The sequence below is a fragment of the Pholcus phalangioides genome, unplaced genomic scaffold (assembly GCF_987345545.1).
Source record: "Pholcus phalangioides strain wild (caught in Gottingen) unplaced genomic scaffold, Ppha-v1.0 ptg000013l_1, whole genome shotgun sequence".
Taxonomy (NCBI): Eukaryota; Metazoa; Arthropoda; class Arachnida; order Araneae; family Pholcidae; genus Pholcus; species Pholcus phalangioides.
The window spans coordinates 23,563,018-23,669,057 of NW_028301606.1; the positions used below are offsets into that span (position 1 = coordinate 23,563,018).

The 106,040-nt window shown below is 34.7% G+C and overlaps 6 protein-coding genes and 1 long non-coding RNA gene across 8 annotated transcripts; 3 read left to right on the plus strand and 4 right to left on the minus strand.

Annotated features, from left to right (window-relative positions):
* Positions 1-1,269: 1,269 nt before the first annotated feature.
* Pat1 (Protein interacting with APP tail-1) lies at positions 1,270-25,731 on the minus strand. Its single transcript, XM_089240933.1, has 14 exons — positions 25,491-25,731; positions 17,370-17,458; positions 15,313-15,461; positions 11,862-11,988; positions 11,527-11,695; positions 10,515-10,571; positions 8,657-8,689; positions 7,839-7,906; positions 7,592-7,697; positions 6,293-6,417; positions 6,048-6,133; positions 5,214-5,404; positions 2,368-2,533; positions 1,270-1,734 (listed from the first exon to the last, which is right to left on the minus strand). Exons 1-14 carry the CDS (start codon positions 25,653-25,655, stop codon positions 1,496-1,498), a joined length of 1,770 nt encoding a protein of 589 aa, XP_089097059.1. The 5' UTR covers positions 25,656-25,731; the 3' UTR covers positions 1,270-1,495.
* Positions 25,732-30,233: 4,502 nt separating this feature from the next.
* On the plus strand, positions 30,234-42,319 carry LOC149078810 (rhomboid-related protein 2-like). Its single transcript, XM_089240934.1, has 8 exons — positions 30,234-30,801; positions 32,637-32,660; positions 34,275-34,448; positions 35,817-35,987; positions 36,873-37,015; positions 38,355-38,467; positions 38,810-38,910; positions 39,237-42,319. Exons 1-8 carry the CDS (start codon positions 30,733-30,735, stop codon positions 39,537-39,539), a joined length of 1,098 nt encoding a protein of 365 aa, XP_089097060.1. The 5' UTR covers positions 30,234-30,732; the 3' UTR covers positions 39,540-42,319.
* Positions 42,320-42,751: 432 nt separating this feature from the next.
* On the minus strand, positions 42,752-51,775 carry LOC149078811 (CST complex subunit STN1-like). The gene is made up of 6 exons (XM_089240935.1): positions 51,614-51,775; positions 51,258-51,336; positions 50,181-50,273; positions 49,002-49,079; positions 48,734-48,889; positions 42,752-47,338 (listed from the first exon to the last, which is right to left on the minus strand). The coding sequence occupies exons 2-6, from the start codon at positions 51,334-51,336 to the stop codon at positions 47,265-47,267; spliced, it is 480 nt and encodes a 159-aa protein (XP_089097061.1). The 5' UTR covers positions 51,614-51,775; the 3' UTR covers positions 42,752-47,264.
* Positions 51,776-52,025: 250 nt separating this feature from the next.
* Nfs1 (Nfs1 cysteine desulfurase) lies at positions 52,026-66,855 on the plus strand. Its single transcript, XM_089240936.1, has 13 exons — positions 52,026-52,100; positions 54,412-54,547; positions 55,043-55,137; positions 56,461-56,577; positions 57,678-57,815; positions 60,849-60,947; positions 61,571-61,664; positions 61,810-61,944; positions 62,081-62,238; positions 62,731-62,836; positions 64,184-64,265; positions 65,401-65,484; positions 66,577-66,855. Exons 2-13 carry the CDS (start codon positions 54,442-54,444, stop codon positions 66,728-66,730), a joined length of 1,368 nt encoding a protein of 455 aa, XP_089097062.1. The 5' UTR covers positions 52,026-52,100; positions 54,412-54,441; the 3' UTR covers positions 66,731-66,855.
* Positions 66,856-69,382: 2,527 nt separating this feature from the next.
* Snx21 (Sorting nexin 21) lies at positions 69,383-82,439 on the minus strand. Of its 2 annotated transcripts, XM_089240938.1 has the most exons (4): positions 82,371-82,439; positions 82,022-82,189; positions 79,344-79,465; positions 69,383-77,896 (listed from the first exon to the last, which is right to left on the minus strand). In XM_089240938.1, exons 2-4 carry the CDS (start codon positions 82,173-82,175, stop codon positions 77,207-77,209), a joined length of 966 nt encoding a protein of 321 aa, XP_089097064.1. In that variant the 5' UTR covers positions 82,176-82,189; positions 82,371-82,439; the 3' UTR covers positions 69,383-77,206. The 2 variants fall into 2 exon arrangements, with proteins under 2 accessions (XP_089097064.1, XP_089097063.1); XM_089240937.1 differs by lacking the exon at positions 82,371-82,439 and having other exon boundaries at positions 82,022-82,349.
* A 5,526-nt stretch (positions 82,440-87,965) lies between these two features.
* LOC149078814 (neutral phospholipase A2 agkistrodotoxin-like) lies at positions 87,966-97,732 on the plus strand. Its single transcript, XM_089240940.1, has 4 exons — positions 87,966-88,328; positions 94,528-94,708; positions 94,826-94,968; positions 97,255-97,732. Exons 1-4 carry the CDS (start codon positions 88,232-88,234, stop codon positions 97,407-97,409), a joined length of 576 nt encoding a protein of 191 aa, XP_089097066.1. The 5' UTR covers positions 87,966-88,231; the 3' UTR covers positions 97,410-97,732.
* A 673-nt stretch (positions 97,733-98,405) lies between these two features.
* On the minus strand, positions 98,406-103,227 carry LOC149078815 (uncharacterized). The gene is made up of 4 exons (XR_016193859.1): positions 103,035-103,227; positions 102,751-102,822; positions 100,531-100,611; positions 98,406-98,570 (listed from the first exon to the last, which is right to left on the minus strand). It is a non-coding gene; the product is annotated as an uncharacterized LOC149078815 (long non-coding RNA).
* Between the last annotated feature and the right edge of the window lie 2,813 nt (positions 103,228-106,040).

Here is a 106,040-nt window from a genome sequence, read left to right on the forward strand (position 1 = left end):
AGGTGCTAAGGGCCGTTCAAGTATTATGTCAGCAAATTTTCAGCCATTTTTGACCTCCTCGTCAGCAAAATTTCATCAGCATTGCCCCCTACCTCCTAACACATATTGGTGGGATCAGAAATGTACATGGGAGGGGGGTTGCATGGGGAGCTCGTGCGCCTCCCCAGATGAAAGCTTTTTTAATGTAAAGAACATTTTTAAAAAAATTAAAATTTCGAAAGAAAATTCCTTTATATGTTATTATAATCAATTTCTGTTAATTCCAATGCTATTTGAAGGGTAAACTTCTCTTTAAGAAATTCATTGCGACCCACCCTTTTAGCCATAAATCCTTCCCACACATACCAAATATGGCCTTGAAGGTTATCTGATGTAGTTTGCCCCCTCAAACCCAATTTTGTAAAAATGAACTAACTGGCACATTCAAAGATCACTTAAGTAATCCGCAACATATTATCGTGTTATAACGGACATATTTCCTAAGCACTTGAAGGATCTGTGAAACATTTCGAGATCACTGAAGTGGTTCTGTAAGGGATTTATCATTAGGGAGAATGTTAGTTCAGGTGCCCACAAACTAGCGAAAGATTTTTCTTGTTTTTGGCGCACCAAGTAAGATGCCATTAAAAATATTTCAGATTTTCATAAAGGGTTTTTTGGTTGATGACGTAATCATCCAAACCACCTCCCCAATGTAGTCACCCTGATTAAAAATTTTATTTCATGTGTTAGGGGCCGTTCAAGTATTACGTAAGCAAATTTTTAGCCATTTTTGATCCCCCCCCCCCCCTTGTCATCAAGTCAGCAAATTGGAAACCCCCTCCCCCATTGATGATGGGCATACTTGAATGACCTCTAAGGAAATTCTTTACCCTCTTCATTAGTTAAACCATTACAATAATTTTTTAGGAGCGACTCCTTGCATTATGAGTGTGTGAGCATATTTCTAAAGCAAATAAAACCAAGAATGCCCCACCACTGAAAAAACATAAAATAAGAATGAGGTTGTTTCGGGAAAATTAACGCATGAACATTTTCCATTCTAACACGTGGATATAAAACATCAAAAAATTTAATCATCTTCAAAATAAGCATTTAAATTTTTTTTTTAAGATAGCCAGCTCCAGGCTCACTTATTTTTTATGTTTTGATATGTTTCTACCACTAGTCCAGAGGGTTGATATCAGGAAAGTATACTGGAAAAAAAATTTTTGGAACAAGGTTTCAATCTCAAAGAATTAAGTTAGCATAAACAGAGTAATCAGTCAATTTCAGCTTTGATAGTTTATTGCTCTGCTAAAAATGCAGGGAAAAAAACTAATTTACACAATGAGTCGAAACTACGCGAAGCCTCAAATTTTAAAAAGTTCTCACGCACACATATGCTATTTAAAGTAAAGATCTGGAAAGCAACACTCACATATACAATTTTTAAATCATTCACACTCAAGCATACACATCATACATACTTAGCATTCACAAATGATAACAATGACTATTTCTCCGTTTCGCATAAGAGACTGAGGGAATATATTTGATCGAGGTCTATAGATTCTGTTTGAATTGGAAAGCAGTCTTGTTCATTTTCAAGTCCGTCTCTTAAGCTTTTCCAGTTATGAAGTAATCCTAGATATTTAGATGCCTTTTCTTCATCACCAACACTTGTATAGACTCTTAACAATCCACGATAATCAAATTCCAGACCACTGTAAGCCTCGCCAAAGACACTAATTCCTATTTAAAAACAAAAATTCAATTATAAAAAAAAATTCTATACAGCTGTGAGCACTAAGTAGTAAAAAATTAAAGTTTTAATGGGCAAATCACCATCATTGAACTTTTTTTTTCCAATACAGCAATCAATAATGTACACCATTTTTTCAAAACGATAATTCAATACTATGAAACCAGAGTGAAGCATCACACTAGAATAACATGAGAATTTTATTTCAAGGTCTGTCTTAAACCATCAAGGCTCTAAATCTGCTACTCACTTCTTCACGCATATGTTAAGTTTATTTCACTGCTGATGGTATTGACATTCATGAAAAATGAAACGCTTTAATATGAGTACAATATTGACTTTGGCGATGAAAAGAGTGAAATAGTCAATCACAGATTATTGTAAAATTTCGAGCAAAGCAACTATTGGCATGAACAGAGTATTCCCTGCTCTGTAATAAGGACCAATAAAAATTTTGAAAAATTCTGGTTGTGAATGGGTAAAATGGAAACAATTACTATTCCTTTTTGCAAAGGCTACACAAAGAATCACCCAAGTGCAAAGCTACGGTGACGTAAAATTACAAATTATTCATTTGTAAGAAAAATGTATCAAAAATATTTTACAGGAAAACCATAGGTCACCTATTCTTATTGCCCGCAAATGAAGTTCCTCTGCTTTCTTGAACATCATCATGTCATAATTGTACAGCGATGCAAGATGTCCAATGGAAAGTGCGATTTCATAGTCATTTGGTCCCAAAATATCTTCTTTAATTTTGATGGCTTTTATATGCATTTCACATGCTTCCTAAAATCAAACGAAAGAATTTCAGAAATTATTGGGGAGGGAATGAGTAACTGCATAAAAAAATATATCTTGGCTTTTTTTTGAAAATATTTATCTAATTTTACTTCTGATTTAAAATGTTCACATAGCTAATCATGTTTTTACACAATTCCACAGGGCTGAAACTATAATGCTTTGAAACAAAATATATGCTTTGTAATATCTTCTGTGACTGTGATATAAAAATATTTCATACAACTTTCAGCGCTGAACCTACATTTTTTTTTAAAAATGGTATATGTTGAAGTTTTAGGTAACACGATTCTTGGAGATTGTCTGGTTGCAGACTGACTTCAGGTTTGGGTTCAATTGAATAGTTCTTAGCACAAAACCCAATTGGAGTATGAATGTTTTCATCTAGCTGTTGGAGAAGTTGGCTTTAACCCTTTATTTGGCAGTGTTGCTCTCAAATAATATGAGATTTTTATATTTTCCAAATAAAGGCATTATATATTTGAGCTAGTTTAGGCAAGCAACTCCCATAAGGGACGTTGCAGCTCCTAAACATTCAATTTTAAACTATTTATGAAGTTTCTATGATAACCAGCAGAGTGGCTCAAAGGTACACGTCTCTTATTTCTTGACAAGCCAAGCAAGAGCGATTTTTGACCTTTGAATTTTGGAGGGAAATACCATGTGTGAAGGAGACATATTGATGCGCATTCTTTAACAATGATAAAAAAGTAAGTTGGCAAACAATAAATGTCATTTTCAGAGCCACAACTAGATTCTTGGTCAGCCGTGACAAGCATGCATTTTTTCGTCCCATTATAATGTCGAAGGAGAGGTTAAATGTTGAAATTTGCACGCTCTCTGGTACAGCGACCGGGGCACCAGACCTACATGCCTGCTCCCCCCCCCCCCAGTTGTGGCCTTGGACATTCTTATATTATTCAAATCTATGTGTTTAAATCATATATATATAAATACTATGTGTCCCCTGAAGTGCAACATCCCATATTTTTTTAATACTGACAATATAAAACTTTTTCTTATCATGCAATAGCATTCAGGATACCTCATTTACTTTTAATATAACCCCCCTCAAAACTTTTCTCATCTGGATATTTCAAGACTTGCTGATTAAAGGGTTGAATAAATGGTTTTGGTCTAATTCCACATTATTACATTCTCTTAGCTGCTCATGCCTATTAATTTTGACACTATAGCAAAGATTCAACTGTATGTTCTGATTTAACAGAAAGAATGGGGGGAGGGGGAACCTTCTTAAAAAAATCAAACAAATGAAATAGTAAATACAGGGTAATTAGAATTCATCATGTATTTGATTGCACAAATTAAAATACAATAATTATAATAATCCTGAATTTAAGCTGACTCATTTGAAAAAAAACCCAGAAATTTATTGCATTTGACTTCAATGTACATGTAATTTAAGCCCTTTCAGCTGCAAATAGATTTAAGGCCTCCTCACACTGGGATAAAAAATTTGGCAACTGATAGGAGACACCGTTTCCAGTGGATCAACACATACATTTCTACAGAATTCCTCACATGAGGATATTGCTATATTGGCAACAAAATATCTTATGCAATGGAGTCACTTGGTGACTTGCATGCTAGTTGAATGCCAACATTCGTTCCGCAACTGTCTAGAATTCCTTCATATTTTCACAGGTTAGCTTGTTCGATGCAGTGATCACGTGTTGGGTTTAAGGTATTTTTAAAAGAAATTCTCCCTGATGTGCAGGCCTCTATTATCTCACCTCCACTGGAATTCATGTAAATATGTAACATACACATGTGCGTGTGGAAGGATGTACGGAAACTCCATTTCTCTTTCAAGATAAACACATATTTTTTCTCTCGGTATGGTGCAAAAATGTGGTTTACTGTTATTGAAATAGAGCTCCTTCTTTTATTGACCTACCACTCGCTAATAGGTATTTACTATTTACAATGTGTGTGTGTGAATGAATGACTTACTTTACAGATTATTAACAGTCACTCATCAAGACTGACAGGTAATCAATTACTAATTCTTGGTCTCTTCTAATTCTGTAGAAGCAAAGTGCTGTTGGCCGTAACGAATAATTATTGTACGTCAAAAAATAGATGTATCCCACAAGGGTGGGCTGACAGAGTTCAAACCCTGAGGCCCCGGGATAATTACTATCATTTTTTTCATGCTTATAAATTCACTATAGAAGGGCCTGTGAAAAGTCTGGTTTGAGGGTCTGCTAAAGATTTCAGCCTAGAGGCCCTGCTCAAGAATGTGGGGGCCATGGATGTACCTTTATATATTTGTCTCTATTTATCTTCTTTTTATGGAAATAACAGTGTAGGATGATAATTATTTATAATTATGATAAAATATCAACTTCATCACTGTTGGAATTGCTAAATTTTTTTTCCTACCCCGGTTCATAATGTATAGGGAGATAAGCAGGTGAACTAAACACTGCGTCATTTTCGTTCATTTTCCGGGCTTTGCGATTTCTTTAGTAGAGCTGTGTGAAGGAGAACGAACAACTCGTTCAAGTCAACTCAACTTTCAAGTTGAGGCAACTTGAGTTCGATTTTAGTTTCCCCCATGTGAGAAGGCCCTTATTCACATAAATAATATAAAATGACAGCAATGATTAATATATTTGAAGAATAGTTTGATTGATGTTCTTACATCAAAGCGCCTCATTGATTGGTATAGTCGACCTAAATTGCCATAATGCTTAGCAGTCTGCAAATTATTTTCACCAAAAGTTTTTTGTGATAGTTTAAGAGCTGCGACGTGAAGTTCCTGTGCTTCTAGCAGTAATCTTTTTTCGGCAACTTTGTCCATGTTATCAACAGCAATTTCCTCCAATACTAATGCTGTAATAGAAACCAATTTTTATGCTCTGTTAAAATCTCACGCACACACACCCTACGCAATGCAAATAATTTATTGCAAATACATATATAATTTATTAATAGATAATTTCATCAGGGCCATCTTAATAGGTTAGTGAACCCTGGAAAAAATAGTAAAAATGAGACATCAATCCAGGACCCCAATTACCAGAAACAGGGCTTGGTGCGAAAAAAATTGCAGAACGCATTCAAAGGACAGTTTCCGTTAATTTGCCATATATATATATATATATATATATATATATATATATATATATATATATGTAATTTAGGATATGATAAATATATTCATTGGAGAATTGCAAACACCTTGTTTTATTATTATAAAAAAAGAGAAAAAAAATCATTACTGCAAAAGTGTGGAGGACCATTTAAACTATGGGAGGGGGGCTGCAACCTGCTACACATACTTAAGGGTGGCTTTGCATCTATCAGAGTGCCCAAATTTACGTTAATCTCAGTGTGCTATAATAGAAACCACCTGGGAGCATTTACATAAAAACAGCACAAATGTTCATGGAAGATTTAGACAAAACTGATAAATACATTCTCAATGTGTTATGAAATTAAAATAGCTCTCTTCAGCGGTGTCAAAATACCTTACCTTTAACCCTTTTTGACGATGCAATAAGCAAATGATTTTCAGGCAGAAGAGTGTGCATAATTGCTAGAGCTTTTTCTGTATGCTCCCTGAAATTTAATCAAGAGAACTTCAAATATCAAAAACTAACATGATAGATATGATAAAACTCAACGGCAGACCTAATTAAATGTGGAAGCTGAAAAAAATTTCATTTAAACATTACACAGGCTTAATGTTATAAAGAAAATATCTTAAGATATATTTACCGGGCATCTTTGAATGATCCTGAACTGTACTCATGAATATATAACGCATAAGCCAGATCTTCATGTGAAATTGCTACAAGAAGGTTCTGGCCTCCTATAATGCATTGTCTGTTTTCTAGAGCCATCTGGAAGAAACAAAAGCGAATAATCATAAACTCACCAGAAATACAAAAGTTTTGGTGAAATATTTTGTAGCACAAAAAAAGTAGATGAAATTTTTTTCTTCAAATAAATTAATAATTGAATCAATAACTTTGCCTGAGACTAGCGAAGAAAGCAAAGACAACAGATTACTGACAAATAAAAGATTTGAATCACTGGCATGTTTTAGATACTTGTTATACTGCAGACACTCATTCTGACCATGTTTTTCATTGGGTACAGAATCATTTTCTTTTGCCTTTAAAATGGCACCCATGAGTGCCAAAACATATATGTCAGTGTTTTAAATTTATTATTTGTATAAGTAATGTGTTCTTTTCTTTCTCCACAAATATTTGGTTATAATACCATTGTTTCCAGTTTTTTAATGCCATGTGGGCAAAACAGTTGTATTTTTTGTATTCTGAAACTAGACAGAAAAAATGCATTCAGTCCAAAATGCATTTAATTATCTCTCATCAACTCTCTCCCACCCACCCAGCAAGAAATAGATTTGCAGAGGTACCAATTCCCAGACGAAAAATCTGTAGTTTATCACATGATAAAATATTTTATACCAAAGAAAACATGTCATCAAAGGGGAAAACTGGGGATTTAACTTTTGCTTATTTTTGGCATCGTATTTGGTGACAAATACAGATTTTCTGTACTTGAAATCCTATGGGCATCTTTTTTCAGTTAACTTGTTGTGCATTTTGCCTGTTGTGATATTTCTGAGGAATTTTTCATTCAAGCAAAGCACAATTTGAGGATGTTGATAGATCTTTCTATAAAGATACAAAAAATGGGGAGAATCTGGTTTCCGACTGGGAGATTTTAGTAAGGCTGAAGAACTGGATGCATTGGCACCATGGATTTGGAGATGGAGGTATTAACATTATGAATGAAAGAAATGGTACATGTGTCTTACTATTTTCTATCTTTAGGTTCCACCCATCTACCCCACTCCTATGCCGGTGAAAGAATTGAGGGAAGAAATGGTACAAATTCCCAAATGCAGGATGTATAACAATTTTTTTTGGAATCTCAGTGGCATTATTCTCTTCTGCGGACAATACAACAGTGCAGGTTATATACACACGGAGGGAAAAAGTTGTATCATAACATTAAGTTCTTCAAAGCTTTTTTGAAAATTACTTGATAGACTTTGATGCACTGGGAAATTGAATCAACATTGAGCAGGTAAAATCCATAATCAACTAAAGTGTCTGCCATAACTGGATGCCGGTGACCAAAGTATTCTCTGCAAGAAACCAATTAACTGATGAGTTGATAAAAAATTATGAAAGATCATAAATGCTAATATATAATCATTAGGAATATCAACTTATAATTATGTGGGGAAACAGCACTTAATCTTAAATATTAAATACAGAATTATTACCTCGCACGGTGTAAAGCTTGTTTTATTAACATTTCTGCTCGTTTGAATTGTCTTTTGACAACACATGCCTAAAAATGAGAAATAAGAAAAATGAGAAGCTATACATGAAAGGTTTTTTCATCACTATGCAAAACTACTATTTTGGCTTTGATTTACATTGATGATTTGACCTTTTTGTTCTTGGATTTCTTATCTTCAGCACAATAAAATAACAAGATGTAATGCACCATATGTTGTAAAATAGTTGGAATGTTACATATTTGTAGATATAAAAGAGATGGAGAAATAGAAAGAGTAGCAATATATTCTTGAAATGAAGACAAATTCCTGTGTGAATTATGTTTTGGCAAATCATACTCCTTACATTGCTTGTTTCACTGAAAAAAAAGGTAAAAAAATATGTGCATAGTACCTGTTTTGATTGCAATGTGACTGCACTAGTTTATTTCATCAGCTGCAGTAACAAGCCTTTAAGGAACGTTCATCTCAATGTTTAATAAATGTTTGGAAGGTACTTATTCGATCAGATCCTTTTTTGTGGTCAGACTAAAACAATTTCTTCTACATTTATAACATCAAATATACATTTTTTTAAAACATTTTGTGCAAAAGTGTGTTTACTATTTTAGACTGATGTGCCTGATATGCTTGGGGGTTCCATAATAACATGATCGCACAAGGTTTAAAAAAAAATCCTCACCTTAACACAAATATTACTGTAGCTAAATGAAAAATTGCACATAGTTGAACAAATATAACCAGTTCAACCTCCCTTAAAATAAATGAAGAGGTGTATTTTTAAGAAAACGATAACATACCTTGGAGGCTTGAGCTAACACTGTTACGATCGCCTAAAACAGAAAAAAAGAATATAATCAAAATAAAATAAATAATAAAAATATGTTAGGTGAATTACATGAAGGCAACCTTGGCATTGATCTTTCATATTGTACTTGATTTGTTTTATTCCACAATTTATTTGCACTGAATTGGTTCCTTGGTATACAGTGAAATTGTATTCATACCTTCGTCTCAAAACTGACAGGACTGAAAAAAATTTCCAAGAGATTTTTTGAGAAACAGTTTGTTTTTTTGCATAAGAAAGAAAAAGCATGCCAAAATGGTGAAAATTTTGATTGATAAGAACCAAAATATTGTAATATATTTTACTACATACTGATAAAATTATTCGTTAAGTTACACAATAAATGTTCAATTAACCTATATTCAAATACACTAAAATGCATTCAGATTTTTTTCGTTGACTTCAAATTTTATTTAAAATAATCTGTCAGACCTTAGATTAATGCTTTTTTTTTCTCTTTTAGCCTTCATAATGTCATCTATACTAACAAGCGATGCAAATATATATTGGCCCTATCTTCTCAATTTGTTCAAGAAAATGAATTTTTACAGGATTTATTTCTACCATTTCTACTAAATCAGAATTGAAATTTCTAGATTCAAATGTTTTTATACTGATGCCCCCATGTTCTGAAATTTCATATTCAGCATTGTTCTAAAAATCGCTGAAATTTGAGTGAACCACCAGATCTGATCCTTCATCACCGAGGTGACTCTGGTTTCACACCCATCTTTCTGGAAGCAATGTTGAATTGTCCGTTGGCTGACTTTTGTCATGCTGAACAAGCCATTCACATGGCATTCACGCCCCCCCTCCCCCACAGAATCCACCTATGATTGGCAAGATCTATCAGTTTCTTTCAAACCCAGAAAAAATGTCAGATTCATGCAGAAGAAAAAGAATTTCAATGTTTCCTTTTCACTGTCACAACGGCTTAGCCTTCCAGATAGTTTTCTGAAAATTACTTAAAGACAGAGCAATAAAAATGCATCGAGTTAGTACCATAAATGCAAGAATTTTTTTCTTCTTTGAGACAGAATTTTTAGTGGAATAGAGTTTGAGAAAGAGAGGTTTGATTTTACACAATACTCTGCATAATTCAATTACTTTTGTACAGAATATTTTGGTCTTGCTATATGCTGGCACAGCTATTTAGCTCTTCTAATTAGCAAAGATAATTATAATAATCAGGATTAAGCATTGACCAGAATATTAGATACATTTCTATTCTATAATATGTATATAAAATAAAATTTTGCTTTGCTTGTGAGACAATGGGTTTCAATGAAAATTAATATAAATTATCCCTAGCTCAAGAAATAAGAGGAGGGTGGTGAATAAGAATATTGCTACCTTCTACATCAGGAACTATATCAGGCTACTTCTAGATCAGGAGTGGCCAACATATTCCACTGTTCACATTTTTCAAATTTAATTAAAACTTTTCTGGAAATTTTGATATTTTCCTCAGATATGGAACATTCCTGTACATACAGGAAGTCTGATGACTCAAAATAAAGCAATAATTAAAAATGAGTGGTAAAAATGAGTGATTTCGGGATGGTATTTTCATAGAAAAGGTTGGTTCAACATAAAAATAGGATTTTACATCTCAATCATTTGAACGTTCTTCCAAAATGCAATAAAGAATGATGCATCTCAACACTTTCTTCGGCATGGAACAATAAGAAAATAGGATTCAAAAAATAACAAGAACTTTTTCATAAGTTCTTATATTTTTCTTCTTTTCCTCTTTCTTTAAATCTATTTTGAATTTATTTTTTAAATTCTAATGGAAAAGAGTTACTCACCCTCAGGCATTTGCATGTAGCCAATTGTTTCAAAGCTTTATCACTCCATTCATATGCCTAAGAATAAGTTGATACTAGAAATATTATATGACACAAGACAGAAAAAAAAATTTCTGACCCATGTTTCAAAATGTCATGATAAACAAACCAAAAAAAAAGAAAATTTGTCATTTTTAAATTTTTCTAAACAATAATCTCAATTTTTCCCCTATCAATGGAACTGACAAATGCCATGAATGTGATGACAATTTGAATAACAAGAACAGAAAACTTATCACTATTACATATTTAATAATTTTATATCTCATTTGTTTATACTTTCTGTAAACACAATATCTATCTTAAACACCATATTCATTTAGAAAAAACAGTAATTGAAGACCAGAAATGGTAAACGTAGTAAGTACGAAAATAAAACTTTTTTTATTGTGTCAAAACATCCGTGATTTTATAACACAGTAAATACCAAGGATTTCTACCTGGGAAACGATGTGAGTGTCCAACTCACTCTAAGTAGTTGAAACACGCATTAGAAGATTCCACTTAATGTGTTGGTCTATGGTGCCTGAAACTTATTTTTCTCGCCTGTAAAATTTGACACTTACTGCATGGATCATTTCCGGTCTTCAGTTTTCCTGAGTGGCAGTTATAATAATGTTTAAACAATCATATTTCAATTTAAAAAATATGAAAAAGCTGAACATTTTGTAAAGCAGCTGGGCTATACAAGTAATTGAAAGTCAGTGAATTTAATGCTTGCATATCTGTCCCGTCACCGTCAATATCTAATAGCATTGAATTATAATAATGCAAATTAAAATGTTATTTTACTGGTTACACATGACCAAATACTGAAATTTAATGGAAAAGTCAGTCAGTCAGTCTCTCTCTCTCTCTCTCTCACACACACACAAAGTCAAGTCAAACAGAAAAATTTTACTTCAAACTCTATGATAAAGATTCTTATTAAGTTTCTGAGTGTCAAGAATAACACATAATATCTATTGCTCACTTGATTATAATCACTCTTGTGAAAGAATAAGGAAGAAAATGCTCGAAACAAATTGGATAAGTTCTCCTTTGAATCAACTGCTTGTAGTCTTTCTACCACCTCTTTAGCCTCGTTGTAAGTTTGGTCAGCCTCACGAAATTTGCAATAAGATGTTTGTGCATGTAATAAGCTAAAAAAATAAATATAAACAATATAGGCCCTATTGCCTTTCATTCTTTTACTTTTCATAAAAATTTAAACTGATCCCCTATCAAGACACAGTATGCATATAATAAACAATGAAAACTGTCTCAGCTATCAAAATTAAAAATAAAATAAGAAAAGCTTTCACTTGCTTTGCATAGCATCTCAAGGAAAGTGGTGACCAGCATTCAAATGGTCCCATAGTCTTACACAGTTCTAAACATGCCAAAGATGTTTTCTCACTCTCTACAAACCATCCAGCGTCACTTAAGAATTCACCTAAATTTATAAAAAATAAATATTTTGATTTTATAACACATCAAACAAAAGTTTACGATTTCAAAGAGAAAGATCAAAAAATATTTGGCTACAAAAAGCTAGAGCAAATGGTGAAAATCTCACAGCTGATAAACTGAACTCAAACTTTCAGGATACTAGAATATATGTTAATGAACACCTTTCACCGGAAAACAAAAAATTGTTCTATATGATGAGACAAACAAAAGACAGACTTGATTACAGATATGCTTGGGTGAAGGAAGGCAAACTGTTCCTTCGGAAAGATGAAACTTCTAAAATAATAAGAATAATTACTGAAGACCAACTACAAAAGCTTGAGTCAAATGCTGATGCCCACAGAAATTGAAGACTGAGAGCTCAACACAGACCCCATATCTGTTAGAGGAACTTCATGAAGTAAGAAAATTTCTCAGTACACCCAAGGCAGAAAATAAATCATTGACATTTTTAATTTTGAACATTCAAAGCTTAAGAAATAATTTTGACAATTTTTTAGTATTCCATAGAACTCTGAACAAATCAACTGATGTGATATGTTTAACTGAAATTTGGATTGAAAATGATGAAAAATTTAATTATGAAATCATAAATTATGAGGTATAAATGAATATTATTCACATATCAATTGTAGAACATACAATAGATCAGGAGGTGTACTAATCTATATAAGAAATGATATTGTATCAATACAAAAAAGGAGCAAATTTAAATTCCGCTGAAGATTTACACATAAACTTTCCTAATTATAATATAAATATTTTACTGTTATATTGGTCTCATTCATAAGGTATTACCCAATTTAACGAAGAACTATATCTAAAAAAATTACAGACCAATCTATTAATAGTTGGAGACATTAATATTGATTTATATACCAGAAATATTACAACATCTCAGTATCTTGATATATTGGCAACAAATGGATTACTTCCGTTACATGAAAAAATCACAAGAGAAACAAGCACTACACAGACATGTATTGATCATGTTTTTTATAGATCAAAACAAAGCACTGCACAGGAATTTAGTCTTCAAAACCAAGATTACTGATCACTATCCAGTATTGGGATTCATAGACTTCTTGCAAAAACAAACCAACAGTATTGGTGAGGAAAGTGAACACGAAAATGATTAATTATAAAAAATTTGAAGCTTTTATCTCAACATTGAATCTCGAGAACATTGTAGAAGATGAAAGCGACGAAAACAAATATAAACACTTAATGAATATCTTAACACTGAACTCAAACTTATGGACTGACACTGTGAAACAAAAACCAAAAAAGAATTTAAAAAAACTGGATTAATGAAGAAATATTAAAAAAAATAAATTATAAAGAAAAACTCTATAGAAAATACTAAAAAAAATCCTGTTATAATCTCGTACAAATTAGAGTATATATACAAAGAATATGCAACAAATTTAAAAAAATACATTAAAAAAATTAAGCAGGAGTATATTAAAGATAACTTTAAAAAAACTGGGAAAAACAAACGACTACAATGGAAATACATTAATGAAAATATATTAAACAAAAACATTGGACATAAGACACTGCCAGAATGTCAGGATCCTATGGACTTGGCCAACAACTTCAATGATGACTTCATTACTAGGAATTTAGACACCAATGAACAAAATAATTTTTGCATGAACTGTATGAAACAAAATAATATATCAACCAGTTCGACCAACTCTGTATTGTACTGAGATAGATCAAGAACTAAAACAAGTAATAAGAGACCTAAAGGAAAATAAAGCAAGTGGCTATGATGGACTAACCCCTAAAATGATGAAAATAATTTCAAAATACCACCTAAATACATTAAAAAAATGAATCTCTAATTTGATCATTCTACTTTAAATGGTATCTTTTATCATGAATTAAAATACTTTCTCGTCCATCCTATATATAAAGCAGGAGATAGAAATGATTTGATAAATTACAGACCGATAAGTATACTTCCAGTTTTTCAAAAATAATTGAAAAATGTGTTAAAAACAACTTCTGAATTTCTTAAATAGACAAAATTTCTTCTCTTCTAATCAATATGGATTCCAAAAAAATAAAAACACAGAAATGGCAATATTAGATCTAAGTAACTATCTAAACAATGGCTTCAATAATAATATGTATTCCATAACTGTGTTCCTATATTTAAAAAGAGCATTTGACTTCGTTGATCTGGAAATATTAACAAGTAAACTATTCTCAATAAGAGTCATAGGAAACATGCTTAAATGGTCTGAGTCATACTTTAATAAAAGACAACAAGCAGTTGTGATTCAGAAAGAAATTGGTTTCTTTCGAGAGGTGAAGAAAGGAGTACCTTAAGGATCTGTACTGGGCCCAATACTATTTTTGATATATATATAAATGACAGGGCCTATGCAAGCTGAAATTAAATGGAAAGTTAATAGCCTTTGCTGATGACACAGTGCTTTACGTAGAAGATACAAATACATTAAATTTAATAAAAAAAAGTAGACCTAAAAAATATCAGCATCTGGCTAATGAAACATAAACTAAAACTTAACATACAAAAAACAAAATACATCTATATGAAAACAAGTAACATGAATCTCAATGAAAGCATACACCTAAAAATACATAATCATTGTCGCTGCCAAGATAATGGTGATTGTTATTGCCAAGAAATAGAAAAAGTTCATGAGTACAATTATCTGGGTATAACAATACAACATGACCTAAATGGAACTCGTACTGCAATATTTTAATCAAAAAAAAAATCAGAAAATATGCAATAATCATATCTCTATGATAAAGATTCTTATTAAGTTTCTGAGTGTCAAGAATATCACATAATATCTATTGCTCACCTGATTATCATCACTCATTTAAACGTTTGATTTTTTTCAAATCTTTCATAGGCAGTTTTATTTTTAGACATTATTCATGAAATAAAAATTTATTACATTTGCATAAAACCCAAATTTAGAATAAATTGTATAGGCCTAAATTTATTTATTATTGCTAAAACTTGAAAACATACATTTTTATGCAGATCAGTCAAGTTTCATAAAGGAAGGCTATCGTGGTACAAGATAATTTTCTCCTTGAAATTAATGGTTGGCATCATAAAGACGTTTACATTGCATAACGGGATACTGATCTAGTTAGAAACAAGTCTTCTTATCCAGTATCCAGTGATACAAATTAGACAGTACCTAATGATGTCAATTACCAATGTAGGGAAAAAGTTGAGCAGAAAATGAGCTTGTGTACTAATGATACCTTTTTGTCCCGAGAAACTTGAATTCAAAAAATTAAGTATTAATACTTAGTAGCAATCCAACTTGAACAGCTTTATTTTTGCCTGTTGAACTAGACCTCACTGCTAAGCAATGCAATTTGTATGAATTTGCCAATTCTTTTGCTGTGCCGGAACCATGGTCCATGACAGCTTGGAAACAATGATGCAAGAGGTACCTGAAAATCATAAAGTAAATTTTCCTGATTAGAGTGGATAAGTAGATTTGATGTTTCAGATGAAAAATTTAATGAAAATCCGTATTACGTAGAGCAGCGGTTCTCAACCTTTTATGACTCGTGGAGCCCTTTTCAGTACATAATTTTTATATTGGAGCCCTGTTTGACTCGAGGAGCCCTTTTCAGTACATAATTTTTATATTGGAGCCCTGTTTGACTCGAGGAGCCCTTTTCAGTACATAATTTTTATATTGGAGCCCTGTTTGACTCGAGGAGCCCTTTTTATATATAATTTTTATGGTGGAACCCCCTGTAGGCCTCTTTTTTTTCATTTATCTATCAAATTTACTTACTTATTTTATTTTTCTTAAGTCCTCGCGGAGCCTCTGGGAGTCCCAAGGGCCCCGCGGAGCACCGGTTGAGAACCGCTGACGTAGAGTATTGTGTAAAATCAAACCTCTCTTTCTCAAACTCTATTCCGCTAAAAATTCTATCTCAAAGAAGAAAAAAATTCTTGCATTTATGGTACTAACTCAATGCATTTTTATTGCTCTGTCTTTAATTAATTTTCAGAAAACTATCTTGAAGGCTAAGCCGCTATGACAGTGAAAAGGAAACATTGAAATTCCTTTTCTTCTGCATGAATCTGACATTTTTTCTGGGTTTGAAAGAAACTGATGGATCTTGCCAATCATAGGTGGATTCTCTGGGGGGGGGGGGGGGTGAATGCCATGTCGATGACCTGTTCAGCACATTTAAATCTAGAAATTTCTATTGATTTAGTAGAAATGGACAACTGGTTCACTACAAACTTGCAGCACCTCAACTAATAGCTAAATTATATTGCTGAATATATGGCCGACTCGAGTGATAAAAATACAGCACAAGATGATTCACAGGAACTACGAAAAATAACAGTGAAAAATATGGAATGAGAAAACATAATCAATTTATAATATGTGGCTTCACTTGAGAAAACTGTTCACATCTCTTAAAGTACATTATATTGCAGTAGACAGGGCCGCAACTAGATGCTTGGTCACCCGGGGCAAGCTTACATTTTGACACCCCCTTGTAATGTTGAAGGAGAGGTTTCGGAATTAAATTTGCGCCCCCTCTGGCCCAGCACCCGGGGCACGAGACCCGCCTGCTCCCCCTAGTTGCAACCCTGGCCGGGCACTCAGACTCGACATAATTTTTTTTTTTTTAAATCAATTATTCCTCCCCCCAAGGCAGGTTCTGCATCGCCCCTGAGCAGAATATAATTCCATCTCAGTCTTTCCATGTGGAATAGAGAAATCACATCTACATAATGTTCACAAAACATAAGTGTTTCAGAAACACTTATGTTTTATGGATGCTATCAGTGATTGATAATCTTGGTTATATGAACTCTTAAAAACTTTATATTTAGCTTTATATAGCTTAAAGTTTTATATATTTTTTTCTGGAGACATATTTAATTGGAGGAAACAATTTAAAAACTTCAAAATACAAAGCTGCTGATGAAAAAACTTGTGTTTAACTGCACGGCTGTTAATGGAATACAATAATGATTATACAGGAATTTCGGCAACCAAGGTCATGCCCTTGATAAATGATTGCCGATAACACTACGCAAACAGTCACGTCTTTACTTGCTTAAATACGGTCAAAAAGATTTTTTTTACAACTGTGCTCGATGGAAATGGCTACAGCTGTCCTCTACGGGTATTTTCTCTAATTACGACGGCAGTCATTAACATCACGACAATCTGAAAGCTTGCATAAAATCTAATTTTCTGCCAAAATATGGAGAGATTTTTTACAAATCCGAAGAGAAAGAGGAAGGATGAAAAATCTGGAGTTTCCCGCCTAAATCCGAAGAGTTGGCAGATCTGCATATGATATCAAAGAGTTTCTTATTACCTTTTGTTAGACACTTTCAAGAGGCGAAAGAAAATGTCCAGATTAGATATTTCACATCCGAGCTGACACAAACGTCCTTCCTTGTACAACTGAAAAGAAAAAAATGTATGATATTCAAACATCAAAATAAACTTTCAAACATATAAACACAAATATTTTAAAAAAAATATGTAATTAAAAAAAATTCGTGAACAAATAGTACAAACTGAAATTTGGAGCAAAATAAGAGCCCAAATTTTTTTTTTTGATTTCCAAATGTCTTTGGAAAAATATATCTCTGCTAAAAAATGTGTACCCCACAGATATGAATGTAGCATTTGAAAACAGTCATATTCAATGTATTTTCCATGAATTCATTAAAAAATTAAAGTTAGTTATTCACCAGCTAACCACCTAGCACTGAGACAAACTCATTTGTAGAATACTGCAGAGTGTAACAAGAGCTCTAGGAGTTGTGCAGGATTGGATTATTAAAGGTTTCTTGTTATCTGAGGTCAGGGTTGTCAAATTTTCCCCCCGTGCTGGGTTTTTAACCTAAAAAACCTGGAGTTTTTTGGGGGAAATGGGGTTTTTTTTGGGAATATTGTTTGTTTTTGAAAAAATGTTTTGCTTTCAGGTTAAAATTTTAGTCTGAGCTTAGTTTATGTATTCTAAAAATTGCTGCATAGTGCAGTGTTTTTAGAATATGTATATTTTGAAATATTTTTAAATGATTTTTTAAGGAACAAAAATGCGATAACAAATAATTTCTTGGAATCACAAACACACTTTTTTATAATTGTAAGCTGCTACCTTTTTTATGTAAGCATTTAGGTACGAGATTCATACATTAAAATATGTTACAAGAAATTGCAAACAGAAAATTTAACCATGAACCTTAGTTTAACAAATATACCTGATATATGTGATAAGCATACACACAGAAATTGCTTATTTGTAATACACAATACACACACACACAACAAATCCTTGTATAAATAAATTGGTTTACTTCTTCACAGATGCTTCAATGTATGTAAACTGAATTTTCATTCAAAAAATATTTACATGTTTGCATTACTTTTTTATAAGTTTTATACAGGTACATCAGACTTTCATAACGGAAATATTAAGAGACAAAAATAACAGTATCTCATAACAAAAAGAAAATAGCATTGTGAGATTCTTGAACTGAACATTGGTAATGAACATCTTCAAGTGAAACAGAACAAAAAGTATAGTTTTTCTTACAAAAATAACACCTAACCAGAAAATAAGCCTTAACTTGATTTTTCAAGATGCTCATAATATAAACCCAACCCCGAAAATTTGCTTGTTAAAATCGTCAGCCGATGAAGACATTCTGTAGGTCTGTTGCTATAAATGACGGGTTTTCTTGTATAAAGTGATATTAATATACAATAATGTTATTGACATTTGTGTTTAATGATAATTTAAGTTATTCTGTAGTTCTAAGTTCCCAAAAATGGCTAATTTGGACAAGTGGGAAACACCTCCAGAGTAATGAATCCTCAAAATGACTATCTCCTCCTCCTCTTAACCAGATAATTTTTCAATTATTACGGCTCCTATAAAAATATTTAAGAATTTAATTCAATGAAGCAGGGATATTCTTTAACAGTGAGAAATTCAAGAAAGAGAGAAGAATGAGACTTTATCTCCTGTAAGTTTGTGTTCAATTAAAAAATTCTGGCTACATAGCTAAAGGTTTTATTTTTTACTAGCTATAATACCCTGCGCTGCCGGTATTTCGATTCCCCCCCCCCTGAACTTCAAGTTATCCATCTGTCTGTTTATAAAGGCATAAATTATTATAAATATACTGGCACCATTATAAAGAAGTGACAAACCATTGTAAAGGCAAATGCACGTCTGAAACGCATTGCTAGGGAACCACGGTAAACATTCCAAAAGTGATTATCGAGGTCCAGAAACCATTGTTGCTCGACAGTTTTTCGCCCATTTCGGGCATATGCCCTGCTCTGACGAACTTTTAAAGTAGCCTATCGTTCAAGTCGAGTCCCATTTGGTGTATATGCAAAATTTGAGAATTTGCAAAATTATAGAGAACATATACACACACAGAAAATCAATTTTACATATATAGATGTATCAGGACACTTTTGGATACATTTTCTGTTGGGTTTGAAAAATTTTGAGAAAAAAAATTCAGGTACGATTCTGATTTCTCAGAATTTTCATTATCCAAATTCATTTATTTTACCACAAACTTACCACCATTCGGTATGCTACAGTTCTGCATTACAACTCAAGGTTCAAATACAATTACATAGAAGTTGGTGTGTTTGTGTGTGAACAATTATTCCCTTATAGTATGGTCAATTTTATTGATCAAATACAGTTTAACGTGCACCAAAAATGTATATTTAGACATAATATAAGATGTACACATAAAGGATGTACATTAGGGTGGGTAAAATTATTATTTTTTCAAATCGCTATAGTGCACAAAAGTAGCCGTCTTTAATAAAAAGAAAAATGCCGTAAAATTTTTTTTTTAATCGGTCGACATCTTCTGGTCATGCATCGTACTTGAAGTTTATGAAAATTGACAAAATTGAACATTTTTCTTATTTTTTTTAATATTACTTAAAATTTGATGATCGACTTGCAAAAGTTTGTTATGCTTATTTTATGGTTCAATAATGTAAAATAAATTAATATTTCAATGTCAATCGGTCACGTAATGTGTTTGAAAAACTGGAATTGACCAAATTTTTGCAAGTTTCATTGTACAGCTCTTTGCATGCTTTGTCAGAACAAAATGACCCAGACTTTACCACGTTGAGGCTGCAGATTGAGTTTCACCCACACTCTATCCAATCAACCATCCAAAGTAGGAGTGTGTGTGTAACTTACATTATAGTTACCAAAATTGACTAGGATTTAGTGGTTTACAGTTTCTTTTCCAAGTGTTTACGTTAAAAGTCTAACTTCTGGGAGAGAGAAATTAGACTAATTTTGATAATAGCGTGGATATGGTGTAGCAATCTCTATAGCTTCATCTCCATATACTTTAGTTGAGGATTCTGTAACAAGCCAGGCACATCTCTCAACTGCCTGAGTGGGACTGGAGCACATGTGAATTGCACGTGGGAAGACCACTACAGTGGATCGTGTGTTTACTCCATTTCAACAAACTCCCTTTCCGTCATATTTTTCATCATATAGGTGGTTCACCGACAGGACCAAAATCTTTTTTCTGGGGTGATTGGAGTTTGAAAAGGTCACTGTTGGTGGAGTATGAATCATGAAATTATTTGATTCTAGAAGTAGCCAGAAAGATGCTATAAAGTTTTAAAAGCAAAATAATTTGCCTGTGAATTAAGAACTTTTGAACACTTCATTCTAAGCTTAATTGCATTAGCCTAGCTTAATTGTTATCATTTTGATATATTTTTAATTTTCTCCCTTTTCTTTTTTCCCGATCCCTTGATTAACCGGCTGGACTACAGACTGGAGTTTTTTCGGCACAATTGCACCCTTCTGGGCATTGAGCTTGCATCGCTAATGTGACAGAGCCTGGTTGTGTTCGGTTTGTTCTGTTCAGTTCACAAACTCATGCTACCTAAGATTAACTTCAAAGTTACCAATTACCTTCAGATTATTTACTGGTATATTGGACTGTTGTATCCCCCAATGCTGTGGGAAGTATGTAATGATGATATTATATTCATCAATTCCGACACTAACATCAGAGTCATCAAAAAGTTTCTCTGTCACACTCGGACAGTCCAGATATATGTCAAACTTGTTACAGATGCCTCAACTAAAGTATGTAGACATGAAGCTAGAGATGGGGCTACATCTGATCTACACTATTATCAAGATCAGTTACGCCTGATTTCTCCTAATCGTCAGATTTTGAACGTGTCACAATTTTGGTAAATAGCTTTTAAATATAATGTAAATTACACTCTTCTACTTTGGATGATTAATTGGATAGGGTGTAGGTGGAATTCGACATGCAGCCACCTCTGCATGGTATGTTCTGGGTCATTTTGTTCTGACCAAGCAGGCAAAGAGCTACACAATGAAACTTGCAAAAATTTGGTCATTCCCGTTTTTCGAACACATTGCACGACCAATAAACATTGAAAAATTAATGATGTTTTAATTTATTTTACTTTATTGAACCATAAAATAAGCATAACAAACTTTTGTGTGTCGATCGTTCAATTTTAAGTAATATTAAAAAAAATAAGAAAAATATTAAATTTTGTCAGTTTCCATAAACTTCAAGTGCTATGTGCGACAGGAAGATATCAACCAATTTTAAAATTTTTTATGTTGTTTTTCTTCTTATTAAAAGAGGCAACTTTTCTGCATTATAGCAATTTGAAAACAAAAACTTCATTTTTTTTCAACACACCCTAATGTACATACATGTTTAAGTTACATATTTTGAAGTTGTGAAAAAAAGGAAATTAAAATTTCCTCCCATTTTACCCAAAAATCCCGCCCGGGCTTTAGGTGAGCAATAATTCCCTTATTGTACGGTCAATTTTATTAATCAAATACATACAGTAAAACCTCATTAAGTCATCACTCCGGTTAAGTCGTCATTTTTCTTCAGAATTTTCCAGCTCACAATGTTATTAAACCCTCATTTATTCGTCGCTAATTCCGGTTAAGTCGTCACTATGAAAAAGTTTGAGAAAGAGGAACAGACTATTTTTATGGCTCCCATTAAAAAAATAGCTTGTTAACAGCATTGCCATATGCTTAAAAGTGACCATAAAATCCTATATACCCAAACGGAACAGTTTAAGCAACAAAAGTTACACTGGGGAAGTTCATTTGCCGACTAAGGTTTTTGAAACGTTGGCGACTGTTCAAGCTAGATCTCATTTGTGCCTGGGCTAAGTTGGAGAAACTGGACAAATAGCGAGACACCCAAGCTTTGTCGCACCCAGGGGGGAGGGGGGGGGGGAAGGGCATCTCCAGCAAAACCAAAATTTATTGATATGTCAAAGATTACATATAGTGCAAGGAAATCAAAAATTATGTAAATCCCAGAGCCCCTCCACCAAGTCAAATGTGTTTGAGATTACTTTGTAGATGCATCATGAACTACTGATGAAGAATTCAAACACTAAAATTAAATTTGATGTATATGTGAAATTAATGTGCAATAGAGAGTTCTGTTATGAAGAAAAGCTACCTATTCTAACAGTTGCTCTGTTAGTCTAAATTAAAAATTACTAGTATAAATCAAAGTGTACATTACATTTCACCACAATAATTTAAGTAATAATAATAAAAAAGGTAAAAAATTGCTATTATTTTTTCTTTCGCGATCTATAAATTTTATTAATATTGTTATTTTGATTCATACTTTAATAAATGTCATATTACTTTAAATTTTTATACGATTTTCATAACATTGCACATTAAAACTGACGGAACTCCGCTTAAGCCGTCATAATTTTTCGATAACTTGAGGTGATGACTTATCTAGGTTTTACTGTAGTTTAACATGCACTAAAAATATATATTTAGGCATAATGTAAGATGTACACACAAAGAATGTACATACATGTTTAAATTAGATATTTTGTGATTGTGGGAAAAAGGAAATTCAATTTTTCCCATTTTGCACAAAAAACCCGCCCGGGCTGGGTTTTTTACTACCCTGTCTGCGGTAGGTCCGATTCACATTAGCTCAGATAATTGGAGTCCTAGTGTGCAGGGTAGCAACTAGGAGTGGGGGGGGGATTGTGCAGGCCCGTCATTTGGGGGGGGGGCGGGTCAGGAGGGCTGCTGCCCCCCCTGGATTTTGAAAATACACTAAAAATGGTGTATATATATATATATATGCGTACATTGAGTACATGCTCTTTGTCCCCCCCCCCTCTGGAAAAAGTTGAAATGATGGTCCTGGGATGGCGGGTCTACTGCACTAGGCACTGGACCAGAGGTAGCGCAAATTTCACCCTTTAATCTTTCCTTCATCATTACAAGGGAGTGATAAAATGTGTGATTGCCCTGGCTGACCAAGCATCTAGTTGCGTCTCTGCCAGTGTATCAAAATGTCTCTCAACCATGGCTATTAGCCTAGAAAAGTGGTTCTCAAACTTTTGTCACCAGCGGTTCCCTTGCCCACACAATCCATGGTTCCTCCGCGGCTCCCTAGAATAGTTGAATAGTTTATGTAGCAGATATTTTCACTTATGAAAGAACCATTTCAAAACAAATAGGCACACAAATCAATAACTCTAGCTTGCCACGATGACCCTGGGAATCACGATGCACACTTTGAGAAATACTGGCCTAGAAACTTCTTACTTTAACACACTGGCATTAAAAGCCTATATTCTATTATGAGAAAAAAGGGTGGTGAAAGTCACTGGTGTGCACACTAAATACTCAACATTTCGGAAAATGACAAGCAAAATTTCATAGAGATGCACCGCACAGGATACTTTTCACTGTTTAGATGCATCTAAGTTACATAGGCTTGCTTGCTTTGACCTTTCTTCACGTAATTTCCTTCTTTTTTTTTCTTCCTTTTTGTCCCTTCCCCTTATGGTTTCGACTGCAGTGCCCCATAGCATTCACCATACAAAATTAAAGAGACACAATGTAGGCTCATTTGATGAGTCAATCCTCCCAAATTTGATGTTTGTATTTTTTTTGTTTGTCGTTTCTTGTCTCGTGATGAAATATTTTGCGATAACAAGATCTTTGAATAGGAAATCTCAGCAAACCACCCAAAGACAACGCATATCATGTGCTGCTCTCATGAAAACCTGGCCTGACGAACCCACACACACATATATTTTCAATACTACTACTACTAACTGCACATGCACCACATGCTGCAGAATTTCTAACGAATGGTACATCTCACGATATGTGTATGTGAAGTAAACCTGTGAAGTTTGTTTCTGTGAAATGTTTGTTAATTGCTGCCATCTGTCTTCCAAATTTCAATACTATCTTTCAAACCAAGCAGAACTTCAGTCTGCTGCCATGGGCAATTTATTACAGATAGAGTTGTCTGAAGTGTGAGCATGCATATATTTAACGATATGAGTGCATATCTAGTGTTCTGTATGAATTTTCAGTGCTGCCATCTATATTTCAAATTGAGTAAAATGTAACGATTGAATATCTGTATCATTGTAGGCCTGTTGTTCTCTGTGGTGAGACTTTCTAACTGGGTGATTGGATCACATTGAAGTTGAGAACCATGGAAAACTAACTTCAGCCGATCACCACTGTGCACTGGTGGGGTTCGAACCTGGGTCTTCGTGATGCGCATCATCACTCCACCACCACAGTTGCAGAATTTTAAATACTGCATTGTGAGACCCAGGCGAGCTAGAATAGTGACTTAAATGCTCTATCTTCAAGAATCACTTTAGAGCAAAGTTTTTCAAAATTTTCATTCTACTGCCCCTTTTCTCACAAATTTTTTCCCCCTCCCCAAATCTTAACACATAGGATCCTACACCATACAGCAACTTCTACAGCTGCTCCTGGACCATCCCATTTCCTTCCCAGGGTGGATATCACTCACTTTGGGAAACACCCAGGGCCGGATCTTGAATTCTGCGAACTACGCGGCAGCAGAAGACGCCAACTGAATGGGGGACGATATTTTAGGCCGCCAACTGAAGGGAGAGAGACAATTTTTTTTATCACCAAAATAGCATTTACTCACACTTGAAAAATGACCAGAAACAGCCCTGGAGGCACAAATTGAGCACTTATATTATGTCGCCACCCCACCCCATAACACTGTTTCTAGACAATTGTAAAACTGACCATACAAAATGCCCAATGCCTATATTGGAATCTTGAAACAAAACCAGTTATTTATAGATACCATGTACACATATGAAAACACAGCCATTCAATTCATAAGAAATATATTTTAATTTTTTTCACAAGTTGTATATCAGGCATTTAATCACCATCATGAACTTCTTTGAGACTGGGTAAATTAATGTAAAAGAAGAATGAATTTCTAGGAATGATTTACGAAAAAAAAAAATGATTTCTTTGACATCAAAACTAATTTCTAATATCAAAACAATAATATCCAAGGCCTATGGGAGGGCAAAGGTTGTGTTTACCCACAGGATCACTTACTTTGTAATAGATATCAAACAGGACATTGCCATCGAACACTCGCAATTCCCTCTGATAAGTGGTGTAGTTCGCAGCAACAGCAGCTATGGCCGTGTTATAAAGAGTATCTGGTATCCAGTTCAAAGCTGACGCCATGTTACTGCTGTTGTGTGTGATCGAAGGCATTTAATACATAAACACTAATAACATCATAATCAAAATAAAAGGACGACGCTGGTGGGGGGGGGAATGCGCATGGAGAGAAAGGGGGGGGGGAGGTTGAAAGCAAGACCAAGTATGGTGGCGGGCCAGAGTTGCGGACACTGTAATGACCATATTTTAAAAAGAAAAACAGGTCACTTCATTGATGCATGACTCGCGTTGAATACTTCGTTATTAAAAACTAAAAATGAGCTTTCTTAGCATATTTTACAAAATAAGAATTTTCATTAGAAAGATTAGTTAGCCAAATACCATGGAAAAATATAATTTTGTTTCAGAAAATATGGGTCATATGGTCACGGTATAAAAACCTAAATTTAGTGAAGAGATTAAGATTTTTTGAAGAAATATTAACTCACACTAAAAAAGAACAATAAAAACAAAAAAAGTTAATCTGCAACTTATATGAAAAAGTATGCATCAAATGTCAAAATATTTTGAATTTATTTTTGAGTCACATTTCATGACTATTGAATAATAGTCATCTTTTTCCATGAGTTCTTAGCAAACTGAAATCTCTAGTTAGAAGCTTTGATTTACGGCCGTATGAGCATGCATATATTTAACGATATGAGTGCATATCTAGTGTTCTGTATGAATTTTTAGTGCTGCCATCTATATTTCAAATTGTGTAAAATGTAACGATTGAATATCTGTATCATTGTAGGCCTGTTGTTCTCTGTGGTGAGACTTTCTAACTGGGTGATTGGATCACATTGAAGTTCAGAACCATGGAAAACTAACTTCAGCCGATCACCACTGTGCACTGGTGGGGTTCGAACCTGGGTCTTCATGATGCGCATCATCACTCCAACCACTCCACCACCACAGTGGCAGAATTTTAAATACTGCATTGTGAGACCCAGGCGAGCTAGAATAGTGACTTAAATGCTCTATCTTCAAGAATCACTTTAGAGCAAAGTTTTTCAAAATTTTCATTCTACTGCCCCTTTTCTCACAAATTTTTTCCCCCTCCCCAAATCTTAACACATAGGATCCTATACCATACAGCAACTTCTACAGCTGCTCCTGGACCATCCCATTTCCTTCCCAGGGTGGATATCGCTCACTTTGGGAAACACCCAGGGCCGGATCTTGAATTCTGCGAACTACGCGGCCGCAGAAGACGCCAACTGAATGGGGGACGATATTTTAGGCCGCCAACTGAAGGGAGAGAGACAATTTTTTTATCACCAAAATAGCATTCACTTACACTTGAAAAATGACCAGAAACAGCCCTGGAGGCACAAATTGAGCACTTATATTATGTCGCCACCCCACCCCATAACACTGTTTCTAGACAATTGTAAAACTGACCATACAAAATGCCCAATGCCTATATTGGAATCTTGAAACAAAACCAGTTATTTATAGATACCATGTACACATATGAAAACACAGCCATTCAATTCATAAGAAATATATTTTAATTTTTTTCACAAGTTGTATATCAGGCATTTAATCACCATCATGAACTTCTTTGAGACTGGGTAAATTAATGTAAAAGAAGAATGAATTTCTAGGAATGATTTACGAAAAAAAAAAATGATTTCTTTGACATCAAAACTAATTTCTAATATCAAAACAATAATATCCAAGGCCTATGGGAGGGCAAAGGTTGTGTTTACCCACAGGATCACTTACTTTGTAATAGATATCAAACAGGACATTGCCATCGAACACTCGCAATTCCCTCTGATAAGTGGTGTAGTTCGCAGCAACAGCAGCTATGGCCGTGTTATAAAGAGTATCTGGTATCCAGTTCAAAGCTGACGCCATGTTACTGCTGTTGTGTGTGATCGAAGGCATTTAATACATAAACACTAATAACATCATAATCAAAATAAAAGGACGACGCTGGTGGGGGGGGGAATGCGCATGGAGAGAAAGGGGGGGGGGAGGTTGAAAGCAAGACCAAGTATGGTGGCGGGCCAGAGTTGCGGACACTGTAATGACCATATTTTAAAAAGAAAAACAGGTCACTTCATTGATGCATGACTCGCGTTGAATACTTCGTTATTAAAAACTAAAAATGAGCTTTCTTAGCATATTTTACAAAATAAGAATTTTCATTAGAAAGATTAGTTAGCCAAATACCATGGAAAAATATAATTTTGTTTCAGAAAATATGGGTCATATGGTCACGGTATAAAAACCTAAATTTAGTGAAGAGATTAAGATTTTTTGAAGAAATATTAACTCACACTAAAAAAGAACAATAAAAACAAAAAAAGTTAATCTGCAACTTATATGAAAAAGTATGCATCAAATGTCAAAATATTTTGAATTTATTTTTGAGTCACATTTCATGACTATTGAATAATAGTCATCTTTTTCCATGAGTTCTTAGCAAACTGAAATCTCTAGTTAGAAGCTTTGATTTACGGCCGTATGAGCATGCATATATTTAACGATATGAGTGCATATCTAGTGTTCTGTATGAATTTTTAGTGCTGCCATCTATATTTCAAATTGTGTAAAATGTAACGATTGAATATCTGTATCATTGTAGGCCTGTTGTTCTCTGTGGTGAGACTTTCTAACTGGGTGATTGGATCACATTGAAGTTCAGAACCATGGAAAACTAACTTCAGCCGATCACCACTGTGCACTGGTGGGGTTCGAACCTGGGTCTTCATGATGCGCATCATCACTCCAACCACTCCACCACCACAGTGGCAGAATTTTAAATACTGCATTGTGAGACCCAGGCGAGCTAGAATAGTGACTTAAATGCTCTATCTTCAAGAATCACTTTAGAGCAAAGTTTTTCAAAATTTTCATTCTACTGCCCCTTTTCTCACAAATTTTTTCCCCCTCCCCAAATCTTAACACATAGGATCCTATACCATACAGCAACTTCTACAGCTGCTCCTGGACCATCCCATTTCCTTCCCAGGGTGGATATCGCTCACTTTGGGAAACACCCAGGGCCGGATCTTGAATTCTGCGAACTACGCGGCCGCAGAAGACGCCAACTGAATGGGGGACGATATTTTAGGCCGCCAACTGAAGGGAGAGAGACAATTTTTTTATCACCAAAATAGCATTCACTTACACTTGAAAAATGACCAGAAACAGCCCTGGAGGCACAAATTGAGCACTTATATTATGTCGCCACCCCACCCCATAACACTGTTTCTAGACAATTGTAAAACTGACCATACAAAATGCCCAATGCCTATATTGGAATCTTGAAACAAAACCAGTTATTTATAGATACCATGTACACATATGAAAACACAGCCATTCAATTCATAAGAAATATATTTTAATTTTTTTCACAAGTTGTATATCAGGCATTTAATCACCATCATGAACTTCTTTGAGACTGGGTAAATTAATGTAAAAGAAGAATGAATTTCTAGGAATGATTTACGAAAAAAAAAAATGATTTCTTTGACATCAAAACTAATTTCTAATATCAAAACAATAATATCCAAGGCCTATGGGAGGGCAAAGGTTGTGTTTACCCACAGGATCACTTACTTTGTAATAGATATCAAACAGGACATTGCCATCGAACACTCGCAATTCCCTCTGATAAGTGGTGTAGTTCGCAGCAACAGCAGCTATGGCCGTGTTATAAAGAGTATCTGGTATCCAGTTCAAAGCTGACGCCATGTTACTGCTGTTGTGTGTGATCGAAGGCATTTAATACATAAACACTAATAACATCATAATCAAAATAAAAGGACGACGCTGGTGGGGGGGGGAATGCGCATGGAGAGAAAGGGGGGGGGGAGGTTGAAAGCAAGACCAAGTATGGTGGCGGGCCAGAGTTGCGGACACTGTAATGACCATATTTTAAAAAGAAAAACAGGTCACTTCATTGATGCATGACTCGCGTTGAATACTTCGTTATTAAAAACTAAAAATGAGCTTTCTTAGCATATTTTACAAAATAAGAATTTTCATTAGAAAGATTAGTTAGCCAAATACCATGGAAAAATATAATTTTGTTTCAGAAAATATGGGTCATATGGTCACGGTATAAAAACCTAAATTTAGTGAAGAGATTAAGATTTTTTGAAGAAATATTAACTCACACTAAAAAAGAACAATAAAAACAAAAAAAGTTAATCTGCAACTTATATGAAAAAGTATGCATCAAATGTCAAAATATTTTGAATTTATTTTTGAGTCACATTTCATGACTATTGAATAATAGTCATCTTTTTCCATGAGTTCTTAGCAAACTGAAATCTCTAGTTAGAAGCTTTGATTAGTTGCGTTTTGAAATAACAATCCAAAAACTGTATCACAGAGAAATGCTTGCTGCCATACTTTTGCCGAGAGATGGATGTCTCTCACGTCTGAGGTGTTAAAAAAGTCTTAAAAATCTGATTGATGAATTGACATTTTTCAAAAGACTAAATCTTTTAAAAAATCTAAATTGGCACATTCATATCAAGTTTTGTATTTTATTATCAAATAACATAATAAAAGGAGAAATAAAGTTCATATTTCTTCTCAATGGTTGGCTGGCGGCGCAATTTCGATTTTTCAAAGCCAAAAGATTTATCTTGAGTGGTGGTTATAGGCAAAGCGCTTGGTTACAGGCATGGAGCTTGGTTAAAGCCCAAAGCTTTTTAAGTATTTTGGATTAATTTATCAACCATCTTTGAGCAAAGTGTGACGTCAGTATTAATACTACAACCAATCGCTGTTCTTTATTCTGCTTTTTTTAAAGGACTTGACGTCACTTTCAACTAAAAACTGGTTCAGACGCTACAAGATGGAAGTTGATGAGTCCGCTCGTCCGTCTAGGCGCCACGGAGTGACTGGTGTAGTCATGTAAACTTTGATGTCATCATAGCGGATGGTGCCATTACTTGTCAAACCTCATATCGGTCGTGTTTACTACCATTTGAGTTATTTTTATTGCTCACGATTCAGTGATAGCGTGTTTGATAAAATAACCTTTTACGAGCTGTGATAAAATATTTTTATTTGTACTTTTTAGTCCAGTAAGAGTAATTTTTGTTCAGGATAGTGAGCTGTTAAGCTCATTTCTCCTAGCTGAAGCATTACAATAACCATGAAAACCAGTCGAAATTTTATGTCAAGAGCGGTCAGCCAAGATTATGATGCTATAGAAATGGATAGGGTATTGCTTTCATCTCAATTTTTAATTTTCTATTTCGTACTCATAATTTTTGATTTACTAGCCTATATTTTCAAATTATGTTTTCTAACTAAAACATGAATTTTTGTAGTTAATTTATGCTTCAAAAAATATTCAGTAGTATATATATGTACAGTTGTAATAATAAATTTTAAACCATGTGTAAAATACATATACAATTTGAATGCAAACAATTCATATTCCAACACAGAAATGCTAGAAATGTTTCATTAAAAGTATTTTATACATGCCCCTCCCCTCTTTAAGGGTGGGGCTGACCAACACCAGCTATATTAGAGCTATAACTATAGCTGGTGTTGAGTTGACAGGACTCCAGCTAGCACCTCCTAGAGATAGAAGGCCTCCGTAGTCTGCTTGTGACGTCAGTAAGTAATCCATTTTCCCTCAGAAATATTCAGGGGAAAAAAATTCTCTTCTCGTGCCTTCTCTGTGAGGAAAAGAAATGATCGGGCTCAGAATTGACGATTTCTATACCCCACATCCAATCACCATGCAGTATTTGTGAGCCAATCAGGTAGATTCTACGTCAAAATGAGAAGAAACGAAATAGGATGCTGTTTCAAAACTTGCTAGGTAGTCTGAATGACGTTTATGGCAAACACTGCAGAGGCCTTTTATCTGTAGGAGGTGCTGCTCTAACCCAGCATGCTTTTCAATATTTTTTTGTTTTTTCGCACTATAAATTAAAGAGGGACCCAAGAAGAGTTTGATTTGCAGGTCTGCCAAAGATCCCAGCCTAGCCCTTTCCTCAGTGCAAGTGACGAGATGCTTACCCACTACCATGGAGTACCATCAGTTCTGCGGGTTTGATCCCGAGGAAGGACATAGATGATAGGCCCTTTCCCTACTAAATCTGAGCATAGGCGGATATAGACTTGGAAGTCTGGGGTGGGGGCACGTTGATTATGATGTCAAATCATATATACACATATACATTAGATCTGCCCACACCACTTTTGAGGTGTGTCTCCCCCCCCCCCTCCCCTGTATTCCGCCCATGAATCTGAGATGACCACCAATTGATGGTGTCTCAATATGCCCTCGCCGGAAGTCCTCTGTATCCAAGACAACTATAAAATGACTATCTGGAGAGAAAGATTTCTGAGAGATGCAACTTGATTGGTAGTAAATTGCTGTATGACAGAAGTTGGCGTGTGGTAAACAGGGCTGCAATAAGGGAGAAACAGGCAGATCTTGGGGGCCTGAGTGCTAGACCCGAGGGGGCGCAAATTTCATTCTGATTCATTTTATAAAACGTACACATATCTCTAGGCAAGGTCATAAGTTTGATCCTCTGGCGGGGGGGGGGGGGGGGGGCAAACATTATACTGTCCCACTCCACTGTAAAATTCAATATTTTTATTAAAGTGTTTTTTGTTACCCAAAAATTTGCTACCCTGTTAATTTTGCTGGCTTTTTCAGTTGCCCCCCTCCTTTTTAGTTCCGACACAGTCTCAAGGTTTGATAAATTTACCCATGGAGCAAATGGTTTGTGTGTTGATTATACAGTGAAACTCTTATATAATAGTGCTCGAGGGATGAAAAAAAGATATCATTATAGATGAAATATATATTAACATTATAAGATGCATGTCATGATCGAAGAGCAGTATCATTACATAGGTGATTATCTTTGTAGAGGAGTTTCTTCCATCTATTCAAAATTTTGATTATAGATGTAAATTTTTTTTTTTTGAGAATGAAACTAATGTCAATTTTTACAAGTTGCTTATGTTGTAATGAAGCTTACATAACAGACCGAATGTTGATTTTTGTACATTTTTTTTCTTTTACAGCATTGGAAGCCCATCTTTGACAAAGTGAGTTTCAAATTTTTCTTGCTTATCATGAATATATTTTCTGTAAAAATTGTAATGAATTGTTTAGGTGGACAGTAATAATAATAGGTAAAATTGACAAAATCCTAATAAATGTATGTATAATTTTAAAGCCAGCTGTTCCAAGGCATGAATTTGAACATTTCTGGCATATTTCCATCCATTTATTTTTTTTCTCAAAACGGTAATAATTATTTTTTTGAAAACCAAGAATTTATTATATACAGCATGGCTTGAACAATTCCACATGCCTGGACACTAAAAACTTAACATGGTGCCTCAAGTTTTCTATGTATGATTACTGGCTGTGGGGGGGGGGGGGGGAAGACCTCACTTGGCTCCCAAAATATTTGCCTGGTACCTAGATTTTTTCCAATTTGTCGAGCCCTAATATTCAGTAAGATTCTGTTATAACTAGAATCTTGCTATGACAAGTGATTGTCAAATAGCTCTGAAATGTTAAGACAAATATTTTGTTAAGGGTTATTCAAGTATTACATCAGCATTGAGGAGGGGGATTTCAGATTTGATGACTTTAGATGACAAGGGGGGGGGGTGTTTGAAGGTTTCTTGCATCATCAACCACCCCTTTCTGAAGATATGAAGTATTCTAAGCTGCTGACGAAGTTTTGCTGACGGGGTGGTGGTGAGTGTTTTGCTGACAAGGGGGGAGGAGGGGGTTAAAAATGGCTGAAAATCTGCTTACGTAATACTTGAATGGCCCCTTATAATAAGTTGAAAATTAAGAAGCATTCACTATAATGTCAAAAGACTTCTCAAAAATGCTAGTTTTTCCTCTTGCTTCAAGAATTGAACAGGATGAGCTATCGTGGCACATGATCTTCATAAAAATTATTCTGAGGCTGTGATGACACTATAAAAGTTTTTTATTAAAGTTCTTTTTTTTATAAAAATGCAACTAATAAGCATGTCAGTTACATTAAAGTGAATGCAACCATCAGATGCGAGACCAAAAATTCAATTTCAGGATTAGAGCTCTGTTTATTCTTTAATAATAGAAGAAAAGCGATCTAAAAGACATCGTATTGCAGATAAAGTTGAAATTTTCTGCAATTTTATTATCTGATAAAGCAAAATATGGAAATTTGCTTATAAGGAGAAGTCCGAAAGAGACAATTTGCCTTGTGATAGTGAACTGTGATTGAACTGTCATTATAACAGATTTAATCTTTGCTTACTGTATTTCACTTAAGCTTGTGTATTGAACTACCCCAAGTGATTATTCTGCAATAAAGATTTATTTTGTATAAGCCTACAGTGTTTCCTAATTTTAAAAGTAATTATTTTTTATAATAAGTTCAAGACAAATAAAATATATGAGAGTTGGTCTATTCATGAAATCCTTTGCAAAATCATTGACTGAGAAACTGGAACACATAAAATAGAACATAAATTTTTCTAAGGGGAAAACAATATTTAAAACTGTGTAAAATTTATTGTCTTAGTCAAGGTACTTATAAACAAAAGAATAGTTTCACTGTGGGGTAGAAGTAAAATCACAGTTTTTCTAGTATCCAGAGTACATAAGTTTAATTGTGTTCATTTCGTTAATATTACATGGATATCTCTTTTCAGTATGATGTGGATAGAGATGGTTCAATTCCTCTAAGTGAACTGAAAATCATGCTGTCATCAAGTTCAGGAGATGAACTTCACAAAGACTTTCCCGATGAAGTAATCAATGAAATACTGGAATGGGCTGATTTGAACAATGATGGCAAACTCTGTTATGAAGAATTTTTGAGGATGGTAAGTAGTGTCATAAATTTTTTTTTTGTGAATTTGTTTTCTTGGAGTAGGAAGGAAAAAAAAAACAACAACAAATACACAATTTTTTTTCCCCCTAGTTCAGTATTTGAACCCATTTAATCAGAGGTGCACCTCCTCCAGCCCATGGGCCAAATGCGTCTAGTCAAGGAGTTTCATCCAGCCCACAAAAAGTGTTTCAGTAAAAAAAGTAGTAGTAAAGACTGACCATATTTCCTTCTTAAAAATACGGGGGAATAGGGATATATATGGGCCATTGCCAATTATTGCTAAAAAATGTCAAGAGCGAAGTAAAGTTGCTAATTATAGTCAAGATTATCAAAAGGGAAATAAAGTTGCTAATTATAGTAAAAATAATTGTCAAAGATGAGTGAAGTTGCCAACTACCATTAAAATCGCTGAAAAATTGCCAATAGCTAGAAACAAAGGTCTACTACAACACACAGTTGATTAAAATGTAATTCATCAAAATTAAAACATACATGTTTGAACAAATATATGAAATTATATTTATCTATAACTGTAATTGTGATAATTATATAATCATAACCTTAATTTTTTATAATTTATCATATGCTTATAATCTCAATCCTAGATTTCAGTTGAAATCTAAAATCTGTTGAAAATCAAGAAAAATTACACACAAGTCAGTACAGCCAAAATTACAAGAATGTCACATAAAATACTGGTCATATGATCACCTTATATTTTTCAGTTTCTGGTCTGGTGAGTTGTAGAAATACCACATATCTGGCCCATGGATTGAAAAATTGTGCACCCCTGCATTAAATTGTTGCAACAGGTTTTGCACTGTAAAAATTGATGATATGTATATTAAAAATATTGTCTTGGTCTCACTCTGGTAACCTTTTTATTTTCTTGTATTTCTTCTCCTAACAATGTTTAGCCTATCTACCAAGTTATAGAAGTGCCTAAAATGAAAAATACGGTTGAATCCTGTTATAAAACGAACTCCAAGAGACCAGAGAAATCGCTTCGTTACAACGAAATTTTGTTATGAAGGAATTCCAGATTTTTACATTGTTTCTATTAAAAATTATCTGAGGGATTAAAAAATTTTTCATTAAAACAAGATTTTTTCACTATAACGGTATTCACTAAAGTGGGATTCGACTGTATTTCATTTAATATAAGAGGAAATCCATATTTTTTTTCTTTGATCTACAATAACTTAAAATGATAATGGTCCATAATGAATACACAAATGATTTTATGACATAAAATTCTATTTATGATCATTAAAGTTATAAATATGTTCAAGCAATATGTTCTAGAACTTTTTCTCTTATAATTGTTTACGTATTTTTTCTTATATTCTTCCATAAATAGGTGTATGCTCGAGAACTTGGTGTGGCTAGACCTAAGTTTCAACGTCTTGTTCGTTTCGCTGCACTTGCTGTTGTTCCTCAATCACAAAGAGCCATAACTGTGCGAAAATACTTAGAAGAGTATAGCTGTGTCCCACCACCTATATTTATGATTCTTATCAGCTTGGTAGAGGTAATAAAAATCTGATTTTATGTTTCTGAAGTTAAAAATTTATTTCATTGGCATGTAAAATTTAAGGATTTCAATCTAAAGTAACTAATTTTTTATTAAATATGGAGGAGGGGGGGGGGGGAATAAAAGTCCAGCTCAGAGTTTAAGCTGGATAAAAAATTCCTTTCACAAAAAAGCGAAAATGGAGGGAAAAGCTTTAGCAAAATGCTACAATGCTATTGTAATGATTGATGGTTGGAAGTCTACTCGTTTCTTACGTCCTGTACGCATTTTTGCGAAAGTGGCTACTACTTCTTTTGCATTTTGCAAAAAATGCGACTGTAGCTGAAACCCTGGTCCAGCTATTTGGCAATGCAAAGCGTGAAATTGATTATAGCATAACTTGGCTCAAATACAGCCCCAAGGTAAAAATAAAGAAACTCTTAATTTAAGACAAACAACTTTGAAAAACTTTTACAGGTTATACCAGGGCTTAGCGAATCGAAAAAAGAATTAGGTTCCAGCCAATTTTTTTTCAAGAAAACTGCCGAAATTAATTTTTTAAAGACTTAATAACCTTTTACCTTGTTGGTGAAAATGGTGACAGAAATTTTGAAAGTATTGTATTGTCTTCAGACTCAAATTTAATCATCACACATTGAAAAAAATAGGCACCAATGCATATTTTTCAGTTGTCGTGACAACTTGCCCCCTGGAATTGGACAAATCCTCAGTTATGCTAATGCGAGACCTTATCATAATTTTCCCCCTTCTTAAGCTCTCAATTACTTTTCACTATGACATTTGTTGATGTGGTGGAACTTTATTGTGTGAATCTCGAACTAATTAGTGTTATGATCTTAGCCTGAAAGAAATTTATTTGGTTTCATAATTTGTATTCTGCAGGTGATCGTTTTTATTTATTATTGCGTCTTATATGGCGAATTGAGTGCTTCTGGTCCAGTCCCTTTTGAAAGCCCTCTGATATATGATCCTCACCAACGATATGAAGTTTGGCGATATGCTACATATATGTTTATTCATGCTGGGTAAGTAAGTGCTTATAACATTTTTTTTAGTAAAATCTCACTGAAATGAGTGTTAGATTTTAGCAAGTTCTCTTCAAAATGCTGGTTGATTCAAACCAACTTTTTTGTAATTTTAGCCAAGTTCCATGCTAACCTATACCAAATTTTACAATAAAACCAGATATTTTTGTAATATGAATGGGAAAAATTTTATAAATCTACTGTATAATATAAAATCACAAACTTGAAAAGGGCCCGTTTCTAAGCAGCAAAAATCAGTGACAATTTTATGTAATGGAAGTCTGTGACGTTTTTGTGTAACAAAAATCTGTTACTTTTTGTGTTATGGAAATCGGTTACGATTTTGGGTCAAGTTTTCATTTAACTCTTGCATATAGGACAAGGTCATGTTCATGTACCAAGAAGCTCCCACATCCTACAGCAGGGCCCTAGGCCGAAATAGATGGCAAGCCCCCAAACCAGCTTTTTCACGAGCCCCTCTGTGGTTAATTTATAGTGTGAAAATATCAAAAAGTGATAAGAAACGTTCCGGCCCCTGTCAGCTCTACCCTTGTGGTGGGGGGGGGGGGGTCATGCCGAGAGGTATGTATACGTATAATATACATATATCACCAGTGCTCCTGACGCACAGGGTCGGGGTACCCGGGGGGATTGCACATATACCTTCATCGAGAAGTTAAAAGGTTTCAAGGAAGCATGAGATGAAGTCAGCGTGGGGCCCCACTAAAAATCTGCGTATTGGATCCCTGCTACTGGATGTGAGCCCTGGATTTTATTCATTGTAAAATTGATAAAAATGAAATTTTCGTGGCTCCTCACGGGGGGGGGGGGGGAAATGTCCGACAAGCCTCAAGTTGGGGGGCCCATGAAAAAGTTGACAGGTTTCAATTTTTTCATTTCGGGTGTCCCTGGATGAATTTCATTGATTTTTGTTTAACATTGTAAAATTTGCAACACTTTGGTAGCCCGAGATAAATCCAGTCAGGGCCCCCACTAAAATTCAGCGAATTGGAGTCTGGGAACCCCCATGGGGGAAGTTTTCTGGGGTTACTTGATGAATCATATTTGTTTTTTGTTGCTTTATTATTGTGAAATTCGCTTCTTCAGTAAGCTGGTGCTTTCACGCGTCCCTTTCCATAGCACGCTGATGAAGTGGGACGAAATAAACAAGATATGCTGTGAAGAGAAAAGGGGGAGGGGTTGGCTGTCAAAGGCGGCAGAGCCCCCTAGTATTGATATAAACCCAGTCAGATATGGAAATAATTAATATCAAATATCACTATAATTCATTATTTTTTTATTTCCTTCATATTTAAAATTAAAATTTAATTTTAAATAGGTTCGTTCACATATTTTTCAACTTGCTAGTACAACTGATTTTGGGACTTCCTCTAGAAATGGTCCATAAATGGTGGCGAGTGATGCTCGTTTATTTAAGTGGAGTTATTGGTGGTAAGTTAATGATACTTTGAGGTTCTTAATTTTTTTTTTGCTATTTTGGGACAAAAAGCCAGATAATTTTTTTGCTCTTGTAATCTTATATTAGCTAACTCATTAATGACTGTTCTGTAATTTTTGTATAATAAAATAAGTAAAGGTAAAATAAAAATGTGTAAGGTTAAGCTTTTGGTTTTAATTTAGCAATTAAAAAGTAGCAACAGTAAAATATGATTTAAAAAATATTAACAGTAAAAAAATAGCATAAGATAATAATTGTGCATAAACAATTTGAATGACCAGATAAATTGTTAGTTTTTGTTTACACATGCCATTATCGTTAAATATTTTTTTTAGGTTCACTTGGCTCATCGCTGTCAGATCCGGGAACATTTTTAGCTGGCGCTTCTGGTGGAGTGTATGCTCTCATTTCTGCACATTTGGCTAATGTTATCATTGTGAGTTGTTTATATTCCAATTAATAAATGTTTAAGAGATTGAAACTTCTTGTCATTAAACACGTTCATAGTGCAAAACATATCTATTACACATTACTTCAGACTGAAACCATGAACGTATTCTGTCTATTATTTTTTTTTTATATCGTAAGAATGAAATGTCAAATTTATATTTCAAATAATTGATGTGAATTTTAATAAAAGTTCTGTCATTTTCAAATTACATTTTTATAAGAATCTTGATTTGAATAAATATTTTTATGTGCTTGTTGAAATGGTTTTCAAAAATTTGTAATGGCTGCATACATATCCTTTTTCCTTAACAGAATTTCAAAGAAATGACATTTGCTTGGGTTCGCCTACTGGTGTTATTAGTGTTTGGTGGAATGGATGTTGGCTTGGCCATCTACACCCGTTACAGTGAGAAGGAAACCAAAACAAGTTATGCAGCACATTTTGCTGGAGCGCTGTCAGGTCTCATGGTTGGCGTGAACTGCTTACGTAATTTAAAAGTTCACAAATGGGAGAAAATAGTTGGATGGATCATGTTAGCTATTTATATTTTACTGGTATTGTTTTGTATACTGTGGAATGCATTCTATGATGATTATTATCCTAAGAGTGTTTGATTTGGTAAATGATATTCATGATATCAGGTTACTGAATGACTTACCTGAGTTCATGGGGCTGAATTAAATTATATTTTATACATAAGCACAATATACCCATGTATCATGACATACAAAAAGGAAAAACTAGTCAAAAATCATATTTGCTCATACCGATGAATTTATATAAGTATTATTATACAAATATCAAATGCTTGTATGGTTTTGTAATTTTTTAAAATATATATTATTGAGCTTTTTAAACAATGTTTTTTTCTTCAAAAAAGATGAGCCTCAATCAATCTTTAGAGATTTGGTATGCCAAAAAATTATTGTGTATATCAATGATGTTATTGTACTAACACACATTGTGATTCTTTGAATTAGCATTCATATCTAGAATGCAAATTCAAATATGCTGTGCATATCTAAATGCACAGAAATCAAAGTACTTAAATTTTCGTCCAAAAGAAAGAATTTAAACTGTTACTCAGAGGAAGCAAAAAAAATTTTGTCAATGTTTTTTAGACAGTACTGGTGTCCAAAAACCCGAGGATGCATCACTTTGCTATCTTCACAGTTATATCTTGGCCCAAAATAGATTCATTCCTGAAAATGGCATTATAAAAATAGTCTGATTTCATTTGTTATATCACAGATATAACAAATTTTCACATATAATGAATTTCTTATTGCTTATCAGCCAGTATGGATAGGCCTGGAATACACATGCTTTAAGCAACATGAAAGTGTGCTACTTTTGAGCGAACCCCCACTAATAAGCTTACCGGTAGCATTTGCTCAAATGCAACATGTTAGGCCGATACATCAAATTATGTGAGTTGGCGGCTATTCTGTACACCAATTGTAGCGAGGCGTTTTTCTGTGACCGTGTATTACGAAATAAGTCGTTAACCAGGAAAGGAGACGAGCAGTAGGCTCTCCCTTTAAAAATAAAGTTTAGTGCACAGTAGTAACATTTAAGGTTACATTTTTAACTGAGCTATTGAACACAACCAATATGCTTATTGGTTGTATTTTCTTGAAAGTAGTATGCTTTCATGCTGCTTATTGGCATGTGTATTCCACGCCATAAGGAAGTTTGCAAATAACAAAGGATTTCTGTTTTTTCTGACTTAGTTATGAGTGGGTCTGACAGTATTGTATTGAGAATCAAATTTTATTATTTCAAACAATAGATACTCTATTAATTTGATTCAAATTCTTGGAATTAAAAAAAATATATTAAAAGGTATTGTACATTTTATACAGCATGAAAGTAGCTTTATTTATAGAATGAATACTGTACTGTAAGTTCTTAGACCATATAAATCACAAAAGTGGTAAGTAATAAGAAATTTATAATACTGTCTGTTTAGACTTGGTTCTCATTAATTGATGTAAGCTTCAATATATTGAAAAAAAGATATGAGAGTTTCGTATGCATTTCATGATCATTAGTTGGATATTCACCTGCAAGTTACACTTTCAGTGAAATTTTTTCCAGTGCAACTTGAATTACTCGAGTTACTTGTAGGTCAAGATACCATTTTATTTAAAACAAAAACCCTGCATGCTTTTGGGATTAAATTTATTACCAGCAATGAAATACAATATGCATGAACTGGGACAATTTGGTCTACTCTTCCCACAGAACATGGAGAACCAGAATCAGTTTTTTAAATGGGCGTTTCATCAGCGTGCGTCTCCCAATGATATCTTATATTTATTCAATGGGATTAAGTCCTGGACAGTGTACTGTTTGTGCACAATCTAGCATTGATTTGTTATCTATATAAAGAGCATTGTTATATCAAATATTCTGACTATGTTTGAGCATTTTATTGCCATATCAACTTACATCCATTAACCCCACCATGTCTCCTCATACCATTCCTCAATATTTTCATTCCAAATAAATTGGTGTCTGAAAGGTAACCTCTGGGAAGAATAATGGCCAGTGTGTGTGAACCAATGAAAAAAACAGTGGTATTTATTTTATTCTTGATGTTGATATGTGGCATGGATAAAGATATGGATAATTATAATCGTGTTTTGTGTACAGTTTGTCACGATATGCATGTTTTTGTAATTAGTGAGGCGAGATTATACCTTGGTATATCATTTTAATTTTTCTATTATCATTAAAGTCTTCAGAAAGAATTAGTCTTCTCTGCATAATCAGCCAAATGTTGTGCTTGTGACTATTCCTTCATATCAAAACTTTGTGGCAAGCCCAAATGATTTGCTATATGAATTTCTCTTTTGTCTATTTTGTCCATTTATGAGATAAACTGATGATTTTTATTAGATCCTGTGGTATTTAGTTGATGGTCATTCTTATATTTTGGACACGGACACCAGTGTATAACAACCATTTAAGATAAAGATGATAATGCAGTATTGTTTTTGTACAAAAATATTTTTCATCACATTTGAAGTATTAGGTTTATCTTTTATTAGTTATGGAATGTTTTATTTTTCATAAAGAGATTGTGTATCCATTTTTTTCATGTATGGTCATTTTCTGGAAGGAAGTACAAATACTATGTTAGAACATTAAATTCCCTGAATTTGAAAATGGTAATGATTAACATATCAACTATGTTTTTGAGATTATTACTGTTGGTATTTTATGAGAGATGTTTGCTGAAATAAGAATCGACTGACATGAATTCATGATTTATATTCCTGTTAATATACACATTTTTGCTAATTAACTTGTTTATTAGAGGTTATATATATATGCTATGTTTAAATTATGAAATTTTAATATTAATCAATATAATTTTTTTACAGATATATGCAAATATCATTACCTGAATGTTCTTAAAAATAACAGTTTGATACGTTTTCCTCTCAATATTCTGTCCTTAATTTAAGTATTGCTTGGTATATTTTTTTAATGTCTATCAACACTGTCAATCAATTCATTTTGGATTTTTGTCACATCAGAACCCTCAAAGCAGAATATACCAAAAACTATGCTGAATGTCGCAGAACAATCGGTACAGTTACAGACCAATCCTGGGAAGAATTTTGGAAAAGGACAAAGAATACTATATATTATGGGAATTTTTACAATCAGTCAGCTGAGACCTCGTTGCAGAATAAAGCAAAATATTCTGCTTTGGGGAACCACAACTAAATAGAATTAGACCTACAATTTTTAGCCAGTGACAAAAGGCTTCTTTTTCCTATGCTGAACATGAGTTGGTTGGTGTACTGCATGGTTATCTTGATGCCATTTCTGTTGTAATCAGTGTCTCAGGATTTTGATGAGGAGTGGGTATGGAATTTGGAGTACTTCAGGATATGCATGTATCTTATTGACCTTTGACTACACCACTATGCCAATTATTTTTTGGTTTCTACGTTTTATCAATATAATTATTTCTTCAATTATTCAAGCTTCAATGAATTAACTTTTGTTTGTTATTGTTATGCACGCTCTTGGAAATACAATTTAATGACTCAGTACCATATTAAATTGGAACTGAATATATTTTTTTTCTTTGAAATGTATCGATGTGTATTGACCTGTGAATAATAATTTTATAAACATTTCTCATGCATGCAAAACAATGCAACATGTTTCTTTTCCAAAATTGTTTTGAAATGTCATAAATTTTATGGTCTTTCATGTGCATTGTTGCTTACTGTGAGTGATAGCGCTTGAATTCATGAATCTTGTATATAAAACAATCTAAAATTAACAATTTTTCCATTGAAAAAGTATAATGAAAATTTTAATTTTTCTTATCTCAAAATCAGGTGAAAAGGGAATTTGCGCTTCAGAAATATATTTTTTTTATTATTCTAGACAGTTTTAACATGAAATAAAGCCATGTTCTTGCCAGTATATTAAATTCTCATTTTGCAGATGTTAGATCTGGGTATTATAAAATACCACTACAAAAAGAAAATGTTTTTTTACCATCACAAGAACGAAGCACGAATAAATGGAAAATTCATGAAATCATCACGAATTGGTGGCACTGCTTTGGCGTATACAGTTGAACTAATTACAGATGACCTTTGTTATAACATTCTACCTTGTTTCCATGGAAAACAGATGTTATATTGAATGGTCATTATATCGGAAGTTCGAAAAAAAAATTAGCTTAACCCTCTAAAGCAGTCTTTAAAATTTTCTTAATCCACATAACTGCCATATCTGAAATTGTAAAACCTTCCCGAATTGTCATATATTTTAAGAATTCTTTCCAATTGTGAGCAGATAACTGCTTCCCTTCCCCCCAACAAGAAAATTCACTCTGCCTGTTACTTTTATTTTCCTGACTGATACAAAAACACCTGCCATGTATTGATTCTTTTTTGGGGGAAATTTTTTTTTCTATTATTTAGACTGCACGTATATTTCTATATTTTTCTCGCTCTTTATCTAACATTGAACAAGAGCTGACACTGCCTACTGCAGCTGATTGTGGGAATGGAAAAATTTTTATTGTGAAAACAGATTCATTGCATTTTTAGTAGCCGAAGTATCTCGGTGAAAGATGTAAAACAGATCAGGAGGTTTGACAAGATATCTCGGGATTGCCGCTGAAAGGATTAATGTTTGAACATTGAAGGACCGGACACACCCCGCTTCCCATCTCAGAAATATCGAAGCTTTCCCGGGAATGGGTGTATCTGGAAATTTATTAATTTATGTGAAAAAACTATATACAATAAAGAATCTGGAGTAAAGATTGTGATCATAGCACATCATCCACAGATAATCAGTCTGTAATAGTCCTTATGTAAATAAAGAATAATTTTGTCTGTTTGGACAGAATAAAAAACAATTTTATTATAGTTGCAGAGAAATTCATAAGCACATTCCTGTGTACCAAATTCTCCAATATCGTAGTCAAACACAATTGTGAACAAAACAGATTTTGTGTTGCTATTAAAAGAAAAGGTGAGGCAGAGCTATGTTTGGATGCTGTAATAGCCTTTTAGGTCCGCATAAGTTGGATGAAAAATAACATGGGATAGTTAAGAAAAAAATAGGACGGTTGCCCTGATGTGTGGTGGTTGTAACAAATGTACTATTTTCTAAAATTAAAAGTGGGGAATCCAAAGTATGTACATGAACAAATTTTTTAATTTAAAATGAACAATTCAGTCACATAATCAGGGTTTTTTTACAAGCACATTGTTATACTACTTTTATAAATGGTAGCCATACGTTTTGTTTAATATAATACTTTTCTCATTAAATTAATGTTTTAAATTGTAAGTCTACACGAAGCTTAAAATATCTAAAATCGAACTTTGTAGTACATAATATTTTCATGAAAATAAAATATTCCTAGAGTTAATTATAAATCGTGATGAAATGCAAAAAAAAAAAATCCTCCACTGGATAAAAAAAAATTAACTTTCAACTACTCATTTGTGTTTTGAGTAGGAAATTGACAAAGGTCAAAAATAGATTAGCTAAAATAATTTTATGAAATAGCAAGGATTGTGTTTCACTCAGTTATATCACAATTTGAAAAGAATTCTTATAACTATAGATATTAACCGTGTAAATAAACATCTTTATACACACAGAAGGGAAAAATTTAACATTAGAAATATTCAATTAATGATTGGAGCAGAATTTAATGCATAAATTTTATTGTACATTAGCAGAGGACCACAGAAAATTCTTTGAAAATATTTTCTGTACAATAAAATATATTTTATTCCCACGTAATTAAAAAGTTTGATAAATATTGAAACCATGTTTTCTCAGTGCCTTGCCAGAAGAAATTATTGCACAATCTGAATTCTTGTATAACTGCTAATATATGGCTAAAAAACAATGCAATTTGCCCAAAATTTTATAAAAACTGATTAGCAGAACTGCTTCTGGTATATTGTATTTTAGTAGTATTTTTTTGACATGAAATTTGATAAACTATAAGTATTTTTGTTTTGATTGCTATGATATCAAAATGTTATGGTAATCTTTATCAATCAAATGAATCTAGTTTTCAATGAAATTGAAACTTTATTCGACTTTTTGTGCTTTCCCAGTGAAAAAAAAAAAATACATTTATGGCTTTTCAAATGTTTTAATCTAATTTTAAGTCTCTTTGTTCCATTTATATATTTTTTACATTTATTGCATACTCGGAGAATGTTTTGTGATTATTTTTTTTTATATATTTTACATTAAATACATTATAACAATAAAGTATTTATCTTCAATTTGACTCCCATCTTATTCATTTAAATGGATCACTATAGGATAGGTCTTGACAAATGCCAGGTGGCCCCTAAAATTTTCAATGTGCAGCTAGTGGCTTGGAAAAAAAGACACTAGGTTCCTAAAATACAGTGGAACTCATAATAGCCATTATGAACAACATTAACCTCTAAACAATGGCCACATTTTTTTTTGAAATAAAACATATTCCATTGGAGTTAACCTCTGAGTGGCCATTTTAATTTGTAGTTAACCTCTGAACAAGAATTCCAACATAATTTTTATGCATGCAAAGAAAATAAAAATTATTAATATCCTAAGAAACATAGCTAAGGTTTTTTTCTCCATTATCCCCCCCCCCCTTCTCTGAATCTTATGAAAATAAGTGTGGTTTCTTTCTATAAGGCAGTGGTTCTCAAGGGCTGGAACTAGGGGGGGGGGGCAACTGCCCCAGGTGGTAAAATTTAGGAGGCGGGAACAAAGAACACTTACAAAATTATGTTATTAAGTTGTGGGGGCAGCAAAAATCCTAGTTGTGGACATCCCTGCATTTCTTAAGGAGTTGCCAAAAGGCATGTCAGATATGTTTCAAAACAAAACAGAAATTATGGTGAATAACATCGCAAGCAGTTATGGCATATCCCAGGTGCGGTCCTTGGGCAATCACAAATTAAAAACACTGCCTTGTGCAACAAAAAATAGCTGGATGTATCGGTCAATTGAAGGATTCATGTCAGTAAAGACAGATTTTGGTATAGTACTACACATTAGTTAATCAAACTGTCACTATCATCAATTTATGCACTTTGTGGCATAATCGTCATTTTCTTGTCAAAACCATTTGCATTTCCTTTTTGCTTGCTTCCTCTACTCATTCTGATGAATACAAAATGAAAGTTTTCTGGTTAACTTTTTTTTTTTAACAATTGAAAATAATGCCGTGTCACAAAATCTTTTCAATGAAAAATTTTATACGCCCAATACCTTTATATCAAATTGCCTTTTTTAATTATACATAAGTATATTAGTATGCAAGTATAGTCATTTCTTAATTAAAGTGTTGCAATTTTACAGGAAATCAATTTTCGTTTATAAAGTACTGAACAACGGTAACCTCCCAATAATGGTTAAATTTTCACTGTCCCATTGGTGGCCATTGTTTGGAGGTTCCACTGTGTTTGTGGTTGGCCCCTAGATTTTTTTCAATTTGTCAAGCCCTGGCTATATGATATATACCAGTATCCAATGAACTTTTCAAATACAGTAAGCATTCTTTTACAAAGAGAAATTTCCAAACGACTTTTTACTACATGAAGGAGTGAAAAAAACATTTCTGATTATCATCAGAGTTAAGTTCCCCTTCTCTTAAAAGAAAAAAAAAATCAGATTTCCTATATTTTTTTCTATTTCAAATCAGGTCTTTTGGCTTTCACACATTATGTATAAATATTTACTTTACAACTGGTGAATTTTTGAAAAATATCCGAATGAAAATATAAATTTGCCTTTCCAAAAGAGGATATGCCAGTATTGTTGGTGCATCATGTCAGTTTTTCTTGATAAAAGGATAATTGTTCTGCCATCCATGCACTTTCTTCATTAGGATCTCTAACTTTATTTGAAATATGTTAAGGTCTAAAATTAAAAAAAGAGAAAAATTTGAACACACACTCCTTCCCAATCCAACCATAACTCAATTTTCTTTTCTTTCTAACTGTGCATCCACTATGTACCAAAGAGGATGTTCTATGATTCCAGTGGCATGGCATCACAGAGGGTAGGGAAAGGTAATAAACTGTCTTTTTCCAACACAAACTGCAAAATGGTTCAGGTAACCATTTTAAGGGAAAAAACAGCTTATGTTTTATTTCCATTCTTCCATTTCACTTTTTCTGACATGGATCAGAAAATTCACCTCCCTGCCTAAAGAAGTTTCACTTCAAAAATTTTTTATCCTCCTTTGACAAAGAAAGGCGATTCTCTACATGAGGTTTATGTAACTTGAAGGCTGCATTACAGCCCAACAAATGATTTCAAAACATAAAAATTTTTTATTACTGTATAAGGAAAATTATAAACGGCTCTTGCCACTAAGAAAAAGGGGAAGAGCATTTGTCATTATTTTTTACTATAAAACTGTCTTCAAAATCAGACGATCTCTCATCAGCTATCATTTGAATTTCGAATCATAGGCTGTGGTGACAGCATCCACCACTAGTTGCTGTTGTCCTCGCCATAGAGGAAAAAGCGCGCCCGTGCAATTCAGGAATGGCTCTTGCATTTTGCCACTCAAACAACACGGTCACATGATCTGCTCGTATAGTCTTTTTCTTGTAGGTTTTGTACCTTGTATAATAAATATGCTTTAATTATCTTTAAATTACAGAGGAAGTGTTTGTCATTCATCAGTACCCTCTCTCTCTATCTACAAGCCAAGAACAGTTTTTTCCTCATAATGTAGTCCAGAAAAACTCATAAAGGGTCAATGTCCATTTTCCAAATCCATAGTTCTTTTGGCAGCTGTTAGTTTAGCATGAAAAGAAAAACTTACCGAGAGGAAAAAGTGAAATGAATGCTTTATAACTTCGGATTCATTTGGCTAAGAACAAGATTACTTTGCTTACTTTTAATGTAGGAATTTCTCCGAGGACAATTATTATAAATGAATAAAAAATATTGTAGATTTAGGAGAGGAAAATAACAATATTTTTTATGCTTAAAAATATTTTTGTTTATTCTTTAGACAAAAATGTGTGTTTTAATTGGGTATTAAATGTACTTTAATTGGGATATTTAATGGCAACCCTGCAGATCTTGTCATCTCTCTTTTTTACGACCAGATAATAAGATTTTATTTTAAAGGCTTCAGTAGGAACCACTTTTTATGATCACCCCCTATTTTACAGATGAATTAGTTTTTCAACAAAAGAGATTACACTGTATCAAAAGATTTCATACTAGTGTGCGAGTTAAGTTTTCAAGAGCTGTTTGCTGAACATATTGCAAAGGATATAATGTCTTGTTACTTCCAGCCTTGGCATACTTTTAGCAATATCGATATGACCATACATTACCACAGCATCTCCCCTGATGTACTCCTGCATTGAATTCAGCTCATCTTTTAAATCATCAAATGAAAAGGTGTTCTTGTCCTTGCTGTTGGAAGCTTTAATGAAAAGAATAATTAATTAATTATAAATTAAAACATTTATGAATTAAACTTTGAAGTACGTGCCAAAAAAAAAAAAAAAAGGAAGAACTTTGAAATGCTTCCTTACCACTTTCTGTTGCAGTAGGCTCTTTGAGTTGAGTGTCTTTTTTGATCGAACAATCCAGCAATCCAGTACCATCATCAACTAAAATAAACAAATCCATATAGAAAAGTTAGTTTCATAATTGAGAAACAACATAAAAAGATCACCATTCGAAGAAATGGGCAGTCAAACCTTACAATAGCAAACTTGGCTTGTGGTCATAACTACGAGTCAGGATCATTTGGGAAGAGTAAGGAGAAAGTTGTAATTTTGTGGCTCCCTTCACTGTGAGAGTTGATGATTTTATGGCACACTTTTGTTTCTTCTTATTACCACACTTTGTTCTCCCCCACACCTAGTTCCGACTTATAACAAATCTCCAGATATAAAGAAACTTTTGGCCCCAATCTATAAGATGGATCAGACATTACAAACCAAATTTTAGGTTCTTTGAAGTTTGTTATAACTAGGTTGGATTGCATATAAAATGCACCAGAACTTTGTTCATCAGGAACTTTTTCTTATATCGTGAGGAAGCTGAATGCATATTTGATTATGTAATTAGTACAGATAAAATACTGGACCTTCAAATAAATGCATTTTATTTTGCAAAATTTCGATTGTCTAGAAATTTTAACTGATGTAAGAAAGAGAGAGAACTCTTCTGAATTACATCAGATAATTAATCCATGCAATAATTCAAAGCGACCGGGCCTTGGTTCTGTAACTTTGGTTTATCACCATAATTTGTTGTCACGAAAAATGGTGTTAGTGAAACTTAGCTAAGTGCAGGTTAGCACGAGTGCTTTCAGGTTAAAGCTCTGTTTTAATTCTTACGACAACATTTTAATGAAGTGAATAATAGCCTAATATCTAAAATCATCCAAAAATATGTTATGTAACTGATTACCAAAACCAGTGTTTCCTAAAGTGAGCAATATAATCCCCAGAGAGGGAGGATGAGTGATGGAATGTTTCAGGAGGACGATAGAAACTATGGGTATAACAAAGGATCCTAAGGGTTCGCTTGAGTTGTGGGGGGGGGGGGAGGCAATGAGATAGAAAAATTGAGAACAAAGTGATAGAACAAAAAGTTTCAAAAACTGATCTAACGTGACTAAAATTGCACAAACTTGCAGATGTAAATCTATACATGCATTTTGAATCCTATACACATTAAATTTTTTTATCATTTAACTATACCTGTGTAAATAAATCTTTCTGGATACTCTTTTATTGCAACCACAGAACCTAACAATGCAATTTTCTGCCATTTGCTGGAAAAAAATAGGCCCTCTGAAAAAGAAAAGAACATCAGTTCAAGAAAGATACACATAAGGATATTGATATTAGTTGGTCATTGGGACGACCAATTGGCAAAAAAAAACAGTTAATCCTTATGCTGAAGCGTTTTGACAGTTATCAAAGGCAGTATTTAAATGAGAAGTGCCAGAAAATCATTTACCATCAGGATTGGATTTTGTTTTTTTTGGTGCAAGGACCAAATAGGTAAAACTGCGGCAAAACAAGTGAAACCATATAAAAATAAGATAAAATTAGTTCTTGTCATGTCAAGGAAGTTAAAGAAAAAGCATGAGCAATAAATAGTTAATGGACTTTGACAATGGAGGCAATCTAGTTGACTCTCTTGTAATGAATAAGATTGGGTGAGACGACTATATTCTATACACAACTGGGCAAGCAGGATAACCTCTTTGTGGTTGGTCTTGCAGCTTGAATGCCAATGGCAAATTGTGGGCTTGATGGCATGATACTTATTATTTACTTGGTTATTCCAATTATATCATTTACCATCAATACACTCCAAGTGTAACAGTCATCTCAATAACAAACCAGTACTAGGAAAGAGATATATACATCCCTCTACATAGACAGATTGAGAGATTGATATCTCTAAAGGTATGTGTATATGCATTGTCATTGAGTGGTTTGCTGAGATTTCCAATACATATGGGATACGAGATTTCCACAAACTATTTTGTTGTAAGCCAAGCAACACACACTAGAGGACACTAGGTAATCATCAAATATGGGACAACCCACTAATAGCCAGAGCATCAAAGGGACTTGCATTGTGTTTCTTGGATTTTGAAATAGTGAAAGCTACATGACGCTATGGTTGGACTTGGGTTTCATGTGATGAGGGCAGAAAAGAAAAAGCACACCAAGCAAAAGTTGATGTAAGCAAATGCAAACGCACCTTAAAATTTTTTTCTTTCATTTCGAAATGATATATATATAAACCATAGTTTTTCTTACCAAAACAGGCTTTTTGATGCACATCACAAATGAAAAGTTTTTTGTAGGCACTTGTGGAAGCTGCCTTTGATTTATTCATCTAAGAATACAGAAATAAAATTATAGAAATATCACAGAAACAGATTTCTAGTGCAATAAACTGATTAATTTTATTTAATTGAAAAATTCCTTTGTATTTAATATTTCAACATTGTATCAGTGTGAATGGATATGAGAAAACACTCAAAAATATCACAATAATGTTAATATTTATTTTATATTGCGATGAAATATTATATTAATGATTACTATAAAACTTTCTATAGGACTGTGTAATTAAACAGTTTTTACACAAAGAAGGTTGATACAAAGCTTACGTTATACAGTTTTACTGAGAGCAGTTGAAGTGTTACTCCTATGGTCAAGAACAAAAGCTAAATAAAGATGCCACAGCTGAAAACATTTCTGCGTAAATGGTTAGAGATATAAATAAATATTTAAAGTTCCTTATCAGAGTTTGAATTTCCTGTCAGTTCATGTTTGTTCAGAGAGGAGGAAACAAAAACTACAGTAAGAGAAAATTTTTTGAGAAAAAAAAAATTCACACGAACTCAAAATATTAAATGTGTCGGAAATAATAATTGAAAATTTTAAAAATACTTTTGGTGTGGAAATTTTTTTTTAAATTTCATTCAAAACGTGATAATATTCATTATGTTTATTACAGAGAACAGTGGCGTTGTAAACTTTGCTTTCTAAAACCACATTGGTGTAATTTTTTTCCCTTGCACTTTTTTGTTTGTTTACAAATTTCGAGCGGCTGCGAAGTTAGTTATCTTCCTATCACCCGTGTCTATCTTCCTGGTAATTTTTGTTTCTTAATCTCTGACTTTTATTTAATATTTCTCTTTTATTTAACATCTCTCTTTTATTTAATGCGCTCTCAAATGATTGAGTTGAGATTTTGAACAATAAATTTGAATTGCGATGGAAATTCAGTAGATGTTTTTATTGATCATGAAGTCTCTCTTGTTAAATAAGTCGCACTCGAAACGATATTAGTACATAGTTGACTAATAAACTGCATTTTTCTTTTATTAAAAGAAAATATGCTTCGTATTTTTACTATTTAAATATTGTGGCTGCTTAGTCTTCATTAAAACAAAGAGCAATCGGGCTTACAACATTCAAAATATTCACACATGACATAACAAGCAAAAGCTAGCCAGCCAAATTGTGTTTCCGAATTCGGAAGGCAGATGGCAGCATTTGAGAAGAATTCATCAGAAACAAGCTTCACTTTCACAACACATATATACGCACATTCTGATATGTACTCATTTGTTAGAAATTGCATAGAGCAGGGGTTCTCAAACTTTTCCCTCTCCCGTGGCTCCCCAGAGCTGGTTTAACTAAGTGTCTCTTCAAAAAAATTTTGTCAGGGCCAATGCTCCGTGGCGTCCTTGACAAAGCGTGGTGGCGCACAGTTTGAGAACTCCTAGCATAGAGGAGTATTGATGAGGCGCACGTGTGGTTTGGTATTAGTAGTCTACATTAAAAATTCTATCTGTATTGGTATTATGTAGGGTTTGAATTAATGGCCGAAAAAAGCCATTGTTATGATTTGAAATTATATTTGAATAAGGGAAAAGTGGCATGAATCAATTTGTCAATTTTTCTTCAACTGTCGTTCTTGCCAACCAAAATTTGGTGATATATTTAACCACCATTCTCAAAACCCAAAACGTCAAAAACTTCCGCTGCAAACAATCATTGTCACCTAAAGCTGTTACCTCAATAATTAAAGATACAGTTGATGCTTAATTTTACGAACCTCCAATTTAAGAACATGCTCTTTACAAAATGGTCCTCTGTCCCAAGCAGCGTACCATTGAGCTAATGTTAAAATCTGTTCTATTTTATGATCTCTGATTAATTCTATTTTATGAACTAATTTTTTTTCCTGTTATTTTGTTCTCCCAGCTGCCCACAGTTCCTTGTAACCAAAATAAACAACAATTCGGATGTTCTACATATTTTCTCTTAAGAGAAAACAGAGAAAGGGGAGAAGGAGGGTGTGTGTGTGTGTGTGTGTAGAGAGTCCACCAATTTGTCATCAACAACATGAAAATCCACATTCGTTAGTGCACTGAGTTGACCATAAAATGATTTGAAACATGATTTGTCAATGAAATAATTTTATTTCCCACATTTTTTTTATTGTCTCTTTCCATTTACAAACATTTGATGTTACAAACTGATTATCAAATCTGTACAGCAGAGGTCTTCAATATTTTTCTAGTCACGAGCACTGCCTGTAATCAGCATCAAAAGAAGAGTACCCTTAGGTAGGTTTAGCAGACGTATACCTGAAATCAGTATTATTTAATCCATGAATACGAAAGTGTGTAATTGGGACATTGATCAAGTGCCTGTGAGCACAAAATCAAACATGAGTATAGAGCACTCTACTTCAGGGAGCAATGTTCTCGCGAGCAACAGGTTGAATATGCCTGCTGTACAGGTTCATGAAAATATGATCGTAGAATGTATATGCAATGCAATGCAAGTCCCACTTCCTACATATGCACTTGAATCCAATAAATTGGCAGCTCTAGGCCTCCTCATTGCTTTCTTCACGTCAGCACCTCTGATGCACTGTAATGACACAATATAGGGAAGGCTCTCACTCACATAATACAGTAAAAATCCTATATAATGATACTCAAGGGACTGTTTGTTGACACTGTGGAAAATGTACCTGTATCAGAGAGTAACATGGTTTTATATAAAATTTTCACTGTATAATCGGTTGTGAGTCATTTTTGAGTAAGATGCTCAAGATAAAATTATGACGATCATGACCTCAAAATCATGACTATTAATAATATATATGTTTTAAATATTATGAAATCATGAGTGCTACCAGCATTCTATGAATGTTCTTATCTCTCTGGCTAAAATGAGCTAGACATATCAGATGAAATCTGGTGTTGGAGAAATGAATTGTTAACCAAATTCACTGCCATTCTTTAGCCTAAGAGATTATTTATCACTGAATGATAGCCATGAAAATTTAATGGGGGGAGGGAGCTGAAATGTCATTTATACTTAGTAATTTTGAAGAATTGAAAATATCCATTAATCAAGCTTTTGTCATTATGTTATGTTGCAGATCTTTATCTTTTTCAGTAGTTGCAAGGAAATGACTATGCAGAGTTTAAGAATTATTCGGCGGAAATTTGTTCAGTGTGTATTGCATGTAAATCCAATTAGAAATGAAGTTACTCAAACCAGACTCAAAGCTGAAGGTTTGTGATAATTCATAACTCCTTAAAGACTTAATTTTTACTTTTAAAACACATTTCATGTAACACTTCGTAGATTCTTTCACTGTTGAACAATAAATATATTAGCTCAGAATTTGAGGTAATATAAAACACTGCATTGTCTCCATGACAGTTGTCATTAATGCTGTTGCAAACCATAACCATTTACTTGGGCTACATCGTTGATTTACTATTATACATTGTAGAAAATTTTCTTTCTGATCTATTTCCAAAAAGTCTGAAATGAAATGTTATTTCTTGTTCTTTTGTGAAATACATAAATCAGTCAAATTATGATAAGTGAAATTTTTGATATCTGAAAATAGTTTTTATTTACTATGTAATATATTTTTTATGAATTGAGTTCTATAACTCAAAACAATATCCATTGCCATAGCACTCTAAAAGATCTAAATTTGACTCTTTGTTATGTGTGTAACTGTTTAACTTTTTTGTATGATCATTTCTATTTTATAGATTTTGTGGCTCTTCCAAAAGAATTGATTGATGCTGGAAAAACGACCTCTCATCTAAGACCATTGTATATGGATGTGCAAGCTACAACTCCGTTGGTAATTTTATAACAGCTGCATTTCATGTTCCATCTTTTGCTTGTGTCAAACCTTTTTACATTATGTTAATTTTAATCTCTGTTAGGAATACGCATCTTTAATGAAAATGTTGTCAGTAGAGAATGAGTAAAAGATCTCTTTGGTAGAAGTTATTTATACAAATGTTAGCTGAATTGTGTGTATCACTTGAACTGGGCCATAAGAATTGTGCATACAGAAGCCAAAGCAACATTTTATCATTCTAGGAACTTTTAGAAAGGTTTCATTCTTTTAATTTTTACTATGCATCAATTGATTTCAAACAAGCAAAAACTTGTAGTATAATATGTTGCCAAGCCAATCAAAAAGAGGCAGTGACATTTATCCAAGTTTGGCTGTACTTACCCGGGTCATAACCAGGATTTTTGTGAGGGGGAGTATACATGATTTTGTAGCAGTGTTTTTGTTCCCACTTAAAACTTACCACTCTCCCAAATTTTGCTGCCCCAGCCCTCCTTTAGTTCTGGCCCTGGTTTACCTGGTTTTTTTCCCATGTTTATACAGTTAAACTAGCATGAAACAGAATGTCAAGAGATCACCTTTTAAACAGGTTTTTGTTTTATAAAAGTTTACATAAAAACCATTAATCATCTACAGGACTGTCTTTTGATTCTGCTCAATACAGGTTTTTGTGTCATAGTGGATCCATCTTAGATAGATTTCCTTGTACACAAGTATATAATTCAAAAAGTTACCACATCTGTCAGTGATATTATACTGAGACACAGTATAGTATCACTATAGTAGTATAGTATCGCACTAGTAAAACATTGATACAGTTTTTCCTCTGTTTTCTTAAACACTCAGTACCACAGTGTGTAAGATTATTTAATCGACTCTGGTAGGTATGCTTTCTCTAAAATTTAAAATCAATGTTTAAGTGGCTGTAATTTAGAGAAAGATTTTCTTTGTATTAAATCCTGAGATGAACTTGTCTAGAAAGAAAAGTAATTTTCTTTAAACTATTTATAAAAAATTTCCACTGAACCTGGCTCCTCTTGCATACCTGGGCAAGTGTGCTACATCTTTGATATGTTGTAGGCCGGAAAAGTAATATCTTTCTCTGGTTATTGTATTATTATGCTTGAAGTCAAAATGAAAATCTACTAGGTCATTGCTATTCAAATACCAGCTTGCTGAGTGTAGTTGTCATGTTTGATTCCTTGCTTGATTTATTAGTGTTTTTGAAAAAAAAAAAAAATTCTTATCTTCAATTTATTTTTTTTTTGTACTCATTGGATTAAGAAAAAGTAATGCTAGCATTTTTTTGTGTATTTTCTATAGGATCCTAGGGTATTAGATGCAATGTTGCCATATATGATCACACAATATGGAAATCCCCATTCTCGCACTCATTTCTATGGATGGGAAAGCGAGGCAGCAGTTGAAAAAGCTCGTCAAGTAAGCTAATAAGAATTACTTTTATTTTCTCTTTTGGTTCCAAGTAAGACATCTTCATGCTTATTCTTTATGAATAAATGGGGAGGGAGAAAGAAAAAAAATAGACATTCCATTCATTTCATTTTAGAAGTTTGCCTATCATTACTTATAAAAATATCTTAGGAATCATGATGACCAGCAAGTTTCTATCATGTTTTGATCCTTGAAATTTCAAAAATTAATTTAAAATTTTCTCCCAGCTGATGTGTACGTAGTTAGTGATTTGTTCATAACTTTTCTCCTTTGAAAACTTTCTTGGTAAGTGTTTTTAGCTTGAAATATTTAGTGCTAAAAGCTGCATCATTGTCAAATGCATTTGAAAGCATTAATATTGCCTAGCCTGCATTGGGGGAGGAGGGGGGGGGGGTGATACCGGCAGGGCTTGCCGCTGGCAGTGTAATCTGAAAAAATAATTTTGAAGAGTAATTTCACTCATCTTCAAAATTTTAAGGCTAGTTTTATGAAAAAGTGGGGGTGTTTTTTAAATGAAAAATAACTTTAAAAAAACCTAAAATTTTAAGACTTCACTTCTGAATGAAATTTGAAGGAGTAAAATTTAATTTTGATGAATCATGCAGCTAGATCATAGTTTCCCAAACCTTTTTTTTCATCACCCCCTTTATCAAAATGCTTTTCTCTCATCCCCTCCCCAACTCAAGTGAACCCATAGGATCCTGTGTTGAATTTGTAGGTTCTATCGCCCCACTAAACCATTCCATCGCCCATGTTGGGAAACACTGATCTAGATGTATATTGGCAAACACTTTCTGCTGGGATAGAAAGGGGGTGGTGAAACTGCTTTTTTAACTGTTCATTCAACATCAGAAGGGGGGACTCAAAAATTAATGTTCGCCCCATCTTATAAGTATACATTTGCAGCTCTAAATATTGTGTAGAATCTTAGCAGATGAAATGTTCATTCATGTTGTCATTCTATACTTTGTTACCATAATTATTTATATTTACTTAGACTAATTCATATTATTCTTTTCAAGAAGTTATCAAATGCATTTTATTGAAATAGTTTCAAACCTCTAATCATTTATTTACTTTTCTATTAGCAAGTGGCCCAGCTTATAAATGCTGATGCTAAAGATATTGTTTTCACAAGTGGAGCTACAGAGTCAAATAATATAGCTGTCAAAGGAGTGGCTCATTTTTATGAGGAAAAAAAGAAGCACGTAGTCACTACACAGATAGTATGCCTATTTTAACATGGTTTTTTTTTTGTCTATTTATCTTGTTTTATTTTGATACAGTAACCTCCTTGTTTCCCTGAACATGCTAGGAGACAAAGAAAAGTACGATGTAAGTGATAGGTTCTAGTTAAATTGGTAATAACAGTTTTAGGTTCATGTATAATTAAGTCATAGGTGGATATAAAAAAATATATATGATTGGTGTAAGTGTGAGGACAAAGGGGACACATTACCCTTCCCTTGTTCACTGTACATACTCTGTGATCCCTCCACCATTCGAAGAGCATGTATTCGTATATGAGTTAAGTAGTAGTTCTGATAAAAGATGTGGAAGATCATTATAATGAGGGGCTACTTCCTCATATCTATATATCTCTACTTCCTCATATCTATATATCTCTACTTCCTCATGTTTCATTTCCTACAACCCTTTTCTCCAAATCTCCATGACTGGTGTTGTAAAAAATAAAATCTCTATCTCAGTTTTATGGTCCATGAGAATTATAGCAATGCATTTGTGTCTTCTATTACATAATCTAGATCAGGGTTTCCCAACCGGTGTGCCGCAAGATATTATGCAGATAAATAAAAAAATATAAGTCCATTTAAGTTTTCAAAATAAAAATAAATTAAGTCGAATTAATTACTCTCATGCATGACAGACTCATCGGATAAGTCGCCATCTGGAGGCAGTATCAGCAATGTGAGCTTCGGCCTGAGTTAAGTCTGTCTCTCCATGTATGACCCCGTAAAGCCAACACCATCTATAGCAGAAAGAATCCATGCGACGCTCGTGACATCACTGAAGAAGTCCATAATCATTGGATATACTGCAAAAAAAACGTAAAGATATTGCATGCGTCGGCCTGCTATATCCAATAGCTACAGGTGAAATGGACGTCTTTAGTGACATCATGAGCTTTGCGCAGAGGCTTTCTACTATAGATGGTGTTGAGTCAGCACACTAGCTATTGGTCTAGGGCACTCACCTGGCAAGTGAAAGGACATGGATTCGACTCCCAGCAAGGCCAGTTGAATTTTCTTTCTTGGATTTCATCTTCTCATCAGCCAGCTGTCGAAAACCTCGTAGTCATTGCGGAAAGTGACATCACCTTTGGATAATCTGAAAGACCTCATTTTTCAACATTTATCAAGATTGCAAGATGCAATAGGTATGTACTTTCCATCTCTCGCCATTTGATTTCACAGACAGTCATGGGTGGAGATACGGGGGGGGGGGCAGCGTCAAAGGGGAAGTTGACTAATCTAATGTATATATGCGTATATGAATTGACATCATCATCATCGTGCCTCCCAGAAATAATGACCGTGCCCCCCCCCCCAGACTTCCAAGTCTATCTCCGCCGATGCAGACAGTGCGGAGGAAATTTCACTGCTTGCGAATGTGATGAATTTATTGACCTTTGCTCTTATTCCACACTCAAAGACAAGGCCGTCATTTCAACTTTTTCCAGGGGGGCAAAAAACATGTACTGAATGTGTATGTATATATATATCATTTTTAATGTATTTTCAAAAGCCAGGTTGAAAAGCTGTTAATTCAAGCCGTTTTGGTCTGGGGCCCTGACCCCCCAAATGACAGGCCTGCTCAAAGATAAGTTCACCAAGAGTGAGGCATCGGTGGCTGCTTTTTGGCTTGGACTGAGAGAAGAGTATCCTAATCTATTGAAAAACCAATTAACTTTTACCCTTTTCAACATCATATCTGTGCAAAGCAGAGATAGACTACTACTACTCAAGTGTACATGCAGCTCGCACAAATTCATCTACAGAATTTCTAACGAATTTGTACATGCCAGAATGTGCGTAAATCTAACGTGAAGTTTGTTTCTGGGTAATGCTTGTCATGCGTAGTGCTGCCATCCGCCAAGAAACAGACTGAAAGACTTTGAGGACAATTTATGTGTTTCGTTGCCATCTGTAAGGCTTGATTTCAAGTATTTTTGCTGTGAGCATCAATCACAAGTTTCATACTAATGATTAATCGAACAAAAACTTTATTGACATATTTTTACTCCGCGATTTTCGTTGTAGTAAACTGTACTTTGTGTGTATTCGAGGAAGGGTGGCCCAAGTTTCTAATGTTATTCCAGAGGTTGCAGCAAACTCCAAAAGGTTGGGAAACACTGATCTAGATGGTATTTGGATTAAAAATGAAACAGAATGTGTGTGTAATTTTTTTCTGGTACAAGAGGTGTTCAATATATTTGCACAAACAATTAAAACAGTTATTTTGCCAGTTATGGTATCTAAATGTCTGTTAACCCTTTCATAGCCTGGTGATACAAATATGGGGGGTTGCTTTTTATTACTGTAGAATTTTTTCTTTTGACCTCAGGGAATTAAGCGCTGACTTCTAAAGGAATGTGTAAGTTTTGAGTTAGAAATATGGTGAATATGAGCTTTTGGGGGGGGGGGGGTTTCATCAGAGCACTTAAATTTGAATTTTCAGGGTTTTTTTAAGATTGCTTCGAGAGGAGAAAGTGCCTCCAGGAAAAGTGTGATTTATTGCACAAAATTTGACAATGAAATTCTGGAAAAAAATTATGTGAAGATTAATATACCCTGCATTATACAACGTTGTATATGTTAATATATAACATATATATATTAATATGTTAACTGAAAAAATTTGAACAAAGTGAATTATTTCTTCACAAAAAAAATAAAAAAAATTGAAAAATTAAAAAGATAAAGATTTTCTGACACCTATGTTGTTAATGTATTTTTTTAATATCAAAAGTGCAAAAACATTTTGAAAATTGCAAAAAAATGAATGTTCGAGTCTGAAATTGTTATGGACAGTGAAATAAACAATTAATTTTAAATCATTACGTCCAAAATTCAGTGAATAGTAAAAAATAAAAATAAATAAAAAATTGTATATTTGTGTAAATGTTCCTTTTTATGAGTTGCCACTCTTTAAATTGAATTGATTTCTATTGATTGATTACCTACCTAAGAAAAATTATGAGTTAGATTCATTAAAAAATTTCTTCTCTTATATCACAGGAGCACAAGTGTGTCTTGGATTCCTGTCGTTATTTGGAATCTGTGGGATTTGACGTAACATATCTTCCTGTGCAAAAGAATGGAATTCTCAGACTAGAAGTAAATTATTTTCAGACTTAGAATAATTTGAAGTGTGGCTTGACCTGTCTTTTAATATATACACCCCGTTAAAATTTAAAGAGCAATATCTTAGTAAATGCAATATTAAAATCATGCAGCAATCCCTTTACAGTCCAGATTTCACGCTGTGATTTCTGGTTTTTTGTTGAAGGAGATGCTCAAAGGGGCAGAAAATTTAATAAAGATGCTGATGTTATTTCAACTGTGTAGGGCTCACTGAAGCAGCTTCCAGCAAAATCCTTCTCTAATTGCTTTGAAAAGTGAATTGACTAAGCGAAGATATTTTGAAAAAAGAATAAATCATTTTTTGCTGAACCTATATCTCTGGATTTTTTATGATTTTACTCTCAGTTCTTATGGAACACACCTTGTACATAATAATTTTAATTTAGTTTTTATTATCAACAAGAAATTTTTAGGTTGTTGGCTGAGTGGGTGTGATCACACGCATTCATAAAATGACCAAGGTGGAACAAGGATCTTCTTTACTCAATTTGTTTTTCATCTTTTTGCAAAATTTTCATTGCAAGATTCTAATGCATATGGTATGGCAGGTTTTGCAATAGAAATAAATAGCCCAAAATAACTTTTTTTTCCATCAGGATCTAGAAGCAGCCATTCGTCCTGATACATCGTTAGTTTCTGTGATGATGGTGAACAATGAAATAGGTGTGAAGCAGCCTATAAAACAAATAGGTAGATTTTCTTACTAAATTCTGAAAAATTCTTGTGTTATATTGCAAACTTTCTAAAAATGATTTTGGTAAGATGCATGCAAATAGAGTGATTATAAAACTTCATATTCTGCAAAATTATTGTCATAATTATTATTTATTTTCAGGAGCCTTATGTCGAGAGAAAAAGGTATTCTTTCATACAGATGCTGCACAAGCAGTTGGTAAAATACCAGTTGATGTAAATGAAATGAATATTGATTTGATGTCTATCAGTGGCCACAAGATGTATGGCCCTAAAGGTAATTCTGATAGCTTGGTAGAATAATATGAAGGTATAGGTATTGCGTCAGTTTAGTCATTGTTTTTATAATATTGATAAAATATTAAAGAAGTTTTCTCTTTTGTATTGACTGAATTCGTTTCGTACGCATTCAGGTGTGGGAGCACTTTATGTGCGAAGGCGTCCTAGAGTTAGAGTTCAGCCTATACAAAGTGGAGGTGGTCAAGAAAGGGGCATGAGAAGTGGTACGGTCCCTACACCTCTGGTGGTAGGGCTTGGTTCTGCATGTGATATATCGAGAAGAGAATTAGAAGTAGGTTTGTTTTTTTCTTTCACGTCAAAAATTAAAACTTTTAGTAAAAACCCTTTGATTCATAGAAAAATGATTTTTTGTCTTTCTTAATTTGAGAATCAATATTCATATTTTATATTATAGAGTAGATAACTTCATTCACATTCTGCTCAAGATAGGATGAGAAATCATGATTTATGACAGCATAATTATAAATGATAATTATAAATGCTAGTACAATAGTTAACAGGAATCAGAAAACTGAACTGTGACATTTTGTCAATCTTCAATTGTAGTTTTGCATATGTATATTTTATATACATGAAACATAAAACTTATGCTCAAAAACCCATTGTTCTTAAATTAGTTTCTTTTCAAAAGACATATTTCTTAAAATAAAATAATGTGTGAAGGCTTTTAAACAAAATTTGCATTGTGTTATTTAAATTTTTTTTTCTTAAATTTCATCTGATGTGACAATAACTCTTTTTGAAACTTCATTTTATATTTTAGTATGATGCTAAACATATATCAGAGCTCTCCAAAAGACTTATTGATGGACTGGTGAATTCCATACCACATGTAATTAGAAATGGGGACTCTGAGCAATCATACCCAGGTATATTGAAAAATAATTTGCATTTTTTTTTAAAGTTATAAGTTTTTAGCATATTTTTTAATCTTAAGTTTACAGGTTATGAGAAACAGTAGACCTTCCTTCTGTTTAAAAAATGTGATGATTAATGATCAGAACATATGCTCATTCATGTAATTCTCGTTAGTTAGTAAAATACAATCAAAATCTTTGAAAATTATGGTAAGAATACAAGAGATAATTTTAAACGATTTTTTTAAAGTATCGTTAGTACAGCGGTGGGAAGTGACAAAGTCCATTTCGAAGCAGCAAAATTCAGGATTCTGAGCAGTTTTGGAGCAGATGTTTATAAATTGGATCAGCGAAATTAACTTACAAGAATATTTTTGTTAACCCCCCCCCCCCCTTTTTCAAAATAAAATAACTGCACTGTCTTTTGTTATCACACATTTTATCAGCTTGTTTTTTTGTGTTTCAGGCCTTTGACACCTTGTTTGAAAGAGCAACTGTTATAAAATTTTACACACCTGTCTATTTAAGATGATTTTTGCTTACTAAGGGGCACTATTTGCCGTCTGGAACAGTAGCAATTCAAATTTGCTAAAAATTTTCTATAAGTTTTCAATTTTTTTATACTCAGAAAAATTGTTGCAAAATGTGGGAGAGAATTTCTGAAGGATCAACACGATGTTTGGCGATTCAGTACTCGTTATTTGGCGATACAACACTTGTTATTTGGTAACATTTGCAATTTAACGCTGGTTATTTGGTTCTTTATTAGTTTCTAAATTAGCATTCGTAATTTTGCAGTCATGATCTTTTACACCTGGAATGAAAATGTTTTTCACGAAACATCGGGATTTGACACAATGAGATCGACTACAGTAATCTCTGCTGCTTCTAGTGGCAACTTTTTTTTTTTTAAATGGAAACTGACTCACATTTGCGCTTTGAAGCTAAAAGACCACTGCAAATTATCTTTGGTTTCACAATCACGTATATTATCAGGGTTTCGCAATGGAAAGCCCGATAGTTGAAATAAGGTAATAGTTTAAGTACAGAGGAATAAAACACACTCTTCTCTTGGAAAGAATCATTTTGTGGCAAGCAGGAACAAAAATTTTTTGCCGTCTTTTCCAAAATTCCGGGCATACTGAAGCAAAATTTGCTATTGTGGCTGTTTGGCGCAGAAAAATATGAAAATACACTATTGGAGCAGGATGGTGCAATATTTTAATTTTGGTGCAGTGCAGCGTTCCCACCCCTGTTAGTACTAAGTTTGAATTCAAGGAATAATTTATCTGTGTTAATTTTTAATTTAATTTAATTGCAGTTGAAATACAAAAATTAATCCAATTTTTTCATTTTCAGGTTGTATTAACCTTTCATTTGCATTCATCGAAGGTGAGAGCTTACTCGCTGCTCTGAAAGATGTAGCACTGTCTTCCGGAAGGTATTTATGCATTGTTTTTACAATGAATTTATATGTAAATCTCTCACGTTGCCTAAGGCGGGTATTACACTATAAAAGTTTGATAAAAGACCTTTTATAAAACTTGAAAAATGCAGCCAATAAGGTCACAGGTTGCATTTTCTAGAATGTAACCAATAACCTTATTTGTTAGATTTTTCAAGTTATAAAAGGGATTTTACCAAACTTTTATAGTATAATACCGCCCTTAGTCTAGTATCTTTTCAAAGATATGCTTCGAACTTGGACCTTTAAATATATACAGCAGCTTCACTGAATAAAACTATTGACATTTTCTAATTCATTAAATCCAGGTTCGACTCTATATAATAAATATACAGGGGTATTCTATAACTTCCCTTAATAATGTATTTTACTGGTGAAACCATTAATTCTAGAGGCCTACTTCCAGTTAGAAAAAGTATCCTAATAACGAGTAAAGTTCTGATATGTGATTCATGTTGCAAGGGGTCGTGTAGTTACTAAAATATTAAATAAACTTCTTATATGGACACTGTCCTCAAAAACCTAATTGGAAAGTTGTTGCCCTTTCCCTCCTGAGGCCAACAAAAAAAATTCATGTTTTTAAAAAGTGCAATATTTAAAAAAAATATTTGAGTTAAAAAATCGGAGGAAGTTGGAAAAGAATAGCGTAAATCAGGGAAAGAAGCACTGTGCATTAGTTTATGCTGTTTTTCCTCAACTTTTCTTTGATTTTTGAGTTCAAATATCTTTTAATATTGCATTTAGACACTTTTTTTTGTTGTTGGCCTCAAGAAAGACAGGACAACTTTCTAATCGGGTTTTCGAGGACAGGGTGCCTGTATGAAAAGTTAGTTTTTATATTTTTGCAACTATACAACCCCTTGCAATACATATGGCATATCTAAAGTCTTACTTGGATACTTTATCTTATTGGAAGTACGTCTCTAGGATCAATGGTTCACCAGTAAAACGTGGCAAAGTTAATTATGGGGATCACCCTGTAAAGGTTCATGCCTGAATTTTTTTTTCTTAATTTTTAGTGAATAATACAGGTAATATATTTTGCTGATGTAGATTTTTTATTTCATTTTCTGCAAATGATTGACATGTGAAACCTAAAATTTTATTTTAGTGCTTGTACATCTGCTACACTTGAACCCTCATATGTTCTTCGAGCTATTGGTAGCGATGAGGATCTTGCACATTCATCCATTAGGTAAATGATGTACATTCTATGTAATTAAACATGAACAGTTTACAAATTTGTTTCTATGTACATTTATTGAATGAAATTGCACACATCCTAAAGTCTCTCCTTAGGAGAATCAGCTTTCACATTTATTCCTTGAATACACGTGATACTGTCAGCATGGTATCAAATGGATTATATCAAAACCTCGCTAATCCAAACAGCTTAATCTAAACAGTTCCCTTAAAAAGTATGGAAAGTGCACATAGCATTGCAATGGGCTGCTGTGAATTTTTTTTAACCCCCCCCCCCTTCCACCCAAAGCTTTTTTCGTACATGTATTGTTATGCTTCATGTGCATATATTTTTTCATGTGTGTTATCACCTATTAATATAGCTGTGGTTTATCTTGTGGTTTTTCAGTTTGTTGCTTGTACCTGCATGCTTCAGAATGTGTGTTCTCAAATAGGTTGTTTTGTCATCATTTTCAAAGGCTTGAAATCAATAGAACTGTGTCATTCAGGTATTGCAGCCTACTTCTGAGAAAAGAAGATGCATTGGGTGACCTTCCATCCCTGTTAAATGGAATTATCAGTTCTGTAAATTTCATCCTACACATAGTAATTATTGTCAGAAAAAAAATGCATGTTACAGAAAAGAAATCTTGGTAACCGGGAACAGATCTTGGTCCTGGATAAGTAGGGTTTTACTGCATTACATCTAAAGTACTGTCCCACACTATATGGATCTAGTAAGATGTGATTGAAAAAGAGTTTTTTTATCTGACCATTTTGCAGATGCCCATAATCATTTTATCATAGCATTATTAAATTTTGAAACGACAATTTTATCACAATTATGGCAGGTAAATTTGAACAGTTTTAGCCTAAAATCGTCAATGTAAATCTAAGATTCATCAAGACTGGCAAAAAAAAATACTTCTGTACATAATTTCATCAGAATAAACAATGAAATATTTTTCCCTCTGTTAATTTCAAGTACTTTTTCCATGTTCACATTCATTCCATTGAATGAATTGAAATTGCCCAACTCTTTTTTTTTTAGTAATATGTACATTGTGTTGAATAACTTTCTGGAATTTCGTCTATATTTCATCAGGTTTGGCATAGGTCGCTTTACGACTGTTGAAGAAGTGGATTACACTATTAACAAATGTGTCCCTCATGTCAAGAGATTGAGAGAGATGAGTCCTTTGTGGGAGATGGTACAGGAAGGAGTTGATTTGAAGAATATCCAATGGTCTCAACACTAGTTGATTCTTTGATTAGATTTTGTAATTCTTTATGCAAATAACTTTTGTGATAATGCAGGTATGCATGTATATATAAATGTATATGTTGCCAATGTGCTCTATTAAATGCATTTCAATATCCATTACTCAATCATCATTCTTATTACTTGTAAAATTACACCATGTTAAATGCTATTTGGTATTTGTTGCATAACTATAACAATTATTATAATCATTCTCATTTATACCAGAATGAAAAAGCATACGATAGCTCATGTATTTTCAAATGTACTTTTTTTAGTTTTTAGAAAGTTATTTTACAACTTTTGATGAAAGATACACATTACAACAGCACAATTTTTTCTGTAAATTTTTCTCTCTCATCAATTTTTTCTCTTTCCCTCATGCCAACCACGATTCTTTTCAGAGATATAGTATGGGTCGATTCATTGCTGCATTTCTATATTATATGGAAGGCTCTAGGATTTTTGGAATGATACAAAAGAGCAGGGGCTTGTTTCACTTTGAGATCCCCTTTTACATTAATGCACAGCGAGAGGGTGAAATAGTGTTGTCTATCTCAAGTGGGGGGGGGGGGGGGCCCTTGTGCTAAAAATGAGTAAGCCTTAAAATGTTCAGGCCTGGCCATTGAAACTTATTAGGACCACATAACGATCAGACAACTCTGATATACAAAGCCTCTTATTGGTTATTTTCCATCTAGGAAGCTTTGGAATATATACCTACTACTCCTATTGAATTCTAATAATTAAAACCTTAACTCTTTAAGCAGTTTTTAAAATTTTCCTGATCTGTGCATTATAACTGCCATAGAGGAAGTCATTAAACTTTCTAGACATCACCACCTATTTTAGTGAATATTTCCCCCCCCCCCAATTTTGTGTGCAATGATATTGCTTTCCTCCCAAAACCAAGAATGTGGGAAGAGAAATAATTTTTTTTCTATTATTCTGTACGCATACTTCTAAACTTTTCTGAAAAAGGGAAAAAAATGTCTTTTCCATTATCAAACTTTGAACAAAAGCTATCAGTCTACTTGCAGTTGATCGACAGGTTAGGGGAAAGGAATAAACATGTTTGAATGTGAAAATTTCAATGCAGTAGCTGGGCTTGTCTACCAAAATGGGAGAGTTTTAAAGAGCCGAGATATTTTGTGATTGCCAAGCACATCAAGTTAAGTGAGATATCTTGTCATTGCCTATGTAACGATTTAGATAATTGTACATCACCCATGCCAGAGACATGAATATGCAAATTTTTACTTTTTGGTTAATCAGCTAACTGGATCACTTATTTTGTTAAGTTTTTCCAGGAATGTGATATGGTATTACTGGATCAGCTGCCCAGACTTTGCTTCTGCAAAAAGAAGTTTAGTCTCTGAGTTCTAGTGCATTATTCATTTATTGGATTAGCTGTCTTACATTTGTTTCAATTAACTGCAAGCTGAACGAGGTTTTTTTTCTCGTAAAGCAGCAATTAAAGAGGAAAAAACTTCTGGAATTTTAGATGCATAGCAGCTCTTATTGAAAAAATTTTTTTTATTCTACTCACGTTCTGTTATTATAACTTTTGTTATACATAGTATGCATGAATTTACAAAAAAAAAAAAAAAAAATCCTTATGTACGCTACTACTAAACCGACCAAACCTCGTTCATATTTCTCTGCAGAACTTCTAACGAATTGGTACATGTTGGAATATACGTGTTGTGAACCTAACATGAAGTTTGTTACTATGTAATGCATGTTATGTGTAGTGCTGCCATCAATTTTTCTAATTATGCGTGAAGTGTAATGATTGAATGGTATATACCGGTGGAAATTCTGAATTTTTTTTTTAATGAACAATAACTAAATGCTGATCTGCAGTTTTTATGTTTTCCACAGGAACAAAAAAATACTTTTTCCAAATGAAACTTTTGAAAATGTCAAAATGTTTATTGCATACTTTTACGAAATTTATTTTTCATTAAATTCTGCAGAGAACTAATATAGTGAAACCCCTCTCAATGGTCACTCCTCTTTCAAGGCCAGATAATTTTCACGTTGAAGGCGTGAATAAAAACCTGGTTTTTTTACGGTCTACCTCTCTTTCACAGACAGATTTCTTTGTTTCGCTGGTATCTGTAAAAGAAAGGCTTTTGTTTTGCTGCAATGTGGTATATATAGTTGCCTAGGGTAACATGTAGAATCATTAATTTGGTAACTATTGGTCCTTTGTAACAAATAAGCTTAAATAAAATCAGATACTTCTGGCTTGTAATGCTGCCTCTGTATACGCATCCTGAAGATCCCAGTTGATCCTGGCAGTCGCAGCCAGCTGAAGTTGTTTTCTGAAATTTTTTTAAACCACTCTCATATTGTCTCTCCACAGAGAGCAGGCAGAAGATCAACATAGTACTTACACAAGCACAAAAAACATGCATATAAATCATAGATTAGTGCCATACATATGATGGGCCTAAAGCACAAAGGATATAAGTGCAATGTATGTGTTTTATATCCCTTGTGCTTTAGACCCTGACACACCATCATCCAGCATGCAATTCGTTAGAATTTCTCAAGAGAGGAATGAGGTTGCATGTACGGTTTAGTAGTACTGTTATAAAATTACTATGTAATTGAAGTAAAAAGACAACTATAAAAAAGAAAATCAACCTATCAACAAATTTTATTTGGATTCAAAAATGAAAGGTAAGCTAAAACAATTGAAAAAAAATAATCACCAAAAGATACTAGATAATTGGAGGAAAAATAATCTTGTAGAATGAGCAAGTAGGAATTTCATTCAAATAAATACAACAAAATGCAGATCATTAACATCAGGTTACAGGAAAACCACACATGCAAATGGGATACTTCGATCCATGACGATATTTTAATGAAATATAAAATAATTATCACTTCAGAGCTGCCCATAACAACAAAGAAATAAAATAATGAGGTAAATTTACAAAACAAATTGAAAATATCCATTTAATAAAAAAGAGATTCATCAGAACTGAAATTGAAGTCAGTTCTGCATAATCATGTTTAAATATGTATCACATTCGCCAAATTCTTAATATAAGTGTGAAGTAATTGGAATCAATAATTACTGTGATGTAATACTATTAACATATAATAGTATGATATGGTAAATTTTTTAAAATATAAAAATATATTCGTAAAAATCATTGAAACTATGTATAGTGTAAAAAATTCACAATACTGAAATTTGAAGAAATGACAACGAATCATATCCAATCTTAAAAAAACAAAAAATCTTAATTTTCTCCCAAGTAATTGATCTTTGTAATAAACTTTATCCATTATAAAATGTAACAATTAACAGTGTTGACCTTCAATTGAAGCCATGACCAATATACACAATACAGTGGTTCACAACCAACTTTCTACAGAACTATATGCCAATTCTATGAAAATTCAAAAAAAAATAATTCATGTGCAGTATCTCAAAGATATGATAGTGTGAGGAAGCTGTTAACCCAGCATTTTAAGTGTTATTTCATTTACCCTTTGAATTATCAATTAAATTCCCTATGAAAATTTCTATATCATTATACAGTTTTTAACATAAAACATGAGAAAGGTGGGTTATATCAGTTTCAATGAATAAAGTCTGAGGTGAAACTTGATGTTAAAATAATTCTAACAAAAAAAAGCAGCAACAATAACAGTGAATATGATCATGGAGAAAAGAATAAAATAAAGAATAAAAGTTAAAAAAAAATTTTTTTAGCTTAGGTTTTAAAATAGTGAAGGAAATAATTTCTTACTCTGTTCCAAAAGTTTTAAATGAACCAGTAAATTGTTGGTATAATAAATGAAAAATCTGTAGCTTTTAGGACATCAGGCCGATGGGGGGTTGAAAGTTTTTTTATTTTTAGATATTTTGTTCACATGAGTGGAGAATAAGTTTAACAAATGAGTCTCTTACGATGTCTGGCGAGAACAAAGTTTGTACTTATGCTTTCTCTGTGCTTGATTCACAGGATTGGTCAGCTGAGCAAGAGCTGTTTAGTTGTTTGATTGGCTTACGTTACCATGGGCTCTGGACAGAATGGAAGATGTTTTCATTTTCTATTCTGTCCAGAGCCTATGGTAACTAATGAAACAACTCATTCTCTCAGCTGACCAATCCTGCTGGAATGGAGCTACTCAAGAAAAGAGAACAGCGATTTACTCAGACTCCTTGTATGAACAAAAAGATAAAAAAAAAAGAAAGCCTTACAACCATGTTAATCTAATATCTCGAAAACCATCAACTCTGTCACATGATGGCTGTGAAAGCCTTGTTTGCCAATACAATAATTTGGTAAATTAACAAGGCATAATATCATTCACAAAAATGGGCGATACAGTATGCCAAGATTACTTACAAAATGGCTTCCACCCACCACTTATTGGGAAAGCAACAATACTGCACAATATAAATAAAAAAACTGATAAGCCTTTCTTGCCATCTTTTGGAGATTCACATAATTTAATGTGAAGCATCTCTTTGATTATGATAAGGAACTGTTGTACTTAAGTGACCCAAGCATTTATATCCAGTATAACTTCAAAATACAATCAAATAAAGGGGTTAAAAAAGCCAGCCTCTCTTTTTAGAAAAAAAAAAGATATAAAGTTACACGAAAGGAATGCTATATTAAATATTAAAACAAAACCAGCAACCATAACTCACAAAAATACATACATTTATAATATACAAATAAATACAATAAAAAGTGAAAACAAATTCTTTGTAACTCATTTTCTCACTAAAACGCTATGGCTTCAATTTCAGAAATTTATCATAAAACCTTGGCTCAGAGCACAGAAAAAATATACAGTAAAAGCAAGGCCATTTTAACAGCATCAAATCCTCCTCCCCTGGGAGACAATGTATTGGGCTCACTATTGGTCCTACACGTCTGACACAATTAATGTCAAATGTTATGCAAGGTCATCAGAGGTCCCCAGGCTAGGTAGGCCCAAGAGAGTACCATACATTAGCACAACCTCGAGTAGAAGTCAGGTATAATCAGCATAATATATAGTCCCTCTCTCAATGTTACTGTTATTTCCTACATACAATGTGCAGATTATGTTTAAAATATCTCAATTTTTTAGTGAGAGAAATTATATTTTGATGTGTATTATATATAAATCCAGTTTTTCCCCCCAGAAAGATTGGAATAAAATATATATTTTAAAAAATGATTCATAAAAAATATTTTGTTAAACAGATGGCATATAGATATACAGTAGACTCTTGACTGTATGCTACTCTGGCCTCTCCAGTAATCCAGCGCTTTTAAGCGGGTTTTCTTCTAATATAGAAGAGGAAAACATGTCTGAGCGAAAAAGTTTAATTTGAATAAGCTTTTTCAATTAACTTCCACTAATCTGGCGATTTCGGTAATTTGGCATACGCTGGTCAGACATGCGCCAGATTAGAGTCTACTTTATATGCAAATAAAATCACCATTTATTTTTAAAAAAAAGTGACCAATAATCCCTTCCATTCTTCGAGATATAACTACTGGTGAATGAAATCTGCATATGTGGTTAGTACACCAGAAATTATGATACAAGTTACACTACAAAGTACCTTCAATGAACTAAAGTTGATGACACCCATTGTTTATGGAAGCAAAGTTTATTATAACAAATTTTTGCATATATTTATGAATTTGATTCACCTTCATTCCTTAAATACTGAATGATTCTTATTAAACTATATTTTTCTTATTGATTTTTCTTTTTTTATTGATTCAAATCAATAAAGAAAATTTTTAATTTTAATTTTTCAATTATAGTGAAATGAAAAATAAAACTCTGTGAATTAAAAATGTTCCGCTTGATTTTTTCATTGTTTTCATATTTATTACATCACAACTACACCAGAATTGCAACAAAAAAACAACAAAAACTGCAAGCACAGTTCCGACTATACTTAGTCCAACATGACCTTGAAAAAACATGACTAGAACCACAGCAGTTGCACAGAACCATGTTGTTTAATCAGTTATCTGTGCATGACATGCATAATATGCATCATCGCCACTGGTCATACATGTTCTAGACCAGCACCGATTTCTGACAATTTTGAGAATAAAAAGAATATTTATGTTTGACTATTTGAATATTTCAGTTATGTTATGTAAGAACATAACTGATAAAACTTCTGGCATAGGATTTATTTTTGGTATGTGTTCATGGTAATGTTTTTTTGGTTTTTTTTTTTTAATGAAATACCTGAAGTAAGCTGGAAGTGCAGGATTAGAAAACGTCAGCAAGGTAGAATTTTAGTCTATCTAAGCATCTTAAGACAAGCTATTTACATATCAATCAATGTCTAATGAATTCAATATATGAAGAAAATTTTTCAAAGGCACTGTTTGATGGGTCTCTCAACTTGCATTAATATAGCTCAATACTTTTTTTTTTTAAATTATTTACATTTGTTCCTTGTACTTTTGCATTTTCTATTTCATTCAGATCAAACTCACTCACTAAATGATTGTTATATGATCCATGTGCCACCAACTGCTACTATATGGTCCAAAAATTTCTTTGTTGCTTACACGCTCACAAATTCACTCTGCAGGAATTCTCATGTACCATTAACTCTGGTCTAGACATGGTTAATGTGGGAACTATTTTGAATTCTTCTTGCACCCATGTGCGGTTTCTGCCGGCAGAGACCTCAAGAGTCTTTGAAATCTTCTTTCACAGCTTAAACCCTCTTCTTTGCTTCAGGTACAATTTTGTAATTAGCTAACTTTATTGATGTTCTGTAACATCATAGCCGCTATACTTGAAATGGTGAAATCAATTCTGCATGTATACTTTTACTCTAGCATCTGGTTGGAGATCCCAGTTACTATAACTTTACCATTCCTCTTGCAGCCTCAATGGCATCAGGTGAACCTAAGGTGTCCCTAACCTAATGTACTTATTTAGCCATGGCATAAATGTGATTTAAATTATGTAAAGTATGTTACTCGCTATGACAATATTGACTCATATTTGTATTTGTGCCTGGAAGTCGAACTACAGAACATCAACTTCAGCCCATGACCACCACTGTTTGACATGCGAGCCCAAAACAATGCCAACATGACCACACAGTGTCTTTCAAGTGTAATGAACAGCGGAGAGTGACATCGTTTCTCTCTATATGTCGCCATCTGGGGGCTAATGTCATAAGAGCTATTAGCTGAGCTAGGAGGCTGTCCATGCGCAGTCCCGTTCAGCATTCATACATATGCTCTAAGGAATGAAAATGTCTGTCCTCTGTAGTTCAATGGTTAGAACACTCGCCCGGACAGTGAGAGATTGGTGGTTCAATTCCCCACGGAGGAATGTGAATTTTCTTTCTGAACTACATCGATTTGTGCTTGGTTATCCAGGCTTTCATACTTTGTATCTTTCAAGTGGTCACTTTAAAAAGCAAACCCAACCTTGACGCATCACTAAAAAGTGGTTTCTGAAATACTGAGTCAAGTGGTCACTGCAGATCAATTTTAATTTTACCCTTGTAGGCCAACGATCATCTCTGAATGAATGATTATAATACAGGATACAGAATAGCACAAAGACTAACAGAAAAGCTAACACCCAATGTGCTTCTTGACAATGGTTGCTTGTTGAGTGGGTTTGATCTGGATGATGCAGTGAAAAAAAAAAACAGATCTCGGTACAGAAAAGCAAGCCAAGTGCAGCGATTAATATAGGTAAAAGCTCTTAATAATCACTACTTTTTTTATCATGGAAAATCACTACAACATGGATAAAAACACATATATCAGCATCCACACTAATTTAACAACAATAATGCTTTTAAAAAAAAGGTAATACAGCTTTTTTGCAAATGAGTCAAAATTATGGGAAAAATATAATTCGCTTAAATGCTATTAGCTTGTTTTTGCTAACTCATTATGCCTTCGAATAAGTATATATACATGCACAAGTGATATACAAACTCCAACGAATGCGTTATTATACAACCTGGATCTAGACATATTTTGCAAATGACAAAATATGATGTTTTACTTAGAATATAATTTTATTTAGACTCGTTTCAAAGTACCTGCTTACTACTGTGTGTAATATATACAACGTTCATATCAAATAGTGGAATGTTTATATTTCTTCTTAATCAACTCTATATTGAAAGTCATTTCTCTCTATAACAAATTATACGTATGAAGAACTTTTTTGATGGAACAAAGCAACTTCATCAACATAGAGATTCGGTTGTATTTTGAAAACATCAGTTACTTTCTAGAATGTGGATAATGCGAAGTTAATGTGCAGTCTTTGAAATAACGTAAGAAATACAAATTTTCAAGTTTGATTCATAAAACAAGATACATAATTGGAAAAAATGACAAATAGTCATGAATGTGAAAAAAACCAGGAAAAAAACCATCCATCAAAACTGATATCAATGAGGGAGAGGAGAAAAAAGATTCTCGTACTTAAGCATGGAAAACTAAGACGTGACTAATGGGCAACCAGCTGAAATAAATCAGTTTTATTCAGGACATTATATTCGGTATGCCAGTGGGATACACTGACCAAATATTGAACTACAGCAGAGCTCAGATATAACTAAGTCGCTCAGAAATGTGAAAAACATACACAATATCCGATATTCTTTATAACCGATACACGATAAATACTCAAGTTTAATGAAAGGAATCCACTTAAGTGTTTAATCCAGTGCTTCTCAATCTATGGTCTGCGGACTAGAGATGATTGATACTCAGACTTAAAAATTAAATTATATAAAAAATTATCCACATATGTCACAAAAAAGTGATATTCACATAAACTTGAATAAAATATTTGACCCATATATTGAGTCAGTAGTTCTCAAAGTCTGCGTAAGGACTTATGGGCATCGCCAACCTATGTCACAGGCAAGCTGTTGATGTTATGTCTCTCTTCAGTGATTTGAAGTGGTTCTTTGTCAGACCATGCTAAGGAGCTGCAGATGAACATTGACTGTGGCAAGGGAACCACAGATGGCAAACATTTAAGAAATAAGAAACTGCTGAAGTGGTCTGTCAAACTGTTAGATATTTTAATGGATCTGAAATTTACAAAGACCAAGAAACGTTGACATAAAATGAAATTGTGGTTATGATGATCCATCTTTATTTGATTTTGTTTCTGAGAGAGAACTTTTCAATTTATGGAAATTTATTCTATGAAAAAATTAAATTCTTTCCAAAAACTTTGTTATATCTGATATTCATAAATACGGCAATTTTTTATAAACAATATTTTCAACATTAATTTCGTATTAATTAGCAGGCATTAATGGGACAAAATAAAAAACTTTGTTGAAACCAATACTTTGCAATATCTGATTCCGTTATAAGAGGGCTAGACTGTATTTTGGATTGGCACATTGAGGGGAATCATTTGTAGATGTACAGTAGCACTCCAAAGCAGAAATATTCAAAAAATTATGACGTAAGTTGCAGTACAATCTTGGAAAAAATTTCGAAAAAAGAAAAAGAAAATATTTTTTCGCATAGAAAACCCTATTCTGCAAATTTTTTTACCATAGAACATTTTCAGTCAGTTAAGGGCTTGTCGCAAAACAATATAAAACATTTTACTTTGAGTCAGTAGCATCTCTGGTCAAAAATGCAGTGATGCATTTATTGAGAATCACTGCATTCTTTGCAAAATTCATCACAGAAATATCTTGCATAACACCCCCCACAATGGATCTCATGGCTTCACAGAATGGCATGGAACAACCTTTAGGAGCGAGTGTCTCAGGACGAGTTCTATAATTATTTTTAGAATCATGTCTATTCCTTTCTATCACACCGCAGTCATTTCGTATACACAAAACAGCTAATTAAACCAGACCTAGAGTTCGAAGCTGACTCCGAATGACTGTGAATTTAGATTGCAACACACTGAAATTTAGGAAAAATCCCGGTTTAGGGGGCTAACCCCCTCAGCTCTCAAATGGCTAAATCTGTTTATATTTTTTTTTACCGTAATTATTTATATCTTATTAGCTGCCAATGAAAGCGTTTCATTTATTAGGACTTGTATTAATTTTCTTTTGTTCATCTCGAGCCGATCGTTTTTTTTTTTGCTAAAAAAAAGGCGGATGAACAACAGGAGTAGCGCTTCATTACCTGAGGCAGTGCTAAAGTCCAAAAATATAAAACACTAAAATACAGAATTAAAAACAACAAAATAACAAGTAAAAAAGAATTAAACTCCTTACAAAAAAAACCAACAATATAAATATCATTACTGCCTATAGCAGGGGTGCACAACCTTTTCTTTTCAGCATGCAAGCCAAATACGCAAGATGACCACAGCTAACAGGGCCACAAACCGATGTAATTATCTTATTGCATGGATCCTTTTTTTAATGAGCATCTTTTGTGGGCCGGCAGTTGTGCACCCCTGATCTATACAGTTTCGTCATTTAAATAAAATAAACTCAGCATACACTGAGCCTAAGAGGACATTCCCGATGCAGAACAAGTTCTAGAAGCGTTGGTTGTTTATCAGTATTCACACCAGATTGCTTCATTTGCTGAAGTTTCTTCTCTAGGGCTTTCTTGTCTTTACCTACAGTCCACCACAATCTAACACAGAGAACAAGAAGAGGCACGGTAAGTTCATTAGCTTCATGCTGCATCGAAAAGTTCAGAGCTATTTCAGCATACTTCTGCGCTTCTTCAACATTGTCCACGGCATTCAGACATGCCACAAGAACACAAAGGGTGTAATATGTCGAGAAGTGATCATCTTCCAAGACTTTCTCCTGTACAAAGTACGCATTTTCTAGTATAACTGCAGAGTCTTCGAATTGACCTGCTTTCATCATGCTATGTGCTTCTTGTATCTCCCTGTCATATAAAAATTCTGCAAGTTCGTGCGATTGTCGAAGTTCTTTCACAGAGAATGCATATGCCAACAAATGCTGAAATGCCACGCTTCGCTCTGTGATCACATCAGCAGTGAAGTTGCCCATTAGTGCTTTTCTCGGGAAGGGAAAATCACTCAGCAAAGAAGGATGATTTTTCTTCATTACTCTGAAGAGATTCAAAAAGTCTGTATATCGCCTCTCTAAAACACCAGGTTTTCGTTCCAAGCCAGGAACTCGTTTAATAAGAACTGTGTAACTCTGGTAATGACAAAAAAATATCATTTAAAAAGTTTAAACAAATAAATTCAATTTTTTTTTCATTTTCTATTTTTTATTCATAGCGGAACTTCATTAATTTGAATGTGGTTAATCATTAATTAGAATTTCTAGATAATCTAAAGATTGCTTTTGAGTTTCCAATCTGAGTTAATGAAAAAAAGCCACTTATTCAGCCTAACCCATTTTTAAAACATTTGGGATCATTCAATGTTGAAGCAGGAAAAATTATTTTAGCATGAGCAAACATGAGTGAAGAGGCAAATACAAAAATCCTTTAAGCTATACTAGACTCTTTGACTAAAGGCCGGTTTACATACATCCAGTAATTTAGTAGTTAGGTAATCAAGTATTTTTAAAATGTATGCAGAGACGTTAGGGGCCATTCAAGTATTACGTAAGCAGTCTTACAGCCATTTTTGACCCCCCCCCCCTTGTCAGCAAAACACTGACCCCCCTGTCAGCAAAATTTCGTCAGAAGCTTAGAATATTTTATATCTTCAAAAAGGGGTGGTTGATGTCGTAAGCAACCTTCAAACCCCCCTCCCCATCAAAAGTCAGCAAATCCAAACCCCCCCTCGATGCTAACGTAATACTTGAATGACCCCTTAACGGTCATGTACACGCCATTTAGTCGTATAAGTTACCAAATAGACAGATAGAGATCCGGTTTTATTATTTGGTTAAGTACATCCTATGCACATGTGCCAGTGGGAGCAGCCTCATATTATTTAATGAGTACTGCCTACTAGACAGTTTAAGGATTTGACGCCTTAAAATGTAGTTAACTATTTGACGTGTGTGTTTCACAACTTAAGGACTGTTCAATTAATTCTTAAAGGCAAAGGCAAGTTTTAAAAATTCCTGACATACATTTTGGCACACAATTTTTATTTTGTCTGCTGAGAAATTTCAAGCAAGTTCTCATGGGGAGACCCTGGATCATAAGGTTAATTTTTACCTTTTTAACCAGCAATGCCAAGATATCTCGTCTTTAAGAACTAATTTTGGCAATGACGTGCCCATGGGTTTTACAAGGCATACTTCTTTATCAAACATGCTCTGTCTCTCCTACTTTGCGAACTGCCAATGGGAGGAGCTGTGTCACAATTTGATAACAAGACTAATGGTTCACATTTAATATATTATTTGTAGCTTAAATGTTATTTATCTATGAAAAAGCAGACCATTTTTTTAAAATTTCATATTGTTCAACCCTATGACGGCCGAAGACAACCCGCTTTTGCGAATGGCAGGTAAGATAAAAGCTGTTGTCAGAGGCTGGAATCGGAAAGACATGAGGACAAGTTCCACAGGAGGGTGAGGAGAAAGAAAGTCAAAACTTGGACGAGTCCATTTCGAGAAGAAATATTTGAGTGTCAGAAAGCTAAAAATGTAAGACTTCTCAGAATGATCAAACTGTGCTTACCACATATTTCTTTTTCACATCAGGTATAGTTTTAGCAGACACTATCTCAAATGTTACACGTTGACCTGCTCTACGTGGCGAAGCTTCTGTCGACATTGTTTTTGCTATCTCTGCCCACGATCCTATACATAATTAGATACAAATAAAGTATTATTGAGAGGAAAAGTTTATGTACAAAAACAAAGTACAAATTTTAGAATCTCAATGTGCAGTAACTGTTTTTAGATACAGAAAAAACAGTCAACGACTGTATCTAAGTTCTAGAATCAAATTTTTAACAGCAGCAGTGGGCATGTTAAAAATGACAGGAGTTAAAAATCTGAATGTGTGTTGTATTGAGACATAGTTTAACAAATCACTACTGCATAAAAATGATTAAACTATAAGTCTTAAAAGGTGATCCAAAGCAAGCTTAATTTAAAAATTCTAACTTAAAAATTCTTTTTAGAGTACATCGAACATAGTAATGCTCTATAAAACTGCATATACATTTCTGAACCAAACTGTTCGTGAACCTAGCATGTTACTGCACAAAGTGTTTTCGAATGTGTATGCTAACACATGGAGTCAGTTTTAATGTGCAAACCTAAACAAATTTTTAAATGACGTTTGAACGATGAGGAGATATGTGTCGAGAACCCCTTACTTTTCCGGAAGTACCACCCACTAAATACATAATTACCTACTAAGTCTTGATTTCATTACCATTTCCTTTCGACCTGCGGCCAAGGTCATAGCAAGATGGTGGACTAGAGTATTTACCCCCTTCCCGAAATCTGAGAAAATGGCTGATATATGATAGCATGGTTGATATGGTACGTCTACAAACAGGGTGTTCTGTTAATGGACAGACAAACTCAAAGGGTTGTTAGTAGGCATCAAGGGGAACAAAAGTTGCAATGGAACATAGTGTCCCAAACCCTGGTGGTGAAAATTACAGAAAACGCATGCAGGCTCTAAGTCTAGAGGAGACAAAAGGTGGATGTCAGTGAATCTCTGAATGTGTTTGCTCACCATATCTGACGTAAGCAGTGCAGCGAAACGCATGCACTGGGGTAGGACCATGCTTTGCGGAAGACGTAAATTAACGCTATTGCAGTAGTAAGCTCATGTAGCAGTTGCATGTTTCAATGAGTATCTTCCATGTTCATGGATCTCAATCCGTGACTTTTTCCTATGGGGGGTCACCTTAAACCACTCATTTATGCAAAGCCTGTGGACACACCGAAGGATCTCATAGCATTGATTTTTGTCACTGCGGCAGACATCAAAAGCATACCTAGTACCTTCGAGCTCTTCCAGGGAATCGTTTTTACGTCATTATAGACTGTGCAATGACGTCAGCGGCTGTCACTCCCGACTCTTGTAATAATTAATAAAATAAATCTTTTTTGTGGTTATTGTACTTTTTGTCGTTACAGCGTGACATCGAAACCTGCATGCATTTTTCACGATTTTCACCCTCTCAACATGGTTTGCGACACCATGCTTCATTAGTAGACATCAAGAGGAAGCTTACAAAGCTTCCTCTTGATGTCTACTAACCACCCTCCGAGTTTGTTGGTCTATTTTTTTTTTCTAACTGGCAGCTTTAGAAAAAATGCTTACCTTTTTTTTTTAAATATCAACCTAATGCAGTTCAGGTGCATCAAGATAACATGAATAACGGCTCACGGAGCCAGGCCAGAATAACATTTATTGATTTGCAAACATTCCAATACATTTGCATAGTGTATGACACCATCATTGTGGTAAGTTGCATGATTTTTATTCATGCTTTATTATTTATAATCGGGGGTCATGACAAAGTAAAAGCAAAATCACAGCTATGGTTATAGCTGTAGCAATTTCACTACGTTCCCTCTTATGTCTCATTTGCATATTCTCATGCAGGTATGTTAGCGATTGGACAAAACATTTTCCGCTCTATTTCATTGTGGAATTTAGTCCCATTTCGCTTTCACCATGTGGTCATGCTTTTGCTGTATACTCTGTTCTTAGTCACATTTCAGCATAAATTTTTTCCCATTGTTCACGGTGCAACAACTTCAAAAAACCCCCACATAATTCATTTTTCTGGTGAATTTGATTTCACATTTTCGTGGTTTTTTTAAAAATTGGCAGTACCAGTGTACCGTCATTCAATTCTGTGGATGCCCTCTGGATTATTCCAATTTATAACGTGGATTATTACATGTGCGGATGTCCTTTGGATTTATATGCGGATTATTTACTGTGCGGTGGAGAAAGAATGAAAAAAAAAAAAAACAGGCGAGTGGTAAAAAAATCTTTTTTTATTTCCCTACGTTATGCATCAGGTTGCAACCTGAGGTCTTGATGCCAACTTGGCGGGGTAACTAAACTCCGTTTTCACTGGTTCTCAGCTAGGTAGGGCAGCAGAACATCATTTGGCCTAGGGCTCACGGTGGTCTTAAGAAGGCCCTGCTGAAGCCCCAAAGATATACTCGATTGGACCCTAGTGTTAAGACAGCCTTGTATCCACGTGATGATCAGTCAGCTTTAAATGAAACATTCAGTAATTAATTCTGTATTGATAACGACCACTTTTATAAAGAATGAAACATAACATAAATATCAATTCGTAGTAAGAGCCAAGGACTGATTGGCTCATAACTAAATAAATATATATTTTAAGCCACCAAATGAAACAAGCTTACGGAGTTTTTCTGATGTCGATGACTTGGAGCTGTCAGCATCGCTGAATGACAACTTGCCTCCGACCATTTCAGATAAACCCGATTCATCGAAATCATCGTCCAATGACGACGAAGCCTTATCTTCATCGTCATTTGCGAGAAGGCGACCAAACATGTTCGAGTCTGTATCTGTGGGGTGGGGGGTAAGGAAAGAAAACAATGCGATGAATATTTTATCGCAAAAATTTTATCACGCAAAATAAAAGGGAAAATCCACAAAATTTCATCGATAATCTTGGGAGGGAAAAAAATGAAAAATACAGACGACAGGAAGTTATTCACAAATTTTGAAATGAGGACGAAAACGTACTTCATATGAGATTCGTATCCTTTTCAGATACACAAACTAAAAGATGGCGCTGAAAGCAGGACTGAAATATAAATGATGGAATGATTGATTGATCCACTGTTGAAGAATTGATTTTGTGTGATGGCGTTTGTGAGATTTCCCCAACAATTTTACCTCTAATTTGTTAATAAGATTGCTTGTAGAGTAGTCGACGTAGAGTTGTTAGATTCCGAAAATTAAAATGCTGGACACATTTGCATGAGTTGTCAACTGTAAAGCCAGATGACAGCATCAACCAACATACATAATCACATGCATGCAAGAAAAATGCTTCGCGATAGAACTCCTGCTGCCCCCTACCAACTAAAGGCAGAACTTTTTTGTTATCGTTATGTTTATGCGAAATGGCAGGCAATATTAAGATATGCCGTTTGTTTTATTTCTCATAGATGAAAGTAGTATATTCGAGTAGCTATTCGAGTGTAACAAAAACTTATGGCGTTTGTAAACTCCAAAATAGAGACACTCAGTTCATAACATATGGCACTACTATAGTTCAAATAAATTCTAATGCTGTAGTTTTCCAATCCAAACACAACTACTATTAGAATTTCTTTAGGCTTCTGACCTAGGGTTACCAGATTCTGGAACTTAGAAATGAGGACACACAGACGCGCGCACTCATAGCAATGCGTCACTCACACATTTTCGAAACAGATGGCGCCTACGTACTTACAAAGAAAATACTGCGGTTGTTTTCCCAGTCAAAACGGATACGGATTCAAATGAAATACTTTTTTTTTGGGGGGGTGGGGAAGGTTGATTTTAAATGGAGGGTAAGTATAGCCCAGACATTCCTCGAAAAGGTAAATATTGTGTGAAAAAAACCAAACATACGCGGATGAATAGTTTTTTTTTGTTTCACAGAGTGCGTTTTTTGCTGGAAAAAAATAAAAATTCCGAGGAACCCGAAATATAACGACTATAGGTGGAGATAGGCTTGAAAGTCTGGGGGGGGGGGGAAACGATCATTATTGTTGGGGGAGGCACGATGATGATAATGTCAATTCATATATACACATACACATTAGATCAGACAACTCCGCCTTTGACACTGGGGCCCCACCGTATCTCCGCCCGTGATGAAGACCAAAGTGTGAAACATTAAAAACTTATGAAAACGCTTAAAAAGACACATAAATTGAGGATGTCTTGTAACCCTATATGCAATACAAATGAATATTCGATTAATAGTCGCGAAACAGTGTTGCGATGGAACCCCTGCTGTCACCTATAAAATAAAAACAAAATTATTTTGTGAAATCAAATTGGATAATGGTTTTTTGAACCCGCTTTCGCATAACAATAAGCAATAGCCCCGTTTACATGGGGAAATAGAAAAAGCAGGTTTAAAACCGGTTCAAGAATTTCCACCAATGACTGCTCTTCATTTCTTTCCTTAGGGTGCGAACGTAGTGCATGCTGGTTTCCGATTCTGCACGTCCGCGCCCTTACAAAGGAATAAAGTCGTCAAGCGGGTGCTAGAATGCGTGTAAACGGGGCTAATGTATGCTATGATGTGTATCAATACGAATTTCATGCGTTATAATAGCGGTTATTCTTTTTTTTGTTTGCCGGAGAATTTCAACAATACTTTTTGATGTGGTAAGGATGCGAAATAGTTGAGACCAGTGTTCTCCAATCCCCATCAAAATTCAGTTTTACTCCTCGAAATTTCGTTGAGAAGTCAAAATCATAGGCGGAGATAGACTTGGAAGTCTGGGGGGGGGGACGATGATGTCAATTCATGTATGCATATATACATTAGATCAGTCAACTTCACCTTTGACGCTGCCCCCCTCCCCCGTATACGCCCCCGCCCATGGTCAAAATGCACCTTCAAATTTTAGGTAATTTTACTCAATAGAGTTACATTTCTCACTGATAAAAAAAATGCCCTTCGTTTTACAAAAATACCCCTTAAAAATTTTGGAGAGGAGTGAAATGACCCTTTAAAATTATACTGTTGGATAAAACTGGTTGAGACCCACTGGCAATTGTGTATTTTACGACAGAAAACCAACTAGTACAGTAAAACCTCTCTTTTACGGTCACCCGCGGGACAAAAAAATTCGTCCATAAAATAGGGGGTGGATCGTTAATCAGGGGTTTGAAACACATATTTTTATTGTACAAGGGGAAAATATTGTTTAGCCTAAGGGGGGAGGGGGGTGACCGCTTCTGAGGTGGTTCTACTGTACATGAATTTTTTTTTTTTTGTAGATGCGCCCGTCGAGAAAAGTCTGTACTAGTGTGGGACCAATTTCTGGCAACCCTTGCCCAGGCTTTTTCAACGAAACAGACGGCTACGGCGAACCGTGCCGCCTCTAGAACTTTACTACTCATTAACTCCCTGTTAACGGACAAAATGTCCCAAGAGCGTCCGTTATCGAGAGGTTCTTCTATTGCATGCGTTTTCCTGATTTCTTTTTTCATAAATGTTTTCATGCTTTGATAAATTTCTGTTTGGAAATTCGCAACAAATGAGAAATGCCTATTGCTTCCAAGCAGGGCAGATACTCTCGTAGGCCCGGCCCCATCTGCTCTAGGCTAGGATCAAAAATGCATCGCTTTTGGATTCTGAAATACTCACACACACAACGTTTCCTCAAATTTTTCTTTACCTTTGTGGACTTGCTTTTTTCTGTGCTCAGGCAATTTGTCGAATGCACCAAAATGATACCATATGGCAGTATTTCTTAATCTATGGTCCGCGACGATGGCGTGTGTGGTCTGCAGGCAAACTTGATAATTAAATTCCAACTGGATGGAAAATTATTCAATTGTTGTAAGTGTGATATTATAATACCCACACATGGATTTACAAATAAAAATTGTACCTTCATACTTAGGTTCATTATACCTCATCATGGAAAATTGCGGGAAATTGAGATCCTGAATGCGAGATATCACTAATTTGCAGCCCAAAAATGCAATTTACGACAAATTTGCTAAATACTGCAAAAAGAGGTGAAGGGTGGGGGGAAATAAAAGGTTGCTGCAAATCGCAGTGAGCAAAACTTTGACAGAAAAAAGAATTCAAACGACCCGAGTACGTAAAATACGGGACGTATCACCAATTGTCTTTAAGAATATCAGGAAAATCCCCAATTGTAGTTAAAATTGCTGAAAAATTGAGGAAAAGCAGCGTAACTTGACAAAAACTGAAATAAACATCATTGGAAAAACGGGACAAATGCATAAAAAGAATTTCAGACAGGCCAGTAGCCAGAAATTTCATTCGGGAGGGGAACCGTTTTCATTTCGAGAGGGGACCAAAGTGATAGAACAATAGATTTGGCCATCTTTTTCGCTTTTGTCGGTCATTTTCATCCATTTTTGAGAGGGGGGGGGGAGAGACCAGACTCCCCATGTCCCCGTCCCGCTTTGACCTTGAATTCAGAACCACTAAAAATACAGAAATGTCCCGTAGCAAGTGGTCCGTCGAATTGTTTCAGACATTTTACTGGTCCTTGGGTTCAGAGCCACTGCTATACGGTATTTAGCGTGCACGAAAACACGCAATCACTAAACGTGAAAAATAAGTTTTCACCGTTTTGAGAGTGCGGGCCACTTGAGTGTTTTGTAAACGTTTCGTGGACCATTTTTCTTGGTTTGATAAACTTTCATGGGCCACAATCTGATAAAATGTTTCATGACTTGGAATGATTTTACATTTTTTTTATAGCGTAGTGGAAATTTTAAAACCAAAACCAACGTAGCTATTATTATTTTTTTACTGGTGGAACCTACCTATGTTAGATGGTGGTGCAGTTTTCGCAACAATACCCTTTGTAACCCATATAGCAGGCAATGCCGTCTTAACGCATGGGGCCTAGCCGTGCGGCCTCAAGAATGAGAACCGGTTGAAATTTTGGAGAATTTGCCAAGTAAGGCAGGGCTGTCAAGAGCATCATGGGCTCCCGGGCCAAATGATTTTTCTGAAGCCCTACGTGGCGAATTCTCGGAAATTTCAACCACATTTTATTTTTGTGAGGCCCTTTTTCTCTTGAGGCCCCCGGTCCGTGCCCGGGTGGGCACATGCGTTAAGACGGCACTGTAGGTAGGGCCTCAGAAAAATCACTTGGCCCGGGTGTCTATGAGGATCTTAAGACGGCCCTGACAGCAGGCTCCGGGGGGGGGGTAATTTTATTGGTGGGGGGGGGGGGGGTTCCGCGGACTTATGTTGTTGGGACAACGTGTTATAGAAACATCAAAGATTGCTAGAGTCGAAATTACAATTTATATGCCCCACTGTACTTATATAATCAACAGCACATAAATACTGGTGTGAACTAGCATCCTTCAATCCATTTTTACCAAAGTTAAGTTCGAGGGCCACATTTGGCTGGCGGGCTATGAGTTAAGTATGTGTGGTTTAAGTTCATTTACGCCCAGACCGATCTCACCGAGAATTGTATTTTCAGCATCACCCAGTGCTAAAAATTTTTAGAACTCGCTCATTTTTGGGATTCATCAATTCTGAAATCATTTCTGTCTTTAATTCTGAATTTCCATTGATCCGTAATTATTTTTTCTCTTAATTATGAATCTTCAATCGTTCTGAAATCATTTATTTCATTGATTCTGACGTACACAAGTCAAAGAAAACGAACAGAATGCCTCCAAATCGTTTATTACCGCAGTATGTGTTCCACATCACCACCACTACCACAGGGGATGTCGGATGACACATTGCAGGCGAGTCACTAAGATGGACCGGATCGATATACTTTTCTTTGACTTGTGTGCGACAGCGCCACCTAGCGGCTGTTTTTTTAAGTTTTTTTCCCTGTCAAAAAAATTCCCGTGACCTAGCGATGCTAACCCTGCTAACCGTTTTTTATTTTGGTTAGTTTTCGGTTTTTATGAACTTTTAAAGTTTCTACTGACTTTTTGCCCACCCTGTATTATCTACATAATACCTCCATGGTTTCGATGCACGGGGCCCATCCGGGCCCGGCCTGGGGGGGGGGACCTCGAGTGCGGCTCACAATAACGATATTTAATTAAAATTTTCGAGAGTAAGCGTGTAAATTAGTAGACAGGCATTTCCAGCCAGGTAGGGGTCTCAGATATCTTAGTATCACTTTGCCAGGGGCCCCCTGATGCTTTCAAGACGGTCCTGCTTCTACCGAAACGTTATTTGTAATCGGGCTCCGGGCTCGTCAAACTCGTTCAGATGGCACTGGTTAAGAATAATTTTTCTTTCACGGCTGGTCGAATACTACGCAATTCATCATTTACTGTGCTTAAAAGGAAATGTTTCTCTCGCATAAAACATTTATCAAATATTAAAAATATCCGAATCGGAAACTATTATTCCACAAAAGGAGGGGGGAGGGGAGGGAACTAGCTCCAAAATCTATTAATACGTAACATTTGACATTTCCCGTTGCGTGTTTCACCAATAATTTACATTCCGGGAAAAATATTTATAGTAACAACACCTAGGAGAGAATAACACATTTTAAAGAAAATAGTAATAACAGCGAGAAAGAGATTTCGTACACAGCGCCCTCACTCACGATTTTGCAACTAAAATAATAATGAATCGATACGGGCTGCTCAAGAGAGAGAGACACACTCTCACATACTACTCACAAACATTCTCAGTGCCAGAGGCCACCCACACAAGTCCTCCAATAACAAAGACGGATCTATCTATATATCTATCTTTATCAATAATCCCGGTGAAAAATTTAAGAATTGTTCATATAGATCTTTTTATAAGCAGTGTTCAATAACCACTATCTATCTATACAATAAAATTAAAAAAAAAAGAAAAGTAAATCTCCAAGCGAGATAAATTTTTAAAAAAAATGAAGAGACTATTCTGTTCGTGCTTTTTCTTTCTCTGCTTGTGGCTTTTGACACTCGCCATACCTACGGGAAATGATGCTTCTACGATTTCTCAAAGTGAGACATCATTTTTGATATTCAAATCCATTTCTTTATCCCCCACCCCCCCTCCTCCTGTTTACATGATGCTACATTATTGTATTGATAAAAATTCGAAATTAATGCGAACATTAAACTATTTATGAGCTAACTGTAGTTTCGATATGAGGTTCTGAACCTTCTGAACTTTCGGTTTGGTTAATCTTAAGGCCGGGTTCTCAGCGATATCTGCTTGATCATTATTTCCTTGGCAGAAGAAAGAAATATAAACCTAATTCAAAATCTTAACTTCCCAAATGTTTTCACGTTTCAGTTTTTTCCCGCCTTTACAGAATTTATTTTCCTGACTTCTTTTTTAAAATCAAATACTGTATTTGTACATTTTTCTGATTTTTGACAAATATTTTTCATTTCCGTTGACTTTCTAGGTCGTTAGGAACCCTGTAGCAGACCACCTCCCGGGGTTAGACGATTTTCCTAAGGCCCCGTACCTAGCTTAAACATTTCAGTACTGACGGTTTTTTAGGGAACCACCAACTTTTAAACCCTCGTTACACTATAAAAGTTGGATAAAATCCCTTTTATAAAACTTAAAAAATCTATTCAATGAAGCTCATAGGTTACATTCGAGCAAATGAAACCGATAATCTTATTGGTTGAATTTTTCAAGTTTTATAAAAGGACTTTTAGAAAACATTTATAGTGTAATACCGGCCTTACATACGTTATTGGATGTTGGTATTTTGATGTATAAAGGCTGTATAACTACTTTACGATTTCCATATGACAGCAAAAGTGTGGGACTATTGGTTTTTTTAAATATACGTAAATTAATATAATTCAATTAGGAGCCATTCAAGTATCACGTAAGAAGATTTTCAGCCATTTTTGACCCCCCCCCCCAGCAGCTTAGAATATTTCATAGCTTCAAAAAGGGGTGGTTGCTGACGTAAGCAACCTTCAAACCCCCCCCCCCTCCTTGTCAGAAAATCCGAAATCCCCTCCCCCCCCTCGATGCTGACGTAATACTTGAATGACCCCCCTTAGATGTTTCGCCCCCTGTAAAAGTGTTCACTGTGGCGCACTTTTGCGCAATGCAGTAAAACACTGTTTTTATAAAATGTTCCTCCTAACGAATTTATAAAAGAAATTTACGGTTTTCTATGTGGTAAAACAAACAAATGTTTATTATTATGTATTATTCAACATATTTTATACAATTGATATTTTTTATATCTATTGTGAGCGTGTAGTGCTGATACGAAACTTTCAAGTACCACGCTAATTCTTTGTGTGCCAAATAATTTAAAAAAAAAGGGTTTTTTTTTGTTTTTAGAAATTAGAAAAAAAATGACCCACTAAAACTTTTACTTGATAATTACGCATTTAATTTTTTTTTTATTGTGTGGGCTAATCACTTTACGATCACTTAACGCCAGTGGAATAAATTAAAACAAGTTCTCTTTGTTTTCTTTTCTCTCTCTTCATCATCGCGAAGCTTTGTTGCACAATCTTAGAATTTTTTTCCTTTGGTTTTTTTTTATACCCTGATAGTGATTTCCCCCTCCCCGAATATGATGTATCTTTCTTATAGGAGTGAAAGAGAACAGGTAGGGTGAGGGTGAAAAGAAATCTAATTTTGTATGTGTACCTACATTCCTAAAAACTTATACTGTTTCTCATTTTTTATTTGATTTTTTCCCTACCTTTTCTCTTCTACTTTTTTTTCCGTCTCCCTTTCCTAACGTGCGGTTAGGTTGGGACAAGGTTACCATATTTATCGCCGATTCGTCAAATAGAGAGCATCCGAATTTTTTGTCAATCGTTTGTAAGCAAAGGAGTTAACACTTACTAGGTGGGCGATTTTCAGTCGTAACGATAAAACTTTTCTATCCTTTTTTTTTTAGACATAAAACTGGAGCGATATTCAGGGCCGTTTCAAGAACATCATAGGCCCCTGGGCCAAGAGATTTTTCTGAGGCCCTTACCTCGTAAATTCTCGAAAAATTTCACTTCTCGTTTTTCTGAGGCCCCCGGGCCATGCCTTAAGACGGCGCTGGCGATATTGCAACCCTGTTAAAGAGATTATATACACTGATCTTGTTTTTTTTTGCTTATACACACACACACACATTATATATATATACTTCCCTATTCTCTATATTTTTTTACCAACTTGAAATAGACAAAAAGAGAGAAGGAAAAAGCAAATAAGATCGAACACCATTTCTTTTCCATTGTTTTCAAAAATGGAACAATGGAACATTCGGCAACTTTCTGCAACTGGAAAATGAGTTTTATGTTTCAATCAAACGAGGTTGGACTGAGATCTCAGTTGCTTGTGATGAGGTAAAATACCTGACTATCAATTTGCGTACTTACTCTCGGAAATTGTAATCAGATATAATTGTCATGCGGCTCCTTCCTCGACGCGTTCCCGAGTAGACCCATGTGTTAAGACGGCACTGCCTTACATTGGCGTACGCAAAGGGGGGAGTTTTGGGGTTCTAACCCCACCCCTTCAGCCAAGATTACGGTGTTATTTTGCAGGAAAAACAAGTAAACCCCCCCCCCCAGAAGGAAAAAAATCTGAAACCCCCCTCGAGAAAATTCTGCGTACGCCTATGCTGCCTTATAAGGATTCTAGAGAAGATTGGACATATCGGTTTTCTTATCCAAGTTTATATTTGCTTTACTATCTCGTCCATCGGCGTAGAAACAGTTGACAACCGTTGTACCAACTAAGAGGTTTCTGTGCAGAAATTAATCATTGCGGAACTCAACTAAGTTTCACTATAAGTGCAGTGAGTGTTATGTGTTCAGAGGTACTGCCATCCATCTTCCACACCGAGAGCGATAAACAGGTGTTGTGATTTACACACACACACACACACGTACATTCAAACATCGGTACATGTTGGAATGCGTGAGTACGTGTTGTGAAATTAACGTGAAGTTTGTTTCTGTGTAATGCTTGATATGTGTAGTGCTGCTATATGCCATCAAATTTTCTAACTATGAGAGAAAGTGTAAAGTGTAATGATTGAATAATTATACCGTTGTAGGCTTGTTGCTCTCTGTGACGAGACTTTTAACGGGGAGATCGACTCGCATTCGCACCTCAAAGTTGGGAACCGCAGAAAACCAATTTCAGGACTTGAAAGGCTGTCGGGGGGGGGGGGGGAGACAATGATGTCAATTTATATATACATATATATTTACGTATGCATTACATAAACATATAGATCAGTCGGCGCTCCGTCGTATCTCCACCCATGGTTTCTAAGCAAAGGCGTACAGCTTGATATCGTTCGAGGGATTAGTAATAAGATCCACATTAGTAGATCTTGAATTAAAATTTACGTAATTCCGCGTATTGAGTGATGACAGGCGAAAGTGAAAAAAAAATTATTCCACGTTTGATTTCTTTATGAGTTTTAATCCTTTGAAACCGATTAATTACGAAAAATACGCAGAACCCGTTTATGAAAAAGGTTAGACGAATTTATCGGATGAGATTTACGAAAACATACGAGATCTACAGTATACAGCAGTCCACAGGGAGCTTCCAACGTAGAGGTTCTTGCGGAACCCTTGATGGTTATGTGGCTTTTCCGCCGAACCCTTGATAATAATGAGGCTTTTCTACGGAGCTGAAACAAATTTTTGAAAGTGTGTCCCTACAATAGCATCATGGCAAAATTAAGAGAAAAGGGTTAGTCTCACCCCATCTTAGGGAAGTACGCAGAATCGGTCTTTACAGGGAGCACAAAAAATTGTCTTCCCGAGAAAAATTTTAAACTACCACCATTCAAAAAAAAAAAAAAAAAAAATTAAAATTAACAGAAATTGGTTAAAAATAGCATGAAAAATATATTTTCTTTCGATATTTTTTTACCGAAATATTAAACTTTTTGTCGGCTTGGTGGCACGGACCCTCTGTCCCCAGCGTACGTCTCTGCTCTCAAAACATATTTATTATCAAAAATCATTGTGCCAGATCTTATTCAACTGAGGTCCCCGCATGCCTCTTCCCACACTAGGGCTTCGAGAGCCCTAGATGATTCTCATCATTTTTCTTTCACACTATAAATTGATAATAGGGGGGGGGGACTAAAGATCTCAGCCTGGTGGCCCTACTGCAGGATGTGGGTGGGGGCGGCATGGGTCTCCGTGCCGTGCCCACTCATAGTTTGGACTCACGAAATTGGAGCCCTGTCATCTTATTGGGAGGCTTTAATTCCTATGTGAAATGTGCCATCTTTGTTTTTTTCAGATGGGAGCACATTGTCCGTTATTTCATCTGCACTGACCTGTTTCTCTGTTCACAGAATTTCGATACCTGTGCAAATTGATAAAATATCATGCTACCTTATAGGGAATTGTTTTCAGCACAGCAAAAACACTCTAGAAATACGGAAGCATTCTCAGTGATTCTGACTCTAAACGTCCACATATTTTGTAATTTTATTCACCATAAAAAAAATTGTGCCTTTCTTAGTCACGTTTGTCCATAACCAACAAACGAGTAATAGTAAAATATTATAGCCAAAATATGCCTTCTAGAAAATAACTTAGAGAGTTTAGAATATATTATATTGAGAAAGACATCATTAAACTGACACCCCTCTCCTGCCACCTATCAAATAAAAATCACAACTGTTATGATTCGAATTGATGACCGATTTTCAATAAATGTGCCATATGAAAAAAAAAAACCAATGCGGATATTAGTAAGTACATTATAGGAAATAATTAATTAAAATGCCGAGTTTGCCGTGAAATTTTAACAGTTGATGTTTGTAATTAGTAAAATGACGTTAGTATAACTCACAAAGTATGTCTTGGCAAGGCTTTCTGTGATTGTAATTAAAAAGCATATAAACCGGAGACAGTTTGATACTGATTTACACACTCATTTGATTGGAATCTGAGGAAGCTTGATTTACGAGTTTTACTAACGTTATATTACTACAAATAAATATCAACTGTTAAAATTTTGCGGCAAACTCAAAATTATAATTAATATTATTGCACATAAAGTATTTAATAATATCATACTTATAGCTTTTTTTTTCTTGTGATACATCAATCGAAATCCGGTCATCAATTTGAATCATAAGAGTCGATTTTTATTTGATAGGTGGCAGGAGGGGTTCCAGTTTAATGATGTTTCCCAATATAATACACATACTGTACTGCCTAGTTTTTAGTTTCACCCGTTTGTATGGACAAAAGGGATCAAGAAAAGCACCATTTTTTTTATGGTGAATAAAATAACAAAATGTGGACGTTTAGAGTCTTAGAATGACTACTACACCACCCATGTACCTCGTCCATATTCCTCTGCGGAACCTCTAACGAATTGGTACATGCGGGAATGTGTGTGTACGTGGAGTGAAACCTGACGTGAAGTTTGTTTCTGTGTAATGCTTGTTATGTGTAGTGCTGCCATCTGCCACCAGTTTTTCTAACTATGAGTGAAGTGTAATGATTGAATAATTAATCGTTGTAGGCCTGTTGCTCTCTGTGGCGAGACTTTTTATTGGGGAGATCGGCTCGCATTTGTGCCTCGAAGTTGGGAACCACAGGAAACCAACTTCAGCCGACCACCACTATGGCGACGGTGGGGACTTACAATGACTAGGAATCAATTTCACTCCTCTTTAAAATTTTAAGGAATGATTTTATAAGTTTATAATCTATTTTTTTTAACTGAAAAACAGAGAAAAATGCCTTTATTAAATAAAATTACCTAAAATTTGAAGGGGGTGTTTTCACTCCTCAACAAAATTTGGAGAAGTAAAATTGAATTTTGATGCGTATTAGCGTACGCTGCTGAGGATGCTTCCATGTATGGTATACAGCGTTTTTGATCTTCAGAAAAAAAATTCCGCCATATTGCATAAGATAGCATATATTTTCATTCCACACGGATATCGAAATTCTGTGCTTAGAGAAACAATAGGTCTACAGGTGAAATTAGAGAATATGCTATTTAAATAAACTTTTTTTAAATTAACTTCCAGTTATCTTCGTTGTCCGGCGCATCCTGGTCTGATGTGTCGGATCAGCGAGTCTTCTGTATTATTTGGAAAAAAAAAAGTGCTGAAATGAGTCTCATTATTTAATTTATAGCATCATCCATTTGGGACATCGTGTGTGTCAGTCGTGCATTTTATTTGACCTCAATTTATTTTCTCCTTTTCTTTTCCAGTACGCTATGCAAAGAAGGGGAATCGGGTCCCAAGAGAATCCCGGACGAGGGACAAACGGAGCATCATGCAACTGAACGATATGGTGAAGGATGTCATCGGTAGAAGCGGCATGGACTTTGTAGGTTATGGGAACTGGTGCGGACCGGGCGGAGGAGGACAGCCAGTTGACCCTATCGATACGTAAGCCACGAAATGAATCATAAGTATTAGTATGTTCCGTGAATATGAATTACATGCGAATATGCCGCGAAACAAAACTAATAGCGCATATACGTTTTCCACTCTCCATGAATATAGATGCTGTGCAATTCACGATTTCTGCTACAACAAGCTGGTCGCTCACAAAGTATGTCCAAACGGGGAGAACGGAATTTTGTACAGCACTAGCTACGAATGGCACGTCCAAGAAGGAGGTGGAGGCAAGAAATTGGCTGAATGCGGTAAAATTGAATTTCACTTCCCCCGTCCTATAACCACTGTACACTAACAATATCCCATATAATCAAAAATCGAAAGATCTATTGACTTTTAGAACCGGGTTCCTAAGAAAAATGTTAAATTCTCTTACACTTATACTCAGGAAAGTGTATATCATGAAAAAAAAAATCATAAGAGATGCTCAAGAGCAACTATCACAGCCCAGGAGCACCAAAATAAAACATTTTATACAGCAGTGGTTCTTAATCGAGCAAGGGCGTAGCGGGGGAGGGGAGACTTGGGATCTGGTCGTCGTCCCCCCCCCCCCCGAAATGTGAGAAAATGATCAAAAAAGGGAAAAAGGTGGCCAAATCTACTGTTCTATCACTTTGGTCCCCCCCAAACGAAATTTCTGGCTACGCCCCTGTAATCGGGGTTACGTGAGGTCGGACGAGGAAACAATTTATTGTTTCGTTCTTACGACCAGAATATTAGGGGCCATTCAAGTATTACGTAAGAAGATTTGTAGCCATTTTTGACCCCCCCCCCTTGTCAGCAAAACACTGACCCCCCCCCCCCCTCCCTGTCAGCAGCTTAGAATATTTCATATCTTCAAAAAGGGGTGGTTGATGACGTAAGCAACCTTCAAACCCCCCTCGCCATCAAAAGTCAGCAAATCCGAAACCCCCTCCCCCCCGATGCTGACGTAATACTTGAATGACTCCTCATTCGGTAAAGGGGACATTAAAGGGTGTCACGGGTCTTTCGTCTTATTAGCACAAAGAGTCTGTGGATCACAAATGGTTAAAAAAATATACCGTACAGGCTGGGCTTGATTAGCCGCAAAATCAAGCGGTGCTTTGTGCAGAGAATCAATAATTTAAACATCACATAAGTGTACGCAAGAGCCGAGATTATAGTGTCTTTATGCAGTTAGACACCCAAATCCCCCTTGGAGAAAAACCCGCGTACGTTATTGAAACATCATGTAAAAATAATGTATTTATTGGTTGACCAAAACATCTTTGACACGAATTGTGGGAGGCCTTTTAATGACTACTTTTCTAAGAATTCCTCTATGCAGGAAAAAAAAGTACATTCCTAAGCAGTAGCAAAACTAGATGCAGAAGAAGAAACGACGAAGAAAGCGGGGTTGTGTTAACAGCATCATAGGCTCTCAGGCAAAGCAGTTTTTCTAAGGCCCCACCTGAATACAGGGCCGGTTCTGGACATTTTTCAAGTGTAAGCGTATAATATTTTCGTGATAAAAAATAGTCCCACCTCTTCAGTTGGAGCCATACAAAATCGCCCCCTTCACTTGGCATCCCTAAAAAATCGACCCCTTTCAGTTGGCAATTTCAGCGGCCGCATAATTTGCGGGATTCAAGATCCGGCCCTGCCAGAATAAAAAATACCTGCCTTCCAATTTGCATACTTACTCTCGAAAATTGTATTGAGATCTCATTGCCATGAGGCTCACGGTCCCTGTCGGCCCATGAACCACGACGACACGACGGGGAGATGCTGAAATACAGTACGTGCCAGAAATTATTCAATAGTTTGAAAAATTTGAGTGAAAAAAGATAAAAAAAACCGGACAGGAAAACAACGCGATATTCGGTTTAAAAAAAATCAAATACAGTATAAGAGAATTTTTTTTTAAATTTCGTTCTACTTCATTAGCTTTATCATTGATGATTTCATCTTCATGCTAATCCATAAGAGCATTTCATTCATATCTTCCAATCTCAATGACTTTTCTTCTCTTAGGCCGAGATTACACTACAAAAGTTTTCTAAAAGTTATTTTATAAAATTTGAAAAATTCAACCAGTAAGATTATGGGTTGCATTTGCTCGAATGTAACCTATGAGCTTTATTGGCTAGAATTTTTAAGTTTTATAAAAGGGATTTTATCAAACTTTTATAGTGTAATATCCCGGCCTTAGAAAAATATTTTTATTTTTGTGAACACATATATTTTATTATGCTTGTCTTCCTATTGGTGTTGAAAAAATTAATGCGGAGCAAGCTTTATTTCTCTTTCCTTTACGTTTTTCAATGCTTATGATTGAACTTATTAAAAAATCAATTATTTAATTATGTTTTTTTAAAGGATAACTCGGAAAACTATTGGCAAAGAGTTAAAAAGGTTTCAAATGTTGTGAAAAGCAAAAATAAAAAAAAATTAGATCTCAGCATACCATACAACTGTATAATAAAAACAGAGTTTTTCATATTTTTGTGTCAATAAATAGGAAATGGTATACTAAATGAGTTCCTTTTTCAAGAAATTATTCTTTCTTTCAGGAAAAAATGCGGATTTGTGCAAGAAACAAACCTGCCATTGCGATACACATATTGTTAACTGCTTCCAAGAAAACATGGATTCATATAGAGACGAGAACTTACACAGTCTGAGTTTCAATAAACTTCTGGATATGGTTTTCACAAATGGAAGATAAGAACACCAATACTGTATGCAATCATATGATGCATTACAAAAAAAAAAAAAAAGGAAAACAAACCCATCGAGAGATATGACTTCATTATATACTCCATTCATTGTCCATTAAAAGTAAATGTGAGATACCTGGAGCTTTCTATATTAATTGCAAAATCTAAATCGATGTTGCTTGCATCATATATTATATATATATATATTTATTGCTACACACACCTTTATTTAACCAAATTATGTGTATATGTAAACATATTATTAAAAAATCTGTATAAATATATAAGATTATTGCAGCTGAAATGCACAAGAATAAAGTGAGATACGGACAAAAAAAATGTCACCTTGTCATCATTGTTGCACAAGATTTTAGAAATGGTGCCTTAAGACTAGCATTATTTCTATCATTACCAGTGTCTTGACACTTATTGAGCCGACATTTTCGTATAATTAAATATAGATCAAACAATTGTTAGCAACTGAATACAACTCATTGAAAGATACATTTCAATTGTAAACACAGTAGTCTCACTAATCCAGAACATATCAGGATCAGGAATTGGGCCAGATTACCAGAATTGTCATATTACTGGAGGGTAGTTGAAAAAGCCCATTTAAACAATATAAACTTTTGCACATAGATATGCAGTGACAATTTTTTTTTCTTCTATGCTAAAGAAAACCTGCTTAAAAAATGCTGAATTACTGGACGTGCAGGACTAACATACGGAAGGATTACTGAGAGTCTACCGTAGGTTTGAAAAAACTTTTTAGGAAAAAAAAAGTTAATGTCTGGAAATCAACCCATTTGCATCCATAACTATCTCCGAATGATAAGTGTCCCTTATCACCAAGCATGAAATAAATTTTCTTGTACATTCTGTAAAAATTCTTTTTCTTACCAATGTCCGGTGAAATGGGAAAGGCGGTAGAATGCAGATGCAAAAGGGTTAACACAATATATTTTTAAATAAAATTTTAGAGGCACTAGAAAGATAGAGAATTTGATTAAAAGGTTTTTTTATTAACTACCAAGCTAATTACATAATTACAAACTAAGAGGGGAGGTTGAGCCTCCATTTTTTAATCCGGCAAGGTTAAAAAAAGGGCAATCTGTAATCAGCAGGATAAACTTGCATGTTTGGATCAAAATCCTCTTCTCTGACAACTACAAGAAAACAAAATGTGAATAAACAGACAAGAAAGAAAATTAAATATGAATCTATTTCAGCGTGTATCTCTCAATCTCTACTTTAGCAAACTCTTGAACTGATGTTATCATAATATTCTTTCAAGTCTCCTACACTCCAAATAAATGGTGCACATACACACTTATAAATATTTCTCTGGGAATTTCCAATAAATTTATGTATGTCGGAAAGCACTGCATGTACTATATATAGCCTGTTTCAAAAGTTGTCACAGTAAGTAAATTGCAACAAACAGAAAACTAGATGATGCAGCAAAAAAAATCTCCTGAGCTTTATTTACACACGCATGAGGCTACATATACGTAGTATAACATTTTGAAAATGTAAATAAATAAATAAATATATATATATACAGCATGTTCCAAAGTACGAAAAACAAGTGTTTCAAAGGTTTAGGCACAAATATAATTTTGTGCAAACTAATAACTGTGTGTGATTGGATTGGACAATCAAGATTGCATGTCAGATGTGTGACATAAAAACAGAGTTACTGATTTCATCACTAAATCAAAATGTCGAAGCCATCAAAAAATTGAGATGGGTTTGTAAATAGTGGAAGATGAAAATGAAAGGCAAGAGGTATTAATGAAATTTTGAATGCTCTATAATGGTCCAAATAAAGTATTTACTGTGCTAGTCAGTAATATAGATTCTAAGCTAAAATCATAATGTGGAAGGCCATGTACAATAATTATGACTACAATGAAGAGGACTGAAAGAATGAAATTTGGTCAGAAAATGACTCAGCATCAGAAAAAAAATGGCTATGATCAATAAATTATGTGTCAACAATTCGTCCTCAAAGCAAAGGTGTCCACTACATTGTTTTGGAGAAAATGGTTCGAACACCCTGCCAATGCCAAAAACCAACCTTTAAAAACAAAATATTATACTTGCCACGTAAGTTTGCAAGGGACAAATGATTACAAAAGTCTGGAATGGTCTATAGAGCATTTTACTTCAAGGGAGAAACCTTTTTGTCTTTTATAGGAGTTTGAAAATTTTTAGGGAAAACTTGTGGACATAATCTACTAACATTTAGAGAAATAATTGGGGGGGGGGGATGAATAGGTGATGGTAAATCTGAATTTGATACTATATATATTATATAGCCTTGTGTGTGCATGCGCAAATGAATCTCTAGAATTTTTTTTTTGGTGCATCATCTAGTTTTCTGTTTGTTGCTATTTTTATTTTCTTACTGTGCCTAAATTTAGGAAACAGACTATATTTGTGTCTAAATATCTACTGGATTTCTACTAAGGCGTTTATATCAACATTTTTGAGGACATACTAGTTAGTGAAATGGGACAAAATAAATTCCAGCAATTCCATCGCCATGGTTGACTTTATTCTACAGGAAATTTCTGCACCAGCTACCAAGTAAAGACGGCCAAATCCAAACTATTTAATTAGATAATAAAGGCTTGGCAAAGTGTGACGTAATATGAGAAAAGCAACAGACGTTTCATTGTTGTAGAAGTTTGAGATTGTCATTTGTCATCTTAACCTTAACCTTGCTAACCTTTGATAATAGGGTGCCTACACTTGTCTGGCCATTAATTTCCTTTGAATATTTATCTTTAAACGTTGTTTTAATTGTGAAAATTTATTATTAAAACCCAGATAAGGTGATAGGTTATATTTTCTGAACATAACCTACGAAAAAACATATTACAATTTCTGAACATAATGGTTTTTCTTTGTCTCCCGACACATATAATGAGGGATTGCCATTCTCTCAAGGCTGCTACAACGAAATTTGGAACAGAACTGGTCTTTGATAACAGCTCATGTCCAAGAGGAAAATATAAACATTTTTCCCAAAACACAATCAATTTACTAGTGTACAGCATATTTTAGATTTTCAGAGTAATTTTCTTTTGAACTGTTACCTGCCCAACGATTCCAACTTACCAGTGTATCTTATTTTATGTGGTAATCTGCTCACATCATATTTGAGGACACGGCGAAGCTGGATGCCAAAGAAAATATTACCTACAAGACAAACAAAAAATTATGAAACATTAATTGAAAATACGATAGAACATTGAATTTAGATTGTGATGTGTTAGTAACACATGTAAAAAAACGAAAGGATTACAAGATGAAAATTTTAGCATATATATAGTCAAACTGGCTTATAACAAAGTTGACAAAAGCAGCGAAGATATTCGTTATGTCTTTAATAAGATGTGTTTAACGAAAATTATACAGCAAAAATACATCATAACAATGGATACAAAATCACATGGAAAATTGTCATTATAACTGGCTTATCAGAAATGAAGTTTCATGTTGTGCTCTGTCAGGTGAGCCACATGAATTGTAAATAATTCCTGTTTTATCTGTATTATAATCATCTTTTGGTTCTAATTTAGTGATCTCTCACTTATAGGTTTCTCTCAGTTGTAAGACCGGGATTACACTATAAAAGTTTGATAAAAGATCTTTTACAAAACTTGAAAAAAAACAATCAATAAGCTTATTGGTTACATTTCCTTGAATGTTACCAATACACTTATTGGTTGCATTTATCCAAAATATTTGAAAAACTTCAAATTAAACAAGAAATTTCAACATTAAATTAGATACGAAACTCAAGGGGAGGTTGTAAAAGTTCTTATTAATCAAGTTCCACTGCATATCACATCCAAGTAGTAGAAGGTATTATTATTTACTTAAAGTATTTGTGTTAATTTTGCTTCCATGTCATGTCACTGTACATGCCAGAAGTCTAATGTCTTGAAGTGGTCAATTTCCATTGGCCTCTTCGTGAAGTGGTCAATGTTTGAACTGGACAATGTGCAAAACTCGCAGCTACTTCACAAAGACACCAGACTTAGACCGCAACATATAAGCATTCACGTTGCAAAATAGTGCTCATATGATCCCTTGCTCAGTGAAAGAATACCTAATCCTTCGCTCAGTGAGGGGATATCTAATTCAGTGCTCTCATATTCAGGCATGAAATATGTGGCATTTCATGTCCGGCAGTAGACCAGAGTTATGGCTTATCAGGGAAGTGAAAGAAAATCACTGCTGCCGGAAATCCCTTGGCAAAGGACTTACATTAATCAAAAGATAATCATTAGAATCACTCGCTTCAACTGAATCACGTGATATTATTAAAAGAGTCAAGGTTCCCTAAAATGGGAAATTAATCAGAAGAGAATTTGTAGATCCGGAGATGCCGCTGACCAGCTATAGCGCGTCAAATAATCACGCACCCCATGCAACACGTTTTCTAGAAGTAGACAATTAAAGTAAAAGAATCTGGTTAATAAGCTGGTAAATTAATCTTTTTCTAAATGACCGTTGAATTGAACGTTTTTAGAAATGAATTATTTGATTCACAGCAAAATTATACCAGTGAATGATGGTGGGGTGGGACATACTTTAATTTTTTTTTTTTAGAGGAACCCACTTTCATTCACAAAGAACACAGATTCAGTCAATAACCTGGGTTCCGGGACCCAGGTAAATTAGAGCACAGCGGCATCTCTGTAGACTGATTTATTAAGAAACGTGCCTAACTTAATTATATTTGTTTTAAATTTGTTAATTCTTCAGTGTTTATGAGTTTCACTTTGCAACTTTTCTGTACCAGCAGACTATTTATTAACGAATGTAAATAACCCTAGTTATACTGGTAATTAAACATTTTTTGTGCGCGAATCTTTGGATCAAACTTGCTCTTAGAAATCAACAATTATTTGTTTGATTCATAGTGATACCTACAAATGATGGAGGTGGGGGAACCCAACTTTTTTTTGTCAAGAGGGACCAATTTTCACTTAAAAAGGACCCAGATTCTGGCAATAACCCGAGTCCCGGGAGCCAGGTAAATTAAAGCCAAGCGGTATCTCAGTGAAGGCGAGGAACTCCCCTACAACAAAGACCACAGACCCTTTCAGAAAATAATAATCAGAACGTAATGATGCAAAGATAATATGTTAATTATTTTCTCTTCCAAGCTCACAGACCCACTGAAACCTCTCCAGATCCCTGGTCAAGAACCACTGCTCAAGCCATCCTCCCGATTTCAGTATATGAGCACACACACTCACAGAAGCTCATAAAACAACATTTTATCTTCACTTAAGATTAAAAGCATTTCAATTATAATTATATTACCTAAAATAAAAATTCCCAATCCAGCTACGTAATGTGGACGTTCGTGGTACAGCTTCCTGAACAATCCAGCCACTAGAAATGGACATAACGCAAAAAATTATAAAACAAATAGGAAAATAATAATAACATTGACAACGAAATCGATAATTACTCGATTAGCTATTAGAATACAATCGATCTTTCTGAGATAAAATGTTTTTCACGACTGTGCCATATTTGAAGAATTTGTTTTTAAATACAATGATGTTTAAAGAATTGTACATGCACGACAATCCAACTCTCACCTCTTCCCGACATGGCGCTGATTAAGTTAGATTATCGGCAAGCGTAAATGCAAATACGGCTATGCTCAGTTACCAACTATTTAGGGGTTTTTCTATGGAAAATATATATAAACACCATGGACTACCAAAAAGTTTGTTATGGTGACTTTTATTGCTCTGACCCTTCCACCTACTCGGATGAGAACGCCTTTGTATCAGCTAGCATCTCAACACTGGTGCTTCTTCTTTTTCTTGATTACATCTTTTTGACTTGCTACTTGCACAACATTGTTCTCAGTTGTGACCATATTCGAAAAGAAAAATTGGCCATCATTGATGACAATTCATGTTAAATTACCGATTGAACAATTTGAACTCTCTTAGGGCCGTATTCACAGACATGGTTTAAACCTGTAGTTACTATTTTTGGATAAGAGATCAACGTAGATTGGTTAAAACTCTGAATGTAACCAATCCGTGTCGATCTAAAAAAAATGGTGACTATAGCTTAAACCATGTCGGTGAATACCGCCCTTAACGTACTCGATAAAATAAGCATTTTCATTGGAATGTTGAGTAAGGGGCCATTCAAGTATTACGTCAGCATCGATGGTGGGGGGGGGGGGGTTTCCCCGATTTGCTGACTTTTGATGACAGGGAAGAAGGGGGTTTGGATAATGCTTACGTCATCAACCACCCTTTATGAAAATATGAAATATTCTTAATGGCATCTTACTCGATGCGCCAAAAACGAGAAAAACCTTCGGATAGTTTGTTAGCATTTGAAGTAACATTCCCCCCCCCCTATTGATAAGTGCCCTACAGAGTCACTTTAGTGATCTCTAAATGTTTCGCGGATCCGAGTGATCTGGAAATGTGTCCGGGACGCTTAATGCTCTGGAACTGCGCCACGTATCCTCAAGTGATTCGTAATTATATGCCGCGGATCACTTAAATAATCTGAGAAGTGCTCTAAAACTACGTCACATGTCACTCAAGGGATCTCTAAATGTGTCACGGATCGCTTAAGTGTTCTGGAACTGTGTCCCGGGTCATTTAAGTGATCTGAAAATGTGCCACGGACCTCTTAAATGCTATGGAATTGTACCACGGGACACTTAAGCGATCTGTAAATGTGCCGCTTAGTTCATTTTTACAAAATTAGGTTTGAGGAGGACAGGCCGCATCAGATAACTCCCAGGGCCATATTTGGTCCGCGGGCCAGGGGTGTTTATGCGATTTATCATTATGTGGCTTAGAGGGTGGGTTCATATCCTTCAAATAACATTGAAATTAACAGAAACTTATTACAATAACATATAAAGGTATTTTCTTCCAAAATTTCAATTAAAAAAAATTTTTGCATTAAAAAATAAATTTTTGATCGTCAGGGAAAGGGGCATGAGTCCCCCTATCCCCCCCCCCCCATCGTGTACGTCTCTGTTCCCACCAATATACGTTAGGATTCAGAGGGGCAGAGCTGATGACGAAATTTTGCTGACAAGTGGGGGGGGGGGTTAAAAATGGCTAAAAATTTACTTACGTAATACTTGAACGGCCCCTAAGACCAAATACATACAGTAGAACCTTTCATAACGGACACTTCCCAGTCAGAGGTGCATTTATGGTTTTTTCCGCCTATGGGTTACACGAATTTTGCCGCTCCCACTCTTGTTACTACGCCTGTATCTCTAAGTCACTCTTTTGCTTACTCACATGCTTGCATGACCCCCACATCCTGAAACAGGACCCCTAGGATGGGATTTTAGGTGAGTCCCTGCTTACTATTTTGGGCTCTCGGGGGAAGGGGAGGCAAGTACCATTTTTTTTTTCTGGCTATAAGTCACTCTTTTGTTCCTTCACTCAGTGCCGTCTTAACGCATGGGTCTACCCGGGCACGACCAGGGGCCTCTAGAGAAGAGGGCGCCTCACAAAAATGCGATCTGGTTGAAATTTCTAAGAATTTACCAGGTAGGGCCTCAGAAAAATCACTTGACCTGGGGGCCAATGATGCTCTTGACACGGCCCTGCCTTCACCTGGTCTCCAGGTGACTCTTTTGATGATTCACGTGCTGTCACCATAGGCGGAGATAGAATTGGAAGTCTATGAGACTTGGTGATTGCTGGGGGCATGATGATATTGCCAATCCAAATCCATGTAAACGCAAATACATAAGATCAGTCGGCTTTACGTTTAACGCTGGGACGCTGGGGGGGGGGGGGGGGGGAGAGCCGTATCTCCTCGCATGGCTCTCACAAACTCTAGGTTACTCTTTTTCGTCCTTCGATAACCTGGTCCCTTGCTACTAGAGGAAAGCAGGCTAGTCTAGTGCCCCGGGTGCTGGGCTAGAGGGGACATCAAATTCATCCTTAACCCCCTTTAACTGCTCCTTATATATTACACGAGGGCGCCGAAATGCGTGCTTGCTCGGGACACAAAGTATCTAGTTGCGGCCCTGCTCGAGAGATCCCTAAATGTGCCAAGGGCCGCTTAAGTGTTCTGGAACTGTGTCGTTTTCATTTGAGTGATCTGAAAATGTGCCACGGCCGCTTAAATGCTCTGGAATTGTGTCACGAGTCAGTTAAGCCAGTGTTTCTCAACCGCCGGGGCATGATATCAATCGTACCGGGCCGCGAGAATATATTCATTACCCTTTCATTCCTTAAAGCATTTCCATGCGAATAACTAATTGGTTTATTCACCACTATGCAAAATATAATTCGAATTTTTCAGTCTAAAAATTATACAACGGTAAAGATGAAAAACCTTCCTATAGTTCCAGGACAAAAGCTTCCAGCTGCAACCGTAAATTATAGGAAACCTTGCAACTCGTTTTATTGCAAGGCCCCGAGGAAGGGAAACAAGTGTCTCTGGTCACCGCAATATTTTTAATTGTATTTCTTTTTCTTTTCGCAATTTTGAGTACCCGTCGTCATGAAACCAGAACAATACAGCAGGGGGAAAAAAATGTTTTTCTATACTCTGTCCCTTTCATAAAAATTTTCTATCGCTTCAAGGCACTCTGT

Excerpts from the sequence above, each read along its gene's own strand:
- Pat1 (XM_089240933.1), bottom strand. The coding sequence starts at position 25,655 with ATGCCTTCGATCACACACAACAGCAGTAACATGGCGTCAGCTTTGAAC. Across the intron at positions 6,134-6,292 it reads GGATCATTCAAAGATGCCCG|GGAGCATACAGAAAAAGCTC; the intron begins GTAAATATATCT and ends ATTAAATTTCAG. Across the intron at positions 1,735-2,367 it reads TTTGCGGGCAATAAGAATAG|GAATTAGTGTCTTTGGCGAG; the intron begins GTGACCTATGGT and ends GTTTTTAAATAG.
- LOC149078810 (XM_089240934.1), top strand. The coding sequence starts at position 30,733 with ATGAAAACCAGTCGAAATTTTATGTCAAGAGCGGTCAGCCAAGATTAT. Across the intron at positions 34,449-35,816 it reads ATGAAGAATTTTTGAGGATG|GTGTATGCTCGAGAACTTGG; the intron begins GTAAGTAGTGTC and ends TTCCATAAATAG. Across the intron at positions 35,988-36,872 it reads TTCTTATCAGCTTGGTAGAG|GTGATCGTTTTTATTTATTA; the intron begins GTAATAAAAATC and ends TGTATTCTGCAG.
- LOC149078811 (XM_089240935.1), bottom strand. The coding sequence starts at position 51,336 with ATGAATAAATCAAAGGCAGCTTCCACAAGTGCCTACAAAAAACTTTTC. Across the intron at positions 49,080-50,180 it reads AGAAAGATTTATTTACACAG|TTGATGATGGTACTGGATTG; the intron begins GTATAGTTAAAT and ends TGTTTATTTTAG. Across the intron at positions 47,339-48,733 it reads GGAAGTAACAAGACATTATA|AAGTTAGAGATCCTAATGAA; the intron begins TCCTTTGCAATA and ends ATATTTCAAATA.
- Nfs1 (XM_089240936.1), top strand. The coding sequence starts at position 54,442 with ATGACTATGCAGAGTTTAAGAATTATTCGGCGGAAATTTGTTCAGTGT. Across the intron at positions 61,665-61,809 it reads GCAGCCTATAAAACAAATAG|GAGCCTTATGTCGAGAGAAA; the intron begins GTAGATTTTCTT and ends ATTTATTTTCAG. Across the intron at positions 62,837-64,183 it reads CTCTGAGCAATCATACCCAG|GTTGTATTAACCTTTCATTT; the intron begins GTATATTGAAAA and ends TTTCATTTTCAG.
- Snx21 (XM_089240938.1), bottom strand. The coding sequence starts at position 82,175 with ATGTTTGGTCGCCTTCTCGCAAATGACGATGAAGATAAGGCTTCGTCG. Across the intron at positions 79,466-82,021 it reads ATCGACATCAGAAAAACTCC|GATCGTGGGCAGAGATAGCA; the intron begins GTAAGCTTGTTT and ends AATTATGTATAG. Across the intron at positions 77,897-79,343 it reads ATGTGAAAAAGAAATATGTG|AGTTACACAGTTCTTATTAA; the intron begins GTAAGCACAGTT and ends TGTCATTACCAG.
- LOC149078814 (XM_089240940.1), top strand. The coding sequence starts at position 88,232 with ATGAAGAGACTATTCTGTTCGTGCTTTTTCTTTCTCTGCTTGTGGCTT. Across the intron at positions 88,329-94,527 it reads TGCTTCTACGATTTCTCAAA|TACGCTATGCAAAGAAGGGG; the intron begins GTGAGACATCAT and ends TTTCTTTTCCAG. Across the intron at positions 94,709-94,825 it reads CCAGTTGACCCTATCGATAC|ATGCTGTGCAATTCACGATT; the intron begins GTAAGCCACGAA and ends CCATGAATATAG.